At 38.7% G+C, this 140,548-nt stretch overlaps 4 protein-coding genes across 6 annotated transcripts; 2 read left to right on the top strand and 2 right to left on the bottom strand.

The window, feature by feature from the left end:
- The first annotated feature begins 30,003 nt into the window (after nucleotides 1-30,003).
- On the top strand, nucleotides 30,004-40,478 carry LOC310631693 (GTP cyclohydrolase 1-like). Its single transcript, XM_083348349.1, has 6 exons — nucleotides 30,004-30,424; nucleotides 36,010-36,119; nucleotides 36,510-36,565; nucleotides 37,792-37,823; nucleotides 38,859-38,943; nucleotides 39,847-40,478. The coding sequence occupies exons 1-6, from the start codon at nucleotides 30,112-30,114 to the stop codon at nucleotides 39,971-39,973; spliced, it is 723 nt and encodes a 240-aa protein (XP_083204475.1). The 5' UTR covers nucleotides 30,004-30,111; the 3' UTR covers nucleotides 39,974-40,478.
- A 4,253-nt stretch (nucleotides 40,479-44,731) lies between these two features.
- Nucleotides 44,732-57,275, bottom strand: CRIPT (CXXC repeat containing interactor of PDZ3 domain). Its single transcript, XM_083370950.1, has 5 exons — nucleotides 57,107-57,275; nucleotides 50,757-50,822; nucleotides 47,610-47,664; nucleotides 46,833-46,936; nucleotides 44,732-46,715 (listed from the first exon to the last, which is right to left on the bottom strand). The coding sequence occupies exons 1-5, from the start codon at nucleotides 57,120-57,122 to the stop codon at nucleotides 46,651-46,653; spliced, it is 306 nt and encodes a 101-aa protein (XP_083227076.1). The 5' UTR covers nucleotides 57,123-57,275; the 3' UTR covers nucleotides 44,732-46,650.
- Nucleotides 57,276-57,364: 89 nt separating this feature from the next.
- PIGF (phosphatidylinositol glycan anchor biosynthesis class F) lies at nucleotides 57,365-107,916 on the top strand. 3 transcript variants are annotated; one of them, XM_083370851.1, is made up of 6 exons: nucleotides 57,365-57,474; nucleotides 59,512-59,761; nucleotides 61,256-61,347; nucleotides 65,294-65,410; nucleotides 74,428-74,536; nucleotides 107,639-107,916. In XM_083370851.1, exons 2-6 carry the CDS (start codon nucleotides 59,534-59,536, stop codon nucleotides 107,684-107,686), a joined length of 594 nt encoding a protein of 197 aa, XP_083226977.1. In that variant the 5' UTR covers nucleotides 57,365-57,474; nucleotides 59,512-59,533; the 3' UTR covers nucleotides 107,687-107,916. The 3 variants fall into 3 exon arrangements, with proteins under 3 accessions (XP_083226977.1, XP_083226976.1, XP_083226978.1); XM_083370850.1 differs by lacking the exon at nucleotides 107,639-107,916 and adding an exon at nucleotides 82,811-83,160; XM_083370852.1 differs by lacking the exons at nucleotides 74,428-74,536; nucleotides 107,639-107,916 and adding an exon at nucleotides 82,811-83,160.
- On the bottom strand, nucleotides 83,267-112,850 carry RHOQ (ras homolog family member Q). Its single transcript, XM_083370874.1, has 5 exons — nucleotides 112,205-112,850; nucleotides 111,103-111,161; nucleotides 88,041-88,205; nucleotides 85,361-85,456; nucleotides 83,267-83,503 (listed from the first exon to the last, which is right to left on the bottom strand). Exons 1-5 carry the CDS (start codon nucleotides 112,353-112,355, stop codon nucleotides 83,348-83,350), a joined length of 627 nt encoding a protein of 208 aa, XP_083227000.1. The 5' UTR covers nucleotides 112,356-112,850; the 3' UTR covers nucleotides 83,267-83,347.
- Between the last annotated feature and the right edge of the window lie 27,698 nt (nucleotides 112,851-140,548).

Below are 140,548 nucleotides of genomic sequence, written 5' to 3'. Positions count from 1 at the left end.
AATTATTATGGTGCCATCTAGTGGAACAAAACTTGTATTTACTAATTATGTATGGAATGCAGTTTACCTATAATAATTGTTCTAAATAATGACTTGGGTATTAAGGAATCTAAATAGAAAGCTCTTGGCAATAAGAATGTGTTCTTTCCCTTTTCTTCTGCTTATTTATATAAGCATCTTCTGTACCTTTGGTCAAGAATTTCACATAATTTGATAGGAGAGCTCCAGAGTAGTAATTTTGAAATGTATTTGTTATATTGTATCTTTCAGGAGCACTGTTGATTCTTGCAGTATACAAATGTATTGAATAAATATTACTGATCAGTCAATTCTTAAACATGATTGCTTCATTTTAGGACAATTGCTTACATGTTCATATACAGCAAGATTGGGTAATTTTCATGGGTTTTTTTTTCAGTTAAGGCAGAGACACACTACTTTACCCATATAGTTATATAATTAAAGGAAACATTGTTTATTCAGTCTGTCTTCAATTGTAACACTTTTTCTCCATAATTGGATATCATGAACAATTGCAAGTTAAGTAGAAGATCAGAACTATTTCATTTTGATGGAGACCAATGCAGATTGACCTTAGTGCGCCCTTAGAATAGAGAAGTCTGTTGGCAGGGTTAGGTAAATGTACATGTTGCCAAATCTCCAGAATGTTGTACCCATAACAGGTATGGTTTTGTATGGTTATTCAGTACAAATGACGGAATAACATTTTATCCTCTGAAGTATGTTACTCTGTCATTTGTACAATTAAATGCTCATATCGTATCTTAATAAGAGTAACAACTGTTTAAAGGCAATTCTTTGCATATCCATTCAAAAGTAAGTTCTATTAAGGTAAGTGTTACATATTTCTTTTTTATTTATATTTGTTTTACATTTTTTATTTTTTTCACTTATAAAATACGAAAATAAAAAGCAAATAATAGGGAACAAAGGTAAGGGAAAAAGAAAAAGAGAAGTGTGGAAAAGGGGGGGAGGCGTTGACTTCCGACCCTCTCTGTTGCAGTAAAATAAGGCATTAACATCGAACCTCAACTTTTTACATTTTTATAGTAATGTGAACTAGCCATTTCTATGTCAACAAATCAATCTAATCAATAAAATCTAAAATCAAAATATCATTTTTTTCCTCCTCAAGCACAAAGTCCAGAAGCGGTTTCCAAGATAAATGTTACATATTGCTAACAGGTTTTTGTAGCAGCTTTTGCCAATCTGCTATTTTCTAGATGTGCTAAGATCTCAGTTTCCAGAATTGTTAACCAACAGGATCAATCAGATTGGGGAAGGTTGATGTATGGATTACAATACTGGATGGATGGATGCAGTATTTCAATAAGTCATATCCCTTCACATACTGAAGCAATTAGACTTGTAATGTTACTGAACAATTAGACTTAAAATATTATCTAATTGCAAATAGGGTCAGGGAGAAATTGAAATGTGAGTGGTTTGCCAAAAAAAGTCAAGTATATGTTGAAGTATGATTCAACTTGGGATTCTCCTAATGTTTTAAATGTATTTTAACTTATTGTTTTGAGGTACTGGGCACTTTGTTTAATCCATTCTTAATTTTTGTATTTCTGTATTTTACTATTTATTGTCCTGTTCACCGCCCTGAGTCCTTCGGGAGAAGGGCGGTATACAAATAAAATTATTATTATTATTATTATTATTATTATTATTATTATTATTATTATTATTATTATTATTATTATTATTATTATTATCTAATTAGAGTTATGCTTTGCATATCTAATCAGAAGTAAATCACACTGAACTGTTAGATTCATATCAGGGAAAGGTATTTATATAGTATCGTATCCTTGAACTGTACTTTCTTTGCTGCTTTCAAGTCATATTGTTTAATAAACTCATACATGGGTAATAAAGATAATGGTGTTAACCCTTTGTGTTGATTTTTCTCAATTCTTTGGCTTCTGGTGTTCTTATTAAAACAGGGTATATAAGTTAGTAATTAATCTGGAAAATTAACTGCCAGTTTTATTAACCAAGTCGGTAACACTTGTTCTGAAACATGATCAGAATAGCTTACTAAGTTATTTAAAAATCACATCAATATTCTATTCAATAAATCATGAAAACTCAACAATGCTATTACACAACAAACAGTATCAAGACAGAAATTAAATAAATGTAAATTGATTGATACAGGAAAGACATCTCAAGCAAATTTTCCTAAAAGAAGTGTAGCACCAATACGCATAAAGCTTTTGCATGCCATTTTATCCCTTCCCTATCATTGTGTTACAAAGCAAAACAAACTTTCAGAATGGAGATCAGATATCATCCCTACCAATAAAGCCAAAAGCTGTGGTTCAAAAGGAAGGAGGTCATGAGATTTGAACCCAAATGTGGTAGCCTGGCTTTCCTTATGCTTAGAGCAGCTATTTGCCCTGAGGTTATTGATGAAGCAATTGCAAAAAACATGACCTCTCAAAAACAAAACCCCTTTTATTTATTACTACTTTCAGATCAGGAGAGCACTTGGTAGAAAATATTACTAAAGTATTAAGTATTGAAATAAAAATCTTATAAATCAATATTGTCTCATTTAAGGCTAATTTGCAGTTAATGAGAACTATGCATCTCTTTTTAAACATTATTTGTAATTTGGCCTTTTTTCATGCCAGAAACAATTACATATTTAGGTGGTAAAATGAAAGAAGACACGGCTGCTACCCAGGAAATAAGCTTACCTCTGGAAACACAAAATTCCCTGTAATTGTCAGTGCTCAATAGCACAGAGAACAAATGAACAACTAATTATGAGTCATAACACTGTTCTTCTGCAGAACTTTTTTATACTTTGTACTAAATAAAAACTGCAGCAAACACATTAAGACCAAAAACCAAGTTCAAAGATGTTTTTACTGTAGAACACACTATGGGCTACATCAAGGGTGTCAAACTCACCACATCACATGTCATATTGCGACTTTTTTTCCATTGCTGGAGTTGGGGTGGCCGCAGCCTCTGTATGATGCAACCAGCCCATGGGCCAGCAGTTTGACACCCTGGCCACATCAATAGTGCACTGGGGGAAATTGACATCTGGCAGGGTGACTAAGGCAGTATTGATGCCAAAACCAAGTCTGTAAACTGCTTTGAATGAGTCCAGATAATCCATAGTCTCCCAAAAATGTAAAACTGATAAACTTTCACCACTTTTTCAAGGACTTTGCCTAAGAAAGGGATATTTATGATAGAAAATAGATGTGAAGTACCTCATTGTCCAAGGATATCCACTTTAGGAGGAGTTGTATCATCCCCTCTTTCAAGGCAGGGGGGACCAGTCCTGATGTAATTACTCATTTAGCTCTACAGATAATCCTCAACCATTCTTTTAGCGACTATTTAAAATTACAGTGGCACTGAAAAAAAGTGTCTTACAACCTGTCTCACACTTGTAGCATCCCCATAGTCTTTTGATCAAAATTCAGGCACTTGGCAACTTGGTATTTACAATAGTTGCCGCATCTTGGGGTCACGTGATCACCATTGGATGACAGAGCTGTGGCTACCATACCATTCTGCCTTGAACTCACTAAGTGTACGTGCTGCCTTTTAGAGAGCCAATCCAGTCTCTGAACAGTGCCTCTTAACTTTGGCAACTTTAAGAAGTGTAGACTTCAACTCCTAGAATTTCTTCATGATGGTGAATTCTGGGAGTTGAAGTCCACACATCGTAAAGTTGCAAAGTTGAGAAACAATAGAGTTGTTTACAACTCTAGAGAAGTTGTAGAGCAGGGGTATCAAATTCGCAACATCACGTGACATGACATATTGTGACTTTTTTTCCCATTGCCGGCAATGGGGTGGGCGTGGTTTTGCCATGATGCACCCGGCCCATGGGCCGGCAGTTTGACACCCTTGTTACAGAGGGTTTGGAAATAACTTGATCTCAGGCAGGAGATGTCATGGCCCTGAGTTTTCCACTGTAGAAAATCAGTTTCCTGGAGGGCAACTTACAAGGGGATGAGGGCAGTACAAACTTATATACCGCCCCACCTCCCCCCCCCAAATTACACTCAGGAAGCAAAACTACATTCTATAAAAGGACATTCATGTGCCTCATTGCCTAACTTCTGCAACCCAGAATGTTTTCATAGTCATTACAACAAATCTAGCTAGGATAGAGAATCGGGAAAGGCCTGGTCTTTTTTATAGCCCCAAATGGAGATGCTAAAGCTCAGTTTGCTTTCCAGAATGGTTCTCCAGGGCCTGCCTGTTGTTCTCATCAGCACATTTAGCTGTGCTCTAAAATTAGAGCTTGCTCCTGAAATGAATACAGTTGCTCTTCAATTACCAGGCTGCAAATTGAACAATAAATTTTTGTCTCCAAGTATTTCATGCTGAATCAGCCAGGCCTGGGGGGGAGGGGGGAAGGAGGCCAAACTACATCCTGCCATCTAAGGTCAGAGACTGGAGGGATATTAGGAATATTTTTTTCATCTTCCTTGTACAATTTATGTCCATTTTAAGCTCACCAGTCACCACAAAATAACATGTTCTTCCTAGGATTTAATAGCGAAGAGGATTAAACATACCTTAGGTTAAAATGAATATGCGTAGTATGTATGCGTAATGTGGATTATAGTATAAAGAAATTAATTATTACCCTATGTTTTGACTCCAGAGTATATAAGCAAAGCTATGTGTTTGGCTATTGGTATTTATATACTTTCATACGTTACTATTCTGCTATGATAGGTGTGTGTGTGTGTGTGTGTGTGTGTGTGTGTGTGTGTGTGTGAGAGAGAGAGAGAGAGAGAGAGAGAGAGATTTAATGCATATACCTTCAGATCTGACTTAGGCCATTGTTTTGTATGCTTCCCCCATGTCTATTAATTTGCTTGTGACAGTCAAAGAAGGAAGATAGTCCTTAGATAGCATAATCTATTCATGTTAATCACCCTCTGTGAAATCAGTTGAAATCAATGTGTGATATTCTTAGTCAGGTATCAGGGCACTATCTTCCAGAGAGAGGCACCATTATATCCTAGGCCTCCATTTTAATTTTTCCACAATGCTTCCTCTTTCCAGCATCTTTCTGAGTTTTACAGAAAATAAAAATGGTATTAGTTGTACCAGTTGTATTAGAAATACTGTACCAGAAAAGTTTGCTGGAGCCCAGTGATGAAGAAAGAGACTCTCCAAGTGGCATTTTGCCAACTTTCTCCTCAAATTTGATTTACTGACAGGGCTTAACTTAGCAAGATGTCTCTCCCATCTCAATGTTCCTAATACAGCATTGGCATCTTAAGAATCATAAGGAACAGATATAAAGTTCATTCAGTGCAGTGACCTCTGAGTTTTCCTTCAACTGCTAATTTGCACTTCCCTATCAGTGCTATAAATTAGGAAGATTGTCAGACCCTGAAAAGGGTCTCTTGCAGACACTGTGCCTGAGGCACCAGGCATAAACTTAGAACTAAGATAGATCTAAGTTAGCTTATGTAATATTGTAACTTTAATTTATTAATCCAAATCTTTGGGTCTACCTCATGACTTTTTTTCCACTGTCCACCTGATCTTTTTCTTTGTCTTCTGTGATCAGACATTTGTGACAGCCCCTGTTCTCCCTTTCCCATATTATATTCCTACATTTTTGCATTATGTTGTGCTAAATGCTGTTGAAATGCGAGGTCTGTCAGTGGAATGATTCTTAATAATCCCCAGGGAATCAAAACCAGGCCTCTCTTACAGCTGACCAAGACAGGTGTACAGCAATGGTAGTTGTGCAAATCTCTTGAGGAAACCTGAGTAGGGATTCAAGCTCAAGGCTCTGAGGGTTAGCGAATCCTTTGCAGATATTTTTTTTTCTGTAGCAAGACTAAAGTGCAGAAAGCAATAGAGTTCCTATTCGGCCAATAGAGCAGTACAAAAATGGTAACCTCTTTAATGGAGGGGAAACTGTTTAATTGAAAGATTAGAATTGCTAACGGTCATATAGCACACTAAACTGTAAGCCAGAGTCTATAAGCTCCAGAAGTTGGATCCTTAGAAAATATAAAGTCAAAACCAAATATAGTGTGTTAGGATTTAGAGTGTGAACCCAAGCACATAGTTTGCCTCTTGCAATGGTACTGCTGAGTTAATAGCTCTTGTTAGGGACAAATGTTATCTGATGAAGCACATTTTTTGAATTTTCTTCCGATCCATTTCAACATGTATTGCACTGAAACCAGAATGTGTAATTATTGCACAGTAAAGTTATTTACATTTAGCTTTAGTTAGAGTCTTGGTGTAAGGATCTGCCTCAACTAGATCTCCCAAGAAAGCATAACTCTTGAAACAGGCATTGTTTCAAAATGAACCTTTATTGAGAGTTAGTGATAGCAGTAGAACAAAGCAAAGTCTGAAGAATTCATGCATGAAAGGTTACATCATAATACCCAAGCAAAACTCCTCCCTCCAGTGTCCAACCATCTGGTTGAAATCCAGTCAATCCATAGGTGTTATGTTATTTTGAGAACCTGGTGATTTAGCGCCCATCTCAAGGTCTCTCTTGGTTTCATTTCCCAATGGTCCCAGGCTCTGTTGTCTGGAGATGAGGTGTTTCTCACGGAGGGTGGCATCTTCTCAGAGTACAGAGCAGGGCAAGACAAGTACATTCCCTAGCAATCAGCCCCCCTCCCCGCAGAATGGCAGACCCCCAAAGATAAGTACACAAGCAAAGCAGTAATAAAAAAACAGATAGGTAAAATAGAGAGGTCTGACACTTGGTCTGTGTGGGAAGCCTTATGTAAGGACCTGCCCAAGCTGGTCCCTCAGGAAAGCAAAATTCTTGACTCCATTGGGGTTAATCAAAAGAATTTTTACTGAGAGATAGTGGATGCAGAAAATCAGGTGGAGTATGAAAATCCACAGAAAACGCAAAGCAATTATTTATTTTCTCCCAAACCCAATCCCCCTGACCAGTCCACCAGCAACCAATATGATGCTGCAGAGATGTTATGAGAACACTGAGGTACTGGGTAGATAACAGGTCACTTTCAGGGCACAACAACCTTGGAACCAGGCTGGAACTGGCTGAGAAGGAGTCTGCTTCTTCCCCAAAGACAGTCCCCCTCCCTAATTCCCAAGCAGCTACAGAAAAAGTGAAAGTATACAAAGAATGCTAGAAGCTTTCTTCCCCCCTCCCTCCAACAGAATGGCAGGACACCTTATCACCTTTTTAAATTCCTTATCTCAATTTACTTAGCCTTTCCAGCTGTGGCAATTCCACAAAAGCTACCATGGGCCCAAACCTTTGACCCATCAGCATGTGTGCTTATGTGTATGTATAACAACAGATGCTGAAGCTAGGACAACAGGTCTTACGCTGTTACTGTTGTGAGTGCTATAAGCCGTACTGTCCTTTATAGTGTTAAAGTTGTTAGGCTCAAAAGAATAACTGCCTTGATCTTCCGGTGGCTCCGCCGGCGCTGGAGACAGCCTTCCCGGGCTGCCCGCGGCTCAGCTGTGTGATTTTCGCCCGAAACAGCGCCGATCAGCTGTTCGGGCGAATTTGAAGCCCCCTCCTCGGGAGAAGAGGAGGGGGTGAGCTCCCAGGTAGGGGTAGAGTTCTCCAGGGCTGCCTGAGCTTTGAGCTTGGGCGGCTGAAGGATTGAACTCCCCCGTAGCCTGGGTTGCTCCCAGCTGGCCAGCGTCTCTGCTCTGGATTTTATGGAGCAGAGCCAGGCGTCTGTGACCATCCCTGCCTGAAGGAAAGACTATGAAAGGAAAAGAGCAGGCAGAGCGGTACAAGAGGGAAAGATGAAGAGGATTATTTTATTCTACTCTCGAGCTTGATGGACTTTTTCTAAAACTTAAAGTGAAAGTGCGTCACAACTGTAAGTAAAAGATGGCGGCTAAACCTCCTCCTAAAACTTTCCGGAGTGCAGGAAATTCTCCGGTGCAACAACATTCATTATTGCAGGCGCTGCATTCTTCTGATGTATTGACATTGAAGGATCTTGAAAAGCATACCCAGTTAATTTTGGAATCAATGGGTGTTAAATTTCTACAGATGGAGGAGAAATTGCAGAAATTGGAGGAGAGAATGGAAGAGAGGATGGAACAGAAATTTAGAGAGATGAAGGTAGACATTTTGACTTCAGTGCATAAAGTAGCTGTATGTGTGGAAGATCTGGAGGAAAAAGTGGAAGATTTGACTCAAAAGAATGCTATATTAGAAGCAAAAGTATTGGAAATTGAAGAGTTAAAAGACAAAATGGATAACGAACTGAGTCTGGCTCAATTTTACCAGATGCAGTTTGCTGTTAGAATTAGAGGTTTAAAAGAGAATATTAAGGAAGACCTAAAGCAGCTGGTCTCAGAGGCTTTTGAGGTGGTATTGAATCAGCCAGCATCTGAAATAAAACAAGGCATGGACAAAGTGTTTCGTGTGAACTCGTGGATTGCTAAACAGAGAAAGCTGCCTAGAGATGTGGTGGTTTATTTTTTAAAAAGGGAAATTAGAGATGAAGTTATACAAGCTGCCTATGATACTAAAGTTGTGATTGCTGATCAAGAAGTTCTGGTTTTAAAAGAAATTCCTCCAAAGATTTTAAAGAGAAGGAAGGACTTTATATTTCTTGTGCAAGAGCTTAAGCAACGAGATATAAGGTTCAGATGGGAGATTCCACTTGGCTTGAGCTTGACGTATGAAGGCAAAAGGTATTGTTTGGTTACTGTGAAGCAAGCGCGTGATTTTTACAACAATGTTTTAAAAGTAATCCCATCAATACTTTCGGAAGATGCAGAGGGATCTGGAGAAGGAGAATATCAAGAGGATGAAGATGGACAAACAGATGAGAAGGGTGTAGGAGGAGATCAAGCCATAAATCTTTTGGATGACCCTAGAGAACAGAGAGTGACGCGTGCTGCTTTAAAACGTTCAAAGAAGATTAAAAAATAAGACTTGCAGAAATCTATGGAACTTCTATAATGTACTTACAGCTAAGCAGTGGACAATGGACTAAATTTACTAAATACTTACAGTTAAGCAGTGGAACTAATGGATTAAATTTACTACAGAGGAAATGGAAGAAAGCTTTATGGGCTAATGTGGGTTAATTTGTGTAAGAATTATCTATTATAGACTATTTTGGTTAGAGAGTGATTAGGATAATAGGGATAGGTGTTTGTGGTGTGTAAATGAGAATTTGTTTAGTAAATAGACAATTGTGGAAGAATGTAGACAGTGGAGGAAGGTTTTCTGTTTTTTTTTCTTTTTTAACATGAATGACGCTAGTTTTTTTTTTATCTTAGTTTTCTATATATATTTAATATTATTAAGGATTGGTTTATTTTATATAAGCTAGAGAGTGATGGATTTTAGAGTTTATAGTTGTTAGTATATGATTGTTTATGATTGTTTTTTTTAGATATATACCTTGTATTTAGCTCTGGGAAGTCAGGGGGGGGTAGGGGGGAGGGGGGGAAGTAGGGGGGAAGGAGGGTGGGAAAGGGGGGAGTTAAGGGGAGGGTCGGGGGGGATGGGGGTTTTTAATGGAAAATTGTATTGTAAAACTTTTCAATAAAAAAAAATAAAAAAAAAAGAATAACTGCCTTGTCCCCCAGATCACTATAAAAACATGCAAGCCTCACTGTATTTTTTTCTTGCACATTTTACTGTCATGTTTGCAATACATATAGTCCTTGACAAACGACCACAATTGAGGCCAACTTTTCTGTTGCTAAGTGAGACAGTTGTTAATTGGATTTTGCCCCATTTTACAACCTTTTTTGCCACAGTTCCTAAATGAATCACTGTAGTTAAGTTAGGAACACGGTTATTAAATGAATCTGGCTTCTCCACTGACTGCTTGTCAGAAGGTTGCAAAAGGGGATCACATGACCCCAGGACACTGCAAGCATCATAAATATGAACCAGTTGCCAAATGTCTGAATTTGGATCACATGACCATGGGGATGCTGCAGTGGTCGTGAGGAAAATGATCATAAGTCACTTTTTAAAGTGCCGTTGTAATCTTGAACAGTCACTAAATCAACGGTTGTAAGTTGAGAACTACCTGTACTGTGTTAGTTTTAAGTCCTATTGTCAAACATGTGTTCACTGATGATATTGTGCAAAGTCTGACCTGTTTGCCCAAGATGGCTTGAACTGTAAGTTATGGGTGATAACCAATAGCGCTCTTGTATTCTTTTTTAAATAAGTTATTCCTGGGAAATGATCTGACTATGTTGATTTCTTTATTATTTCATTAGCCAGATAGTTCAATGTCCAGAATTAATTGATTTAATTCCATTCGTTCAGCATCTCTGTCAAGTGGGTCAGAACTAATATGTAGAACCTGATTATATATAATAAATTTGATGGTACAGTATGTTCTTGTTAAAAATTACAAGCATGTAAGCATGTATGCCAATGTATAGACCTCTTATATAATGTATTTATTGTGCAATTTTGTGGTAACATCAAGGAAATGGACCTGTTTTGTAGAAAGGAGAAAGATGATGGGGTGGGAGTTGTTGAAGTTATTTTTGAATTTGATCATTGTGTTTCAAGGGTTCTGTTGATGAAAATTGCATCAATAAAACTCAAGTGAAGGAGGAGTTTCAGAGTTTAGAAAGCATTATTTTAGAGTACATTTGAAGATGTTGGAATATTGTGGAGTCACTTGTGCTCATGGTATGCCACTGATTAGCAGATATATTTGAAATAATTGTTGGTACATGAACAAAGTCACATATTCTATTAACAAGGCATGCTGTGACGATGTTCATGATGGCTTGAAGTCCATGTTGGCAATGTTGATGTGTCGGGCCTCAATATCCATGATAGCTAAAATGGTAGTGGTAGGGAGGTTTCAATGGATTTCAGTTTTCTTAGAAAGATGCTTCCAACTGTATCTATCCATCCAATAAGAGTTTCCTTTGGGCCCTTATTCTTACTACCTTTTACACACACACCCCTAATAATTTTAAAGGTGCGAATCCCAGGCATATTTACGTTAAAGATATACAAAATCCTCAAACTCTGGGATAAATAAAAACAGCTGTTTATTATTAAAAACGATAAAAGAATAAAAACAACTGTTGTAAAAAACAACTATCTATTGCTGTAGCTTTCATCGGTCCTCTGCCAGCGTCATCAGACTAACCGACTCTGCGCTCTCCTCATCGAGTACATAATAGGCCTGTCTGCGAACAAGGAGATGCGAGGCAGTCAGAGCAATTATGGTTGGCTAGAGCAGACAGACCTATTACGTGGTCGATGAGTAGAGCGCAAAGCTGGTTAGGCTTATAAGCAGACTCTTCAGCTTCCCGTGTTTACTCTGATGACGCCGCAGAGGACCGGCGAAAGCTAAGGCAATAGTTGTTTTTTACGAACGGTTGTTTTTATTGTTTTATTGTTTTTAACAATAAACAGCTTTTTTATTTATCCCAGAGTTCGAGGATTTTGTATATCTTTAATGTGTGTGTGTGTGTGTGTGTGCGTGTGTGTATATTTAGTTTTTATAGGGTTAAGGATAAGGTGGGGTCCAGATTAGGGTTGGGATTTGGGTTAGGGTTAGGGTTAAGGTTGGGATTGGGATTGGGATTGGGGCTTTTCCAAATAACATTTTCAATATTTAGCAAACAGCATAATGTCTGGGTACATGTATTTAACTAACAATAATAGATATAGTTAATTATCATAATATGTTAATTAATCACTCAATAGTCTTCTTCTTGCTAATATATATTCAAAAATACATATCACATTCCTTTTTCTCTGACTCTTTTTTCTAGCCATTGATAGAAATTATCTCTGTTCTAAAGTGCACTGAGTCTTCTTTCTCTTTAATCTTTAAAGTCTATCTATCCATTTTTGCACACTCTAGAATTTTCTTAATTAGTACTTCTTCAGTTGGTAAGTTTTCATTTTTTCAATGTTGGGCAAATACAATTCTTGTTGCCGTTAATATGTGTAGTATTAGATATCTGCAGTCTTTCTCATAATTAGCTCCTGTTATTCCTAACGAAAATAATTCTTATTACCTTTTTTTAATGCTGCTTCCCTTTGGAATTAACTGAGCACCAGCTGTGCTGGTGTTTAGAAAAGTTGTCTAGACCTGTAGATTCCAGGAAGCCTTTGGCATTTGATATAAAATTTCAGATTTCGCCTTATAGTAATTATAGAAGGAGAATGTAGCATAGTAGCAAAAAAGCAGAAGTCTGTGACATCTTTTTCGACTAACCAACTTTATTCAAATGCATTAGTTTTTGTAAACTGCAGCTTGCTTAATCAGATGTGTTAGGCATATGATGATAGCCTACATATTGGGTTGGAAATATATAAGCCATGATGATGTTGTAACTTTAAGAAGGTAATTGATCCATGGGCATGTGAGGTTGCTCATGGCCATAAAAGGGAACTAGAAACGTAGATTCTCTCTCTCACCGGATTTCTCTGAATATCTGAATTTGCTGATCGCTCTATTATTGCTTTTTTGCTCTGTATCTGCATAACTGTGTTTTTGACCTCTATTAGGATTTGTACTTGGACTGTTATTTTTATGTATGACCTGGACTGATTATTTTTGACTGTGCATTTTTGATTTTACACCACCTTAAAGTAAACTACTTTCTATTTTCACAACTCAGTGTATCTTGTGGTTACTGTGATCTTTTACTGCTCTCAATACCCTTCCTTGTCTGTACAACTCCTTGGTAGCACAAGGAGACCTCTGCACAACAATATCTAACAAGATGGATGCAGACTAATTAGTGACAGACCTCTATGTCTTTGAAGAAGTGAGCTGCAGTTTATGAAAGTTTATATTTTTTAATCAAATTAATTGGAAAAGATCCTACAAACTCCCCCTAATCTCCTGAATAAGCAATTGTTCATGTGACATTGATAATTATTCTTTGGCATAGTACGGTTTGAATTACACTGTTGGTATCATTTGTTACTGTATTATTTTAAACTATTTATTGTACTGGAGTACATGCCATTTAGAATCAGTTATGGTTGAAGCAGCTGATAGTAACAAAAGGCAAAACGGATCATATGACTTCATAGGAGGTGGATTCCCATAATTTGCAACAAGTAATTTGAAAATGTAACAGTTACCCTTTTAGTCAGTAGATGACAGTAGTATAAGTACATACAAACTTTTAATGGAAATTATCAGTAGTTTTGATCAGTGACGTCATCAAAGTAAACAAAGCCACGTGCTTACGTCACCAGGCCATGCCCATAAACAGAAGTGATGTGCGCAGCCCTCCTCCCCGGATGTGATGTGCATAATCGTGGTACAGGACTCACAAGGTCATAACCCTAGCCGGATATGATGTGTTGGCCTAACCCCATCAAAATAAGCATGGGTAACCCTAACAAATAAGGTATGGTGCAAGGTCATAACCCTATTTTCAGATGGTGCTTGCTGAACCTAATCCCAGGAGCACCTAAAAGGCGGCCAGGGTTTGCATTTAAACCAGGCAATTTTAAAAACATTTCCCCTGAATGTAGGGGGGAAAAACCACAGACCTTTTAAAGCCCACAGCCGGTTTTTACCTTTGTAAAAATCTAAAGACATATATTTTGGCATTTGTAACCCCCTTGAATCCATATGTATGCGTAACTGTTCATAGCACAGATTTAATAAATTTTATTCTAACCTTACAGCAAAAGCGAAGCGTTTCTGACTGGTCAGAACAGATTGATGTTTTAGGTATGTGTGTTGTGGGCATGTCTGGACATGACCTGTAAGCTCTTGCTATAGAGCATGCGCGTGGAGAAGGGCGGTATACAAATATAATAAACTTAAACTTTAAAGCGTAGATCTATTTTAACAGTGTCATGGGAACTTGTGAAGGAAATAATAAAAAGGGTGTAGAACCTGCTCCATCTTGATTGGCAACACGATCTCTTTTGAAAGATTGCCATAAGATGTGCTGTGATGTTCGTGATGAAACCCCGGACTACTTCTGGTCTATCTTGTTTGGATGTCGCTTGCCCTGTTGTAACGTGTGGGAGATGGCGTGTCGTGAAGATGAGGCCAACAGCGACAGATCTTACCTGGAAAGCTGTGGAGCGTGTAAGAGAGGCTCTTTACAGCAGGGTCGGGGGGCAGAACCGAGTAAGTAAAAACCTGTTATGTGTTCAAATGTGTAAAGCGCAATAACTCCTGTTAACGATGTGATTGCTAATGGCTAAATACATTTTCCAGGTTCTGTTCCGGGGTATAGCTATAACGCCAGTGCCTCCTTAATAACAAACGTCTCAAGTGATGAAGAGGATGCAGAGGTCGATCTAGGTCAGGGGTAGGCAACCTCGGCTCTTTGATGACTCATGGACTTCAACTCCCAGGATTCCTGAGTCAGCATAGCTGACTCAGGAATTCTGGGAGTTGAAGTCCATGAGTCATCAAAGAGCCGAGGTTGCCTACCCCTGATCTAGGTAAATGAATTATCTTTTTACTATGCATGCTACCATTCATTTTATATAATAAATGGAGAGTTAAAGAGGGTTTTACTAACGGTTTATTTTTGTGTTTTTAAACAGGTGAGTTCCCCGGATATTACCTAGACCCGTGTCCATCTGATTGTCCAGATTGTCTACAGCTTGATCTCAAAAGAGATACCCCAAATGACTGCTATATAGAATGTGATTGTGGTGCATCCAATTGTATATGTACAATGCCTACAGAGAATGAAGATACTGATGATACACATGACCCCCGTAATGATAGTAATGATGAAGGATATTATTCTGTAAATGAACGTGATGATAATTGCATCTAAATTACAAATAAAAGGTTTGTGCTAAAGTGCAATGTGTGTTTATTGTAAGGTTTGAACGGTGCAGAATGAAGTGTGAAAATGTACTAAAGGAACTGTATTATACGCCGGAAGGTCCAGGTAGCTATGGTGGAGTAAAACCCCTATTTGAGGCTGGGAGGAAACGCTTTAAAAACTTAACCTTGAGCCAAGTCAAGACATGGCTTTCCGGTCAAGAAGCTTATACCCTGCATAAGCCTGCAAGAATAAAATTCTCCAGGAACGCGACAATAGTTTCCTGCATAGATTGCCAATGGCAGGCTGACCTTGTGGATTTATCAGGATTTGCCTCTGAAAACAGCAGCACAAAATTTATTTTAACGGTAATCGATGTACTTTCCAAATATGCTTGGGCAGTCTGTTTAACCGATAGGTATGGACGAGGGGTTGCCGGTGCCTTCCAAAGTATATTCCAATCAGGAAGGGCACCCAGAAAGCTGCAGTCGGATGCCGGGAAAGAGTTTTTAAACAAGCCTGTAAAGAAGCTTTTTGAACGCTATGGCATACATCACTTTGTCACATATAGTGAAACTAAAGCAGCGGTTATAGAGAGGTTTAATAGAACTCTGAAAAACAAGCTCTGGAGATTTTTCACAGCTAAAAATACACACAGGTATGTGGATGTATTACCAGCTCTCATGCGGAGTTACAATAGCGCTTACCATCGCAGTATCCGGACAGCTCCCAACATGGTGAAACAATCTAATGAAAAATATGCGTGGATGCGTCTATACAGGAATATTTTAAAAGCGGACAGAAAGGCAGAAAACTTTCAGGTGGGGTATCACGTTAGGATATCCAGGCTAAAGGGGAAGTTTGAAAAGGGATATCAGCAAACCTTTACAGATGAAATATTTATCGTCAAAGAAAGGGTTAGGCGGAGAGAAAGGGATGTATATAGATTAATGGATTATGCAGAAGAGCCGGTACATGGGTCTTTTTACCCAGAAGAGCTGCAAAAATTTCCTAGTGATCAAGAACGCGTCTACAGAATTGAAAAAAATATTACAGAAAAGAGGGAGGGGCAAACAAAGAGAATTCCTGGTTAAATGGCAGGGTTGGCCAGAAAAGTTCAACAGTTGGATTAGGGAGTCTGAAGTACAACATCTTTGATATGGAGGAGTTTTACATCACCCTACCCAGCAATGCATCAGCAGCAATTTTCCCCCAAAACAAAAATTCTAATTTTACCATACAATTAGTGAGATTGCTGGATCTTCCAGGATCGTCGGAAGTAGCGCTAGCAGAGATACAGTATCCACATAGTTGGCACACATTAACTTCACCTGGATATTTTGAAATTGCTAAAGAGAGAAAGAGATGGCATTTTTCTTTGAGAAGCGGGTACTATAACAGCATCCGACATCTGTTAGAAAATATGAACAAGCTTATATAAAACGTCCAGGATGGACCTAAGACAACCCTACATTATGATTCAGTGGGTCGAAAAATTAATCTTAAAGGAGATGAACCGCACACCATTCTAGTTAGCGGAGAACTCAGACATCTGTTAGGTATGTTCCCTGGATTCAGCACATTATATGTTTACACAGACATTGTAGAGCTCCAGATAGTGGGCTAATTCTATGTGCCGTTACTGCACTGTGTGCCTGTGCGAGGGCAAAACAATGATTTCATCACAATGACCTATGACCATCCACATTATGTACCGGTCAGCAAACATCACATCGATACCATTACCATAGAAATCAAAACCGATCAGGACAAAAATGTGCATTTTTATCACGGGAAGGTGATTGTCAAGCTTCATTTTAGGCCTTGGAAAAGTGAAGGATGGTTGTGATCAAGGAGCACAGGAATCCTCAAGACTACGTGGCTTACTACAGGGCACAAGCTGGTGGTGGCCTTCCAGGCTTCCGAGGAGCCCCCATTATGTACGGGACAGGTTTAGGGGGTCTGTTCCATGAGCTTTTTCAAAAAGCAATGCCTTTTTTGAGGCGAGGATTAGAAATCATTAAGCCACATGTGAAATCTGCTGCCAAAAACATTGCCAGAGATGTTGCGGGTCATCTTGTATCTCGTGTTGTTGAGAGGGGGCAGGATGGATCAGGGATGATCATAACCAAGAAGAACTACGCATTGGGCCCGCCTATTCCATTTAAAAAGAGAAGACTTGTGAAAAAGACCCGCCATACCAAGAGGAGACGTGCACAGAAGTGGAAGCCCTGTGACAAGGAAGACATATTCTAATACGATATAACATTTATTCATTCTGCTTCAGAGGAATGTGTTAAATCAGAACTGGACCTTTTTCAACTGGCACCTACTCAGACCAGTATTGAAAACAGTACTTATGTCGAGATCCCACCTTTATCAGCGCTGACACCCAATGCTCCCCTGGAACTTTTTATCACGGAGCATGGTGAACATTACACGGATTTAAACAACACCCTGCTGTGAGTTGCAAGATTGTAAAGGCTGACGGTTCGGATATTGATGACAGGGCTAGGGTGGCCCTGACCAACTACCCCATAGCATCACTCTTTAATCAGCTGGATGTTACCTTGGGAGATGGGCTCATTACACAGAGCCATCATTGCTATTCTTACCGGGCCATGATTGAACTGATTCTGAACTTTGGTGGTGATGCACTGGGTACTCAATTTACAGCTGGCGGTTTTTACAAATATGACTCGGACCTCACGGAGAGTATTCTACTGACAGCCGCTGGGAACTCCAGTTTCAAAGCAAGAGCAAGACACACGGCCGGTAGTCATAAATGGGACCTGCTAGGGCCTCTGCATAGCAATCTGTTTTTTCAAGACAGACTGCTCATTAATGGTGTTGATGTGAAAGTCAAACTCACAAGAAGCAGAAATGAATTTTGCGTGATGAAGGATGGCAACGAGAATTACAAAGTGCAACTCTTGGCGGCTTCTCTTTTTGTAAAATGTGTAAAAGTAGCCCCAGGAGTGCGCCTTTGTCATGCAGAAGCTTTGCTGTCCTCCAATGCCAAATACCCCATTGATCGAGTGGGAATGAAGGTTTACAGCATTCCTGCAGGTAGCCTTGTGTGTAATCAGGAAAATCTATTTCTGGGTCTGCTACCTAAACAATTACTGATTGGGTTTGTGGACAATGCATCTTTTAGTGGGGATTATGAAAGAAATCCGTTCAATTTTCAACACTGCAATGTCAATTTTTGCTCCTTCCATTGTGATGGCGAGCAGATTCCTGCAAAGCCTCTTCAGCCTGATTATGAGCACGGTCTTTTTGTGAGAGAGTACATGCAGATGGTGCAGGCCACAGGCAAAGGCATGAAAGACAGGCTGCTGTTAATCAGTAGGGAAGAGTTTAACCGAGGGTATACTTTGTATTGTTTTGACTTGAGTCCTGATCAGGGGTGCTCTGAGCACTATTCTTTGATCAGGAACGGTAACCTCAGAGCCGAAATTAGATTTGCACAACCCCTCCCCAACACCATCAACATGATTCTCTGTTGCGTCGAGCGACCGATCAGGGTTCCGGCCTCAACTCTTAGAGCCCCGTAACAGGGGTGAGAATTTAGAGGGACCCTCGCAAGGGTGAACACCTTGAATATGGAAGGATTTTGCCCTTTGCCACCGACCCAGTGTGCCGGACGTTCCGATGGTCACACTTGGGAACTGCGATAGCGCAGGAACAGGATCCTAGGACAAACTGAGGCACCAACACAAGTTTGTTCAAGGTGAGAGAGCACAGAGTGCCCGGGGTGGATGGTGTTGCCCCCCGAACAGCTTTGCACAGCACTCTTTTATTGAGCAGTTTCATCAGGGAGGGGGAAGTACACACATGAGGAAGCAACATATGGAAGGTCATAGGAAAACATAGCTCATTGCATACAACTGCTAATGAAGAGGGCAAAGGTCATCACAGGAAACAATAAAACATAACTTATCGTATACAAATGCTAACAGAGAAGACAAGGGTTATCACAGGAAGGCATAACTTGAGGCAAGGACAATTACAGGAGACAGGAAGCCATATCTTGAGGCAAGGGCAATTACAGGAGACAAGTCTTGTTATATACAATTGTAAATGGAGGAGGCAGAGGTATTTGTTGTATACAATTGTAAATGGAGGAGGCAGAGGTTTTTGTTGTATACAATTGTAAATGGAGGAGGCAGAGGTTTATCACTAGAGACAGGAATGCAGAACTTTATAACTTTCAATATAGAAGGCAAAAAGGTCTTTGGGAGTCTAGGATAACTACAACTCCTCCTTTTCTGTTTTTTAAGGCCAATTACTGAGAAGGCCCCTCAATGTAGTCCAGAACTTTCTCTTCTAGGACACTTACGCGGGAAAAAGAGAAATCCTTCGATACCTCCTGTGCCGGCGCCAGTGTTCCTTTCAAAGAGTGTTGGTGTGAGGGTTCATCAGAGGTAAATTCTAAAAGAGGATGTTTGTATTCACTGTCAACAGTGTGTTTCATCAACAGAATGCAGCACCCCAGCGCTGTGACCTGCGGGCAACACTGCGTTTTTTCTACCGAACCGGACTAAAGGAGTAGACTATGAAAATATTTTAAAGATGTACTCCAATGTCAATATTAAAAATGATCAAATGGTAAAGCTGTTTGTAAAAACTATAAAGGTGGGAAGGGGACTTGGAACTTGTAACCGTCACCAGTGCATGCAGACATGCCTGCCTTACTGTAAAATAAAGAAAAAAACTTAAACGTTTTTACTTGCTTCACTGTGTTTTTATTCATTTTACAAATTGAGCCAGTCACCAAACCTGAGCCTACTTCTAGGGTTTAATGTCCAAGGGCTAGAAGGGGCACTGGCAAACAGAGGCTTCTGAGCCCCAAAAGGGGCTGTCATAACAGAGTCGGGGCTAGTAGCAGTTTCATCCTTAACAACCAGAGAATCTTTCAACTTTTCTATTTGCTCTTTAACAGCTGTAGACCCAAACACAGAGGTCAGAACATTCACCTCAGCCATAGCATTCATAAAGTCATCCCAGCCTTTAGGTTTCTGCTTCTCAGTAGGGGCTCAGTGCTGCGAGGCTCCTTTCACCAAGTCTAAAATATTAGTACCAGGAATAGGGACCCCTTTGTATAAAAAGGTACCGCGATCATCCCAGGTTGAGACGTCCTGATGCTGTTTCATTTTGTTCAGCAAAAGTTCCGCATTTTTCCTGTAATGGGTGCTCACACCTCTTAGGATCTCGGCCATCGCTGTGTCCTACGGAGATGGCTGTGGTGGCTGTTCTGGTAATGTTGGAAGTGGCCGAGGTTCTTCCAGTGGGTAAATGAGATTCAGTCTGTCTTTTTCAGACTCATTTTGCCTGGTTAGTCTTAGATACCTCTGCAATGCAGAACTGTAGAGCTTAATCTGCATTGTAATCTCTACAGGGGGGCTTTTGCCCAGGTTCGCCTGGTGCGCCAGTTGCGGCCCTATCTGGACCGGGATGCCCTGTGCACGGTCACTCATGCGCTCGTGACCTCTCGCCTTGACTACTGTAATGCTCTCTACATGGGGCTTCCCTTGAAGACCACTCGGAGGCTCCAACTGGTACAGAATGCGGCCGCGAGAGTTGTCTTGGGAGTTTCCCGGTACTCCCATGTTACACCTTTGCTCCGCGAGCTGCATTGGTTACCAGTTGTCTTCCGGGTGAGGTTCAAGGTCTTAGTTATGATCTTTAAGTCCCTACATGGCATGGGTCCGGGGTACCTCGGGGACCACCTGCTGCCGGCTTCAACTCCCCTCCGCCCTGTGCGTTCCCACAGAGGGGGCCTCCTCAGGGTGCCTCCAGTCAGGGAATGCCGACTGGCGGCCCCCAGGGGGAGAGCCTTCTCTGTGGGTGCCCCGGCTTTGTGGAACCAACTGCCGGTGGAGCTCCGGACGGCATCGGACCTCCGAACTTTCCGTCGTGGTCTGAAGACCCATTTGTTTGAATTGGCCGGTCTGGCCTGATGGGGGAGCTGGGTTTTAAATTGTTATTTTAGATTGCATTATTGTTTTTTAATTGGGCACTGATTTAATCTTTGTTTTAACTTTTGTATAGTATTGTATTTTTATTTATATGCCCTGTGAACCGCCCTGAGTCCCCAGGGAGAAGGGCGGTATATAAATTAAATAAAACATAAACATAAACATAAACATAATCTTGTCATCCTCACACAAATCAGCTCTCTGAAAAATGGAACGCATCTCAGCATCCAACCGGTTAGCGGCTGTAGCCCCCATAGTAGGGGGCCTGCCCTGTAGTTGCTCCATCTGATGACGCGATACCAGATACATTTTCTCGGCATGATCCATGGCTTATCCAGCTAACAGGCTAGTCAATAGTGATATAGCTGCCCCTAGTAAGGGACCGATAAAACCATCCGACTGAAGTATGACCTGCTTCTTCTTTTTGAGTGAGACCTTTCTATCACTCAACTTTTTAATGACACCTTTCTTTCTCTTTAGAGACTGGAATTGTGAAGGTTTCAGAGGAAGGTTTCCTTTTAGGGTGTTCAAAGCTATTTCTGCTATTGCCCCCACCAGGTCATTATTAGCATTGCAGAAGATGGCTTTTCTCTGTCTTGGTCCAGCCTTTACTAAGATTTTTAAAAGCCCCCAATTTCTACGTACCCTCTCTGACATCTTAAATGTACTAGTGCTAAGGCAGCCGGGCTACTGCTTTTTACACTTCTTTTTCATTGTGTAAACAGCAGGCCAATCAGGTGGGAAGAGGCCTGTTCTCAACCTGTAGGATTCTGGAGTGGTGGCTGCCAAATCTACCAAAAGGTACCCGTGTGGTTTGCAAGTGGCATCTTGGAATACTTCTAAAAAATACTTTGTGTTACTGGGGTACATCTGCCTGGCCAGTGTGACAATTTGCATCTGATCACGGGGGTTGCTGAATAAAACCAAATATTTGGAATTCAGAGCAATTGTTCTCATTTTCTTACCTTGAAAAAACAGGTTTTGTAGTATGAGAATAATGCTCAGGTTTCTGTGATGAACGTACTGTGTAAATGCCTTCTCTATTTGATCGCTCTCACTGGCCGATGTCATGAGATCATCTATCACAGCTAGAGTAATTTGATTTGGCGGAAACAAATCATCATCTTCAAAAGAAGACGGAAGCCTCTCCATAAACTTAATATAAGGGAATTTATTAAGCAGTTCTTTGTACAGAGGTTGCCAACAGCTATAAAACCATACAATATTTTGAGGCAATTGAGACAACACGACATCACCATGTTCTAACATTTGTTTGATAAAAAAAGATTTGCCAGAATTGGACGGACCGCTTATAATACAGGAGAAGGAGTGTACAAATTGTGCAATATTTTCCACCATCCTTAATAGCTGTAAGGCACCGTAATCTTCGTTCTTTAATAATCTTTTATTATATACTACTTTTAGAGTTTTACGGAGGACTCTCATTTCTAGGGTCCACTGTTTCGTAACCCTAACAATCCCCAACTGTTCTACCCTGATCTCTTTTTTTCTCTCTGCACCAGACAGACAATAATCATCTACCAAATCTTTCAAGCTGTCAAAATTAACCTTTTTGCTATTACTGCAGTTTAGTGTGATTCCCTTCACCTTTAGCACCGCTTCACTGTTGGACAAAACATAGGCATACGTTTTGGGACTGGTCGCAACAAACTCTGTTATCGTAGTGTTTGGAGGAATCTCACTTGTCAGCTGTCCTAAATAATCACCCAAAGGTGGAGTCCACGCCCCCACTCTACTTACAAAAATGACTGAATCGGTGTCATGATACAGGCATCTATCGCCCAGCCCATCCAGCAGCCTGTATAATTCCAGCCGTGCATACGCTGTACTAAAGCTGGCAATGAATACGTTAGTACATGAGGCTTTGGTGGGAAGGTTCTTGGCAGTTTTCCACGTCACAACAGCTGTCTCACTATCCACAAACTCACAGGAGGAAACATCATAATAGGGCACAAAAAGATATTTGAATAAATCCTCAGGGTTTGTCACCACAGAGGTTATCAGGTGATTGGTGCTCTGACCAAACTTGCCCCACAGCGAGTTTAAAAAGAATTTGGCAATCTGCCTTTTAGCAGGATTTACCTCAATGTGTTCATGGCGTAAGCGGACACCTTCCATCTTTTCATAATCGCGAATATATTGCTCTTTATCCTGTTCTGTTTTGCACCAGTCAGGGTAGCCGCTGGCCTCCTGTTTCTGTCTGAGATGTGTGTTAATATAATCTGAAAATAGCCCATTTGATGTACTTTCAAAATGCCAGATCTCATAGATTTCAACAATTCTGTAACCTTTTTCTAAAGCTACATTCAATTCAACAGTACACCATGTCCCAGTCAGAGCTCTTTCCTCACCACTGTGTTTACAGGGGGTGGTTTGCAGTTTTTCTGTGCAGGTTGCACACAAACTAAAAATTAATTTGCCCCCTGATTTGTGGGGTAGGACAGGGAAATAGAGATTCCTTGGCGGGTACACTTTGACTTTGGCTAACCCAAAATATTGTTTTATGTCCCCAAAATCTTGGTAGATAATATGTGGATGGCCAATTGGGTACTCCTTGGTCTTATTCACAAAGGGGTACAAACTGGTGAAATCGTAATATAAGATTTGCTCACCAGGTTTTGGTTTGTAGTAAAGACGTGGCATTTGTTCTACCACCAAAAAAAAAGCATCTTGAGGTATCAAAGGTGTTGGGAGCTTATTCTCAACCAGAAACTGCTTCAAAGAGGTGTCATCCTCAACCATGGCCCTCCATGCTTGTTCCCAGATGCAGCGCACCGCATAACCCTGGGCCCTGAGGTACTCTACTTTAATCCTAGTATGGCTGTGCAGGGTGCCATATGTTGATCCAAGTAATTTGTTGAAGTCTTTTTCAGAGTAGCAGACAGGGCACCCATGAAAAAAACAACCATAAAATTCAAAAGCGGTGGGTAGGTCATTTATGACAGCAAAACCATCCAAAAAAATTTGCCTACTTGTTTTTCACCCCCCTTCAGTGCATGCTGAATATTGACATTCTCAGTGTGCTCTATGTACATCAACCATTGTATCGCAGGTGCTGAATACCTTTTCTGTGTCTTGTGATAATTATCCATAAGAGCTAAAGCAATGGAGTTGTTGTTCAAATACATGAACCGGTACTGTGCCATACAGACAGACGCCAATGTGATATATTGGAAGGGGTCAATGCAATGAATCACTATCTCCTCAACAATATCCCCACCGCCCCTCCTGATGAACTCACGCTCAGTCATTTCCATTACCTGCTCCCTAAATCGAATACATGCTTCTCTTAATATATCTACATCCTGCCTGCAATAGTAAGACAGAGCTTTCTTTAGTTTAAATACAGTACCTGTATTAGCAGCGTGCCATTTAAGGAATTCTTCTCTCTCCCCAGGCATCATGGTTTCAGGGCTATAATACTTGGTTTCAGGGAGCGGCCCAACGTAGTCTTGATTGGCCATTGTATTGAACAAGTGGGGGAAATAGCCTTTGCAGCCTTCAAAACCCCATAGCTTTGGGTAATTTACTTAATTTAAGGGGCAAAAATGAGAGGCTATCAATAAACTGGATCTTGTAAGCCGGCAGGGTGATACACGGAAGTTTCCTTCCCAGGCTTATAAGCTGAACCCTAACCTTTTCCTGGATCAACTGCCTCAGTACTAGGTACCCGTCATAACCTTTGGCATTGTGAGCGATAAAAGTGCATCCTTTAAACTTATCATTTATAAATGTCTTTACAAACTGATCCAGACATCTAACACCATAACAATCCCACCTCACAACATCTTCATCATCATCATCCTTCAACATATCCCTGGTGCATGCATAATTAGGTATATGTGTGCCTGTCTCTTGGCAGCATTCAAAATCATAAATAATGTACCTTTGGCCAATTCATGGCCGGTCCAGCTCTTTTAGAAAACATAAATGATATTCCAAACTTTCAACCTTCTCAGAACACTGCCCACACTTGTGTTCCTTGCATTTTATGTGGGGAGTAAAGACGTAAACCCCACACTTTTTACAATATTCTTTACTCTTACAGTCAACTTTTCCCTCCATAGCTAACTGTGTGTGAGTTTCAAGACATACCTTAGAACGACAAACCACTTTGTACCTATAGCAGCACATCTTTTCCTTCTCTACCTGCTGGCATTCTTGCTTGAGACATGCTCTGCAGATATATTGACAACCATGACTAAATTTATGGTGATAGTGGGTGTGGCAAAATTTACAGAAATAGCGTTCGCCCAGGAAACCCTTGATATTTTTGATGGCATAGTAATGATTGTTGTGTAACAATATAAACACTATTTTTTCTTGCTGTGGGAGGCCTGTAACAAAATACCTCCATCCGTCCTGCAGATAAAACAAGATCTTTATAGTAACCCCTAAATCTTTTTCAAAGAGGTGTATCTGAGAAAAGTTAACCATGTTTACTGTGGAAATACCCAGTCTGATGTGAAGTTCCCTAGCCCTGGTAATAATTTCTTCATTACTAACACCACCACCAATGAGCCAGAGCAAACAGCTAGCAAAACACAGAAATGCGCCTTCCACATTGAAATCTACTAGGTGCCGTTTTTTTTTCTCCAGTACTTTGGTGAGCAGCACAGTGCTTAACTTCCTAAGCCCTCCCCCTCATTGTTCCTCACACTGGTAACCACTAATTGTAAATCACCCCCCCCCACACACACACAATATCTCTTTGAAGCAGATTTTCAATACTGGTCAGAAAATCATCAGCATTTAAACCATCCATATTCCTCCTCAGAGAAAAGAGAGGATGATTTAACCCATCTGCATCCAACCGGAGTTGGACAAAATCATTTGGTCCTATGTCTCTAGCAACATTATTCAAAAGATTCTGTATAACATTATGAATAGCCTCTATAGCATGTACAAAAGACCGAATTTGGTCAACATTAACAAATCTATATCGCTGATAGTATTCCACAGCCATGAAATTTCGGATAGGATGCTCCCACTCTTGCACCAAATCCAGATAAACACTGTTCATATTCTGAGAGTTTGCAGAGTTAGGGCTTTGTAGCTGGGGCATAGAATGATATATCTCCTCTTCTGGTTGAGATACAGGCGTATGTTCACTACTATCACTGTCTGCTGGGGATGCGGGGAGTTCACCTCCATGCATTTTTGCTTTTTTGCAGGATGGTCCTGGTTAATCAAACAAACAAAATGTTATTGCCAACATTCCTAATAATGTAATACAAATGCACCCCTTTTTTAGATTATAAAATAATAATGGTTTTGTAGTTGGATGAAATGTTGTGTCGGGGAAGGTGCATGGGTGGCCTGTAAGGCATGGTGGGGCCAGGGGTGGCTGCTGTTGGGTGGGAGAGGGCACATGGGTGGCTGGTATGGCATGAGTGTAGAGGGGCGGAGGGGGACTGTTGCCAGGAGGGGGAAAGTGTGAGGATCTTACCAGAGCAACTTGCAATTTTCTCTGCCAGTGTTGATTGTTGAAAGCTAGCAGGAAAGATTTCAATTGGTGATCACCTGACCACAAGCTACAGTAACCATCATACGTGCAAGCTGGTTTCCAAGTGGTGATATAACTGTGGGAGTGCTGGGACAACCAGAACTTCTAGCTTGCACTGGTTGTAAGTACCACTCGTTCAGCAGCAACATAACTTTGAAACAGTCATTAAATGAGAGCTATCTGTTTATCCTCCTTTCTCTTGTTATTTGGAATACATCAGAGTGAAAAAGACCTGTATTATGTACCATTCTATAATTGAACTTTAAGTTATTTTGGGGGGGAAATCACAATTTCACAGCCTTTCGTTCAATCAATAGGAGTCTTTATGGATAAAAACATTTATTGACTTGTGATTTGAGGGGTGGGAATCTTATGGAAATTTAGCTGAAGTTTTTGGTAAAACATGCTGAACTTGAAAAAAAAACTGTGCTTATTTGAAGACATGCATAATGTGTTCTGGATGACTTTTTAGACATAAATCAATTTGCTTATTTGTGCCATTTCCAGAGCCAGTGCATTTGAAAGATAAAGTGAAATCTGGCACACAAAGCTGACTTACATGAGTGTAGGCTGCCACAACATGTGAACTGTTAAATAAAAGCAAATCTATTAGCTAGGGAATTGTGGCTTATTTTATTAAATGTTCGAGAACCTCTCTTTTGTCTTCTCAATGGGAAAAAAAGCCTTCATAATTGGCAGCAAAGAGTGTGCTTGCATGGAGCAGAGAAAAGCGCTTCACTGTAAAGTTGCCAAATATTTATCTCTTCTGAAATGTTGCTATTACCTCCTACATCAGGGGGTCTTCAAACGTGGCCCTTTTATGACTTGTGGACTTCAATGCCCAGAATTCCTCAGCCAGTGTGTCTAGCTGAGGAATTCTGGGAGTTGAAGTCCACAAGTCATAAAAGGGCCAAGTTTGAAGACCCCTGTACTACAAGAAAAGATCTTTCATCTGTGAGACTTTTCCCTGTGGAAGCTCATGTCTTTACAGCCTTTCTGATAAAGTAGAAAAGCATATAGCCCCAGTGGGTATCAGTCATTGCCACAGGTGGCAGTCCATGATGATTGAGGACAGAAGCATAAGCCCTATGAAGAACAATGTGGGGGGACTGATGTAGGGTTTCTGAAAATATAAGTTACTAATTTTACACACATGTATCATATGCTGAAAGGCAGATTCAATATAAAACCATTTCAGACCACATCAATTTATGGAAATATGAACCTAATCTTTTGATCAGGGTGCTACCTGCATTATCTAATCTTGTAGATACTGTAGCTTGCAGCCCATATTTGTGTGTTCAAAGGGGACACAAATCAGAGTACATCCATTTTGGATGAGAAATACATCAAGTTGGGCCTCCTTTAATTTCTCCATTTTAAAATCATATGGTAATCTGGGGCCCATTATTTAAGTGACAAAAGTACTTTAGGAGGTGGCAAATTTGAGCCCAGCAGTTCCTTTGCTTAGTCCAACTCCCACAATTCTCCATCCTACAATACGTATAATAATTGGTGATAAAGCTAAATAATTTGAAACCCTGTAGCACCAATGCCCTTAATAGAACTTCGATTGGAAAAGTTGCTTTAAAACATAAATTGAGTTCCCAGAATTACTATTGTAGTAACTGAGATTTTCTAGACAACAGCTCTATTAAAATGGTTATAAAATGTTTAGGAAATGTATTTTCAACCCGGATAATGTCAAGAGATTTTACGCTCAACATGCTGTAGTAGCACATGCTTCAGAATAAATGTGAAAACTGAAAAAGGGATGGTCAGTTGGAGAGCACCAGTGATGAAAGCAAGAATGTTTATACATAAAAAGACATTGTGATTAATCATCAGTAAGTACTGTTCAAAGGGGGTGCAATGGCTCAGCAGTTAAAGACGCTGAGTTTGTAAGTTGGAAAGCTGACAGCCCGTTTTGAGACCTGAACGCTGTGTAACAGGTGAGTTCCCATTACTTGCTCCAGCTCCTGACAACTTAGCAGTTTGAAAGCATGCAAATGTGAGTAGATGAATAGATACCACTTTGGTGGGTAGATAACAGTATTCCCTGCCCCTTGCCGTATAATCATGCTGGCTACATGACCATCAAAGTGTCTTCAGACAACACTGGCTCCCTTGGCTAAAAAACAGAGATGTGAGTTCTGCCCTCTAGAGTCCCACATGACTGCATAGGTCACGGGTGTCAAACTCACTACATCACATGACGCGATGTATTGCAACTTTTTTGCATTGCTGGAGCTGGAGAGGGCGTGGCCTCAATATGATACAACCGGCCCATGGGCCAGCAGTTTGACATCCCTGGCATAGGTGAAACCTTTACCTTTGTTGTTGTTAGTTGCGAAGTCGTGTCTGACCCATCACGACCCTATGGACAACATTCCTCCAGGCCTTCCTGTCCTCTACCATCTTCTGGAGTCCATTTAAGCTCACGCCTACTGCTTCAGTGACTCCATCCAACCACTTCATTCTCTGTCATCCCCTTTTTCTATTACCCTCAATCTTTCCCAGCATTATGCTCTTCTCCAGTGAGTCCTTCCTTCTCATTAGGTGGCCACAGTATTTGAGTTTCAACTTCAGGATCTGGCCTTCTAAAGAGTAGACAGGGTTGATCTCCTCTAGGACTGACCGATTTGATCGCCTTGCAGTCCAAGGGACTCACAGGAGTCTTCTCCAGCACCATAGTTCAAAGGCCTCAATTTTTTGGCGCTCAGCCTTTCTTATGGTCCAACTTTCACTGCCATACATTGCAACTGGGAAGACCATAGCCTTGACTATACGCACCTTTGTAAGCAAGGTGTCGTCTCTGCTTTTTAGTATGCTGTCTAGATTTGCCATAGCTTTCCCCAGGAGCAAGCGTCTTTTAATTTCTTGGCTGCAGTCCCCGTCTGCAGTGATCTTGGAGCCCAGGAAAATAAAATCTGTCACTACCTCCATTTCTTCCCCATCTATTTGCCAGGAATTGAGAGGGCCGGATGCCATGATCTTGGTTTTCTTAATGTTTAGTTTCAAGCCACCTTTTGCACTCTCCTTCTTCACCCGCATCAAGAGGCTCTTTAGTTCCTCTTCACTTTCTGCCATCAGAGTGGTATCATCTGCACATCTTAGGTTGTTGATATTTCTGGCAATCTTAATTCCAACTTTGGATTCATCTAGCCCTGCAGCCGACGTGATTGCAGGCCGAGCAGTCAGCAGTCGGAGCTAAGAAATGAGAATATAATCTCGAGAGGAAAGAGTTATCGTGAAGGGCTGGTGGGGTGGTGGTGGAGAGACTGGTGGAGAGAGACTGCTGGCTGCCTCACTGGTCGGTACAGGCGAAAGGTTGCGTGTGTTCTCCGCGTGTACAGCGTGACTAACATTCGTGACCTATGCTTGTTTCCTCCGATTAGAGCAAGCAGGAATAGGGGGGGGCGCCAGGTGACAAAGGGCGCTTCAGTGGATCTCGCCCAGCTGACAGTCCCAAGATGACCCCCTCTGACGGAGAAGAGCTGATCAACAAGACCGAGGGGCTCAATAAATACCAGAAGCCTGGCGCTCAGTCACCCCAGGCTGAGAGAAGAGCCGAGAGAAAGAAAGAGAGACGCAGCCTCCCCGCCTCAAAAGCTCCCGCCAAACCCCCATTGCAGCCCTTCCGAATCTGCTCCTCCTGCCGCCAAAGCGCCGAGCAAGCGCTTCACCTGTTCTAGACGCCCGCCCGCTGCTCGCCGCCTCCGACCGGCGCCTGCTGTGGCGAAGCCCGAAGAGCCCCAAACGACTGCTCGCCGTCTCAGCTGTTTTTCGCGCCTCGCTCCCTTGTCACGCGTCCGCCGCCAGCGCCGGGCCATGGAAGCGCTCCAGCTGAACCTGCAGGGCTGCCAAAACGGGGACTTCCATCCCAGTTGCCTCTTCGAGGTGCAGAGCGGCGGCCAGAGGCGGAGAGCGTCTCTGAAGTTCCAGCGTCCGGCGCTGGACGAGAAGGGCCCCTGCGCTCCAGAAGCGGAAGAAATAGAGCGCCTCTCGGTTCTGGAGGCCGCCTACGCCGCCATCCTACAGGGTTTGGGCGAAAACCCGGGTAGGCAAGGACTGTTGCTGACGCCTCGGAGGGCGGCTAAAGCCATGCAGTTTCTCACCAAGGGCTACTATGAATCCGTCGAAGGTGAGTCTCCTTCGGGCCACGAGTTCCCTTTCCTGTTTTAGTGAAACAGGCCACTTTCAATCCATTATCCGAAAGTGGGTTTCGGGTCCTTCCGAGGGACGTCTAAATAGTCCTAAAATCTCCATTCCATCTCTTCTCAGAACAGGCGTTTTAAAGTGCCTTTTTTTGGTCAGAATGAAGGCAAAGTGCTTTCAGCAGGGTGGCTTCTAGAAGCACTCTTGAAAGTGTTCAGGTAAAAAAAATGAAGCTGGCAGTTCTAGATCCTAGTCCAGGGGTAGGCAACCTCGGCTCTTTTATGACTCATGGACTTCAACTCCCAGAATTCCTGAGCCAGCTATGCTGGCTCAGGAATTCTGGGAGTTGAAGTCCATGAGTCATAAAAGAGCCGAGTTTGCCTACCCTTGTCCTAGTCCTTCAACTCTTTCAACACAAATGTGAATTAGATGAAATACAGAATGTAAGAGCCTTGGTGGAGCAGTGGGCTGATGCCTCCTTAAGTAACACCAGCTGCATGCAATTAGTGCAGGTTCGCATCCCACCAGGCTCAAGGTTGACTCAGCCTTCCATCCTTCCGAGGTAGATAAAATGAGGACCCAGATTGTTGGGGGCAATTAAGCTGACTTTGTAATAATGCCGCTTGGGGGGGGGGGGAAAGCCCTAATAAGCAGGCATATACATAGAATGAAGGCAATTGCTAAGCACATTGATGTGTGCTTAGATTGTAAGCTGCCCTGAGTCTTTGGAGAAGGGCGGGATATAAATGTGATTAAAAAAATGTAAAACCCACTATCCCATGGTTTGAAATTGCATTTAAATAAAGAACAGCATAGTTAAGATTGATGCTTTCCTAATCCCACCCATCAAATATATGTACACGTACATACATACACACACATATTTATATATATATGTATATATATATAGTATAAATGGTGCATCTCATATAAAAGTATAAGGTGCCAGCCAAGAAACAGCTAATTCTTCATAAGTAAGACAAAGAGACTAGAAAACAAGATAGCTAATGATTTTTTAGAATGACATTAGATCAAAGTATTCATTTCATAAGACACAAACAACTATATACTGTACCCAAATAAGATAGAACAAGTAGGATTTGTGTAATGAAACACAGCAATCACTTCACATGCATTCCTGGGTAGGTCTCGTCTTATTCATAAGCCATACAATCATCAAAAAGTTTTAGTTCCTAGAAAAGTGGCTAGGTTTGCACATCCTTCTAAATTATAATTTGCTTAACCATGATTTGCTGAATTGATCCTATTTGGCTGGATTAATTCAAGTTACTGGCAAACAAGCTGCATTATAACTTTGTGCAATTTGTGAATCCAGTCAACATATTTAAGCATGCAACCTCAATCTTTCTTGGTAAATGACTGTCTCATCATAATGCTATGTAAGCGGTTGGAGACTTGAGTAATTTAGGTGTATCTGAAATGTATTTATATGGGCTGATTTGCATTTATATGGGCTGATTTGCATTTCCTGCTTATTGTACAATAACTGGCCATCAATCATTTTGAGAAGGCAGAATGGACAATATCCTCAGCCAAACCCTAGGTTGCTGGAGAGATTATCTCGCCTGAGTTTTTTTGCTTTCCATCAAAAATAGTGTTTTCCGCCTCCTGCTGTTGTTGGAAAGAAGAGAATCAGATAGGGAGAGAGACATAGGAAAAAGAAAATAGTAAAAACTATCTCCAATGACCACAGAGCAGCAGTTGGGTATAGTACAGATATTCTTTCATGAAGCAGCTAGTTAGCATTTATGAGACAATAATCTTTGTTCAGTTCCTTGAGAAGTAGTGTTACATCTTCTAATCAATTCTAACTGTGCTGTTTGATGCTGAAATCATTATTCCTTTTCTCATTAATTTTTACCTTGAGGTTAGCAGCAGAGTATCCTGGAGAATGGCAGAGTACACATTGATTTTTGATGATTGCCATTCCCAATGACATATTTGTATCCATTCATTCTTCTATGTAGAGATTAGGTAGTTTGTCCAATCAATAGCAGTGAGTTATTACAGATGATTGCATATAGCATGCAGAAGGATGAACAGGTCAATGCGCCTCTGATGCTAGGGATATAATTAATAATTGTAGTAATGGAACCAATATGCCGACTCTGTAAACCGCTTAGAAAGGGCTGTGTAAAGCACTATGAAGTGGTATATAAGTCTAAGTGCTATTGCTGTTGCTAATATTGTCAGAGTAGGTAGGAGATTGGGATGTGGATTCACCACATCATTTGTTTCTTACATCTTTATCAGTGTGAAATGTTATTGTTGGTGGTTAACAGCTGTTTTAGATCAGCCAGGTGCCTGTCAGCAAATACATGGACATAACAGGAATGACTGAAGATCATTTATGATGTACTTGAATGATTTTAGTTTGGACTTACAGATGATAGCAAACTGTGTTCTGTAGTTTTCTGTTCTGTGTTTAGTACATTACTCCTTCAGTGTGGGCCTGATGATTTGGCATTTAAACTTTATAAGATAGATAGTGTAGTTTAAGGAATTATTAATTTTGTTAGATAGAACTAAATAGAAATCTCCTGATGATGCATAATTTTCCTATAGGTCTTTTTGGCAATAATTCAAAATCCCAGGCTCAGGTTGATGATGGGCTTTTCTTCTCATAGAACGTTCAGAACGGAATTCCGGCACCTTTTTTGGATGGAACCTTGTAGGGTAGGCAAGGCGGGTTGTATGACATGTGTGAGTTCCGGCACCTTTTTCTTTTACAAAAAAAGCACTGGGTAAAAGTCACCGAACATTGCCAGTGTTCCTTTTCCTTTATTGTGGAACTTTCTTATTACTTCATTTGACTCACTTCTAAACAGTTTACATTCAAAATACCGGCATACAATATATAATAAAGTAATAAGCATAAACAATAGCAATAAGTAATTCTAGTATGCTGATTCAATACTAAGATGCTGCCTGTTTCTTGTAACAAAATCTTGTATCAGGCTAATGACCAAAGGTCTTCTGAATTAATCATGTCTTAACAAGTTTTTGGAAGGCTGTTAGAGAAGGGCTATTTGCTTTCAGATGCAAGCTATTCCATAGGAAGGGTTCACCCAAAGAGAGTGCCCACTTGCATTCTCCCTCCTGCCAAACATGTTAATAAGTTGGTTGCCCTCACTTATCTTTTTATGCATGTTGGTTTCTACCCAGAATAGCCAGTCTCTGTCTTGAATTGCATTTGGAGATTAACTGATAGCCAGTACATTTTCCATAATAATGCAATTATATGACAGTAATGGGTCTGACTTGTAAACACATAGGCCATCACATTTTGCACCATTTGAAGTTTGCAGGAAGCTTTTTAGGACAGCTCATGTAGAACACGGTATACCGTTTGAGAAATAGCATTTGCATCCATGTCTGTCTTTACCGCATTCTTTTCTATGAATGGCTGCATGGTGCACCAGGCAGAGCTAGGCATGTTCCTCCTAACTCATGACTTCCATCTGCTCTGATGGACTCCTAGATTTCCACCTACTGTAGTTCATATACCCACTCTGGTTCATAGGCTGCTTTATAGCCATTCGTCCCAGCGCTCACCTCTGCTAGAGCTCTGTACAGCAGGTCTGTACAGAAATAAGCATTCTGATAACAGAACATCTGAGTAGACATCCAGAAAATTGTCTTCTGAATTTGCTGGCATATTTTTTTAGTGGTGGATTTTCCTCTGTGATAAATGTGATAAACACTTTACACTACAAGCTTACATTTAAACACAGGGGTCCCCAACCTGTGGGCTGTGGCCCACTACCAGGCTGTGGCCTACTGGCCACCGGACCATGTGAGTGACTGGCCAATGCGTGTGTGCACAGCTCCACTCAGCGAGCATTGCTGTGAGTGTTGCAGGCATTCGCAGCCCCACTCGCATGAGGAATGGGTGTTTGTGTGCGTGCATGTGTTTACCCCTCTCACAAAACCATCCCTTCTTTCCCTCCTCCCCCCACTCTGGGCTGCCAACGCCGAAAGGTTGGGGAATTCTGTTTTAAGAAGAATACCATGCCATATATTATACCATGTAATAAACTAGAAAAACTGAATAATGGCTGATTTGATACATCTTGACTATTATCATATAATATAATATCATTGCAAAATATATAAATGTATATTGTTTTTAATTTTTTCATTCCAAAACAGGGAACAACTTCAGTTGTCTGACTTGCTATAAAACATGCCTCCTAACTCAAAACACAATTTCATTAAAAATATCAATATACTGGTTTGTACATTTTTGTAATGTTTTTCAATTATTTCTCAATAATTGCAAAAATGTAATGGTATTCCAGCCTGTGCTCTGGAATGAGGTCCTTCATGAGAGCTAGATGGCTCCGATTCTAGAAAAAGTGTAGGGTGTTCATCAAGTATGCTTGACTCTAGCAGTCCAAATTTGTCATTTGATTTATTTTTCACATTGTGTTTTTAAAGTCATCTTATTGCATTTGTTTTTATATCGTGAACAGCCCTGAATTGTATAGAGTCAGGCTGTACCAAAATGGAAGTAAATAAATAAAATAAAACACTTTTTTACTTGTACCACTTGAACACTTTCACATGATTTTTAAAATTGCCTTTGCTTACTGCTGATTTGTCAGATGCTAGGGAGTGCTGCAATAATGGAAATAAAACAAATGCATTAGAATTGCCTATTCTGGAAAATAAAAAACCCAAAGAATATTAGTAATTGTCTGTTCATGAATTACTCTGTACATTCTGCTTCCAGTAATCAAACATGAACAAAACATAAGTGTGGTAAACACCTCAAGACTAGTTTATATGATCTCAAAACTGTAATGGCCAGGAAAATACAAATTTCATTTAAGGGAATAATATTTTTAGTTTCATTGGTAAGTCAAATAGAAAATATCCTGGAGAACCAAATAATTTGGTTAAAATTATTTAAAAATTCTAAATAGCCTATAATTAGCTTAACTTCCATGTAACACAAGGGTCCCCAACCCCCATTATGTGGACCAATACCGGGCCGTGGCATGCCAACAACCGGTCCACACAAACAAGAAAAGCCCCATCCGTGGGATGCAGGCAGCACACAAAACCGTGCACCCTCCAATCTGCAGAAAAACCTCTCCACAGAATCGATCTCTGGTGCCCAAAAGGTTGGGGACCTCTGGTATAATGTAACTTCATAACAGTCCCTCAGATAAATATTAAAACTACTGGTGTCAATAGCAGAAATAAAGATTCATGGATGTATTTTTTTTTTATCAGGCCCAGAAAAGTATAAGAGTCGTATTCAAATTTTGCTGCATATAGGATTAAGTCGTGATGCCAGTTTATACTTCAACCAGACAGGGAATCGGGAAAAAAATTGATAAAGCAAATAAGTGAGAAAAAATGAAGTTTACATATGAATTAAGTGCCCAAATAAAGTGTTGACAAGACAAAATAGTTTGTAAAGAATCTATAGGGCTATAGATTCTATAGATTGCTATTGGGCAGTTTATTTGTTTAGTTATTCTGTAGTAAAGGATAAAACTAGATTGAGAGATCTTCCATTTCTTTTTTGTTTTTTTCCAGAGATACTCAATGATGCTGTTTTTGATGAAGACCATGATGAGCTGGTTATCGTAAAAGGCATTGATATGTTTTCTCTTTGTGAACATCACTTGGTTCCTTTCTTTGGCAAGGTAATGACAGTGGAAACATAGATTTATTTTGAATTCTAGTGTCATAACGTTGAACCATATAACCAGTGGAACAAATTTGTTGCTGATTTTAAGATGCCTTGCAGAATAACTGGATAATATTATTTGACTAATTTTTTACAGCATTATCAGCAGCATTTTTCCCCCAAATGAAATATAACCGGGAGCTGACTTCAGCCGAGTTGGGCAGTTATACTGCGTATTCAGCTTCCTCACTGCAGTGCTGAGAAACTGAATGTTGAATATAATAATATAATGTGGGTGGAAAACTGATTTCTAAGTTCAACTGGAAAAAGCTTGAAATAGAGGCAGTCCTGGATTGAATATTATTGTATACATTAATAATTCTTCATCTTCCTTTAATGTCTGCAGGTACACATTGGATATTTACCAAGGAAGAAAGTAGTTGGATTAAGTAAACTTGCAAGGTATTTATTACTCTTCTTCTGAGTAATAAATTACTGTTTTATGTTATGGATTCAGTAAGGCAACAGTAACAGATAGCTTAGATTACCATATGAGTGTGCCTGATTTTCTTTATAGAGAGTAGCTATTTAAAATAAACAACTGTCATATCCAAAGGTAAATGAGGGTAGACGTTGGGGAGGAATACTTACATCACATAATACTTCATCATATACAACTGTTTAAATGCACTGTCACAGATAATAGATGACAGCCATGCAATTGCATCACAGCTATTTAATGGTGCAAGACCTTATGTGAGTTCATCTGTTTAAAAACCAGAATAGCACAATGATGAAACCCTGTATAGACACTTGCCTGAATGTGTGAAGGTTTCAAAAATGGATAGAAACCTGCATACATTGTTTGGGAGTCAAAAGTAGAATAGTACATGTATTACTTGAATGTGGGGTCTGTGGTGCTCTCTGAGCTTGGTTGTTTTCTTGCAGATATTTCATTACCAAGCTCAGAGAGCATCAAGGACCCCGCAGTTCAATTTTGAGCTACAAATATTCTCTTCTATTGGTTATTTGAATATCAATACGTCTTTCTGATTCTGAACCTTGTTATATGGAACTCACATGGATAATAACGTGTTTTAAGGTTCTATAGGTAGGATACTACAATCCTTCATACTTCCTGGTAGAACATTAGGCACATGTGAGACAAATGGGTATAGCTATGTGCACAGCCTTATTCTTGACTGGTTTTCAAATATTCATTCAGGCAAATGCCTGAAATGAGCTATAGTGTCATTACAGGGAATTTTAGCATTGAAATTGCAGCTATGAGCTGGCAGAGATTAGGAAAAATATTAAACTGCAGTCAAAAACATGGTTGCAGATATACTCTCTCTCTCTCTCTCTCTCTCTCTCTCTCTCTCTCTCTATATATATATATATATATATATATATATATATATATATATATATATATATAATATAATATTATATATATATATATATATATATATATATATATATATATATATATATATATATATATATATATATATATATATATATATATATATATATATAATCACACTGGGATATCACTGAGGTAAAAAAAAAGTTTGATGACTATTGTCTGAGATCAATTATAAACAAACTTAGCCACTTTCTTATTTGTATTTCCATCAATGTCACCTTCCTCTCTCATTAGTGTATCCTTTTCCTCTTTTTTCCAGAATTGTTGAAATGTTTAGCCGAAGGCTCCAAGGTTAGTACTTTCTCTGGCACTGTGCTCTGCTTAATATATTTTTCAGTTCATATAACAGGATGAGCTAAAGGCAAAACAGGACACACTGATATTTCTCTGGAAAGTTTACCTGACCAGGAGAAAGGCTCCATTCTGCAATTAGCCTATTTGGAGGGAAATCCAGAATGAAGGCAAATATATGTGTCCCAAGATAATGTTGCAGGTTCCAATCTGGGTGGATCACCGGGACCAGAGATTTCAGCTTTCGGACTTGTGCTGGAGGCCATCTTAGGGAATTTCTCTCTAGCAGCATGTGTGCTGTTGTATGTGTGGTATTTATAGTGTCTGTTGTATGTGGCTTTTTAGATGTTGATTGGGGTGTGTTGATGGCTGGCTTTTAAGTCATTAAGCTGTTGTTTGCCTGTGCTGCCCAGCCCTCACCTTCTAGGTACTTGATAGCGGTAAATAGCTGGTGCTAAATCAGCACTCCTGTTGATTGATGAGGGGCCTGTTTCCCAGGCTTCAATTGTTTTCTGGCTGTTTTTGTGTCTGCTTGTCCAACAATCTTAGTAGCTGTAAAATTGTATGTTTGTTCTTGCTCATTGCAGTGTAAAAACCAGACGTTGATCTGTGTGCAAAGAAACTGAGAATTCAATTTTCATTTCAAAAACAAGTAACTTAGGCAGGACATAATCTTGTGCTAGCCTGTGGCAAAGGTTCCAGGGATTTTTAATTTTTGTATTGATTTTATTGCTTGTGTTTTATTATTGTTAGCTACCCAGATATATGTGCCATAGAATAGGAGGTCATATAAGTTTAAATCAATAATTTTATTTAAAAACTGAAAATTTGTAATAGATGAGTTTTGTTTCCACCCACAAAATATGCAAGAAGGGAAGTTTCTCCCTTCCTTCAAAGACCTTTCTTTTATTGGATTAAAATTATTTATAAAAAAAACTTTTGTGTCGTCTTATCCTTAAAGAACAATTTTGCATTTACTTTGTCAATTCATTCTGACTAACCTAATTTTTCATAAAACACTAATTGTTTTTCTAGTCCAGGAGCGGCTTACAAAACAGATTGCTTTAGCAATTACTGAAGTTCTGAACCCTGTTGGAGTGGCTGTGGTGATAGAAGCTTCGTAAGTTCATCATTCCTTATTCGGTTTAGTTGAATTTGTAATTCTTTCCCTCTGCTGTCAATTGTTTATTCTCCTTTCCATTTCTTTTCCATTGCTGTTGAAAAGTAATGCAATAGTACCTTAAAAGCACAAAAGTAGAAATATATTTACTTGTGGGACACTATGTGTATTCAATGAGTGTGTAGCCTGGTATTACCACACAATCCAAATGTTCCTGAACTGCAAATCTCAACATTTTCGCAAGTGATTTTGCTTCATCTGGTGTTCCTTCTGAAGGAAACACTTTGATCCAGAATAGGCTTCTACTATGAAAATAAGAGTATTGAGAGAAATTGTCCCTTTTTTATTATTATATCTGATGTTAAGAAAATAAGTCATCTATGAATGACTTCCATTGAATTCTATCAAACTCAACTTTGTTTTTAAGTAGTCGTAAAAATGCAAGTAGAAAAATAGGGACTGCTACGGTGGGAAGGTAACACCGTTCCGTGCGCCTTTGGCATCTAGTCATGCCAGCCACATGACCACGGAGACGTCCTCGGACAAGCGCTGGCTCTTCGGCTTTGAAACGGAGATGAGCACTGGCCCCTAGAGTTGGAAACGACTAGCACACATGTGCGGGGGAACCTTTACCTTTACCTTTACATATGAACTGTAGTGTCATTGAGATAATGTAGATTTCCTAGGATATGTGGATTTTTAAAAACATTTGCTATTGGGAAGATTATTAAAATAAATGCATGCTTCTACATTCTGGAATAATGTTGTACTAGAATTTATATTTAATTTTGTTGTTGTTTTTATTATTATTTTAAATCAGATTATATTTATAATTTGAATGCTGATGCACCCATAGTATTTGCTTATGTTCTAAAAATGCTTCTTTTAACATTTTTTTGACAGACACATGTGCATGATCATGAGGGGGGTTCAGAAAATGAACAGCACAACAGTCACTAGCACTATGCTCGGCATCCTCCAAGAAGATTCAAAAACAAGGGAGGAATTTCTTGCCTTGATCAAGAATTAAACAGCAGCAGCTTGTGGTTATATCAATGATTTGGAGCATACACAACTGATGATTATTGTTTTAGAAGCTGTGTAGCCATTGTTTTAGAAGCTAATTAAAAAGAAAAGCTATCATTTCATATTTGGTGCAAAGAATGAAACTGATTAGACAGGACCCAGTGTTTTCCTGACTAAACAGAACCATAAGTTAATATGGTGCCTTCCAAGTCTGTTAAAACAAAACAAAAGCAGTCAAATACCCGCTGAGGGAGGAGAAAGCCTTAAACCCTAGAATATTGACTTATGCAAGAGATTTATTTCATTTATTCATTTATTTCATTTATTGTGTGCTGCACAATATATGGTTTTATTTTTTTCTTTAATAAAAAGATTAATCATGCCAAGTTTCCAAAAAAGGGTGAGTGTTTGGATTGCTGAGATTTATATCTATGCCTGGTAAAAGTTTATATATATTAATAAGATGATCAGTCCATTTCCTCCCTATGATAGGGCTGATTGAAAAAGGCTTCCGGCTTAAGACCTTGATATAATGACTTCAAATATGAAAAAGAGAGCAGGGAAAAACATTTTTCTTTGTAAGTAAATTGTCTGAACTGCAACATGTTCAGTGTAAATATCAGATATTAGGCAAGAAGCATTTTCTCTGTTTGAGACTGAAAAGGTGTATTTGACTAGATGTATAATAAGCTGCCTTGGGTAAAGCAAGTTCCTAGATACCAGCCTTCCTCATCTTGGTGACTTCCAGATATACTGACTATATCTACTATCAGCCTCATTGGCTGATAGGTGTTAGGATTCCAGTTGTTTTATATATATATTGTTCCAATACTAAATTGTTTCTATAAATACTGATGAACAAAGCAGACCCTTAGTCTAATTCAAGGCAGCTGTTTTACATTGTGGTTTCTTCTATTCACAGTTCCACATATTTTGACTGACCTAGGCAATTAGCTATTATTTATAGTCTTCTCTATATGAAGGTTTTAAAGGTAGGCTTGTCCTGGAACTTCAGACTATGCATTGGTTCTAGGTTTAATGTTCCAATTTAGAGGCCAGGCTTGTGGAAAAGGAGTGTATGGGAATCTAAATGTATAATTTTTTAAATGAGAGATTGATCATTTATAGTGGCATTCCTTATTGATGTCAAAAAATACATCTGTCTTTCAGTAAGATTTTTTTTATTGGCAACTTAAGCTAATGATTTAGGATTAAGAAACCTTGGGAATTTTAAGAGAAGGATGTTAAAAATTGTAGAGAGTGAATGACTGCAGCAGCTTTAAAGAATTCTTTTGAATTTACCAAGACATATTTTGAGTTACGCTACGTTGTCAGTACAAACCTTGGTCACTAAGTCACCAATTTATTCAATCAAGTGAAATTCAATTTTTCAAATGTGGTAGAGCTACAGTATTTATGTTAAGAATGTAAGAGTCAGACCAGATCAAATAAAAAAAACTGTCTGGTCCAGCTTTTCTTTCTGACAATAGCCATCCAAATATATCTGTAGAGGCCATCAGCAGAACATGAATCCAACAGCATACTCTCACATGTTATTGAACAAGTATTGGGAAGGGTATTCCTTCGTGGTTGAAACTAAGATATCTGCTATGCTTCTGTGCTCAGTCACAATGAGTAATGGTTAGCAATGCTGAGTACTGTAATTTAGGAGATAAGTTTGGGAAGCAAATTGTGCTAGTATGTAGTCTTTTGCTGAGAACAGGCAGAAGGAAACATGTTATACTGTATGTCTTAGATTTAGAGGACATAGAGGTCTTCTAAGACATATTGGAGAGTGCTGAATATTGATTTTTGGTTTGAAAAGTTTTTAACTGCAATTACTTTTTGCATAATGGCATTAAAAAACATCAATAGGAACAAAAATAGTAAGGATTTTTGTTGCCTCATTTTGACCTTTGGATCTTTGTGCTATAAAGTACTGTAAACATTACTGCATTGTTTGCAGAAAAACTGTCATACAACTTGAAATGTGCCTTATAGACTCCAATAACTTGAAGATGCAGAAAATGTTGACATTTCGTAAATGCAAAACTGTGTTGTCTGTGGGAAAGGGAGGGCTCTCAATATATAATTATATTCTTACAATTTACTCACCAGAGGGGAAAGGGCTACTGTGTTATGATTTTTTTAGTGTCTGCCTGTACAGCCACACCGGAACTCCATGTTAGCAGCAGAAACATTTGTCCTATTCATAAATGTGAGGCCCTCTTTTTTTTCTGTTAACTACCAAGTTGTTTAAAATAGTTTTATTAATATGATTGCATCAATGTGATGCTAAAACTACTTTATTTAGGTCATATTTTGCATGTATAAAATGTTTGTAATACAAAACCTGTATTTCATTTCTGCTTGATTTGTCATCTTTAAAAATAGTTTATTAAGCAGTGCCATTGTATTCAAATGATAAAAATCTCATCACATATTGCTGTGTTTCTTTGACTTTTATTTTTAGCTGTATTATAATATAATTACATTAAACTAGCATAAGATCAAATCAGTTAAGTGCTATTTTATTGCAGGATGTTTCTGTACAATTTATACAGACTAAACAGTCTGTAAAGAAGCCTCTGAATTACCAGACTATGACATATGGCAGATAGAACTTTGATACCACCCTGCACCTGTAATATTTCCTTTCTCAATGGCTTTTAAAAATATAGTAGGTCTGAGTAAACTGAAAAGCATGTCCAAGTCTTTCTAAATATTAAATGAATATTTTATTATTTTGAATTTTTATTTTATTGTACTCAGCTTGTCCGAGACAGAATAATGTGTATTATTTCCTTCTCCCTTTCAATCTCAGAGGTAGATTAGCTTGCAGGATGGCTCAGTTATATATGAATGAGAATGTGAAAATAAATCTTCCCATTACCAAACCATCTCTCCACTCTGACCTTTAGATTACATTATTGTTATTCCTCCTCTTCCCAATTTATATTAAAATTGCTTTCCCAAGCCAGCAATGCTATAGTAAAAGCATGTCTTGCTATTACAGTAAATGTTATTTGCAGTGAATCTAAAATTATATTACACAAATGGGAATAAAGTTTTGAAATTTAATGTATCCTGGACTAAGGTTATTTTGACCAGGAAAACGGAATGAACTATTGCAAATTATGCATAAAGTATAGGAATTTGTTTCTCAATACAGAGTTTACTAACAATGATGATATGGATGGAGCTATTTTAAAAATGTAAATGCTGGGAGAAAAATAGTGAGAAGTATGTGATCTGTAATAAGAAATAAATTTTGTCTAAAGAAATAAACATAGTAGCACCAGGACATGCTTTCATCTTTTTTTATATTGAAGCAAAACCTGGATATATCATATCAACATTAAATAAGTTAAACAGAATGAGAATGGTGGATATTCACCTTTGTGACTGAATACAATATGGACTGAATACAAAGATATTGGTATGTTGAAATGCTTCATAAGGAAATTGTATAAGGATTAAATTACAAAATGAAAATAAAACTAAATAAGACAAGAGAAAAGGGAAAATAAGAAAAATGTGGTTGGATGAAGATCCTGTAAAGCAAGTGAGAAATTTCAAGGCAATGTGATATGAAATTGAAAAAATATTGTAGAAACAAAAATGGTTTCCAAGAACAGAAGAGCCTGGAGTGGCATAATACAGGTCTTCAAACTTCTTCAGGCCATAGGGCCTGTAATTTCATTTTAAAAATCTCAACATCCCTGATCAAGGAGCAACACTTTTGTGATAGAAACTTGGCTATATTCAATTGAAATTTATTTGGCTCTTAATCTCATAGAACCCCATCAAAATCTTGCAGAATCCCAGAATTCTGCAGAACGCATTTTCAAAAAAAAAAAAACCTGGGACCTGAGATAGATTATGTTGGATCTCTTCCCCTCTGTTGAGAGACGGCTGTTCAATTTTGACACAGATGCCCATCGATGCCCTTTGAAAGAGGGGTCAGAGACCATCTATGTCAGAATTGAACACCCTTCTCTCAACAGAGGGGGAGGAAACCAAGATCATCTATGTCCAGTCCTTTCAACAGTTCCAAGAAGGCTCCACACCCATTTGCACTATTCAAGTTTTTTTTTTATTCCTATTTATATTCCGCCCTTCTCCGAAGACTCAGGGCAGCTTACAATTTAAAGCACAAATCAATGTGCTTAGCAATAGCCTTCATTCTACGCATATGCCTGCTTATTAGGGCTTTCGGGCTCCCCCAAGTGGCATTTTACAAAGTCAGCTTATTGCCCCCTACAATCTGGGTCCTCATTTTACCTACCTCTGAAGGATGGAAGGCTGAGTCAACCTTGAGCCTGGTGGGACTCGAACCTGCACTAATTGCAGACAGCTGGTGTTACTTAAGGAGGCATTAGCCCACTGCTCCACCAAGTGACCCTGAAGACACATAAAACTCCAGGTAGCTTTAACGACTCGGTAAAAGAATGCGAATCTGTCTCCAGGAGTATAAACTTTCCATTCCCCACCACCTAGTCAGAGCTGAAAAAGCTTCTTGGATGCAAAGCGAAATGTCTTCAAAGAAAGACAAGAAAGTCCAGTGGCCTCGTGAAAAAGCATCTTTGGGAAAGGATGGCTACCAATAATATAGATCTGAGATAGCCATTTTAGCTGAATTAGCTGAGCTGAGCAAACTATGTCTTAAATATACCTTTGGTAAGTCCATGTTAACCCTAATAAATAATTTGTATAGGTGTTGTGGCCAAAACCAGGCTCCCTTAAAGTAACCAAATCACACTGAAGGTATGACATAAATTTATTAGCATAAAAACAATCAACCAATGTACACTGGGCTCATTGCCCAGTTGGGCAGCCTTGACCAAAAGCAGAACCATAACTTACATGCTTTTGGCTTTTTACATTTCAAAGACAAGGAAAAGGAAAAAGACATAGGATAAATTAAAGCTGGATGATTTTGGACCAGGCATTCTCTCTCAGCTCAACCCACCTTACAGAGTGGCTGCTGTCGGGTAAATAGGAGAAGCGAAGTGTGTTCGATATGTTCTCCAGCTTGAGTTATTTCTTAAATTAATAACAAAGATGGGATACAAATAAATAAATAATAAAATGACATTGGAATGTTTTTGATGAGCTAAACTTTGCAGTTTATCATTTCCTACTAGGTTCGCATGTTGGCTATACTATCTGATATATGGTTAATAAAAATTTGGTTTACTGGGCTATAGACGCCTGTCTGATTTTTCTCCCTATTGCTTTCAGAGTCAATTCTGCTTGCTGTAAATGTTTTCTTGCAAGGTATTGGGTTGGGGATGGGGGAATCTCATAGGTTTGGTACTGAATGCAATTCATGTGTGTGTGAGCGTGTGTGTGTGTGTGTGTGTGTAGGTATATCTTATCACATTAGGCCACAATTATGATTAGGCCACAATTATATCCCATGGTTCAGTTATAGGGATCAAAGTTAAGTAGCATATTCGTATAGCTGTCCATTTTTCAGATACTCAACTCAAGGTAACATTTCTATTAAACCCCAAAGCCATTGGCATTTGTGAATTTTTTAAAAAAAATCACATCAGCATTAGGATAGAGCCTCAAAACAAACAAACTGAATACTATCACAATAAAATTTTCAAGTTCATAAAAAACTATTAAACAAACGTGACTGGAATTATGTTGATTGCCCCTTTCTAACCATTTTTTTAAAAATTCTGACATTGCACCTACCAATTGCTAGAAAAGAATCAAACCAATATAACTATCCAGTCAGGTAGTCCATAGTAACACAGGCCAATGTAATTCCCTCTCTAATGAAATACTTGCTACTTTTCTGCAACTCTGATAAAAATGTACAAACATATTATTATTGAATATTGTAGTACTGCATATAAGAGACTCATAAAATCCAAAATATGAGTGCAACAAATTAGGAACTCTGCATTCTATTTCTTGAACACTAATTGTACACCGTCAAACTAGAGATATATTTTAGAAATATTAATGCTATCTTAAATTTAAGCCACTACAAGTTTAACATTTAAAATAATGCCAATTTTAAGTAAAAGTACAGTTATCAACCGAGGTACACTATTTAGAATGTGCAACCAATCCAGCAGAATGAAATTCAATATTCATATATTGTTATTTGTCAGATGCTTTGAAAGCTCTTGTTGCAAGCAATTCTAAGCATGTAACACAAATGAACTGAAGAATTGCCTATTGGTGTAGATGAATTGCTAAAATTACATAGTATTACATTTAAATATTCATTTACCCTATAAACCATATGCCAATTTTATTAAAGTTTTGCTGGTGCATTCAGCAATCCTTATTCTTAATGTAAGAGTAGCTTAGTCATTGAGAAAGTTAAACTATTTGCTAACCCTCAAGTTTCTCTAAAAGAAATTTTGAATGTCCTCTAAGCACTTATGTATTCATTTTACTTTATTTTTTCCCCAGTTGGCACTAACCATATCTATCAAATTCCAAATGAAAATTCTGACTAATCAAATTATGGTGAACAAATATGTCTTATTCTAAATTAATATAGCCATTAATGCAGATTTAAACTTAGATATAAAATAGCACAATTATCCTATGCAAGTTCTTTAGAGGTTTCTCATCGCATTATCAGTAATGATGATGTTCAGCAATTGCTTCAAAGTTCAAAGTGGTCAATTATAAAAAAAATCACAATAATTAAACTGATGTTTGCTTGTAGTTTTTGGTATCCAAGACTTTCTTTCCACACATTGCACAGATACCTGTTAATAAAAAGCACAGGAATACTGAAATTACTTTTGATCATCCAGTATAACTTATTTCTCAGTAACCAAATACACTTTAAAGGGAAGAAACTGGATTTAAGGTAAATATCTCACCTTTTTTGTATGCACATCCCTGGCAGTAATGAGAGCCTGGCTGATGAACTGAACTTTTACAAATTCGGCATATTGCAAATTTGTTTTTGCCATAAGGATCAAATCTAAGAAGATAAAACAAGTGAATTAGTTGTTTATAAAAATAATTTGTTTACTTTTATATATTTGCAGTAAGTGGGGCAGAGATGGACACAAATCCCCCAAGAAAGCTAACAAATGACTGAAGAGAATTTATTTGTTGCAATTGCATAAAATTATCAAAATGCAATATGACATTTTGAACTACCACTATATATTTGCACAATATAATGTATATAAATGATCCATGTGTCCATGTTTTGTCTTACACCTTTTCTCTTCTACTTAGAGTAAATCAGACCAGACAACATATGGATGATAAATTTCCCAGTCCTTCATTTATTTGTTAAGTGCCTTACAGAATTACCATGATCTACGCCAATGTTTTTCAAACTTGGCAACTACAAGATGGACTTTAGGGAATTCTGAGAGTTGAAGTCCACATTTCTTAAAACTGCCAAGTTCGAAAAACACTAATTTAGCCAATGTTTCTCAGGATATAGTGATGTTGGTAAAGAGTTATAGGTGCTAAAATTACAATGTAATGGGGGTGGGAGAAAGTTTCTATGCCAACTCTTGGCTGGAGGAAGTAGGAATGACTATATGTGGAAATATGGAAGAGTAAAATTCAGAAGAATGTAGAATAGACAAGTTAACAATTTTTATAACATTTGATAACTGAATTAAGTTTTTAATTACCTTGCCTTTTTTGATGTCAATGCCTTGTTTTCATTTAGTTTTCTCCCACCACTTTCTATAAATGAAAAGATATAATTTTGAAACCATTTCAAATTAAAGTTGAAGCCATTAAAAAGAAAAAAAATGAATGTCCAGAGTACCTAACAATAAACATGAAAATGAGCAGTTTAACAAGGCCTTCTGAGAATGCTAAAATTGTGCCACTTTTGCCAACTACATCTTAGTTATATCCCTTTTATTTTTTATTACCACCTAACTACTTGGGAGACCTATCTAACACTATATAGATAGACTTCTACACATACAATGGGATTTGTCTTCCTTCTGTATCCATATAAGACCACAAATCTTCTCTCCTAAGTTTCAAGGATATATATGAACTGAGGGAATTTGGTTTTGATTCTGCTGTGTGACACATCATTGGATACAACATATTTTGTATTCATCTTCCTTCCTCAACTTTGAAAGATCCTGGAGCACTGGGGAACTACCAGAGGAATGCTGTGGATATAATTTACTTGGACTTCAGTTAGGTATGTGATAAAGTAGACCACAACGTACTACTTGATAAGATAGAAAAATATGGGTTAGACAGCATCACCACCAGATGGATTCATAGCTGGCTGACCAGCTGTACTCAGCGTGTGGTCCTCAATGGAACCACATCTACATGGAGGGAAGTGTGTAGTGGGGTGCCCCAGGGCTCTATTCTGGGCCCAGTGCTCTTCAACATCTTCATCAACGATTTGGACGAGGGGATAGATGGGGAACTCATTAAATTTGCAGACGACACTAAGTTGGCAGGAATAACCAACACTCCAGAAGATAGGCTTAAGATACAGGAGGAAATTGACAGACTCGAACATTGGGCACTATCTAACAAAATGATATTCAATGGTGAAAAAAGTAAGGTTCTACACTTAGGCAAGAAAAATCAAATGCACAAGTATAGTATAGATGGTACCTTGCTCAATAAGTAGTAACTGTGAGAGGGATCTCTGAGTCCCAGTTGACAAACACTTAAATATGAGCCAGCAGCGTGCTGCAACTGCCAAAAAAGCCAACACAGTGCTAGGCTGCATTAACAGAGGGATAGAATCAAGAAGTGTTAATATCACTTTCCAATGCCTGGGTAAGGCCACACTTGGAATACTTCTTCCAGTTTTGGTCACCATGATATAAAAAAGATGTTGAGACTCTAGAAAGAGTGCAGAGAAGAGCAACAAAGATGATCAGGGGACTGGAGGCTAAAACATATAAAGAACGGTTGCTGGAATTGGGTATGTCTAGTTTAATGAAGAGAAGGACAAGGGGTGACATGATAGCAGTGTTCCAATATCTCAGGGGCTGCCATAAAGAAGAGGGAGTCAAGCTATTATCTAAAGCACCTGAAGGCAAGACAAGAAGCAACTGATGGAAACTAACCAAAGAAAGAAGCAACCTAGAACTAAGGAGAAACCTCCTGACAGTTAAAACAATTAATCAGTGGAACAACCTGCCTCCAGAAGCTGTGAATGCTCCAACACTGGACATTTTTAAGAAGAGACTGGACAGCCATTTGTCTGAAATGGTATAGGGTTTCCTGCCTGAGCAGGGGGTTGGACTAGAGGACCTCCAAGGTTCCTTCCAACTTTTGTTGTTGTTGTTATTATATTTTATTCCTGTAATTTTTTTCCCTGCAAATCTCAGTAGTAGCTCCTGTTCTCTCTAGCAATTTGAACAGCCAAAACAGAAAGTGTATATTGCTAAAGATCAAAACAGAACAGCATGGTGAGTTGTCTTCCTTTAAAAACTACTTCAAAACAGGAAAATACTTGACTAAAACCAGGACTGTGTGTATCTATGGGAAAGATATTCAACAGCTTTCTCTAAACTGATTAAGAATGTCTGCATCATAGGACATGTAATATTGCTATCAATCCTTCTTAAGTGTTTGTACAAGCACTTAAGTCAATAGAAGTCTAATGCAGACCTAAATTATATATGAATATACTGTACCGGTTAAAGATGCCCTCCCCCCTACACATATAAGCTGCATTTATTGCCAATCATCTGAGAATCCCCAATACGTATGAACTGCTTAAAGTGCCCTTCAAAGCATTCTTAATATTCGTAGCTGTGACAGGTGGAATAATCAGACAGGAACATGTGACCTAATAAACCAAATTGTTTCTATTTACCCAGTAGGCAGGGATAATAATGTCAAACGTCTGGGTTTATTTGAAATATTCCAACATCATGCCGTAATTTCCACTGTGTCTGCCTTTTTTCCCTTGGATTTGCAATGTACTGGGCCAAAGATATATAAATCCTGTTTCTGCTTTTGCTCAGGGTAGCTCAATTAAGTATCAAAGCATTGTTGGGGGTCCAAGATACACTGTATTATTGGCTGTATGCATGCAAATATAATTATGAGCCAGGGTGGCGCAGTGGTTAAAATGCAACATTGGAGGCTAATTCTGCCAACAGTCAGCAGTTCGATTCTCTCTGACTCAAGGTTGACTCAGCCTTCCATCCTTCTGAGGTCGGTAAAATGAGGACCCAGGTTATTATGGGCAATATTCTGGCTCTCTAAGCTGCTTAGAGAGGTCTATAAAGCACTGTGCAGCATTATATAAGTCTAAGTGCTATTGCTATGTTGCATCTTTAAATTGATTTCATTGATTTAAATGAGCCACATTTTGACTACAACTGGAATACTAAATATGCGACAATGATTCAACTAGAAATGCTGAGTCTTTTAAACTAGGTTCAACCATAAAAACGTCAGGCATGCTGCAATTTTCAAGTTGTAAAGGTTTTTAGCATTAGTACTTAAAGGAAGATTAATTTACAAATGTCTCTGTAATGTTCACATGCTAGAAAGAAAACCTGCTTAAATATTATACATGGCAGTTCCAGATTTAGATTGCCTATTGCTTAATAATAAGTGGATTATGAAGTTCTTTCAGAATTCTACATTTATGAGCAACACTGCTTTTCTGAACAAAGGTAAAAGAAATGGGATTATTGAAGCAATAATTATAGAGACAATAAAGAACATATAGCTTGACATGAAGATCTGCAGTTTTTCCCACTGACATTTTCTTTATGTTTTCCTGATCAAGAAATGAGAAATGATAAAAATAGCAGTTCTTGTGAGAATACCTGTTGTGTTTCTTGCACCATCTTTCCAGGTATCAGGTGTAATTACTGTACCAAGTTTTCTTTCACCTACGAAGCAGCATAGAAACAACAGAATAAAAATTATGATAATAGATTACAACAGCACAGTATATGTTCAGGCCATATTATTTCACAGAACTGATAATACAAATATTAGTAATATGAAGTACCGCGTTCCATATAGCTTATTTTTTCTATCTAGGAAAATTGGAAGCCATTGTTGATGCATGGAATGTATGGAATCTGTCCTGTGACTCAACAAATTGTCCTTTGGGATTCAGTGACTTTTGATGCCAACACATATTTTTAAAGCTGTGAGGTATCAGTCCTTCTAAATCCAGTAGGGATTACTTATCAATAACTATGACAGATCTCTGACATGTGTTAATAATTACAAGAAATTATGATTAAAACAGAACATAAATGTAAAAATAACAAATGTGAATGCAAACAAATAGTAGTTTGCAGATTTTAAGACATATATAGCAAATTGATTGAATTAGCAGAAATTCCCATAATCACATACGTTGCTTCTTGCTGTGTAATCACCACATAAACTCCTTGAGTCTAGAAAAGATAAGGATTGCTCTAATGAATGAAACTTCTATCACAGTGATGGCAAACCTTGTAGAGACTGAGTGCCCAAATTACAACCCAAAACCTATTTATTTATCGCAAAGTGGCAACATGGCAATTTAACCTAAATATTGAGGTTTTAGTTTAGAAAAAAACAACTCACACATTAACATCTTTTGTCTTAAAAGAAAAACACAATAACAAAGCTTTCAATGATACAAAAAACTTTTTATTGAAAGGTAAAAGTTTGCATTGGCATGCTTTTGAATAATTGTTATTTTGCTGTTGTATGCATGCAGATAATTTGTCTAACCTTGGTTCATACTTTGTAAGTTTGAGAGCAACACATGAAGCACTCAAGTCATCTGTCAGTCTGTTTCTGGTGTCAGGTTTGATAAAATTAAAAGCTGAAAACAGCTGCTCACAAGCATAAGATGATCCAAACAAAATAAGGAAAGCAATCCCAGGTGCTTTCATTGACTTAAAATTATTTGGCAGAGAATTCCACATTTTAAGGATTTCATTTTCAGAACTAACTGTACTGTCCTTTGTCATCTTTGTTTTCGCAGCTTCACTCTCAATAAGAGCGAGGCGCACTTTGGCTCCATTTTCACCAGGAAGGGGCTTGAGAAATGGCTTTTTCCTGCAAAAACTTAGCCAAAGAGCAAGGCACATGTGCCCACAGAGAGGGCTCTGAATGCCCCCTCTGGCACACGTGCCATAGGTTTGCCACCACTGCTCTATCATAATATAGTAGTCCAGTGCTGGATATGTAATTTTGCCAATTTACCAATTGATATTTTGAAAAGTGTATACGGTATTTTCATAAAAGAAAATAAGCTGGTTTCTGGTTTCATATGTCCTAGGAATAAGAATGTATAGCTATGTTGTCAGTATAGTACTTTTTACAGAGAAATCCATGTAAAGCTGCAACCTTATAGTCACTGAAATCTTTACTGCGTTCTAAACTGACATTCATGGGATTGTGCTAATTTTATTTCCAGTACTCGGTTTATAGAAAATCTGCAAGTGATATGTATATCACTGAATTATATCATTTACAGGAATTATCTATCATCATTCATTCATCATTTTTTTGCCTTTGTCTATCCACTGCAGGATGAAGGCCTTTTCCGCATGTTTCCAATACGGTCTGAGCTTTCTTTTGCCAATTTATATTTATTTATTTTTAAATTTATATACCGCCCTATTCCCGTAGGACTCAGGGCGGTTTACAGGGAAAATTAAAAGTTAAAATACATCATATACAATTAAAATTGGGCCTACAATACTTGCTGATATCAATCCATCTTGTTTTAGGTCTCTCTTGTGATGCTTTTTATCAAGTGGAATCCTACCTGCCAGTTCTTCAGTTCTTGCTATGTGACCAGCCCATTTCCATTTCCATTCTTTTACTCTCTTGATATCGTATACTTTTGTTTGTTCTCTAATCCATGTGCAGGTCTTTCTATCTTTTCTTGTAATGCCGAGTATGTATCTTTCCATGACTCTTTCCAGCACTTTTAGCTTTTGTATCAATTCTGAGGTTAGTGTCCATATTTCGCTGGCATGTTAGAGCAGGTAACACACACTGAACAAAAACTTTTCAGGCATAGGGGTTGTTGTTCTTGAAAATTATGCTTAGCTTGCCAAATGCCTGTCAATCACATTTAACATACTGCTCAATTTCCTTTATTGTATCACCTTCCATTGAGATCCATTGGCCAAGGTCCATGTGGTATATGTAGTGATCTACTACGTCTAGTTCTTCTCCAATTATTTTTTTTCCTGTCTTTGGTAAATTTATTAAACATAACTTGGCTCTTTTTCAGATTTTTCAAGCCAAATGGATCTCCTGCTTTGTGCAGCTCTTGTATTTGTCTTCATAGCTTTTCTGGTCTTGTGAGTTTCATTAATTATGAAAGGGTGTTTGTCTCAGTATTCTACCAAGCAATAATTAAGGAATTGCTCAAACAAGGCATAGATGCTGCTTACATAAACTTACTACAATCAATATATGAAAAACAATAGCAACAATTTAAAGTGGAAATCAACGTAGAACGAGGTGTACAACAAGGCAATACAATATCACCTATCCTTTTCTCAACGTGACTTGAAGTATTTCACAAACTAGACTGGGCAAAAGATGGTATAAAAACCAATGACGCCTATTTACGGTAAATCACCTAATATTTGCAGTTGATATCTATGTATATACTACTAAAACTCTCATGTTTGTATGTCATCTTTAACTGGCTGAAATGATGCATCGTAGGATATAAATTTTTGAAACAAGGTACCACAAATCAGATAACTTATAGAATGGATCCAAAATCTAGACCCCATGACTTTTGTGGAATTGAAATTTGGCAAATTTTATAAAACATTTTTATAAATGACATACATTATTTCCTGTGATCAACTTCTGATGTTTGATTGTGTTATATAATTCGACATGGACTATTTTCAAGGCAGATATACATCTCTGAATATCTTCCTATATTAAAAGCTCTGCCATTTTTGTAAGGCAAGAAAATATTTATGAAAAGACCTGATGAGACACAGCTTATCTACTGTATATGTAAACAAAGATAGCTTGGGATATATTTTTATGCAGATCATATTATATATAAAAAGGTAAAGTTTTCCCCGCACATGCGTGCTAGTCGTTTCCAACTCTAGGGGCCGGTGCTCATCTCCGTTTCAAAGCCAAAGAGCCAGCGCTTGTCCAAGGACGTCTCCGTGGTCATGTGGCCGGCATGACTAGACGCCAAAGGCGCACGGAACGCTGTCACCTTCCCACTGTAGTGGTCCCTATTTTTATACTTGCATTTTTACGTGCTTTTGAACTGCTAGGTTGGCAGAAGCTGGGATGAGTAACAGGTTCTCACTCTGTTACACGGCACTTGGGATTCGACCCGCCAAACTGCCGATCTTCTAATCGACAAGCTCAGTGTCCTAACCCATTGAGGCACCACGTCCCTTATCATATTATATAAACATTAATATACTGCTCAAAAAATAAAGTGAACACAAGATAAGACATCCTACTGTTAAATACAGTACATTGTGTTGTTTAAGTGTTTTCTTTTTTTTGAGCAGTATATTACAATTTTTGAGGACAAAGAGAAAATTCTTATACTCACTAAAATAATTATCTAGATGCCATAACCTCTGTGTAGTCAAGTGACTAAGAGACAGTAAGAATTGTAAAACTTTTAATCCCTATGCACCATTACAAAGTCCTTGGGGCTGAGAAAAGATGTAATGATAACCTTGAATCTTATTTTTGTAATGAGCTCAGCTGGTATCTTTCAGGTTCAGTTCTCTCTTTCTAAAATAGAAACTTCCAGCCTCGGAGTTCTGATTTGTTTGGTCTCATCTATTGGAAACCATGACATAGCTTTCGCCGAGCATCTGCCGGATCAAATGTTTCAGGTTTGGGCAATCAGGTCATCGTGCTGCGGATTGTCCAGTCCCTGTGCCCCAGGCCAAGAGTGCATCTGCTGCCACCCCAAAGCCAAAGAGGAACCCATGACCTCGACGGGAGAAATCAAACTGGGTCCGTCAAGAGCAAGCCATTCAGGTCACTTCTCCTTCCCAGGGAGAAGGAGAAAGTCCACCTGAGTGCCTGCCGATGCCAGCTCCTTATGACAGCGATGAGGAGGGCAAAGACGACCCATCTTTTGCTATCCCTGTCAAAATCGTAGTACCCAAGTCAGGTGCCCAAATGAACTTAAATGTTCTAATTGACTCAGGCTGCACCAGGTGCCTAATCAACCTCCATGGTATAGGCACAGTCAAAAGTGAAACCAAGACTGAAATTCCCTCCAAAGAGTTATAATATTACAAAGTTAAACTCCCCCTACTATGCAATTAACATTTCCCAATAGAATAGTTTGGCAGGCTTTCTGACAGAATGCTCTACCCCCACCCTCAATTCGATCTATAGAAATGACCTTGGTTCCCATGGGACAGAGAATTCTTTAGACTAGCAGAAAACCTCCACTTCTCCCTCCCATTCTTGTGGCAATCTAGAATGAGCAAGATGGCTTCAGCCAGGTTCGTTGTAGAGTTGACATCTATATTATTTGTAACTAATAATCCCAAAAGCTGACAAAAAAACCTATAGTGTAACAAACTTCTACTGTTTTATCTGATCAATGCATTCTAGGCATTTTGTTACCAGAACAGCAAACAGCCATCACTGCTAGGATTTACTGAAAACTTTACAGTATTCACTATTTTGGGGATCAAAACATCCAATAAACAGCAACCTCAAAATACTTGCTCCTTTAAGTCACTTTAAGTGTTCTGAACCCTCCTTCATAGTAAATTCACAATACATCTGATTCCATATCTCCAAACAGAATAATCTTAAGCACATGTACTCAAAGACCAAAATCCCATTAAGTGCACTCAGAACAGCAATATAAAGCAGCAGACCCAAATTTCTGATATATATATATATATATATATATATATATATATATATATATATATATGTGTGTGTGTGTGTGTGTGTGTGTGTGTGTGTGTGTGTGTGTGTGTGTGTGTAAATTGCTAACAAAGAATTAAGGGAGACTGATATGCATTTCAAACTTATTAGTTTTCATCAGTCAGCCATACCCTTCTGAAATTCGAACCTGGGCTGATTGCACATTAGGCAGTTATTTTTACCTCTAGGCCACAGGCTCTCTCTCGCTTTGTTAGCTTGAGAAGCAAGGGAAAATATGTGTCAAATGCTTGTTAACTATTTAGATTACCTTGCTAGGCCCCAAACATGGGACATATCTTTATTTCCTGTTTCAGCCTATCATGAAGGCCATCGAACAGGCAGTAGTCACACCGGTGAGAGCTCATATATTTGGCCTAGAGGTAAAAATAACTGCCTAATGTGCAATCAGCCCAGGTTCGAATCTCAGAAGGGTATGGCTGACTGATGAAAACTAATAAGTTTGAAATGCATATCAGTCTCCCTTAATTCTTTGTTAGCAATTTACACAAATATATGAGCTGTCACCGGTGTGACTACTGCCTGTTCGATGGCCTTCATGATAGGCTGAAACAGGAAATAAAGATTTGTCCCATGTTTGGGGCCTAGCAAGGTAATCTAAATAGTTAAGCCGCCCTGAGTCTTCGGAGAAGGGCGGGATATAAATGGAATTTTTTAAAAAAGTGCTTAGCAATAGCCTTCATTCTATGTATATGCCTGCTTATTAGGGCTTTCGCCCCCCCCCAAGCGGCATTTTTACAAAGTCAGCTTATTGCCCCCAACATTCCGGGTCCTCATTACACAAAGAAATAACAACTCTTTTTACAGCAAGCAGTCCTCCATTTTCGCTTGTGGCACTGATCTGTGTATCTGCGTTTGATAGTGTCATCGTCGCAATAAACATGAATTTGGGCCAACTCCGGGAGACGGTGGAGGAGGGGGGAGGGGGGGGAGGCGTGCGTGCTACGGCCCATAGGATTGCGGAAGAGTCGGTTTCCACTTCGCGACTGAACAACTGATCTGATACACACCGGGTCCCGACTCCTTTCAGACGTACAGCTAGACTTCCTTCCTGGAGGAAGGCGCCGTTCTTTGGAGGGCAATCCCGGGACCCAAAACTAGAAGCGTCGGGCAACCCGAATGTTACTCTTTTCTCAGGACGAGCCCCCCCTCCCTCCCTCCCGCAAACTGCACCTTAGTTGTCAAACGAGCCTTCTCACTTTACACCGCGCGCTCTCCCACCATATCCCCTTCAACTCACATTTCTCGCACACCATGGCCAAGGCCTAAAACACCGAACCGAAACCGGAAGAAAAGACACCCCCCCCCGCCTCAGCCTGCCTAGAGAGGCTCCAACCTCCCCACCACAACAACGTTCCACCGCCGAACCCCTCTGAGCTTCCACACTTCCGCTTCCGGCTTCCTCGTGATCTCCAGGGCACGAGAAGCGCCTTAACGAACCGGCGGATTGCGGTACGGGAGCAGTCGTGACGTCAGAGCCTGCGGGTGGGGCGGGGGTGGGGTTGAGTGCAGCCAGTTGCGGGCTCAAGGAGAGCGGAGGTTGTTCCGAGGCGAGGCTATGACGTATTTGCGAAGCTTCCCCTGCTAGCATCCGGGGGGAAACGGCAGGTAAGCTGGATCGGCGCCGTTGTCTCAGAAGCCTCGTTCCCTGCCTCTCGTAAGGGCGACCCTGCCGCCACCTGGCCCCGATGTTTTGCCGGAGAGCGGTCTCCTAAAAGCAAGGCACGTAGGTGAAGGAAGGGAAACTGGGAGAGACTTCTGTCGATGGTGGCCTTCTGTCGATGACAAGTCCCCTAATCGACATTTTCAACCCCTTCCCATCCGAACGCATCTCGATAGGGCAGGGGTAGGTAACCTCGGCTCTTTTATGACTCATGGACTTCAACTCCCAGAATTCCTGAGCCAGCTGGCTCAGGAATTCTGGGAGTTGAAGTCCATGAGTCATAAAAGAGCCGAGGTTGCCTACCAGCTGGCTCAGGAATTCTGGGAGTTGAAGTCCATGAGTCATAAAAGAGCCGAGGTTGCCTACCAGCTGGCTCAGGAATTCTGGGAGTTGAAGTCCATGAGTCATAAAAGAGCCGAGGTTGCCTACCAGCTGGCTCAGGAATTCTGGGAGTTGAAGTCCATGAGTCATAAAAGAGCCGAGGTTGCCTACCAGCTGGCTCAGGAATTCTGGGAGTTGAAGTCCATGAGTCATAAAAGAGCCGAGGTTGCCTACCAGCTGGCTCAGGAATTCTGGGAGTCCATGAGTCATAAAAGAGCCGAGGTTGCCTACCAGCTGGCTCAGGAATTCTGGGAGTTGAAGTCCACGAGTCATAAAAGAGCCGAGGTTGCCTACCAGCTGGCTCAGGAATTCTGGGAGTTGAAGTCCACGAGTCATAAAAGAGCCGAGGTTGCCTACCAGCTGGCTCAGGAATTCTGGGAGTTGAAGTCCATGAGTCATAAAAGAGCCGAGGTTGCCTACCCCTGCGATAGGGAAAACAACTTATTTAAACAAACCTTACAAAGGCGGCCTAAAGTACCTTTCAGTGCTCCGTTTGGAATAAAAACTTGTACAGGTACTCCCTCAACTTACCAGCACACTTGAGCCCAAAATTTATGTTGCTAAATGAGAAATTTGTTAAATGAGTTTTTGCCCCGTTTTATTTTATTTTTATTTTTAATTCCATTTTATATCCCGCCCTTCTCCGAAGACTCAGGGCGGCTTACAAGCTTAGCAGTAGCCTTCATTCTATGTATATGCCTGCTTATGACTTATTTTATGACTCCCCGTGCCACATTTGTTGAAGTTAAGGGCTGCAGTTGTTAAATTCATCGCGTGGTTGTTGAGTCAATCTGGTTTTCCCCATTGACTTTGCTTGTCAGAAGGTCGCAAGGGGGGAATCGTATGTCCACAGGACACTGCAGCCATCATAAATGTGAGTCAGTTGTTAAGCATCCAAATGTAAATCATGTGGCAGTTGGAATGCTGCAACAGTGATATGTGTGAAAAATGGTCATGTCAGGTTTTTCCAGTGCCATTGTAACTTTGAACGGTCATTAAACTGTTGTAAGTCGAGGACTACCTGTATTGATGGGTGCATCTGTTCCATTCTTCACTGGTGCTGGTTGCTTGGAAGGAGATCAGATCTGAACAGTAACTTAGACAGATACATCCTTTTTCTGAGGGTAAGAGGATGTACTTCTACTTCCAGTTCTCTTCATTTGGAATTGAGATGTTTGCAACTAAACCAATCCAGCGCATATGAGAAGTTGGAAAGACCTGGAGTAATTAATGTGGAGTGGCATCCATTCTTATCAACTATTTTAAATATATTTTTTTCTTTCATACAGCAAATTTTAACTTTGGAGCTTACTTGTTTTTTTCATTTCCCTAAATGTTATTGCAGGAATATGCTATAAACACAGGGCTTTTTTTCTCATAGAACACTCAGAACGGAGTTCCGGCACCTTTTTTGGATGGAACCTTGTAGGATAGGCAAGGCGGGTTGTATGACATGTGTGAGTTCCGGCACCTTTTTCTTTTACAAAAAAAGCACTGTATAAACACATTTAATTTCTGCAGGTATGCATTCCCTTCTATACAAAGGAGAATTGCCTTTACTACCAATATTAATATAAATACCTTAATTTGCTTCTCAACAGGTGGAAATAAAAGTAAGACAACATGAAAGATACAGAAATAAAGAGACTGCTGACTGCCAATGTCATCTGTATATTTTCTGTTATTGTAACTACTATTGTTCCTTCTTTGTTCTTGAAGAATTTCTCAATCTTGGACACACACTTGACATGGCTGTGCATCTGTTCAGCAAGCGTTGGTAGTATAAATATAATCTTACATATGATTTTAAAGCCATATTTATCTACAAGAAGATATTCTCTTCCCCACAAGGTATGTTATGTTTGATAAAATTTAATTATTGGTATGAGGCATGGATAACTTTATTTGGCATTTTTTGATTCTCAGTAATTTTGTATTTGTTCCAATGCTACATGGAAGATCATATGAAAGAGTAAAATTGAATGAATGACTGTATGCTTTCAGCTCTTTAGGAACATTGTGGTTGCAATCAGAATAACACTCAAAGCTCCATGTCTTCAGTGTTATTCCATACAATTTCTCTAACTAAAAAGATAAAATATTCTATAAGTAATTGCTCTCTTAATATTTCTGCTATAAGGAGGCTGATTTTTCTTCCTCTAAATAATGAGGCATACCTTGCTGCTATTTAAATATATTTTTCAGTATTTTGACTATAGAACAATATTTGAATTGTAGTGATATAATCTTATAAAACTTTACTTTATAAAAGTCTGTGTTATATTGCATTCAAAGTTTTAAAAGGAACAATCATATCAAGTGAAACTGCATATCAAATGAAATTGCATTTTAAGTGTTAAAAGGACTCCAATCATATTTCCCAAAGAATGGCAACAAATGGAGAGAGAAGTGGTGGTCCTTTATAAACAGATTTTCCTGGCATTGTGCCTGGCCACAATATTTTAGGAGTTATGATAGTGCACTCTTGTAGGAAATTTTCCAAGCCCATGTGTGTAAGCTTGTGTGTAGATTTATCTTGCAACAGTTCAATAATCAGAATATTGTTGTGGAGCTTACAAAAAAAAACAAAAGTAAACTTAAGAACTTTCTAACAATTATGATTAACAACTGTCATAAAATTGATTAGGACACTGACTGATTTTGTGAAATTTGCTTGCAAAGCTATCCTTAGCTTGTAAATCTGATTCAGACATATTGAATCAGCTGTGAATGTGCAATACAATAGCTACTACCAGAGCATCTTCCTAACTTTGAGAGTATCACAATATTCAATATGGTATAAAACTACGGTAATTCAAATTATAGCATTTCAGTTTTGCCAGTTTCAACAGGAGATAGAAACACATTATTAAATCTCTTTATATAAACTTAAAAGAGTTTCAATCTGGGCATTTTGTTTCAGTTGAACATGTTTAAACAAGCACTTTAGTTTAATATTAAAACTCAGTTTTAAATAATTTATAGTTCAATGAGCAACTGCTTGCGCTATGCAACTCAGCCTTGTTTTAAACGCCTTACTAGAAATCAGATAGGACTTCTGGCAAGAGAGATATATTCCTGCCTAGGAGGCTGCAGGATGGTGATGGGCGTTGGGGGTCAAGCAGAAAGGGAGAAGAGGATATGGTAAATCATTGTCAGTTTTGGTCCTACTATCGAGAGACTGTAAGAATCCAAATACTAGTTCAGTGCTAATGATCTAGAAAAGGTTTACAAGGGTTTTAATTTAATCTAAGAATAATCATATATTTTATGTACTTGTCTTCGGTAAAAAAAATTATGCATATTGATGGCATTATATAGATACGTATTCATTCTCTTTAAAAGGTGACAAGATTTGTAAGATGCTGTGTATATTTCTTCATATCTTGTATCCTCTTCCATGGAATTATTGTTCTTTATGGAGCACCATTACTAGAGTAAGTATGTCTCTTATAATTCCACCTGGTAAATCAGAAAGTTAAATTTTAGAAATTTGAACTATGAATCAGTCTGGATTTATAGTGTTCCACATAAGACCTTCTAGTAGGGAAAGGTAATGTGGATTTGCTTTTAAATATGTTGTTCTGGGATAATATTAAATATTAATAATGAAGACAAAAATGATATGACTCATCTGTTTAGTGAACTTAGAGTTGATAATAAAAAAGTCAATGACATAGTTTTGTTTTCCTAGCTTCAAGAATAAAGATGACAGTTTGCTGGTGAATTAAGGTAAAGGTAAAGGTTCCCCCACACATGCATGCTAGTCGTTTCCGACTCTAGAGGCCGGTGCTCATCTCCGTTTCAAAGCCGAAGAGCCAGCGCTTGTCTGAGGACGTCTCCGTGGTCATGTGGCCGGCATGACTAGACACCAAAGACACACGGAACGCTGTTACCTTCCCACCGTAGTGGTTCCTATTTTTCTACTTGTATTTTTACGTGCTTTCGAACTGCTAGGATGGCAGAAGCTGGGATGAGTAACAGGCGCTTACTCTGCTACACGGCACTCGGGATTTCACCCGCCAAACTGCCGATCTTCTGATCGACAAGCTCAGCGTCCTAACCCACTGAGCCACCGTGTCCCTTTTGGTGAATTAAAGAAGGCACTAATTCTAAGGAAGAAGCACAAAGTTAGACAAGATAATGAGAAAGAGGACAAATTATGGACCAAATGACATGTAGTAAGATTACCATGGATCGCAAATAGCAGCAACTAATCAATTCTCTCCCAAATAGGATAACTATATAGACATGTGGGACAAGGAACTGATGCTCTAGAAAAGAGAAATAAGTATGTTTAGCAAAGTTGAGAGCAATCAAAGAAGTAGAGAACAGATAACCTGGCTATATGTGATCAAAACGATGCGGCAATTCACAAAGTTGTGAAATGAGGATAGTATAGATGACTCTATAATAGAGGTACATAATTATTATTCATGATTTTTACCTCTGACATTTCCTAAGGAACTCAAGATAATTTATACCGGAGTCTCCCCTAATTTTATCCCCAACAATAACCACCCCATAAGATGGGTTGCACTATGAATGAGTACTTAGCCCAGAGTCAGTTTGAATTTGACTTTGGCTCCCTTGATCAAAATGACATATTGATAGAAATACTATTTATTGTAGGAACCTGGTTTATTTTAATATATTATTGCCAAGTTCTTAATAGTGTACTGAAATTGTAATTCAATTGTAGGTAGTCCAGTTCTCTATTTTACTGCTATAAATCCATGATAATCCATTGTAGCATAAAGTTGAATAGGCAAAATATAAAAAGATTCCAGAAACTTTGGTGGCCTTAACAAATCAAACAAACGTTTTATCCCATCTTTATTATTTTTATAAACAGCTCAAGGTTGCAAAATATTGAAAGATGAACAAGTGAAAACAGCTCATGAACGTGATGCCACAGGATACATATTAAATCATAAAATATGTAAAGTGTACATATACAGCTGAGCATTTATGTGTCATTTTCAGCTCATTTTAGAGAATTAAGGAAAATGTATTTTAATAGTTGGTGAAAAAAGCAAACAAAAGTGTTATTGAGACCTGATCATAATGAGGTACGTTTAAGGTGAATTTAATCAAACTAAATTCCACTTTTGAAAGTTGCTCTGTCTCAAAATAAGTAAATATGCACCAGCATTGCAAGAAAGAGTGATATGACAGAGAAAACACTAGACACAAATTCCCCCCTCCTTTCCCCAAACCTTCAAGTTGTCTCCGTAGGATATTTATTTGATTATTTATTTTCTATAGAGAAGCATTAAAATGTTCTGTCTTTAGCATGCAATCTGAAAAGGTAGAACAAGCCAAAACTGGAAAGTTGTTTCTGAGCAGATGTGGGGGTGTCACCCAAACAGGTTTGTATGTCAAAAGTGAAACTAGAGCTCACAGTTTCCTGATTTCTAATCCTGTCTTCAATCACTGGAAACTTTGTACTGTAGTGAAAAATAGCAAGATTTGAACTATTTTAAATAAGAAAAAAATCAGGGTTGTGGGATGGGTTTTTTCATATGTGATCATCCAAATGTCAGTGTTACACCATACATCTTAATTTTTGATGGGTTCTGAGGCAAAATGTTCCAGCGATGTTCCTTCTTCAAATTGCTACTGATGATCACTATATTTACAGCAAAGTAACAAAATCAGAAAAGCACTTTTGAGAAGTGTGATAATCACTAGGTGGAAGTTTTGAGTTTCAGGGTTACGAAAACCCAGTTTTTATATAAGAGGTATAAACTGCTTCAGAATCTGACACTGTTTGTGTTCGGATGTCACATTAAACATTAATCACACATGCCCCAGATTATGAATTCAGAAGGAGATCAGAGACATTTGCTCTTATTTTGTATTCATTACAGCCTGCTATGGTATTAAAATTTGGTAAACATGGATAAATCTCTACTGTGACTTGTTTAGATCTTCATTTTGGGTGACAGCGATACACAACTTTTTCTAGGCCAAAAGCCATAGTTGAATTAAATGGGATGTTAGGGACTACTTTCTAAAAACTAAAAGCTAAGCTAGAACAAACCCCAAATTTCTTTTTCTTTAATTAACTTCTTTAATAATTAAATAATGTCCCTATAAAGCTATTAATGTACATTAAAATGCTATTTCTAAAGGATGTCATTTATTCACAAGATTAAATTATGAGTCAATAACCTTTTTTTTGTGGTCAACAGAATGCATTTCAAATGCATTCTCAGTTCAGTAAACTGAGTAAACTTGAACTAAGATTCTTTGATGAATCCATTTTAATTTTACATCCATTGTATCAAATTTTACATTTTTAAAATATTCCCTTATTAGATGTTCCAGTTCTTTAAAATGTGAACCATCAATGTCCTTAATGTCAACTTTAAAAACATTCTCTCATTTTAAATATAAAAATTATATTTCAAACATCAAATCCATCAAGTATCTGGTCCACGTTAACATGTTAAAATATGCTTAAGTTGATTGTATCACCACTGTTGTAAATTAGGTAAAGGTAAAGGTAAACGTTCCCCGGTACATGCGTGCTAGTCGTTTCCGACTCTAGGGGCTCATCTCTAGGGGCTCATCTCCGTTTCAAAGCCGAAGAGCCAGCGCTTGTCCGAGGATGTCTCCGTGGTCATGTGGCTGGCATGACTAGATGCCAAAGGCACACGGAACGCTGTTACCTTCCCACCATAGTGGTCCCTATTTTTCTACTTGCATTTTTACGTGCTTTCAAACTGCTAGGTTGGCAGAAGCTGGGATGAGTAACAGGCGCTCACTCTGTTACGCGGCACTCGAGATTCGACCCGCCAAACTGCCGACCTGATCGACAAGCTCAGCAGAAGTAAAAAAAAATATTTAAGCATTACAAAGTAATTGTATTCCAGATTCTCCCCACAGCTTCCAATAGGACGTTTTGTGTCTGATTGACTTTTAATTTTAATTAGAATTTAATATAGTTAATATGATATATTAGTCATTTTTCAATAATTTCTTATCCCTATTTCTCTTATTATGTTTAAGTTATCATTAGCTACAAATTTTAGAAATGTCTGGAGCTATCCTGGGTCTCAGAGGTCTCAGGTTATAATGGCTTTCATTTATGCAACTGAATGATCTCCAAAAAGCAGAATGAATGTTGATTACTGTTTAAGCATACTAGTATGTTGTGATTAATTGAACTTCAAAGCAAAGGTTCCCAGTCTTTTGATAACTTTTCCAGAGGAAGAAAATAAGGATTGGGCAAACCCAGAGAAAGGCTAGGTTCATGCCTACTGTAACCACTTTTCACATGGCGTCTGAACACAAAGGCTTTACAGTTTATCATTCTTACTTTTTCAATATGGTTATCAAGATAGGCCTTTAAAATAGCTTCACTTTTTTTTCCAGGTCAGTCTGGGAGACCTTTTTATTTGCAGTTCTTTTATCCACCTTTACTACTTTGCCCTGCTTATGTTTGCTGGGACCAAACTTTCAAATATGGCTGAGAGTGTTCAGTAAAAATGGGTAAGTTACATGCAGTTGGAATTTGCAATGCCATTGGTGCAGTTGAGATTAGGTACTTCTTTAATAGTTTAATCATAGTGAAATAATGGCCATATTTTTATCTGAGACATTGCATAGAAGGCTTCTACATTCTGGCTTAGCACAGGGCTTTTTCAACCTTATCACAGATTGTACCACTTTTAGGAGATGACAGTATTTGAGTACCACCAGTGCTTAGCAAGGTGTCAAAAACTTGATGACTGGAAAAAAAACGGGGGGTGGATTTTGGGTTTTACTAGTTAGATTCATTTGTTGTTATAGAAATGGCTAGTTTATAATATTATGGAAAAGTAAAAAGTTGAAGTTCAAAGTTAATGCTTCCTTCTACTGCAACAGAGGAAGTCGGAAGTCAATGCCTTTTCTTTTTCCCTTCTCCACCTCACTTTTTTTTCCTTTTTTCCTCCCCACTGTGTCCTACTATTTGTTTTTGTACTTTTGTATTTTATTCTATAATCTAATAAAATGTTACAAACTGTAAAAAAGGGGGGAAAGTACCATTTTTAATTTATCCGGTGGCAGTTCCTTTGCTGAATCACTTTTCCTTTTACACTGAAAAATGTATAATGAATTTCTCAATACTTATTAATATGTAGCACTACCTTGATGGTCATGTGGTTGCTCGACCCTGCTTCCTCTCTCCCTCTCCTCCCACTCTCTCTCTCTCTCTCTCTCTCTCTCTTTCTCTCTCTCTCTCTCTCTCTCTCTCTCTCTCTCTCCCTCCCCTCATCCTTTGCTTGCAAAAGCCCCTCTTTCTCTCGCATACACACACTTCCCCCCAAAAGCCTTTCCTCTTTGCCTCTCACACACACCTCCCCAAAAGCCTTTCTTCTCTCTCTCACCGCTTCTCTGACAAAAGCTTTGTCTTCTGACTCTTTCTTCGACATCTTTTTTCCTCCCTTTCCCTCTCCTGCCAAAACTGCCTCCTTTTATATCCTCTCCTCCTTTCTCTTCCGGATGTGCCAGAAGTGCTGATCCTGATCCTTTGTCTCGGCCCAGCAGCCCTGCAGTTCCTGATGATTCTCTCACGGCAAGTCCTGTGCTGCGCCGTCTTAGCTTGTTCCCTCCCCCCGCTACACTTGTCTAGGCTGGGCAGGGTCGTGTACCACCTGCCAGGTGCCAATGTACCACCGGTGGTACACTGGCACCTGGCAGGCGGTACACGACCCTGCCCAGCCTAGACAAGTTTAGCGGGGAGAGGGAATGAGCTAAAGTGACCATGCATACCACTGGTTGAAAAGCCCTGGCTTAGCAGATCCAAGAAGTAATCTAATGCAGATCTGCTCAGTGGTTCCTCCTTCTGCCATCAGAAGTAATTACAATTGTGATTCCTCTTCTCCATCATTTATTTGAAGTAGAATCTCTGCCTTTTTTTTTATCTTAACAAGCCAGAGTTTATTGCTGGGTTCCAGTTCTGAGTTTTTAAAAAAACAAGCTAGTTCCACCAACAGGAGGCACCAAACTGCAGAAATCAGTTTAGTGCGGTATTTGAATTAGGCTTTAGCATTCAAACCTTAAATTGTGATGCAAGAACAAAAGTGCATCATAATTTTGGATATGACTCTGGCTTCTTTTTACTAACCACATGTAAGATTATGACTGTTTACATCCCAGAGTTCTGAAGGAGCTGGCAAATGTTACCTCAGAACCATTGAACCATATCCTTCAAAAATCCTGGAGCACCGGAGAAATACCTGAGGATTGGAAAAGGGCTGATGTGGTTCCCATCTTCAAGAAAGGGGGAAAAATGGACCCAGGAAAGTACAGACCAATCAGTTTAACATCAATACCTGGGAAGATCCTAGAAAAGATAATCAAAAAACATATGCAAACTAGAAGCAAACAAAATCATAACTAGTAGCCAGCATGGGTTTGTTAAAAACAGATCATGCCAAACCAGTCTTCATTCTTTGATAAAGTGTCTAAACTAGTAGACCAGCAAAATACTGTGGACATAGTATACTTAGATTTTAGTAAGGCATTTGATAAAGTAGACCACAACCTACTCCTTGGTAAGCTAGAAAAAGGTGGAATAGACAACAACACCAGCAGATGGATCTATAGCTGGCTGGCAAACCGTACTCAATGAGTAGTTCTCAATGGCATGGAGGGGAGTAAGCAGTGGGATACCACAACGTTCCGTTTTAGGTCCAGTACTCTTCAATATCTTCATAAATGACTTAGATGAGGGAATTGAAAGGGAAGTCATCAGATTTGCAGATGACACCAAACTGACAAGAGTAGCCAACACCCCAGAAGACAAACTCAGGATCCAAAAAGATCTTGACAAACTTGAACAATGGGCCCTATCCAACAAAATGAGTTTCAGTGTGGAGAAAGGCAAAGTTAGTTTTACATTTAAGCAGGAAAAATCAAAGGTACAAGTACAGACTGGACAAGAACCTGACTTAAAAACAGTAACTGTGAGAGGGACCTGGGGAGTCATAGTGGACGATCAGTTGACTATGAGGTAGTAGTGTGCAGCAGCAACCAAAAAGGCTAATACAGTCCTGAGTTGTATAAACAGAGGCATAGAATCAAGATCACGCAAAGTACTAGTACCGCTTTATAAAACCCTTGTAAGAGTACACCTGGAATACTGCCACCAATTTTGGTAACCATATCACAAAAAAGATGTTCAGAGTTTGGAAAAAAATTCAGAGAAGAGCAACTAAGATGATCAAAGGCCTGGAGACTAAAACATATGAAGAACGGCTGTGGGACATGGGTTTGGCTAGTCTAAAGAAAAGAAATAGTGGAGACATGGGAGCAGTACTCCAGTATCTGAGGGCTGCACAAGGCAGAGGGGGGTCACATTCACCAGAGCACCAGAGAGAAGGACGAGAAACAATGGTTGGAAACTGATCAAAGAGAGAAGCAACCTGAATTAGGGAGAAACTTCCTGACAGTGAGGACAATTAACCAGTGGAACAGCTTGCCTCCAGAAATCGTGGGTGCTTCATCACTGGAGATTTTTAGGAAGAGACTAGACAGTTACCTGTCTGAGATGATATAGGTTCTCCTGCCTGAGCAGGGGCCTGGACTAGAAGACCTACAAAGTCCTATCCTATCCTATCCCATCCCATCCCATCTCATCCCATCCCATCCCATCCCATCCCATCCTATCCTATCCTGATTAACTACAATGAATACATCTAGTTGCATGGTCATACTGGACAGGTGGAATCCACAAGCTGAGGGTTTTTGCACCATTTTTTCTTAATTCTAAACATTCTCATTCTTTGCAAATTTAGCCAGAAGTGGAAACAAGACATTGGCTCATAAGATAACAGTCTAAATAGCTTTATACTATGGTAATTAATTCCAGTATGTACTCATTGTTTATTTAATATATTTTGTTTTCCTTTTAAAAAAATCTGTTTGAAAAATTGTTCCTAAGAGTTTGGGTTTGTATCTTGCATCCTTTCAGTAATAACTGTCTTTGGGGATGAAATTTAATAATTTTTATAAATTTTGTTAATAGTCTCCTGTTAAACATAAACATGTAAAGCTAGGTATATGCTAAAGTACCTCAAATGCCCTGTTCTTAGCAACTTGACATTCAGTTGAAAAGGTCAGATCTTGGTGTAGAAACAATTTGGTTAAATGAGCCTTGAAATTCAGCTTGTTGGATCTTCTCTGATCATCTCTTTCATGTGCTGAACCCATTTATCATAAGGCAACCCATTCCTCCTCCCAATTCACCTGATTAAAATGGAAAGATTTCCTTAAAAGTTTATATACTCTTCCTTGAGTAGATGTGATGGCTATGCCTTCCACATTTACCCAGCTAGCTTGGAGGTGCTGGTCTGTGTAGATAGCTCAGGAGTTATGATGTCATGTGACTGTGACAGCAGTCCCAGCATCTTTTCACGCGCCTACCTTTTTCAAGACGTGTGCAGTCTTTAATCAAGAGAGTTACTCTCTTGGGATTTCTGTCTATAGGTGAGGAACAATAAAGGAAATTGCTTAAAAGAAACCCAGTATGTCTTTCTTGTTTTGGGGAGCCAGACATTAGTCTTACCAAACTAAAGCAAACTACTTGCATCATTAAAGATATATTCAGGGAACTTTTAGGAAGAAGCTGTCTTGATCCGCTTCCTCCCAACCAAACTATCTAAACTTCGCAGTTTCTTGCTCTTCTGGAATACATCCTCTCCCTCCTGGGAATCTGGACTACATTCCACTATAAGAATAAATCATGAAATAAACAAAAACCCTGTTCAGCACTTTGTACATTTCATCGCTATTTGTGTTGTGGACAAGCATCCACATGTTACTGTATGCTGGAAAGTGGCACTGCAGTGATTTCTTTAGTGACTTTTCATCTAGACGGCATTCACCCATGTCAACTATACAACCCTTAATTAGTCTCTCAATTATTTTGTATGCTTCTTCAGCCAATGCAAGATGATAATTTACCCTATAAAAAGCTTCAGTGGCTTTTTCATTTCTAGTTTGAAAAGCTATAAAAAATAATGTTGACTTCTAAAAAGCTCATCACATCTATTTTTAAAATACTTGATTTCTTTTTAACTCTGTAAGTTTGGTCTGAAATGATACTACTGCTTAACTGGCACTATAATATTATGGTATGTTTTCGTTCATAACAATTAATGTAATACATTGTTAATATCTATATATTTCAGGGAAAGACATTTTTTGTCACATTTTGATTCTCATTTGCATTTTTCCCAGTTTCCGTGGAATAGGTTCCTTTGTTCCATGAGTCAGAGAACTCTGTGATATGTCAGATTCATTTTTTTCAGCATCTTTAGACCTAGAAGATGGAGGTGTGGGTTGAGAAAGCAAGTTGCATAATCTTTTTGCTTTAAGCCAAGTTCATCCTTAAGTATAAGAAAGATATAATATACATTTTATTTTATAAAATATTAAATTCTAAAACTATCAACTTGAAATAAAATTTAAACATCTAGATTTAAAAAAAAATTGCAAAGAGGATAACAAATGTACTTTTTTGTATTTCTGTGTAGGCATAGCTTTGGGATTTCAAAGTAATGGTTGGTTGGATGATAATGAGATTACAAAGATTATAGCATGTGTAACCAAAGATAGCTAGTAATAGCAGTATAAGTATAATACAGTTTAAGTATTAAGATGAACTGAGTTAATTTCTGAAAACACATTTTTCCTTAAACCTGAACCTTAGAAGAATCTAAAAATGCAGGGTTACACAAGCACACATTCCATTAGCCATCACACAATGGCATGACATGTAGCCTCTGGAAAACTCCCTTGTACATTTGTGAGAGTATGATAGTGAAAAAAGGCAAATAACATCTTAGTATTATTAGGCAAATAGTTTTGGCTTCATGGAACTTCTGAAAGATCTTGGGGATTTCCAGGGATCTGGAGACCACATTTTGAGAACCACTCCTACAAAACATCAAACACTTAAGTGAGAAGCATCTCTTTTTTGAGTCAACTAAGCATTGTGGTGGTAGTTTTGTTTATCACATATACAGATTGAATTAAAGCACCTGCAGAGTGTTTAAGGACAAAAATATTGGTGCCTGACTCAGTCCTTGTATTTTATATGTATTTGGTCATCTAATTTCTGCAAGTGATAAAGCACTTTAAAAAGTTCAAAAACAAATGGCATTGAGAGCATAGTAAAGCAAAAGTGAAAAACTATATAAGTGAAGAGAGTTTTTAAAAAAACAATCATGCTTTGAAACTTCTTGGAACACTAGTAGACATGATCGCCTAAGTCTTCTTCAAGGTACTAGTAATGGTGTTTAAAGCCCTACATGGCAGGGGTCCGGAGTACCTTAGGGAACACCTGCTGCCGGCATCAACTTCCCTCCGCCCTGTGCGTTCCCACAGAAAGGGCCTCCTCAGGGTGCCACCGGTCAGAGAATGTAGATTGGTGGCCCCCAGGGGGAGATCTTTCTCTGTGGGCGCCCCGGAACTATGGAACCAGTTACCGGTTGAGCTCCGGACGGCGCCCGATCTTCGCTCCTTTCGCCGCGATCTAAAAACATACTTGTTCGAACAAGCCGGCCTGGCCTGAGGGGGGATTGGTGGGGTTTTTACTATCATTTCATTGGGGTTTTTATTATGTATTAACTGTTTTTTATGTGCATGTATTTAATTACCTTTTAACTTTTGTAACTCTGTGTTTTATTCTTGCCCTGTACACCGCCCTGAGTCCTTCGGGAGAAGGGCGGTATAGAAATATTAATAAATTAAATTAAATTAAATTCTTGGAGCTGGGAGTTCCACTAATTGGCATTGGAGCAAGTCAGGGTCCTTCATATATTCCATCATAAGTACCTTAATAAGGGATGTACATAAGAGTTTTTCCAGCTAATATAGGCAAATAGCATCATTTTATATTAATAAATATAGAGAAGAACATACTCAATGCTTGTACGGGTGTATTTTGTGACAGCTGTGCTGGCTCCAGAAAGTCAGCTTATATATGGTACAGATTGCATCTCATCTTTTGGACCGGAGGCACAGAGTTACCAAAGTTTCTTCCTGCCTACCCAATATGTTTTCCTAACCAGCTATTTTCTCTGGAGTGGGTGGAATAAAACACAACCAATTTTAATTAAAAACCCAACGGCTGCTGTTAAATAAGCAGAAATCCCCTCAGACTTGAGGAGGGAGACAATTGCAGAAAGCAACAACTCTGTTGCTTCTTCACATAAGTGCTATTCACAGTTTCCATAACATCTGACAAGAATATAGGTTTCACCTGTGTAAAAGTACGTGATCTGAATTATTTCTCAGTTGTGAATTTAAATTCTCAGCTTGTGAGTCTTTTGTTCCCAGCTGAACATAACTGCTAACATAATGAAGAAATTGCAGTATAGTCCAAATGGCTCCTGACCAAATCTAAAATTAATTAGTGAATCTTGCTATGCATGTGGAATTCCTACATTGCATCAGTGCCTCTGAGGATGGGATTCTCATCCAGTTGACAGATTTTGTTCCAGTAGTTTTGCTGAACAGAATATGTGTCCCAGTATTTATGATACAGCATTTTTGCAATACGGTTTTCAACTAAGGCACATTTTTTACTTTTTTTCCTCAGAATTGTAAGTAATGAATATAAAATTTGTGATTTTGATCTATCAAAAATTTTGATCCATCAAGTCAATGTTGACTCTTAGCGACATTTAGCTATATTTTCCCCATTTGTCAATCATTTTATATATCCTATCCGTGTTGTTTTCTTGGTTAAATACAGGAAGGGCTTTTTATTGCCTTCTCCCACACAGTATGAATTGATGTCTTTATTCTGATGATCCTCCTCCTCCAGCATCTTCCTATGTGGTTGACCTGGTAACTTGGTTATGTTTAGTGTTGTTGGTTTTATTTCAGCTCATAATTTTTAAAATTTATTGTTTTGCTCTGATGTTTTCAGTCTTGTTTTTATTCTCTGTTAACTGCCCAGAGTCATATGTTTGAGATAAGCAGCCATAAAAAATAAATAAATGGATGAACAAGTGAATGAACAAATTAATAAACAAATGAAAAAATAATAAATCTTTGCTACCTCAAATAAGTGTCTGTTTGCTTTAGCTCCACAGTTAACATGACCTTCAGGCTTTGAGTGTCCCTGCTGGCAATATATATTCTTGGCATACATTTCTGACTTCCTGTCCTCATCCCTCACAAAAACACCATCACAATGAGGCAGCACAATTGGGGGCAGGGTGTTGTCTGGTTTATGGTTTACTGCATTGTACAAACCCAAATAAAAGTTGTTTTTATTCAGTTAACCATGCATTAGTTATTGAGCCAATCTAAGCATAAGGATAACTAAAATTTTACCCTTCAAGGCAATCTCTGGAATAATTTTCTATAACGTAGTACAGTCATTACATCAAACCAACATTTAGTATATGGTTCATATATTGTCTCTTTTTTCCCAAGTGGCAGTTCCTTCCCTTTTTTCCTGCGTATACAATTGAACAAAATGCCAGACTTTAAAGCTTGCCTTAAGCCAAAAAGAAAAAAGCTGGGAATATACAGGATTATTTTAATGATCAGCAACGCAGAAGTATTTTAACAATAAAATGATATGGTTCTTAATTGCATATATTGCATGATTTATTTCCTCAGGAAGATCCAATAAAACAGTAGGTGCATATGGAAATTTTTAATTAAAAATAAAAAAAATCAAAATCTCCGACCATTTTATCCTTTTTTAGAAAATAATGAGCCACACTGGATATATAGAAAATACTATTTGAACAATTACATTTTCAGTATGGAAAAAAAATCATACTTAAATTACATAATTACCACTTGACTCCCTTGCTAGCACTTTCATTATCTTATTATCAACATAGAATTGAATAGATTCAGAGTTAGTAAGAAAAAAGAGATATTGCAGAAATTATCCTGAGGGAGATACAAAGTTTTCATGCTGTGGGAGGAAAAAAAAACATTTCCATAATCAGCAGAAGTAGAAGTGCTCCTTAAAGCACTTCAGAATAGATATTTTGCCAGGATGGTAGTTTATATTGTGACAGATAGTTAATGAATTTTATAATGTTCCAGGTTCTTAAATATACTGTATTTATTATAAGTAACATTAAAAAGTAAAACTATTTTTTTAATTATCAGCAACAAAACAAATTATAGTTCAATCTAGAAGCATATGAAGACTTCAGATTTTCTATGAAGTCCATATTTTGGACTTCATCAAAAACATAACTTATAAATTAATATGACTAGAGAAAAAACAGAGGGAGTTTATTATTATTCTTTGCCAGATTATCCTGACTGATGAATCCATCTAAAAAACATCCCATTAAAGATGAGTGGTGATGGAATATTAAAATCTAATTTTGAAGTACAGTAATAGATGGGAATCTGCAAAAGAGTAGTACATATTTTGTAACATTACAGTCTTGCATAGATAAGTCAAAGCTATGGGTGAGTAAACAAATCAACTACTAAAGAATACACACTTTTAAAGATTAACCTTCTTTCTTTTTTAGGGCTATGTCTATCTGGGATAACAATCTCCAGATTACCACAATATGCAGTGTGGTGGGAGCATGGCTTGGAGCATTTCCTATTCCACTGGACTGGGACCGTCCATGGCAGGTTGGTTGCTCTGTCTGTTTTATATAAATTGCATAAAACTGATCAGACCAGCTCCATCCAGTCCCACATTTAGTTTGCAATTACCTTACTCCCTTATAAAAGCTTATCAGCAAAGTACAAAGGGTCTTTTCTATTTTTCCTTCTAGCATTTTCTTTTCATACACTGGTGGTCTTTAAGATTTAATTGTAATTCCATTGTAAAGAATGTTGAAAACAACATGGTAGAATATTTTCTCTAACAAGCTGGAAGTGGATGAAGCTACTTCCTCAGTGTGAGTTACGTGGTTGCCAGAATACTTCAAGATGTACTCAGTGCAAACAAGGCCTTGCTGCTTGCTAATGTGCAGTTAATGACATTTTTCAAGTTCAAGCAGTAGCCAGTCAGCATCCAGCCCATTAATGTGATGGGAGGCCATCCCCACTTATGCCATCTGAGAATGTGTCCTGTGGTGTGCTGCTACCTTCCATTAAAAGCACTTAACAAAATGCATTTGAAATGGCTATTGGCTTCAGATTGATCTTTGAAACAGCCTTAGCTGAGCCACCCTGTGCCGAAAACATGTTTTGTAGTTTTCCAACAAGGCCTTAAGCATTTTGCTGTTTGTAGGAAAAATGAGAAGCTGGCAGGATTGCAGGACCAACTGTACATTCATCTGCCAACATTGCTGTTGGGGAAGGGTGGAGAGAATAAAGTGATCTGCTAATAATGTAAAGTGGATTAAAATGTTCTCAAAGCAGAAAAACCCGCAGCCAGAGAATAAAGGTATTTGGCATTAAGCATTCTGAATCTTGCTAGATTGAACAAATTGTCTGATGTAAATAAATATAGTCCAGTTTTAATTACTATTCTTGTACCATTTTTGTCTCAGATTAAATGCCAATGAACTTGCTATATAAGTCAGAAATAATAATGGAAATTTGGGTCATTGGTTTCTTCCTTTTTTAAAAAAAAGCATACATCTAATTATATTCCCACATATTTTTACATTAGATAGATCTATCATAAGTAACATGTATCAAAATATAAAGCAAATTGAGGACAAGCCCCCTAAAACCAAGTTATTAAAGGGGCACACCAGTGTCCCATTTCCAAACATGCTATGGCTGTGAGAAGGACGGGAGAATCCCAAGAAACAGGATGAGGTAGAGTTCCCCTTAAGAGGCAAGGCTGCCCCCCCTATTTTCAGAGGAAGACTTTAAAAGCTGCTTTCAGCATCTTTATGTACCCGGAAGCTCAGAGCTAATCTTCCACCAGCAAAATGCTTGACAGGAAGAGGACTTTGTTGAGCAAGGGGTCTTTGAACAGATTTACTGGGATATCACTTTTCATGTATTAGAGCTAAATTTGTGGATGAAATAGGTTTTAGTTCATTAAATCTACATAATAACTGATAACCTTAAGATGGCTCTACTCTCCTGGAAGTTTTAGAAAGCATCCTGTCAGCAATATTTTGTTTTGCCATTTCTCCTTTCGGAAGCCATTAGAAATGATTAGGTACATAGCAGCAAATGTAATTATAGGCGTGGTACAAATGGGCAGAGCTTTCCAATTCACTACCAGGCTTTATTTTATCACCCTCTTAATAAGGGACACTGAATGAAAGTGTGTGTTTGTACATGTATTTAGATTAATGTTGCAAAAGCAGTTTATACAGTAAATGAGCCTGTAAACTATATCAAACAGATGAGTCACTGGGATTGTGCTGGAGAAATAGGTCTCAAGAAATAATCACCTGGATAATTTATATTGTTTTAAGAACAAATGTTTTTAAAAAATAGAGAATTGACTCATAGAAAAAGAAATAATTTTATGAATGAAAGAAAGTATAAGCCTTGGATGTTGCAGTCTACTATGGTATATCATGTAATAGCATATAGCATATAAACTTTATGCAGAATTGACTTGCGAGGCCGGTGTGTGGTATGTGTGTGGTGCAATTAGTTCACATGGTGTAATAAGATGGAGGGTTGGTTGTCACTGTGAGTTGGGGGGTGGGAGCACGAAGGGTGGCTCATACATGGTTGTACTTTGACAATAAAGGTTCATTCATATCCTGTGCAGAAATTTGGAAAACCTATACAGAGTAGTTCAGGTATTTGGTGCTTCGTCTTCGCATTGATTAGAAAGGAAGGTATGCACTTTGAGAGCTTCTGAAGTCTTGAAATCTGCAGGTCCTGGATTATATAATAACATATTTATAAGGGACGCAGTGGCTCAGTGGGTTAGGACGCTGAGCTTGTCAATCAGAAGGTCGGCAGTTTGGTGGGTCGAATCCCAAGTGCCGTGTAACAGAGTGAGCGCCTGTTACTCGTCCCAGCTTCTGCCAACCTAGCAGTTGGAAAGCATGTAAAAATGCAAGTAGAAAAATAGGGACCACTACGGTGGGAAGGTAACAGCGTTCCGTGCGCCTTTGGTGTCTAGTCATGCCGGCCACATGACCATGGAGACATCCTCGGACAAGCGCTGGCTCTTCGGCTTTGAAACGGAGATGAGCACCGGCCCCTAGAGTTGGAAACGACTAGCACACATGTGCGGGGGAGCCTTTACCTTTTTAGCTCTTTTCTAGTTCTTTGGATTTGCTTTAAGCTGGTGCAAAATTAGTTTGTCACATTTGTTCCCTGCGCTTATTTCGAGATCATACCAATACTCTAAAAACATTTCTGCAATATCCGTGAGAGAAGCAGTGGACTCTAGTTCTTACAATGCCTCTAAAATATTTAATAAAGAAAAAGGGTGGGAGAATGGAAAAGTGTTGCACAGTATGAGAAGCAGAAGAATGCTTACAGAGAGGGAGTTATTTTTGTATTCCTAGTTTAGAAAACAATTTTTGTAGCAGAGGCATTTGGCAGGATAGAGTGAGTTGGAGTGACAACTTTTTGAGTTAATCCTAAATTAATTCCCATGCAGTTTGTCTGTACTGGTAGTGCTAACCTCTGTAATTCAGTAGATGTTTAAGGTAGTCTTGAATCTAAGTGATGGAAAACGAGCCCAAGGATGCTATGCAACCCTCTTCTTCCATGACTATATTTTCTTTCCTGACCTAAGTGGGGGAAAAAAATACCCTGAGCCTAAATAGGCTCATTTCCAATTTAACTAGACTTTGGTCCCCAAAGAATCTTGGTTATGCAAGGAACAAGAAACAGTCTTTAGCAGTATTAATCTCATTAAATCTGGTTGTATGAACTTATTTGCCTTGGCTCCTTTCTGAGTTGTGTCAGGAAATCTGGTCTGTACCTTTATGTAGACTTCTGAGAAGGAAGATGTAATCAAAGTGATAGGTAGGAACAGCTTCTGAGTCTGAAAGCTCAGAAGACAAAGCCTCTGATCCCGGTGACTGACCCAGATTGGACCCTGCAGGTTTAAGTATGTTGGACATAAAGGGAATGAATGATGCCAGTTTTGCATACAGAGACTAGTACACCATTGCCTTGATTATTTTTTATTATTGTTTAATGTCTGATTAATTCCTGAAGGAATTGAATTTATTTTGAAAGAAAATGTCCATTAGAAATTCAGCCTTCACCAGACCAAATAATGCAGTTTGTTAGTACTGAATATACACTATTTAACATTCTGCAGAAAATACGCAGTGCCATGTTACCGAACATGAATAAGTAAATCTTTGGTTTGAAAAGCAGGCATGACAAATTGAAATGGTGACCTTTCTCAGGCTGTAAATCAAAGGTCAAAGCAAGGTCAATAAGCGTCCCTAAGGCACCTCATGAACATATTATTATTTTGACTGCTCTTCTGAAGACCTCCAAATAATGCTATATATAAAACACTAAATGCACATTTAGTGATATGAAGATTAAATGCTCAAGATCAAATCAAAACAGATTACAAACAACAAAGGAGCTGGTTTGATGCATTACAGGTAGTCCTTGACTTAATCATCATTTGTTTAGCAACTGTTCAAAGTTACAAGTGAAAAAAGTGACTTACAACCAGTCCTCACACTCATGACCATTGCAGTATCCCAAAAATCACATGATCGCGATTTGGGCATTTGTCAACCATCATGTATTTACAATGGTTGCAGTGGTCCGGAGTCAAGTGACGATAATTTGTGACTTTCTCAGCTGGCTTCCAACAAGCAAGGTCAATAGGAAAGTTGGCAGGGAAGGTTGCAAATTGCCATCATGTGATAGCTCGCTTAACAACCATGGCAAAAAAAAATAATAGAAAATTTGGTTGCAGTCACTATTCACTTAAGAACCGTACCACTTAACGAGAAATTTCCTAGTCTCAATTGTGATCATAAATTGAGGACTACCTGCATAATATGATGGAAAATTTTAACAGATAGGAGAACATGTGGAATAGGTTGACTCATTTTCCTGCCTGTTCTTTTCAAAACTAAAATATGTTTCATCAACCTGGAGCCCTCCCCTCCCCCCCAGGTTGAATAGGACGATATCTCAAATATCTGTCAATTGTGTTTCCAAAACAACAGTAAGGAAAGATATTTTAGAATTTGTTGGTATGCATGGATATTGCAAGCTGGAGACAGGAGCTAAATGCCACCCTCACACAAACTGTTTTGCATTATATTGCCTGGAACACATTTCATTTGTAGTCCGGGAGATGAATAAAAAACAAGATGAAGGACAAAGGATTGTAAATTGTGCAATTAAGGAAATATACATTGTGTATACCTGTAGCTTAGCATAGCACTGTAAAGATAGCCTGGACCTATAGCATTGTACAAAAGAGGAGAGATAAACTGCAACATAGTGTTTTTATTAATTTAATTTCATAAATTAGAATATGACCTCTGTTATGCTATCTGGGCCAACAGGTTTTGGTACTGAAGTCAATTCATTAATAAAATAATTTAGTCTTTAATTTTCCCTCAATGTTTAAAAATGTTTATCAAAGAAAACCATTGGTATCGAGAACATTTTCTCAAGCCATTTACTTGTTTTACCTTTTACTTGAACAAAGAGTGGTTCAAGTAAGTTAAAGTTCATGCAATTGGATAGCAGTTCTCTGATTTGTCTAACTGGGCATTGCCTTACACGTATATAAAATAAATTCTAGTATATGGTTGTCTGTGCAAACCTCCAAGCAAGTATATCAGTTTTCACACCTGGATGTACAATTCTTTGGATGTACTTCATTGCAAGAGCCAAATTCCTGATCACAATAGTTGAGAACCATGAGAGTTGTTGTCCTAAGAAATTTAATTGTAGAGTATTACATGAAAATAGCCGAAAGAAATCTACAGGCCAGCCCACTGATGTACTAAGGCAAGGGTGTCAAACTGCTGGCCCACGGGCAGCTTTCATCATACCGAAGCCGCGCCCATCCCATTGCTGGCAATGCAAAGAGTGTTGCGATACGTCGCAACACATCATGTGACATGGAGAGTTTGACACCTGTGTACTAAGGGGTCCTCTGACATTGGGATGATTGTTGAAAATATCTGTGCATACTTTTAATACCATAGAAATAGTATGGATCACTGTATATTGTCCATATTAAGAATACACAATGATAACTTTTAGATTGGAACAGATAACTAAGATTGCTGCAATGTTATATCTGTAACTCTAAAAGTGAGTGCAAGACATTCCCAGTTCTTCAGGTCAGATTATTTACACTATGTGCATGCAGGAGCTGTGTCTTTGCACAAAGTTGGTTTTTGGCCACAAGTTCATCATCTGTTCCATTCATTTTAGAGTAACTAGCTTAGAGCAGAATGTGAATCATGCCAAGAAAGGCCATTGTGCCAGCAGTTTGCATTCACAGGTTAAGAGTCCCTTTGCTACAAGAGGCTCAGCAATCAGCAGAGTGGAAATAAATATAGGCTTGCTATGAAAGTAGTAGCCCTATTCAATGGCCCTTATGTAGGGGTGTGTGTGTGTGTGTGTGTGTGTGTGTGTGTGTGTGTACAGGTGGCATGAACAAACCCTTCCTTCCCCATTCTCACTACCTTCTTTATGGGAAGGACAGCTGTAGAGCAAGACTCTTCCCTGGGTTACAGAATCTTTGAACAATTGATTTAAGTGTGGAGGAAGCAACAAGAGCATGAAGGAAGAGTAGAACTAGCTAGCCCTATTCCTCTTTTTTCTCACACATAAAAGCTCAGACAAAAGAACTATGAGCCAATGCCCCTTAATGAGCTTTCATATCCCTTGTCTACTTTTCTGTTAATATTCCCATCTGCAATTAATTTTATCTTTTATATCAAAATGGGGGTAAGTAGCCTGCTCAAGGCTAATGTTCTTAAAAATGCTCACTGAAATGTCTTTATTTTATATTTATAGCTTGTAGATTTCAAATCTGAACTAGGCCTTAATAAACTCTTAACCCATTTTAAAATTTAAATCATTTTCAATGTGCTTTAACAATGAATTTGCAGCTGCAGGACACATTCATAATTGTAAAAATGGAGTCCTGCTGAACCTCAACCCATCCATTCCTTGTGTGCCAGCAACCCCTTCCTCTTGCCATGGTTGAGCAGCAAAAATGAAAGAGGAAAACTCCTCCATAGAGCTACATATAAAAATTCTCTTTTTATAATTCCACCTATGTTAAGCAGCAAATATTTCCTGTCTTGGCCCAATAAAGATAGCTTGGACTGGATTTCACTTCAAGAGAGAAAAGTGATCAAAATAATGCCCTAACCCTAATTGAGGAACTCATTTGATTGCATATCCACTGGAATTTAAAGCAGCATTCATTTGCAATGGATTCATTTTTATTACACTGACATTTTGTGAGTTAATCAGTAAAACCAATCAAAACTATTTTATTGGCTAAAAAGGTACCCTGGATAATTGACCAACTTTTTAATTTTAACTTTTGTGTGTGTGTGTATATATATATATAAATTAGAAAGCAGGCACTATCTTGGAAGAAGCATTTATTTTTTTCACATTCTGAAGCTTTCTTCTCTATGATGTTTATTTTTTTTAAATAACAAGTATGCTTTTTCTCTGTAAAGTTATTTTGTTTTATTCAGATTCCATTTCAGTTGATCAGTTAGCTGGCTTGTTTAAGTCCCTGACTGATAGCCTGAGTTCTTACATACAAGTGGAATAGTGTCTTTATTTTGTTCTGAATGAATCTGGCTAGCTACTTCTGATTTCACCCATCACAAACAGATTTGGAGTATAGTTTTAAGGCTTAAATTCAGTTAGTGCTGCATAAATGGGGAGTTTTGCTGCCATGTTTCAGCTGTGTAATACTAACTGCTGAATTCCACATTCGGCAATGCTCCCAGAATTTTCATCCTTACATTTTTCAGATATTGACTAAACACACAGGGATATTGGGATATTAACTGCAGCCCCACCTCATCTACCCAACTTGGAATTCCAAGTGCGTGTGTAATACACAAGCAGCAAAAATACTTCAGAATTAATGCCAATTAGTTTCATTTGAGAACAGCACCGAGAGGTAGGAAGAGTTAAAAAAGAGAAATCAACTGTTTTGCGATGGCTGGATCTCGTTCCAACCATGGGAACATTCTCTGAACTAACTTCTGCTCAGATTTCTCTTGCTGGTATAATGGGGCATTTCAGTATAGAACCCATTTCCATCCCCCTAATATTGTGGACCCTAAGCAGCTTCAGAAGACTATAGGAAAAGCGGTGAATTGGGAAAGACCAGCCGTTCTTCCATTCTTCTCCTGGATCAGAAGTCGCCAGTGATGGAGAATCTTCTATCCACAGAAGATAGATGCTTAGATCTAATTCAATTTGCTTTCTAGCATGATAGCAGAACTTTACCTTGCAAATATTCATTGCTATTGCAATGAAAGGTCATTGCATGAAGCAGTCATTATGATTTGTGCCCCTGCCCTTCCCTTTGATTTATGGTCTCCTTTAATGTTTCATTCAGTTGTGCTTCAATATCATATCTGTTACCCAGCTAACCTAGGACTGAAAGAATACAGTAGGGAAAGGAGAGAGAGAAGCTTTAAAAAAACAACAACAGCAAATTAACTGGAAAATAAGAACACATCAACTGCTCTGACCACAGATGCACCACGTATTTCTTACCTGATTTTGATCAAGCGTCATATGGAATAGCCACCAGCTAGTTACACTTTAATGCACAGAAGTTTTAAAACTGTACAATTGTTCATATTCCTAACAAATGTTTGATGGCTATTACCATTTTTTTAACCATTTTCGGTAAAAGCACGTCAAGCCTTGCAAAGGATTCTGTGCCCCATTTTGGTGTCTTTCAGTTATACCAAAAACTTGTGCTCAATGAAGATCATCCTTTTCTTCTTCTAATGCAGCATTTTCCTCTTTCAGGTGTGGCCCATTTCGTGTTCACTTGGAGCCACCTTTGGGTATGTGGCCGGTCTCTTTATTGCATCTTTGTGGATATATTGGAATAGGAAGCAGCTTACATACAAAAGCAGATAACTGGCGCAAGGAGGAAAGGCATTTTGATTGTGAGATTCCATGAAGACTGCACAGGGGTACGGCCAAAACAAAAGGCTTTCCAAATCTTTTCAGAGCATTGTTGGGCTTTACTCTTCTTTTTTATAGCATGGTCAACATGCACTGGCAATTTTATCATACATTTGTTGTATGTCCTAAACTACATTACCCCTGAGAGATTGTACATTCCTTCCCATATGAATAAAATCTCCACAGTAGATGGTGCCTGCTTCTTTACATGTTTGTGATTTTCTCCCTCCCCTTCTGGGTTTCACAAAATGCCAGTTCCTAAAATCCGCTTCCCTGTCAGTCAGTGGATTTCTCAATAAGCTGTTGCTGTCTTGAAGTGTACATTTGCACAGTGTCAGAAGTTTCACAGTACTCGTGGCCATTGTCCAGCAGCTCTCATGTAATCAAGCAGCAATTAATGCATCTTGAACCTATTCTCTTTTTCATTGTGTGTTTCTTTGGAGTTAGAATGGCTATAATGGCTTCATCAAAAACAGTCTTCAATCCTTTCTGTGTCAAAGCTGAGCATTCCACATAACAATAGGCTCCTATCTGTCAAAAAACAACAACAACCAAATGCATTTAATAGCTACATAGACAGTGGGCATCTTCCCCAAACTCTGTTAGTGAACTCAGGGGGCTTTCATTTTTATTGAAACATCGGTGTTTGTTTTTTGATTCGTCTTTGCCCTGAGAAAAACATTTCAGCACTTTACCTTCCATAAAAAGAAGTTTGTCTTTTGGTGACAGATTTAGAATTCTTCCCCTTTCCTTCAGGGTTTTAAAAAAAACATTAAATACACTGGAGTTTTCAGTTTGTTTTACTTTTGGTAGTATATCTGTATCTGAGCCATTTTAGGAAAGTTTAAAGAGCAAATGAAGCGTACCAATATTTTAACGCACACAGAGAGATTACCATCAAACATAAAAATTTCTATAGTTAAAAACATTATCACACCTGATATAAATATTATACTTTGGAGACTTAAAAATTCAGGTGATTGTTTTAATTTTCTCAAACGTATTCTCACTGTGTTCCATTGCCTTGTATTGAAGTAAGTTATCTTTTAATTATTGAAAAGTACTAAATGAACTCTTACTTATAATATCTAATTCTATATTTTATTCACAAACAAAACAGCTATATTAACAGATAAGATTATGTACTGCTTAATTCTAACATCGCTGCTTTTAAAATGTAATATAAAAATCTGCATTCTTGCTGCTCCTTCTCACTGAAAGAGACAAAAAGTAGCACTGGTCCATTTGGAAAACAGAAAATCTAGTTTATTCCCTGAGATTGTGGGCACAGCTAGGATTTTGGGAGCACATCCTGCCCATGCCAGACAATATTGACAGCTGGCCATGCAGGAAGTCTGGAAAGAAGTCACATATGGAGGAAAATGGTGCAGCAATGCAGTATTAAATTTTAGGGATAATTTAATGTAAGAAAGGTGAAAGAAGAACCCATGTGCAGAAAAATCTGTTTGTAATTTATGCAAATCCTCCACATCAGCTTCCTTATGGCCCTTGTCCACAGTTAATGTGATGTATAGCATAACAAATCATCAGGAGGGCATTTGGTTAGAATTGTCGTTATATAGTTTATCTGGGAATAATTGAACTAAAGGGCAATTGTCCCTCCCCCCCAATTTTCTCTTTTTTTTTACATGAAAATGCTATACTAAGGTCTACTGATTTTATATTTTTATTTACTTGTTAAGAGTTATGTCCTCTATATCCTATATCCAAGGACTTAAAGGGATATACATAGAAATACACTTTCTTGTTGCCATGAACAGCAACTTCTAAAACACAGATAGTCCTTGAGTTATGACGGCATTCCTGTCAGCCATTGCAACCTCAGGATGTTTGGATTTTTAAGTGCGGGGTGGAGGGAGTGTGCTACATAGTGGGTCAGTGAGGAGTGCTGGGTAGGGTGCGCACTATGTAGTGGGCAGGAGCTACGGCGTGCAGATGTGCTGCGGAATACAAGCACTCTTGTACTCTTCAGTGGGCTTCTCAGGAGAAAAAGCTGCAGGACTAACTTATAGGGACGACGTGCAACCTTCCCTGGTGGTTTCCACATTGACTTTGCTTGTGGGAAGATGACAGGAGGTTGCAAATTGCAATCATGTGACGTGGCACACTGTGACACTGTAATTGCAGCTGGGCACCTGAGCCTCTGAATTGTACTCACAGGACCACAAGAACTGTTGGAACTTGGAGGACTGGTCATAAGCCCATTTCTTCAGCACCGCTGTAACTCTGAGCAGTTGCTGAATGAATAGACTTAAGTCAAGGATTACCTGTAGCTTGGGCTGATCCTTTTCTATGGCTGCTGCAAGTCCACATAATACCAGTCCACATAATACCAAGCAAGATTTGAATTCTAAATCTCCAGCTTACCTCTTTTGCTAATTTAACACCTTGCTCCATAGATACTGGTTTTTCTTTCATGTCATTTAGCCTTGCTAAAGTTTTAGGATCATCACGAAGATCGATCTGTTAGGAAAGTTACAGAAGATATGTAGTTCTTCTACATGTTACGAATCAAACTTTACATCACAGACTTTATAAAAAAAGAAAACAGAAGTGGCTCCAATACACGGTGACAACGCTGATATCTCACTGAACACTTTGGGATTTGAATTAGGCATGATTAATATTGAACTTGGTGAGATTTAACCACAGCTAACTCAGGCTATTCAATCTATAACTTTTGCTTTAACTGGAATCTTAAGCCTATTTCCGTACGGTACTGTGGTTCAAATAACCGTGTGCAAATTAAAAGGCCCTATGATATTTCCAGAGAAAGCCCTCAAAAGGCATCCTCCCAAAATTTTAGCTCCACATACAAGAAGCGAAGAGCACACAAGAAGTCAATAATTTGAATATGAGAGGCAGGGATTGTTTTATCTTTCTACTTATTTTCTTTCTTCTGCTTATTCTGAGACTAGAAATCAATTAAGAAAAAGTTTGGAGGAAATTTGCAGAAGAAAATTGGTAGCTGGAAAAAAGAAAGGCTAAATGTTCCCCAAACCATTTGCAGCTACGTACATATTTGTTTATTGATTTATTTCACTTAGGCACCACCAACTGCAGAAAACATAACAGATATACAAATTACATTTTTTTTTAAAAAAAAGTAAAATGGCAAATCCAGCCAAAGGGCCAAAACATATATCATGCACCCAGCAAAAGGCTTCATCCATCTAAGCCAGAACCTGAGAAAAAAGCCAGGTTTTCAAGGCCTGTAGAACATTATCTGAGTGGGAGCTTGAAAGTGTCTCTGCATGGCTACTGGCAAACGGATAATTGCGAAACAGTTATTTCATAGACACAACTACTCTTTGCAGCTTCAGAATAAACTCTGGACCTTTGTGGTTTCATGGATTCAGGTGTTGAGAGTCAAGCAAATTTATTTCAGGCTCAACTGTGGCATACTTGAAGCCATAATAAAACTTGCCTTTTAGAATTGCTGCAGCTCTATGGAGCTAGCTTGCTTCTATATTTGTGAGTTCCCTATTGCTGATTCAAGCAGGCCTTTCAAGGTAAGAGTGAGCTGATGGGATTTGCAGCCAACTCGTTCATAGAAATCATTTAGATATATTGCATAGAGACAAACTGATAGGTGGGGGTGGGGAATACAAGCAATTTTTAAATTTCCTTAGTGCAGAAAATGAATTCAGGGATTTCCAGCTTTCTAGCATCAGTGGCAGGGCAGTAAATACATGAAAATATTTGCTCACTGTTTTTAATGCATGAAGTCTACCTGATTTTCAGAGATTAGGGAGTAGGATTACCAATGATATGTCCTCAGCGCCTAGCTCCATCTTGAATATCAGAATTAATTTCATGGTTAACTTTTCAACATGAAAAAGAGGGAAATGGTAAGATGCATAAATTGTGAATAAAAACGGGGGGGGGAGCAGGGTTTGATTTTGCAGTAATATATACTTGAAACCATATATGGAGTGGTTGAAAAAGAAAATGGTACTTTCTTACTAACAGGATACCCCCACATTTCTATTTGGAAAACCAGTGGTGGGCACTGAGCCCAGACTGCCACAGTCACATGGGTAAAAATGGGTGAACCAATTATTCTCACCCAGAGTACACAGAGATGTGTGTCTATATATTTATCAGCAAAGGAGACTCGTTAGTGACCACAAGACTCTTCTTTCCATCCAGCTACAGCATGTGATACCCACGCTTGTCTGAATCAGCTGTTTGGATCCTATAACTGCTGCTTTATTGTTTATGAGCAAACATCCTTTTTGTTCAGAGCTTTGCTTTCAATTTAAATGCTGAAAGAGGTTTTAAAAATTCATAAAGAGGTCAACGCGGGGGAGAGGGGTATTGTCAAAGGACTTCGTTCCCTAACAAGAGCAACAAAAGTAGATTAAGATGCAGTTTTGTTTTCTCTCTTCATTGGGACAGTTTCTCCATTCCATAGTTAATCTTTCAAGGCCTGTTTACAACTAATGGTGTTAATCACAGAAGGGACTACAGGGCTCCAGTTGTCCCTTCTGGCTCTAAAATTAGATTGCTTTGGATGCATTTCTTGTTATTTTAGTTGCAAACTAGAAATGTAAGCCTACATGCTTGGAAAGAGCAAGGGGTGAGGAAACTGTTGCTTGATCTAGAAAGAGGGAGAAGCTACATTTATCTGACAAAGAGGAAATTATAGGTATTTAGACTTCATTTGAATTATAAGTGGTTAAGCCAAAGATTTTATGGGAAAGGATGAATTTGAAAAGAATTTTCAGGGAAAAAATAAAAAAAAATGGCACTATTCTCAGAAGGGTATCATGACGCAGGAAACAATTAGAATGGGCACAGCCCTTGAAGAACGTAGGAATCTGTTTAATAGCTGATAGTAATAGAGTTAGAGAAGTAAAGATCACAGGAAGGAACTTCACTAATCTTTAAAGGTTCTGAGAACATTTCAAAGGCAAAAACGAGCAGTGCATGTGCTTTTTGTAAAAGAAGAAAATGTCTTGCTATTTTGGATGGATGGATGGACAGATAGGTAGGTAGGTAGGTATAGATAGAGATAGACAGACCGACAGTTTAAGCCACGTACCTGGGTTCCAACCAATAAATAAGGTACATTTGGTGCATATTCTTTAAGTTCTGGTACCCATTCCTCCTTCACATTCTGAAAAGAAGCCGGATTTACCACAGAGAAACAGATGAGGAAAACATCAGTCATGGGGTATGACAGCGGTCTGAGGCGATCATAGTCTTCCTGAAGACAGACAGACACACACACACAGACATATATATTACTTTTCACTAAAAATGTGAATTTTGATCAGAGTCATTTCTAATGGATACAGATGCTGGTGTTTCTAAGCGATCACTATTTCAGTATTCTAAATAAACTGAAAATTAAAAGCTTTTTCCAAAGAATTGCAGATTATCCTTTCCTCCTACTTTTAGTCCATTTGGGTGGTAGTATTACTATAAAAATTAGACAGTTACCTTCCCAGTCGGCTTCTACAATATATGGAATAATGGATATATATTTTAAGAATTATTTCACACACAGCAAATAAGAAAAAATGTCTTATTTTTCAAGACATTAAGCCAAGCTGTGGATGTTGCTTGATTTTAATATTTTTGTGGAGCGTCTAAAAAAACAAAACAAAACAAAAAACCCCTGAATTGAACTACTAGTTTATTTGGTGAGGTCCTCACCCAAAAGATTTAAAAGCATTTTTTTCTGAATTGGATCAAACATTTAGGAATATGTTATCCATAAAGGCCAATCAGATGCCAATAGAAAGTCCACCTGCAGGGCTCAATTGGATATCCAGGACTTGCTGCCTCTGATCCTGGAAATAGCCTAAAACAGCTGTCACAACCATTAGCTGTACTTTATTTAAGTCTTCTTTGAAGTAGTTCACATTAGCATGTGATAATTAAAATAAATAAATAAATAAATAAATAAATAAATAAATAATTGTTTGAATTTCTGACATCATATATCTGTCATACCATATATCTGTCTCGACTGTTTCATTATGCAGCTTCCCTGCAAGGGATTGGATATTCTTATTATATGGCATAAAAACTAATCCCTGTCCACTTTTTCAGCTCCATTCATAATCTTATACATCTCAAATACTGTAGCCTTTGCTCATTGGCTTCACTTCTTTTACATGTTTACTTCTATTACAATAGAAGTAATAGACATATATTGAAAGACTTACTACTACTTCCTTCCATAAGGATGGAATTTCCTTTTTTCACAGCAGCTGGATGTTAACCTCTCTACTCTGCTGTCCTTGGTGCTGTTTGAGCTTGGTTTCATTACCCAACTAGGTAATATCATCAGTGTGATATTAGTTGGTAATGAAATGGCTTTAATCAAACAACCAAGCTCAGAAGCACCAAGAACAGCACAGTTCAACCCTGCGTATATTCTCTTCTATTGGAACATCTCAATGACAACTGCAGGTTCTCTTCCCTGTTTGGGAAGCACTTGTAGTTCTGACTCTAGTAGCATAATGTCAAGTTAAGATTTTTTGTCTTAACATGTATCACTTGCTCACACTGATATTTGACATTTTAAAGCCCAATATGCAGAGATCCTTTGAGAACCCTTCAGTGTCCCTTTTTTGTTAATTAGTCAAAATAATATGAGGTTATCCATTATTTGTACAGCCTGGCTATTCATTCCTAATTCTAGATTATTCTTCATTGCATCGAAACTAGTGTCTTGCTAACGGATTCTTGGGGAATCTCACTGTTTACAAACCTATATTTAAGAATACCTACTTTTTAAAGTATTTCTCAAATGAAGTAGTACTATGAAATGGATAGCACACTGCCATAACTATCTATTTTATCTTACTAATTAATAAGGCAGAGAGAAAGTCCCTGCTTCCAGTCTTTGAAACATATTTTTAGAGCTAAGATTGCCAATGCATCATAATGAATCTCAGTTTTGGATCTCCTGGCCTAAAAGAAATAAAACTAGTAAGAGTAACGAGACCTGTGATTATGTATAGCAAGAATGGAGTATGTTTTAAAGAAAAACTTTATGTGGTTTTTCATGTTAGTTTTGTTTTTAAAAAAGTCACAGAGGATAAGAATATGTAAAATCTGTGGCTGATAAGAATATATGGGTTTGGGGTATTTTAATATTAATTTTATTAATTTTTATTGTAATTGGGCTACTTATTTAATTCTTTTTTAACGTTTGTACATTGTATTTCATTGTATTTATTGCCCTGTACACCGCCCTGAGTCCTTTGGGAGAAGGGTGGTATAGAAATTAAATAATTATTATTATTATTATTATTATTATTATTATTATTATTATTATTATTATTATTATTATTATTATTATTATTATTATTATTATTATTATTATTTTATTATTTCTCTTAAAATACAGTACTTTCAAGATTATCCAATGAAACAATTAACTAGAACAGATTTCAAACAGCAAAAATTCATACAACACAATCAGTCAATAAACTTTACTGTTACTGGGTGTGCTGAAAGCTAGTAGCATTTTAAACATATCATTTCATGGAGCTTACTAGCCATGAACACCAAAAAACATAACTTTCATGTACAAAAGACAGTTAACCTCTAATGTGACAAGCAAGCCGCCTGGAACATTGTAATCTTTATGGTTTTAAGACTACAAGCAAGCCACAGGAACCTTGGGGGGAAGCGATCATGCAATATTGGAATTCAACATTATGGAAGCACAAGCAATAGAATACAGCCAAACTAGAGTCTTGGACATTAAAAGAGCTAATTTCAATAAACTTAGAGAGACCTTGGGAAGAATTCCATGGATGAGAATCCTAAAGGGGAAAACAACTCAAGAAGCTTGGGAAATTTTGAAAAGTGAGATAATAAAGGCCCAGTCTAGCACAATACCAACAAAGAAGAAAAATAACAGCTTTCAAAAGAAACCAGCATGGCTGCATAAAGAACTCTCTGATAAACTGAAAGATAAAAAGATAAAAAGGACAAGGACAAAAGGTTACAATGATAAGGGTACAATGCAGCTGGCAGAAAAACAGAGTGAGACGTGCTGAGCTGACAAAACAGAAAAAACACAGTGACATGGTCCTCAATGGAACTGCATCTACATGGAAGGAAGTGTGTAGTGGGATGCCCCAGGGCTCTGTTCTGGGCCCAGTGCTCTTCAACATCTTCATCAACGATTTGGATGAGGGGATAGATGGGGAACTCATCAAATTTGCAGACGACACCAAGCTAGCAGGAATAGCCAATACTCCAGAAGATAGGCTTAAGATACAGGAGGATCTGGACAGACTCGAACACTGGACACTATCTAACAAAATGAAATTCAATTGTGAAAAAAGTAAGGTTCTACATTTAGGCAGGAAAAATCAAATGCATAGGTATAGTATAGGTGGTACCTTGCTCAATAGTAGTAACTATGAGAGAGATCTCAGAGTCCTAGTGGACAGTCACTTAAATATGAGCCAGCAGTGTGCTGCAGCTGCCAAAAAAGCCAACACAGTGCTAGGCTGCATTAACAGAGGGATAGAATCAAGATCACGTGAAGTACTAATAACACTTTACAATGCCTTGGTAAGGCCACACCTGGAATACTGCATCGTTTTGGTCACCACGATGTAAAAAAGATGTCGAGACTCTAGAAAGAGTACAGAGAAGAGCAACAAAGACGATTGGGGGACTGGAGGCTAAAACATATAGGGAACGGTTGCTTGAATTGGGTATGTGTAGTTTAATGAAGAGAAGAGTGAGGGGTGACATGATAGCAGTGTTCCAATATCTCAGGGGCTGCCACAAAGAAGAGGGAGTCAAGCTATTCTCCAAAGCACCTGAAAGCAGGACAAGAAGCAACGGATGGAAACTAGTCAAGGAGAGAAGCAACCTAGAACTAAGGAGAAACTTCCTGACAGTTAGAACAACTAACCAGTGGAACAACCTGCCTCCAGAAGTGGTGAATGCTCCAACACTGGAAGTTTTAAAGAAGAGACTGGCCAGCCATTTGTCTGAAATGGTATAGGGTTTCCTGCCTGAGCAGGGGTTTGGACTAGATGACCTCCAAGGTCCCTTCCAACTTATTATTATTATTATACTAGCTTTCTGTATTCACGTCGTCATAGCCAGTAAACACGATCTTTTCTGGATGGAAACCACAGCAAAATCTGAAAGTAACTCCATACTTGCAAATTAAATCTGTTTTCAGAGTGTACTGTCTTCACACTGTTATTAGAATGAAGATAAAGTCATGTTTAAGGAACTAAAAGTCTTGTAAGAAGGACTTCATTTCTGAAAGCTGCCTTCTGTTATTATTGTTATGACCCAGATAGGCAAGACCAGGCAGGCCTCCAGAGAGTTCTTTATTGCTCTTGGTAAGAGTTAACCTGGCAGGCTCCACCCCCAGTCCCCCCAAACAACAGCCCTTAATTACTTGGTAAGTCCACAAGGCAAAAGTCTGGACAGAAAGCCAGGGCAGTTTTCAGAGCCAGGCAAAGGTCCAAGGCAAGGAGCACTTCTCAAAACAAGACAGGGTCCAAGGCAAGGCAGGTCTGAAGGGAAAATCTTCAGGCCTAGGGCAAGCCAAAAACAGTCCTCGCAGAGCAAACACAGTTCTTGAAGCAAAGCAAAAGGCAGTCTTTGATGCAGACAAAAACAGTTCTTAAAGCAAGGCGAAAGCAGGCAAAACTGTGGGACTGTAATCTGAAAACAAAACTTGTTCCTGGCAAGTGTTCCTCATGGCGTCTCCTTAAATATAGCTCTCCAGGTGAACCTCATGAGGAGGGCGGGTCATCCTGCACTAACTCTAGCTTCTTTCCATTCTTCACACTCGGGGACCAGGCGGGCAAGGCATTTGCTCTTCTCCACAGCTCTGGAGCTCTTCTGGTCTTCCTTGACCAGCCTGAGACCTCTCTTCCTCCTTGCCTACTCTTTCAGGGCCTGATGGGCCCAGGACTGCCTTGTCCTAATTCTCAGGTTGTTCCTCCTGAGCCATAGAGACTGCACCACCCCCCTGAGCCAGCCCCTCCTCCTCCTTGGGCTCTGATGGGGCCCTGACAGTTATGTATTGGAATTCAATTCCAGTAATACACAAAGTATGAGACGTTATTCAAGCTTCTAGTTCAAGAATATGCTCAAGTCTAATTGTCAGAAAACCTAGATGTTGTCTCACCAATCCTGACCAGTGATTAAATATACTGATAAAAGTAAAATATCTACAACATACGGGTTCCAGGAGTATGTATAGTCAAATATATGCTTGTTAGTATATAACAGGGCTTTTCAACCGGTGGTACCAGTACCACTGGTGGTACGCGAGCACTTGGCTGGTGGTACATGGTGTCGCTTTCCTCCCCCCCGCCTCCCCCCACCTCCCTCCTGCTCCTTCCCAGCTTACTTGCTGCTGGAAAACATGCTGCTGCAGGAACCTACCAGGCCAGACTCATTGTGCAGCAACCCTGTCATCCTTCCCCCAGAAGGAAGCGCAAGCCTGAAGGGAACAGAGCCATCCACTCCCTCGGCAGGTAGGTGTTTGCGTCCGCTCGCGTCCATCTTCTTTTCCTCCCCCCCCCGCAAGCTTGTGATACCCCTCATGGCCCTCATGTTGCCTCCCTCCCGGGGCTCGAGAGATTTCCCCCTCTCCTCTTCCCAATGTGCAAAGCAAAGGGGAAAGCAAAGCGGCCACATGGCGCACGCCCTCCCTGAGGATTCATCCTGCGGCAGCAGGTGGGAATCGAGGCCCAAGTTTGTTTTCCTGATGCGCACCAGGGCAGGCCAAGCCATCAGAACGCGGGTGTGGAGGGAAAAATGCACCCGACTCCCTCCCTCCCCCACTGTTGGCAACTCTGTACAGCTGGCCCTGACCTCCACCGACTGGAGCCCATTGGCGGAGCTTGGGGCCGGCCGTACGGAATCATCAGCTGATCCGTACGTACGGGCCTGACCTTCACAAGTGGAAAGCGAGGGAGATTATTAAATGAGCTAGCAACCTCCACGTATTGTTGATAGATCTTCCCCAACTTTCCTTCAGTGCTTCATAAAGAGTTAAGTGGGCATCAGGTTTCTTGGTAAAAATGGATTTGGAAGGAAGGAAGGAAATGACAATGGGAGGGAGGGAGGGAAGGAAGAAACGACAAAGAGGGAGGGAAGGAAGAAAGGAAGGAAAGAAGGAAGGGACAATGGGAGAGGGAGGGAGGGAGGGAGAGAAATAGAGAGAAGGAGAGAAAGAGAGAGACGGAGAGAGAGAAGGAGAAAGAAAGAGGGAGGGAAATAGAGGGAGAGAAAGGAGAAAGAGGGAAAGAGAAATAGAGGGAGAGAAAGAGAGGGAGAGAGAGAGAGAGAAGGAAGAAAAGAGGGAAATAGAGGGAGAGAGAGAAAGGGAGAAAGAGAGAAAGGGAAAGAGAGAAATAGAGAGAGGGAGAGAGACAGAGAGAGAAGGAGAGAAAGAAAGGGAGAGAGAGAAAGAGAGGGGGAGAGAAATAAATTAAATTAGTAACATGGTTGTTAAGTGAATCTGGTTTCCCCACTAACTTTCCTTGTCAGAAGGTTGCAAAAGGCAATCACATGACCCTGGAACAATGTGACCATCATAAATATGAATCATTTGCCAAGCATCCAAATGTAAATCACATGACCCTGTGGATGCTGCAACGGTCATAATTGTGAAAAATGGTCATAAGTCACTTTTTTCAGTGCTGTCGTAACTTTGAACAGTCACTAAGCGAATTGTTGTAAGTCCAGGACTACCTGTACTTTATCATTTTTTTCCTTTTTTTTTGGTCAAGTTTTTGACACCTTGCTGGGTGACTGGTGGTACTTGGACATTGCCTTATCCTAAAAGTGGTACAATGGGTGAAAAGGTTGAAAAGCCCTGGTACATAATGTCAAATTCCTCTGCTGATAAAACACACATGCAAGTTGTTGGGGAAATATGAATACTAGCTTTTACCTGGGTAAAGCAGCATCCATTTTTATCACTGCAGCTACATGGTCTTCCATGATCCCATAGAATATTATACTCACCCAGAAACTACAATCAATAACTGAGAGCCAAAAAAGCCTACAGAAACAATGACAAACTGCTCAGTGAATTTCAATCTATACCCCTGTTTTTTCTCAGGGAAAAAAATTAAACTGTGCTCCAATATAGGGAGGTTGTTTTAAAAATCAAAAGGATTAAATAGTTGTCTCCTCAGCCACAATTCTGGAAATCAGTGTGTAGCCTGATTTGTATTGAATTTTCTCAATGCCACTAGATATCTAAAAAACATAATTCTATAGAACAATTTATTAATTCTGTGGAGGAAGTATGGTAATCCTAAACTGGCAAAGAACTCTGATAAAGCACATGCTTTGAAGTAGAAAGTTCCATTCCAATCCACAGTATTATCAATATTTTTTTAAAATCACAAGATATGAAAAACATCACTGCTTAACTTCCTCTAGTCCATGGATGTCAAACTCGCTGTGTCACGTGACGTGTCACAATGTATCACAACTTTTTTTGCATTGCCAGAGCTGGGGTGCGCGCAGCCTCCACATGATGCAACTGGCCCGCGGGCCAGCAGTTTGATACCCCTGCCCTAGTCCAATCACTACAACCCAAGTCCAACATCACATTGCAGTACCAAGCCGGGATGTTTGAAGACAAAGTATTTACAGTTCATTCATCCTGTATCAAACCCAAAATGATGGTGTTTCTCTGTTGGAACCCATCCTCCCATAGTCCCCCATACTTAATTCATCCGTTTTTCCAAAACAAATTCATAAGAGAAAAATGATAAACTACTCAATACTGTTCTTCTAAGTAGAAGTAGAAATATTACATAGGGAAGCACCTGTGAATAGATCAGCTCAGTATATGTCATCTGTCTTTCTGAGGAAAATTACCTAGAATATATCAGACCATCCTTAAATGGTGCAGGAGAAGGAAAAAGCTGGGGAATTGGGGAAGGGGATAAAGTGCACTCCAGACCACTCTGGAGATATGTGGGATAGGTATTTTTCACTTTCATTTCACGTGGTCCTGGGATAGTGAAAGATGAAATGATAGAAGGTGTTGAAGCCATAGGAACCTTGGGGGGGGAGTGATCATGCAATATTGGAATTCAACATTATGAAAGCATAAGCAATAGAACATAGTCAAACTAGAGTCTTGGACTTTAAGAGAGCTAATTTCAATAAACTTAGAGACAGCTTGGGAAGGATTCCATGGATGAGAATCCTCAAGGGGAAAACAACTCAAGAAGCTTGGGAAATTTTGAAAAGTGAGATTATAAAAGCGCAATACCAACGAAGAAGAAAAATAACAGCTCTCAAAAGAAACAAGTATGGCTGCATAAAGAACTCTCTGACAAAAAGGACAAGTATAAAATGTGGAAAGAGGGGTACATAATTAAGGCAGAATATCAGCAAATAGCCCAAGGCTGCAAAGATGAAGTGAGGAAAGCTAAGGCTCAAAATGAACTAAGGCTTGCAACAAAAGTCAAAAATAACAAAAAAAAAGCTTCTTTCAACATGTAAAAAACAAGAAAAAAAATTAAGGCAATGATTGGTTGATTAGTGGGAGAAAATGGCTAGAAGGTGACAGGAAGAAAGCAGAACTACACAATTCGTTTTTTGCATCCGTATTTACACAAAGGGAAAAAACAGCTCAACCTATCAAAAACAGTACCGTAAAAGACAGATTAGAAACACAAGATAGGCAACATAATGGTAAGTGAGCACCTGTCCACCGTAGATGAGTTCAAATCATTAGGACCAGGTGGCCTACACCCCAAGGTTCTGAAGGAACTGGCAGATGTGATCTCAGAAGCACTGAACTATATCTTTCAAAGATCCTGGAGCACTGGGGAACTACCAGAGGAATGGAAAAGAGCTGATGTAGTTCCCATCTTCAAAAAAGGGAAAAAAAATCCATCCAGGAAACTACAGACCTATCAGCCTGACCTCAATACCTGGGAAGATTCTGGAAAAGATAATCCAGCAATGAATCAGCGAACCGCTAGAACAGACTTGTCAAACACAAGGCCCGGGGGCTGGATGTGGCCCACGAAGTGGTTTCATGTGGCCCGCGAAGCCATCCTGGAAACAGTAAGGGAACGGCCCCCGCTGTCTTGGCCCCAGCCCAGGCTGGCCAGGAGCCAATGTACAATTTCATGGTGGTCATCTATGCTGAAATACATTCAGTCTTAGCTCCACAAGGCCATCTGGCAAAAGTGAGGGACCGGCCCGTGATGTGTCGGCACTGCCCCCTCGGTGCATGCTGGGGAGGTTTCACCCTTTGTGAGGAATGAAGAAATGCACCATTGCCTGGAAGTGGCCAGCACATGGCTCTGCCTACTTCGGGCAGGCTAGGGGTTGGGCAGCATTGTGCTTCTCTTCAGATTCATGCCACCCGGCTCAGCCTCTCGGCACTGTGAGTAGAGCACCCCGCTACCTGCCAAAACTGGGCAGGCTAAGGGCTGGGCAGAATTGCGCAGGTAACATCGACTCTCACGCTGCTCATGGCATCCCCTCCCCCAGAGCCCACCAAGCCGGATATGTGTAGGCGAGGGCCATGTGTTGGCCATTTCCAAGCAATGGTGCATTTCTTCATTCCTCACGAAGGATGACACTTCCCCAGCTGTGTTTCTTGCCTGTTTTTCTCCCTCCCTCATCTCAAATATTTTCCCACCACTCTGTTCTTGGAAGCAAGGAAGGAGAGGGAAGGTCTGAGGGAAGTCCTACCTTAGTCCTGCCCTGCTGCCTTTTCACCATCCCCTTGCCCCCTCCTCCTGGCCTATCCTGGGGGGTCTCCCTATTGCTAAGGAAGCTTTGGATACAAAGCCAGGTCTCCTCACATGGAGAGGGAATGGGCCTCCCTCTTGATTTTGCCCTCGTACCCATCATGAGCAACCTGGCTAAGAAGAGCAAGCACAGCAGCAGCAGCCTTGAGGAGGAGGTAAATGCAGCTGAGTGGGGCTGGGCTTAGTGCCGTGGGTGCTTGAGGGCTGGGCTAGGTATTTGACCTCTGTGCCACCGTCCAGCCCCCCCATGGCCTGAGAGGAACAGTGAGGCTCCTCCGGTGGACCATGCCTTGGCACTTCCGTGGTCCCATCTCCTCCTGCCAGAGACCCTCAGATCTGTCCCACTCCTGCCCAGGCCCCCATAGGCACCCTTGACACAAATGATGTAGAGCTGGCCATGCCCACCCAGTAGGCCATACGCACTCCAGCCATGCCCACCCAGTAGGCCACGCCCACCCTGGCCACACCCAGCCGCCCCCCCGAGGGCAACCACAATGCTGATGCGGCCCTCAATGAAATTGAGTTTGACACCCCTGCGCTAGAGGCAAACAAAGTCATTACCAAAAGCCAACATGGGTTTGTCAAAAACAGATCATGCCAGACAAATCTTATTGCATTCTTTGACCAGGTGACAAAATTAGTGGACCAGAGGAATGCTGTGGATATAATTTACTTGGATTTCAGTAAGGCATTTGATAAAGTAGATCACAACCTACTACTTGATAAGATAGAAAAATGTGGGTTAGACAGCATCACTACCAGATGGATTCGTAGCTGGCTGACCGGCCGTACTCAGCGTGTGGTCCTCAATGGAACTGCATCTACATGGAGGGAAGTGTGTAGTGGGGTGCCCCAGGGCTCTGTTCTAGGTCCAGTGCTCGATGGGCATAGGGTTTCCTGCCTGAGCAGGGGGTTGGACTAGATGACCTCCAAGGTCTCTTCCAGCTTTGTTGTTGTTGTATCCACAGCAAAATCCACATAGAAAGGAAGAGGAAGCAGGTATTGGAGATACGGAATTTGAACAGAAAATTTATTTCATGTTTTGTTATATACCAACACGTACGGTTCATATTTAAATGAAAACTGGATAGCTGTTTGGTAACATATAATGTACTGTTATTTCTGAATTTTCAAACAACAGGAAATCTGAAAAACCCAGTTATGTCTCCTTCAAGTTGTATTTCTTCTGGTCACTTCATGGATAGTTCTACATAATTCTTTTGACAATAATGCATAAAAGTAAGTAGCTACTACTGGCTTCCAGGATGTTTATTTTTACCTACTTTTCCAGTTTGTTCAACAGCTCTAATATACTGTCGTTAGAATTCCCTCATCCAAATACTCCCCTAGCTGAACCCTGCTTAACTTCCTAGACATAATCAGCCAGTTGTTGCCCCTTGCTGGGAAGTAACAAGGAACCCAGAAAATGCTTAGGTTGTAACACCTAGCTATATTTTAAACTATATATGCTTTTGCCTTTAAGTATGTGCTTCAACATGTTTACTTTTAAAAGCTGTCTTGCAACTTCAAATGTTAGCTTGGACAAAACACCCATAGCATCATAAGGTTCAAATAATCTCTCATAGCCATTAAGCATACCACATAAAGACTTCCTGTAAAAAAAACATAGAACTCATTATTTTCTCTGTATATATCAGAAAAGGGCAAACACGCTGAGATTTGGAAGACAGTTTGCCAGAATATCATGACCACTTGGCAATTAAAAGAGATATTTTAATCGATAAAGGACAATATTTGTAGCTCAGGGCTGAAATGAGGGGTCCTTGGTACTCTTTTGAGTTTGGTTGTTTTGTTGCAGATGTTTCATTATCCAAACTATTTAGTACGGATGATATTACCTAGTTTGGGTAATGAAACATCTGCAACAAAACAACCAAGCTGAGAGAGCAGCAAGGACCCCTCAGATTCTTTAATCTCCATGTTCTAATACAGGGGTGTCAAACTCAATTTCATGGAGGGCCGCATCAGCATTGCGGTTGCCCTCAGGGGGCCGGGTGGGCATGGCCAGGGTGGGCATGGCCCACTGAGTGGGCGTGGCCAGAGTGCGTATGGCCTACTGGGTGGGCGTGGCCAGCTCTACATCGTTCGCATCAAGGGTGCCTATGGGGTCTGGGCAGGAGTGGGACAGGTCTGAGGGTCTCTGGCAGAAGGAGGTTCTCTGGGCCAGGGCCAAGGCAGAGGGGGCCGTTCCCTCACCATTTCCAGGATGGCTTCACAGGCCGCATGAAACCACTTCGCGGGCCGGATCTGGCCCCCGGGCCTTGTGTTTGACATGTCTGTTCTAATAGCTTTGTTATAAGACTGGTTCCTGCACCTTGTTTAAAAAGTCACATTTTCAGAATGATAGCAACAAGTCAGATATTGACCTAGGAGATTTCCAAAATCTGATTATTCTGAAATTCTTCATGGATTTTATAATTCTTAAATTTTGTTTCAGGAGTGGAACTGATACATGCCATAGAAAGGACCTAGGACCTAGTGTCCTAAGTATGGCGTATATGTGTAGAGTCAGTTTGGTGTAGTGGTTAAGGCACCAGGCCTGCTGGGTGACCTTGGGCTAGTAATTCTCTCTCAGCCTTAGGAAGAAGACAAACCACTTCTGAAAAATCTTGCCAAGAAAACTGCAGTTACTTGTCCAGGCAATCAGCATGAGTCAACACTGCCTTGAAGGTACCCCCACCCCCCCACCCACACACACTCACCCAAACATTCTGTGTTTCCCAACAGCTTTCACTGCCTTTGGTTCCCTATTTCCATTCTCTTTAGACATTTTTTAAAGCAAGATCCCAGTGTGAAACAGTTAAAGCTATTTGTTCATTTGGGTCACTAAAGCAATTAACTTACCTTAGCATAGATGACTGTGTTATCACTAACTACTGCAATGGTAAATAGTTCCTTTATTTTGCAGACATTCAAAACTAATTTGCAGACATTCAAAACTAACTGTATTGTTCCCAATTGAATCTGACTACTAATTAATGTGAATTCAATTTTTTTCGTTTTTGGGGGAGGTCCTTCATTCTTAATATGGAAGGATGATGATAAAACATAGAAAAAATAATTTCTTAATATTCAAATAGATAGATGCACATTCATACACATCCTTTTCCTGAGGTCTTTTAAGAGTTCCTGTATACTCTAGAAAAATACAAATGAATTATGTTGGTTAATGTGGAAAAAAGCAACTAAACTAAAGGTTTTTAAAGATACCCTTCATTGTTAGGCACCAATTCTAGAATTCCAATTTCTTTTCTTTCTTCCTGTTTTTAGGCTTCTGCTTTTATTTTGTGTTACAGTATTGTAATACAATTCTTAATATATAAATATAATAAAATAAATAAATAAATAAAATAATTAGGGTGATTAGGAAAAAAGGCTGAATTACATTTCTTATACTACTTTTCCTCACTTTTGCAAATTTCAGATGCATTGGGACTATAATTTCCAGAAATTCTGCAGTATGAAATAGAGTTCCAGAGCCCCTAAAATAAGTTTCAGGGTAGACAGAATATAAGGAACAGCAAACAGAGATTATCTTAGTTTTAGCTTCAGATAGAATAGACAAAATATCTTCCATAAACCTTCTACTTGCCTACTTAGAAGACACAGCAGGCAAAATCTGTAAAATGGAAGGCATACAGCTAGGATAAACTAGGGATTGACAGTGGCTTCCCTGGAAAGGTAGGGTCTTGGCATATGTCTAATTATCCAAGACTTCCACAGGACAACGAAGAAACAGCATAGAGAAAAACTTTTTCAATATTCCAGAAGGTACCAATCAGTCAATAGAATGATCATTCCATGAGTCAGTACAGAATAGTTGGTTATATTCTCTGAAAAGTGTGGCTGGTGTCAAATTAAGAACCTGTCTAAAAGAATGAATGAATGGTTACAACCTTGTTTCCATCCCCTTCCAACCCACACCAAATGATAAAAATCTCTCCTTTCCCCTCCTGTTTCTTTCAATGTTCTAAATGTGTTATTTTATACCATGGTAATGTCTTCGAAAAGTCAAAGGATCAACACATTGGGTTGGGCACATCTTATTAAAAATTACATAAGGCTCACACTCTTGAGAAACGTCTCTAGATTTTGTAATTGCTGAACTGCCAACCATCTATTGCCTAGAATTGTAGGAATGAATTGTAGGGAACAAAGGTTCTCAATCAGAACCATCTGTTTTTAGAAATAGAACCAAAAATAGCAATTGGTCAAAGCTGGTGAAAAAAGCCAGCCAGCCTGTGCTGAAGGGTAGACATTACTGCTGCTAAAAATGGTACATGGAAACACTCCTCTATACTCAAAATTGCCGGCTTAAGAGAGGTACAGTCCCTGTCCTGGATCCACATTATAATCTCTTTCCACAGCACATCTCAGTAATGAGGACCTGCAAAATCTCCCAGAAGATGATTCATCCAACCCCTCTCTTTTTATGGTATTCTGAAGTTGAGTGCTTTAAAATTGCTTTTTGATGTGTTGCAGAAAGGCCAGGGAGAATAAAGAGTATATAATCTTCTACAGGTAAAACACAATGAATGCAAAAATTTTAAAGCTGCAACTCAAATAAAGACAAAGTTGGAGACTATGGCAAGTCTAAAAAAGAAGAAAATGGACTGTAATAATCTCAACATACACACCTACAAAAATAACGCACAACACTCCTACATTAAACAATTTATAATAAAAAAGCTCTGGATTATGCAATGGAACATAAGATCATTCTACTTTATTATTGGGGGTAATTTATTTTTCTTTTGAGAGCCATAGCGTAAGTACGGCAGAACATGCAGCCTGGGAAGAACTTCACCAGCCTGTTCCATTCTCTAAATTCATCACTGCCAAATGTCACCACCCCAAAAAACCTGCTGCCAGGCACTTCCAATGCCTCACTGACACCACTAGCTGTGTCTCCGCTGCTGCCCTGCTAGCCACCAAACAGCTATTCCTTTGCGAACCGCAATTATTTTTAATTTATCAATGTCCTTTTCCCTTGTGTGCAGGCCTGCTTTCTAATCATCCGATGAAAAAATAATTCAGATATCATATTCAAAGTCCAGTTTGTGGTCATGTAAGCAATTTATTTCCTAAGCATAGGGGACTCCCTAAACAACAACTACTACTACTACTACTTATTATTATTATTATTATTATTATTATTATTAATTTACTTCTACAGTCTGTGTATTGAAAACATGCACTTGAGCTAAAGCCTTGTAGATATTCAACCTCCTGCAAGTGGCTTTAGAGACTTAATTGTGTAACCAAAGCGGACTAATTATTCATAGTTATTGCATCTTCATGTGCACTAAATAATTCCTGATGAATCTTTTCCAGTTTACAAAATGTCCTTCTTGGTCACTTGATTTTCCTTTACTGAACCCCAAATTTCCTAGCGCAGATCACACAAGTTTATATCTTATTGGTATGTTGATGACTCTGTAATGAAACACAGAATTCATACTGTAATCTGCCTGGCTGATACTGTATATTTCTTTAAAAAAATCCATGTTTTCCACCAATTTCATATTGACAACTCTTTTTAAGTGTTTCTGTCTTTACAGTTTATCACAAAAATGGTTTTCAAATTAATGTAAACTACTTATGAAAATAATAAGACCAGTAGCAGTGAGTTGACTGATTCCTGGTTCTAGGGCATTTTTAAATCGGAGTTTTCCTAACCCACATATTTTGCAGTTATTCTGTTCACCGCTAACAGATTTTTCTGCAAAAAAAATATATCAAGGACGAAGGAGTGGACAAACAATTCAAATAGAAGCTGATCATACCCCAAATTATACAATTTAGGAAACATAACAGGGTATCGGTTATCTGAAAGCACTTCTATAAACTTGAACACAACCTAGAAATGCATCAGTCTGCAATTTGAATTTTGAGATGCAATCTAAAGTATAGACCTCACAGTCACGACATCTGGCCAAATCCTTGCATATTATTATTTTCCTCCCCTCACTCTGCACTTGTTGAGTACCAACTAGCCTGCTGATGAGTTTTAGGGAACCATTTTGTTCACTAGTTTGTGACATATTGATCGGTTCCTCAAAAAGTAACACCCAAGTAGTTTTTGAAGTTTTGTTCTTGTGGACCACTGCAGACTTTTAATTTTTAATTCCACCTCGAAATGTATTATAGGTTTTCTTATACAATCAAGAAAAGCTAAAAAAAAATCCTTAATTCTACTTTATTTGGGTAACAGAAAGGAAAAATTGCCTCTGTAGGAACTGATGATAGAATGCTATGTCTGCTAAAGAGTGGCATTTTCCACCCACTTCCTAGAAATAGGAGCTAGTCAGCTGCAGAATATAATAAGGATTCCTTGACCAGCAAGTGTATGTGCAAGTGGCTATTTTTTGCTCCACAGAGCCTTTAATATTTCAAACTATAAAGCAGCAGACCTAGCAACAAAATGAACTTTTGTGCATACATGTGTATGCATGCACATATTTATCCACCCACACACATTTCATTCACAGTCCCAAACTGCTGTATCCAAAATTGGTCAGTGATATAGATGTATATTCTTACATCTTACATATTTTCATAACATCTTCTGAACTGAAGTTATAATAACATTTCCAAAACAAACAAAGCATGAAATAACATGATTTCTCTTGCTTGATTTAAAAATCTGCAAGTCAATCCTAAAAAATTCTACAAAGTTCAAACTAAATAGAACACATTTATAGATGCACAATTGAGCAAAATTGGAAGCAATGAACATAATGCTTTGCACTTATAACATATACTAGTCATAATTTGATTTCATTAAAAATTAAAGAAAAAAGCCTCAGAAAAATGTTAAAATCTAAGAGAAATCTATTTGGGAGATTAAAGGTGTTTTTCTTCCCACCGACCCATTCTTGAATCCCCACTTTCAATTCTATATGGAATAATATCCTCAAGTCAGTGTCCCAAATAATTGTGTTAGCAGAAGTTTATTCCTTAAAAATGTTTTGTAACTATGGAAGAAATAATTCTACAGAATTAGGAAATCACACTTCTTATTCATAACCATTTTTTCTAAAGAGACTATTTTTATGATAGCTGATTTTTTTAAAAAAAACACAACAAGCTAAATTCTTATAGAGTCTGCAGTCTCTATAATGTCTGCAGTCTCTATAATTTAAAATGTCTAAAACATTTTAAAAATGTTTTCTTCTAGATAATGTTTCAATATTCAAATAAGCAAAGGTACATTTTATTTACTACAACATTAATAATTTCAGCTTCACATTCTTTATTTTCCAGTTTTCATCAATCTAAAAAAATAGGATATTTGGGGCATTTTCAAATACAATAGTTTGCTGGGTTTTTTGGATTTGCATCTGTATATGTGTGAACTGACACACACAAACACTATTTTTTCAATATAAGTAATAATTAATAAATGTAATAAACATTACAAATTAGTATCTGCCATATCAGCCATAACCAATTTTGTGTTCTCAAAAAAGTAGTGGAAGAGTTTTATTCTACAAAGTTCATCTGCAGATGGGAGCATCATCTGACAGTAGAATAGATCTTACCTCTTTTCTTCAGCACCTTCCCTAAATCCTAAACTCTAAGGAATTATGGATTCCTCTAAAGAAATATGGCAAAGAAGGGGCAGCCCCATTGGATCAATATATAAAATTAGAAACAAACATAACTCAAGACATGAATCTGCTGAATTACAATTTTTAAGCAGCTGAAACAGGACCTTCCATTCATTGGACAAAGGTATCAACAGCTGGGGCAAACTGACATAACAAAGAGAACTTCTATAGATAAGGTTGGAGGAACAGAACATTCCAGAGAGGACTGAACATACTCAATTGCCACATTCCATTGTCAGACGGTAAGAAGAAAATAATGGAAAACTACCAAATATTTCTCAGCATCAAAAATAGAATAGAAAGCATTGTTCTACAGAAATTACCACTCAAAAAACTGAAAGTCTACACCTATTCAAGAAGAGTTACCCTGAATAAATTTTGTTTGCTCTCAATAACACGATGGGGTTCATTATATGACAACCCCCCCCAATTGATTAAGCTTTCCATGTGAGCAGTCCAGGCAATAGTATCATCTTCAGTCTCAATTTGTCTTGTTGATATCAGGGATCAGGGATTACCGTACAGCCGTAAGCAATTAAAAGATTACTTCACCATGAAATTCATGACATCTGATGAAATGAGAAGCAGAGATATTCTTAGGAGAAATAATACAAAAACAACAGGGCAGAAAACATCACCACTGTGAATGTTTATACATAAAAAATTTGAAGGGAGAGGGAGAATTTACTCTTCTGAAAGCATTTGAAAATTAGGAAAGACTATTTACTACTGATTCCTAATTTAAACATCAGATAATGAGTTTCACTTACCATAGATAAGGCCAGATACTCATTTCAGCTCAAAGCACTGATGAAAGCAATCTGTGACCATCCAGAGATTGCTAAATTACAATTTCCAACATCCCATGTCAGTGTGGCTGAGACTGAGAGATACTGAATTGTAACTATGCAACATTTGCAGTATCTTAAACTATACTAAGCTAAAATCAAATAAATTACATTATGGCACGCTTTGATACATGCATCTTCCTCAGAAATTGTTCTAATTCCTGTTTACTATGCACACTCATACAAAGAAATATTTATTACTAAAGGGCCATATGTCCTCAATCTCTACCTTAAGCATTAACAAGTTTCCTCTGTCTTGAATGTCTTGCACTAAGATGAACAGCAGCATATTAGAAATCCTTCTGCTTACAGCCTTCCTCAATATGTAGTCTATGGCCTCCAGTGGTCATCAAATTGAGAAGTCTGGCATCATATATGTCAGAGTAACTTTAGCAGAAGGTCTAATGAAGTTTGATATGATATCCTAAAACAACTACTTTTCTGAGGTATGCAATTAAGTGCAAATATTTCTGTTTTCCCACTACATGAGTTGATACTTAAAAATCCCTAATTTTGTTATAGAAACAAGAATAATTAGTAAGAGATGTCCATAAGGCTATGAAAATGTCATATAGCCTCAAGCCAAAAAAACCTTATGACAAATAAGTGTCTGGGCACTTCTGAGCTGTACTCTAGAACTGTACAGGAAATCTCGGTCATCAAAAGACTGACTTGTGATTTTACAGATCAGATTGTTTGACCTCAATAGTTTAAATTTCCTTTCTTTTGCAAGACAGCTAACTTCAAGCTTTTCAACTTACAACACACTTTCCTTAGTAGCATTGTTCCTGACAAATGATCTGTTATTATACATGCAACTCCTAGGTCCTTAGGATAGGCTATAAATACTCATCAGTTAATTCTCTGAAACCTTCAACTTACTGTACTTTTCTGTGTATAAGACACTATTTTTTCCTGCAAACACTCTGTTCAAAAATCAGGTGCGTCTTATACAAGTGCAGCGTCTTATACACAAAAAAATAATGGTAAACTCCGCGGCCCAGGGCATGCCTATGTGGGTTGCCGTGCCACCTGGTGCAGGTGTCAAGCCCCCGTGGGCTTGCCACTAACGGGAGAGAGGAGGGGGCAAGATCGTCGGCTGGCTGAACTTCCGGATTTGCCAGCTCAGCTGTTTGGTGCTCCGCTGAACAGCTAATTGGCGCAGAGAAACTCGCATGCCAGAGCGTCTTATACAAGGGTGCGTCTTATAGACAGAAAAATACGGTATTTCTTTGACACCTCTCATGCGTTGATAAAACAGAAAATTTTGAAATCAGCCCTGACTTAATGGTGAAATGTTTCATAATTTTCTAAGTCATCTTTCTGCCCTGGGTTCAGTGGGAGTGCATTATACAAGTAATATTTTATCTGTTCCCATCTGTAATATAGTCAGCCTGGTTTATTTTACAGGTTTGCTATAACTGCTTCAGAATACAAAGATTTGGACTGCAAAGATAAAGTACTATATAGTATGCTACAACGTGGCTATTGACAATGCTGTCTGAGAAGTGTCCCAATACATCCAGAGGGCGTGATGTTGAAGAAGGTTGCCCTGTGGAATACCCACCTATATTATATAACACTCTCCAAATATTACAAATCCAAACACTGATCAAAAAAAGCTTTGCAATGTACTCATGAAATAACACTGAATAAGATCATTATTAATAAATGTTAGTAATTCTCTGGTTAGTAGCACCTGTGATTTTGACCTTCAAAAACCCTTCGTAGCTTTGGGATACCATATCAGAAGGAATGCCTGCAAAGGCCTCTGCAGCTGACAACCGAGCTATAGATTCAATCCATAGCTTGATTCTCGGCTGCAGAGGCCTTTCTGGAAGGCCTCTGACGGCATACATGTCAATCCAGAGCTCCATTCTCAGCTGCAGAGTCATTTCCTGAAACCTCTGGCGGCAAAATGGAGGCCAGGGGCGGCGAGCAGCCACAGATGAAGTGGGCCAGCTGGGTGGGGCTGTCGTTGCTGCCATAAGATGAGACCATGGAAAAGACACCTCCCCCCAAAAAAATTAAGACGTGGTACCTCTTTTGGAGGCAAAAAAAAAGACCAGGTCTTATTTTCGGGGAAACATGGTAATCATCTTCTAGAATTAGAGCTATAGTTCCTCAGGAACAACCTTCTCCTGTGGCACTCTCCCAACTGAGGAATGTCTCAACTGTAGAGAGATCCACCAAATACCTACCTTGTAGGACTATTTCAATTTAGATTTTAAAAGTAAAATTTATAATCATCTATTGCCCAGATGGGTTTATTTTTTCAGTCCTCTGGAGATATTTATCACATTTCAAGTATAACTTCTGAAACATCAGTTAACATGTTAGTCATTGCAACAAAACAAAACTTGCAGCAAGTTTAAGACTAAGAGATTTATTATAGCATTAAATTTCTTCATTGTATGCTATAGTAACAAAGGAAAATAAAGATGCCTTCTAATCAAGCTTAACTCCTTGTTTCTAGGTAGATATATAGATAAAATTTCCTTGGCACAAATATATTACAGTATTTTCTTCCAGAGCCTTGTTTTTACTTATTTTTTTTATTTATTTCCAGTATGTTTTTATTTGTTTTTATTTCCAGTATGCCTATAGGCTTAGGATTCTTTGGGATTCTCCCATTAAAGTATTAACCAGACCCAAACCTGTTTAGTTTCTGAACCCAAAGAAGATAAACCAATTGCTCCCACCTCCTGAGATTTATCACAATGAAAGCCTTCATTTTTGAGATGCCACGGGAATCTTTATTGCTTTTTATGCCTTCCACCAAGTATGCCATCTACTCGAACCCTGTATGAAATCCCAAATCAATAGCTATTGCAGCTACAAGCATTTTAGATAAATATTCCACTATTACGTTGTATGGCTTTCTTGAGCCTCTAGGCCCCTAAGAGCACCAAAAACAAACACAAATCCAGCACTGCAAATCTCTAATTGGCATTTGGGATATTTTATGTGGGTTATTAAGACTCTGCTGCCTTGTAAAAAAGGAGGGGATCTGAAAGGCTTGATATAAGACTAATTATAGAATTTACTATATTTAATTCTAATTAGAGTCTGGGTCCTTGAAATTTTATCCCTATTTTTTTTAGATATTTAATTAATGCTTTAGCTTTTAAAACAAAGCCTTTGGAGTCAGAACGGCTCTAGAGAAAAGTTGATAGTATATTGCAACATGTGCTAAAGAACTTTAAATTACAGATTGAATTGCCATATTAATGTGGAACTACTAGCCAAATGTACAGTTCTACATATGTCATAACTTGATTCTCTGTGACTTTAAGAATAAAATCTTATTACCCAAACATAAATGTCACAATTCATGCATTAGATCCTGATATAAATCTTTGAAGCACAAAAATTCAGATTACAGGGCTGATTCTGTGTATTCAAACATTCTCAAACTATTTACAATGAATCAATTTGAGCACAGCATTATGAGACATGATTGTGCCAATGGGCCTGGGGACCCCAGAGTGATATGGACCCATCAAGTAGCTGGTCTGATTGCTGTCACCAGGGAGGTGGGGATTTATTGGCTTTTTCACTGGGGTTTTATCTTCATAAACTTACTGTAAGTGAATTGAGTGACCTAAATTTTCTAAATAAATAAATCAGCCTCCACTTCAGGATGAGATGGGGTTCCCAACTTAAATTGCTTTAAAAACCAGTACACTTCTCAATGTTTACTGGACATTAAACCAGAAGCAGTTTGCCTTTTAGTACTAATCTATGGAAAATATGGGTGGAAGAACACTTAATACTTAAATCCTGCTATTGACTGGCTACTGTGAGACAAAAAGTAAAGGTTAGTTTTAGCCCTTCCAGACCCAGTGCTTTCCTAAAATGCTGCCTAGGGAATTATAGCAGTTGGGGATTTAATAGACTCACGCAGTTTAGAGAAGGCAGATTGAGACAAACTTTGTATATGATGAGGCATAATTCTTTTTATGAATTGTATTTGATGCTTCTCAGATGCACAGTCATTAAGGAAGTGAGTCATGGACTGCATAACCATTTCCCAAGTATATTTTGATTAAATCTTTAATTCTAGTAGCATCATGACTATGAATGTCTTCATTTAAAGCATTCTGGCACAATAAATATTAGGTTAATTCTCTGAGAGATATTGTTTAGGGGCCCATACCAATATATATTAAAAGAAGACCAACTGCAAGAATCAATGGCAATTCACAGTTCTGGATACAAAAGCAATAGTTTAGGATTCCCTTCTTATTTTGCTCCTCTTGCCTCCACGTAGATGTGTCCCAAGGAAGGGAGAGACACATTCTTCCTAGACTTCTATACTCTCAAATTATTCAATCATTCCTTGCAAATGTTTCAATTCAAAGGATTTCTTTCAAGACAGAAAGCAATGGGCTGCAATAAACAGACAAGATGCCTTCCTACCAAATTAGATGATGCCATTATTCACCAATCAGAGGCAGCAGTTCTGGTCGCCCATTCAACCAATGAGAAAACAACAGGCAACTCAAAAGTCAGCCCAGGCATTGGGGCAGTGCAAACAGCTACAGTTTTCACTGTAAGGCCAGAGTCAGATCATCACATTAACAGAGCTGTTTGTAACGTCTTTTAATGAGAGCAGAGCAAACAAGAGGGGAAGCAGGTCCATTCTGAAAGCTCTGTAGCAAGACAGCAAATGAGGCGATTAGCAGAAGCTGCTGTGGTGAGACTTCTCAACAGAATCTTTGAATAATTCAACATGTGCAAGTGAGCATAAAAACAACTAAAGCTTTAGACTCTAAGCTGGATTTATTTTTAAGTCCACGCTAAGCTGAGCATTTTTTCTTCTTCTTCAATGCAACCCTTGTCTGGTTCTATTGGATCAGAAAGGTACTTACCTGTCCAGCAGTGTCATAAAGCCCAAGAAGGTATTGCTTGCCCCCAACTGTCACACTGACTGCAAAAAGAAAGAGAGGATGAAGTGGGGAAGGAGGATCAGCATATTTGGTCTTTTCTCTCTAGAAGAGGACAAGCAAAGGATCAATTTCAATCACTCGCCATAATTCAGTGGGAAAATGGGGGAGGAGGGATGGGGGAGGGGAACCGGGCATTGAAAATACAAAAATATACACAGGCTGCTAGTTTCTTTGATAGCACGAAAGAGTACAGAAACACTTTTTCAATGTCACAGCATCTAGGAAAGATGTCCATGTGAGTGCATGTTTCTCAGTCCACATTAACACGCATGTGCTCACAAGATCAAACTACTGCAACTGATCAAAGTGCACCTAAAGAAATATTTCTCCTTGTGCTCATAAAGGTTTTTGTCATTATATGCAGGGTCCCACTTGGTATGACTAAAGATCTTTCCTGCTAATAAAATAACTTTTACCACTTTGCTCTCTCTTCCAGGGGCTTTGTCACTGGGGAGAGGGCAGGCAGGATACTTCTGGTTCATAACAACCCCCGAGTACAGTTGAAAGATCCCATCACTCTTCCCTTTCCGTTTCCCACCTGCCATAACTAACCCGACAACCATAATGCAGAGAGGGGAAGCCCTCCAAGGGAGTTGGGGGTGGGGGACGCTGTAAATAAGCCATTTTGAGGAGCTACTACAAACTCCAGGATCAAAAGACAATTCAAGCTATTATAAATTCCAGCTCGACTTTCCCTAACTCGCTGCCCAGATATATTCTCAAAACTAGTTTGACAGCGTTACACATCTGGAAGAATCCCAGTTGGGAAAGGCCGAGCCGGGTTTTCGTTGAAGGGCGGCAGATGGGAGAAATGAGAAGAGAGAGGGGGAGAGAGGAAAACGCGGAGGGGGAGAGCAAAGTTTTTGCTTAAGTTGCTTGCTTTTCCTGCCGAAGGGGTGGGAGCGAGCGAGCGAGCCGGGGAGAGGCAATGGGGGACGGAGGGGGGGGGGGTTCGGGAAAAGGTGACAGGGAAACACTTACTCAGCATTTGCAAACAAGACACCACCGGTCCCCCCCCCTTTACCTGCGTAATGGTCAAAGACTGTGGGCACGTACTCCTCCGGGAAGGCGTCGTTGGCATAGCTCATGAGCAGGCAAGTTTTGCCCACCGCTCCGTCGCCGATCACCACGCACTTCAGCATGACTGTCGCCGCCGCCCCCGTCCCGTTGGCCATGATGAGGTTTCCGAGCCGATCGTCATTTTAGAGAGAGGGAGAGCCGAGCAGGGAAAAGGAGGTGCGGCGGGGGGGGGGAAGAGAGAGAGAGAGAGAGAGAGGGGGGGGGGGGGAGGAGAAGGAGGAGGAGGAGGAGGATTGGGAGGGCCGTTCACCCGCCGAGTCGGCAAAGGCGCCGCTCCTTCGGTGGCATTTCGAGCTCAGCCACTCCGGAGTTGGGCAGCGTCAGACTGCGCCTGGCCGCAGAGCTTGGCTGGCTCGCCCGTTTCAGCAGGCGCCACAAATCACTGAAGATGGCATTTCTTCTGTCCCTGGCCGTGGTCGAAGTCCTTCTCCTCCTCCTCCTCCTCCTCCTCCTCCTTCCACAGTGCCAAATTTGGCTGGCGGGGATTTCCCTCCCCTACTCTCGCCCCAGTTAGGAGCGATGACACAGGCTTTCATAAGACCAGCAGCAGCGGCGGCGGCGGCAGCAGCAGGCTTGGAAGAGGAACTTAGAGCAGCAAAACCCGCGCCGAGACGGGCACCACTTTCGTCCAACTCCTCCTCCTCCTCCTCCTCCTCTTCCCCCTCCTCTTAGAATCCAAACTGCTTGCATGTGCTGGGTAAGCCCTCCCTCTGTCGCTTTCCGAAGGGAGGAGGAAAAGAAGAAGGCCCAGGCTCCCTTCCAGAGCGAGGCTGGGAGTGGGATCCTGCTTTACTTTCCTTCTCTTCCCTTCTCTCTCCCCTCCCCTCCCCTTCCTTGGCTTCAGGCGCCACTTTTCCAACGCGCGCGGAAAGCAGGAAAAAAGCGGGGCAGCCCCACCACCTCCGCCTTCGCTCGGGAGGAGAAGGGCGGGGCGAAGCCAAATCCTGGACGGTAGTTCAGTCGAGGGCTCCTCTCCAAAGAGCCCGCAGCGCCCAGAAACGTCGACGGCTTTCGCGAAGTGCCTTCCTGCTTTGAGCGATGATGTGTAAATAATCAAAATATGGTAAATAATTGAATGTGATTCCGGGCTCCCTCCTCCCGATTCCTAGAGGCAGAGTATTCTCTTTTGCATTTTCTATTAGCAAAACGTTTTTACAAGTCGTTCTTGGTTGTGAGTGACGAACTGCTCCTAAAATTATTTCCTTCTATTGGTTAAGTGCAGAAGGGGAAGGGGGGGGTGGGGTGTGTCATGTAACGTTATATGTATTTGGAAGCACTTTTTTTTTTTAAAAAAATTGAACGCTGGGATATAACTATACGATCGGGAAAATATCAATGTCAATTTAAAATTCTTTAGATAGCATCAGCAAAATGGAATTGATGTTAGCAGAGTTGTTCTATTTTTGGTATACTGTATTAACTTTTCATATTTATGCCAACTCAAACGTCTATTTTCATAACAGCACTGTGTGATAAAATCAGTCTGTGAGATAGGTCACTGAGAAATCTTTATTGCTAAGCAGAAAATCTAAGGCAGCTTTCTTCCAAACTGATACAATCTAATATAGCAGGCAAAGTGGTGTGTGTGTGTGATAATAATAACTGAACACATCAATTTATAGGTATAGTATAGTAAACTATAGTATAGATAACATAACAATATATTAATAATTTTACATTGCCCCATCAGGCCATTCTGGGCTATTAACAAAAGAATCCTAAATAGCAATCTCCCAGAGAATAATTCAAAACTAATTGAAACAGATTAAAATAAATGTAGATTTTTGCCATTCGTATGTACTAGAGTTGAAAATTTGCCAAAAGAATGCTTAAAAGGAAAAGATTTTTTAAAAAGTTTTTCTGAAAGTCAGAAGTAAGAAGGCTAAGTATGTATCTGGATTCAATGTAGGGGTCATTGTATTTTCAATGTATTGAAAAACTTTGCCTTTCTTTCTCATATCCTCTTACTTCAAGTGGAGTTGAGATCCTAAGTAAGCCCTCTCTAGATGGCCTGACAGAATGGGTAGAATCCATACATTATTCACAAGACAGTAGTAACACAGAGTAACACATCTGGGAGCCCTCAGGTTGGGAAAGGCTGCTTTTGTCAAAATCTCTAAGATCCAATTTCATCATTCAGTCCATTATTTTTTCAAAAAATTAAAAGATACAACCTTTATATTAGGGATCTCCCAACAACCAGGCTTTAATATGATTGGTCCAGCATCAACTTGTCATCTTCATGGTTAAGAAAGAAATGGATCTTTAGTGTTTCCCAATCTTGGTAACTTCCAAATAAGTTGGCCTAACCTCCAAGAATTTCCCAGACAAGCATGGCCATTGCAGAAAGTTCTGGGAGTTAAAGTACATGCATCTCAACTTTGCTAATATTAGGAAAAACATTTCAAACCCATATTTATTCCCATTCACTAACTTATTCACATCTAACACAAATGAAGGCAAAATCAATTTGATCTTATTCACATCTACCTTAAATTAACAACAATCATCTGTAGCATATTCCAGAACAAGAAAATGATTCTAAAGATGTTCTACCAATGCAAGCTCATAATTTGTTCACCAGGCCCAAATTCTTGGTTAGTATTGTAAATTAAGGATGCTGTCTCTAAGTGTACTTATAGAAGTAGGAAAGGTCTCTGGCCATTTTTTTGGGTTGTTTGATGACATGAAACAGTGTGGTGACTAAATTTAACATACTGGAACAATATTTCTAATCTCCTCTTATGTGCCAAGTCTCTCAACTCCTTGACTTGAAGAAAATTGAAAATAGTGGCATTCATTAAAGCATGAATTCAAGGATGGCATCAAGAATCATGATTGTGAGCATGTGCTCTTTGCTGTTTTATCAAAAAGCAAGACATTTGGGCTAATTAGTAGCAGAAATCTTCTTAGAAATGCTAAGAACTAATGGAAGCAAAAAACATTCCTAAAAAGAAGCATAAAGCATTACCTTGCTTTAGGCTCCTGAGAAAACATTAGAACAAAAAGTGCCTTCAGTTTTAACTAATTTATCTAAATACTTCCTTTGTCCACATTCAGATTTTCTAAAATAATCTCTTTCCTTCCTCCTTAGTAACCCAATGGTGTCATTCTCCATCCCAAAGGCATAGAAAAGAGTTTTTAAGCCATTAAGGAACATTAATATTCTTTGTTTAATCCCTGACCATCCATCAGTTGCCTAGCGATAGACTGTTTCACAGTAATCAAGATGACCAAACTCATAACAGTGTTACGGTTTATGGGGTAAAATGGCTATAGTTTGCATACTGGAGAACTGGCGTTTGTTGATTAAACTGCTAAGCTTGTAAGCCGCCCTGAGTCTTCGGAGAAGGGCGGGATATAAATGGAATAAAAAAAAAACACCTGTTATATACCTTGCAATGTCTAAACTTACAGTAACATTTAAATAATGAAACAGAAGTAAAGGACAAAACAAAAGTATTAAAAGTTTTAAAAGCTAAGGAAAATAAGAGAAGTAAGTGGCATTGTAATAGCAGTATAGGTAGTCCTTGAGTTACAACTGGTCATTTAGTGACTGTTCGATAACAGACCCCTCCCCTCCCAAAGCTGATTTTGAAGTTACAATGGCCACTCCTACCCATTCGGTCATATGATTGAATTTTGGCAACCAATTCACATTTACAGCTGTCTATAGTGTCCCACAGTCACATGACTGCAATTTTTGATTATTATTTTTTTTGCTGGTTTCTGGCATTTAATTCTAGTGTCACTGGGGAAAATGAATTTGTTTAACAACCACTGCAAAAAAAATATCATAAAAACAAGTTCAGTCACAGTGACTCGCTTAATAACTGCAATGACTATAAATCCATACTCGTTTCCAGTCATCAGTCAGAACTACCTGTAAAAGAACATTTTGCACAGATGCTGAGCTGAAAATTTGTTGCTGGATGCAATAAAAAGCACCATACGATGGAAGTGAAGCATCCTTCAAAATAAATGGAATTCTTAACAAATAAGAGAAAATTATATTTGGACAGAATCAATGAGAATCTCAAAAAGAAAGGAGAATTTTAATATACAAAGGCAATGTACAAATCAATGTATGGAGGCAGTGGAAGAAGGATAGCTTACAAGGGCAGAAAGGTATGATGCGATACAGAGAATAGTGTTGGAGTAAATAATTTTGATGATGTTTCTTTTATTGTGACAGGGCTTTTATTCTATTGGTTATTGTTTTTTCTCCTTTTTTTCCCTTTGCATAATGTTCCTTACCATGAAAGGTAAACAGTATGATGATATGCATGAATGTATGTACATATGTACCATACTGGTAGGTCATTCAGCTTTGCAGATTACGTACTTTTGTGCAGAAATATTACTAGAATGTGACAGTTTGGTCAGAATGAAGAAAACTATTATGCAAACTCCATTTCTTCCATACACATGTAAAACATTGCAGCACACATACAAAAGATCTGGGGCTTGTATCATTAAAGTCATTTTGCTGTTTGCCTCTTATCCTATGCATGGACAGCGATGCTATTGAGATGGTTGAGATTTGTTAAGCAAATATCGGAGTCTCATGCTGTGAAGTTTTGGAAAGTAAGCCAACAACCATTTGAATTGAGCTGAATGAAAGTGAGATTTGATAACAGCAAAGCTTTTGGACAGCCTTCAAATACAGCCCCAGAGAGCACTTACAGCAATAATCTCCATTACTAAAGCACTGGTAACTAAGGCTAAGTTATCTCTGTCCAGGAAAAATTGTAGTTAGCCCTCATTGTGAGAGCGGGCAGGTCTTCAGTCTTTTTAAAGTGTGTAATAAAGTTTATCTACCTGTGAAGATCACTGAAGTATCCCTATGTTGATCTTGAAGGAAAGAGGAGTCCTCTTCAGAAAGAGTGGCTTTAGGATTCATACATTAGGGTGTGTTGTGTTTTGACAAATAGGTTATTGCTGTTTCATAATGGTAATAAGACTAGTTTTATGGACATCAGCTAAATTCATCATCATATGAAGACATAATTAAATAAACCATTTTTTGCTATAGTGCACTTTGAGGAATTGATCCTCAATCAGTGGAAAGAAAGGAAGAAAAGGAAGGAAGGAAGGAAGGAAGGAAGGAAGGAAGGAAGGAAGGAAGGAAGGAAGGAAAAGATTATCTGCAAATCACTGTTAGTTTCCAATACAAGTAGTCCTCAACTTACAACTACAATTGAGCCCAAAATTTCTGTTGCTAAACGAGACAGTTGTTAAGTGAATTTTGCCCCATTTTACGACCTATCTTGCCACAGTTGTTAAGTGAATCACTTGAGTCATTATGTTAGTAACGTGGATATTAAGTGAATCTGGCTTCACCATTGACTTTATTTGTCAGAAGATCACAAAAAGTGATCACATGATCCCAGGACACTGCAGCTGTCATAAATATGAACCAGTTGCCAAGCATCCAAATTTTGATCTTGTGACCATGGGGATGCTGCAACAGTTGTAAGTGTGAAAAGCAGTCATGTCACTTTTTTCAGTGCCATTGTAACTTTGAACAGTCACTAAATAAACCGTTGTAAGTCGAGGATTACCTGTATCTTCTTTGTGGTCTCCAGAACATCAGGATGGATGTGGCCTAAATTTCCAGAGTTATGTTTTTGCATTTTTAGATTTTAAAACTTAGAATAGTTGCCATAATCTTTGGAGAATCTGAAGGCATCCATTGGGTCCCCAAAGCCCCCGTGGTTTAAAAGTTGTGTTGCTGAAACACTTATAGACAGCACTCTTCCATTTGCACATTAGTGCAGGTTCGAGTCCCACCAGGCTCAAGGTTGACTCAGCCTTCCATCCTTCCGAGGTAGGTAAAATGAGGACCCAGATTGTTGGGGGCAATTAAGCTGACTTTGTAATAATGCCGCTTGGGTGTGTGTGTGTGAAAGCCCTAATAAGCAGGCATATACATAGAATGAAGGCTACTGCTAAGCTTGTAAGCCGCCCTGAGTCTTCGGAGAAGGGCGGGATATAAATGGAATTAAAATAAAATAAATAAAATAAATGTAAATTACTTCCAATTATTACAGGGTAAGCTGTTGTTTTTAAAAAGAGAATTTAAAATCTGGCTTTCGAATAACAAAAGCTAAGAACAGTTGCATAGAAAATGTAATTATTGTAGTCTGATCCAACACTTGTTTATGACATGATCTGCACAAAAGGACCACCTTACTAGGCTCTCTACATGACCCACTTCCAAACCAAGACAGATAAATCATAGTGCCTTAGTTATCATCTCAAAGGATGTATAAATCTGATGGAAACTTTAAACTGTCTATAAACCAGCACTCATTAATGAATTAATTATCACAATCATGTCTGTTGTGTAAGTGAATTAGAAAATTAGCAAAACATTTATCATGTGACAAGATTAAATATATTGTTTCAGTGGAACAATAAACTAAAAAGTATGTGTCATCCTCAGGGATAGAAACAAGGCCTGAATGCATATGATGCAGCCACCTTGCTACAACTAAGTAGTTCTGAGTGAGTGCTTAGAGACTCTTATGTGGGAACTTACGATAACATCTTGATTTTTGTTTGGCAAATAAATAAGGCTGACATTTACCTATGGCAGATAGTGGTTGGTGATAGTATCAGGAGTCTGGCAAGCTCTAAAATTTTGTAAGGACAGAAGACATCCTTAGCATGTAGGAAATCTTAAGGCAGTCTCCAGCATCTCTGCTTAAAAAGAACAGTCAAAAAGAAACTTCTATGCCCAAAAGCCTGGAAGCTGCCATCTGCCAAAGCAGAAAGCTTGCCTAAAAGAATAAATAACCTGATTGGATGCAAAGCAAGTTTCTAAAACACATGCAGTCTCTGCTAGAGATGGGGTGAGGATATTGTGGTTTCCCAGTGCTGCTTAATTATAATTTACAGAAGCTCCTGCCAGCATGGCCACTAGCAAGGTATCCCAAATGTATTTCAACAAGGGGTCTTTGGTGCTCTCTGAGCTTGATTGTTTTCTTGCAGATGTTTCATTACCCAAACTAGGTAACATCATCAATGCTAGTGATAATGACTAGCACTGATAATGTTACCTTGTTTTGGTAATGGAATGTCTACAAGAAAACCTAAGTTTCTCCTTAATTCCAGGTTGCTTCTCTCTTTGGTCAGTTTCCAACCATTGTTTCTTGTCCTGCCCTCTGGTGCTTTGGAGAATAATTTGACCCCCTGTTTTTGGTGGCAGACCCTCAAATACTGGAATACTGCTATCATGTCACCCTTATTTCTTCTTTCATGTGATCCCCTTTTGCAACTTTCTGTCAAGCAATGTCAATGGGGAAGCCAGATTCACTTAACTGTGTTACTGACTTAAGACTTGCAGCAGTTCACTTTGCAACTGTGGCAAGAAAGGTTGTAAAATGGGGCAAAACTCACTTAACAAATGTCTCACTTAGCAACATAACTTTTAGGCTCAATTGTGATTATAGGCCAAGGACTACCTAGATAACATTTATCAACAAGTTCAACCCTTACACACACACACACACAGCAGAGAATAGTTTTGAGGGGTCCTTGGTGCAAGAAAACAATCAAGCTCAAGGACCCCCTCATTTCAACCCAGAGCTACAAAATATCCTTTTTTTGGAGAATATGTATGTTAAAAGACCTCCAGTAATGGTACACCCAATTAAAGCTCTGCACAGATGTCTTCCAGTGCAATTACCAAAATGGTGTGTGTTACTCCCTTGACTGATTATTTTGTTTTTCTGCCTTTTATAGTGAAAAGAACTTGCAGCGTAAGGAAGAAAAGTTCCAAAACCTTGTCAAACTCACAATTAGCATAGAGATTGATAAAGGTTTTGAACCTGCCAACTTCTAGTCCCAGTGCAGAAAATATCACGGTTTGGCATACATTTGCTTTTTTACACAAACACACACACACATACACACCCCTATGCGATTTGATCTGTTCACACTGCACATTTTATCCAAAGTATACTTAATTAACAATTTTTGGTTGAAAGAGTAGGTTTTATATTTGACTAATGGTAATGGATTCATTCTTCTTTTTGAAATAATTTCTGATATTATTTTATTAATTTCAGGAATAGTATATAGCACTATTTGCAAATTGCCTTTTGTCCAAACATTATTACTATTGTCTCTTTTCCTGAAGCGACCAAAGATGAATGAGCTAAATTACTTGCCAAGCCATTCACGCCCTCCAAAGGACCTATTCTTAGGTAGACATTAATTAGGATCAGTGCTGATAAATAACTTTTAAAGAAAAAATTAAAAAGAATTCACAAAAGAACTGTTGTTTTTCAGCACATAGCCTTACACTCATATATAGAGGTGGAGTAAGATGAGGCCACATTAGCATCTGAAGAAAATTACTGAAACGTAAATTTGTGATATATTCAGATTCAAATAACAGTTTAAAGATACAACAGGATGGAAGGAACCTACCACGGTTAATGTATTTGCAAATAGCTGAAAAGATAAAAAGCAATCTTAAAAAGGAGGATCCTTGAGAAAGAGGACAGAATTTGAAGCACATATACTAAATCAAAGTCACATATTAGGTCATGTGTCTGTACTGTTATTGAAATATGATGGAGACAAATTAAACACTGCATGAAAAAATGGATTCAAATTTTTAAAGAAATATCACAATGGATCAATGGAAAATTAGTAAAATTTATTCTAAGCTACAATTTAAAGAAAAATTAATATAAAAAGCTTTATAGACGATATACAACTCTGCCAATTATTGCTGAAATGAATCAATCATGTAACAATAGATGCTGGAAATGCCATAACAAGTAAGAAATATACTATCATATGTCATGCAAAAAATAAAAAATAAAAACATAAAAATCAAAACTACTGTAAATAAGTGCATCCAAATATTCAAGGAATTTTGAAAGTAAAATGGGAATGATTCCAGAGTGCATAAATATTTATTTATTTATTTATTTATTTATTTATTTATTTATTTATTTATTTATTTATTATTGGGACTTATATGCCGCCCTATCTCCCGAAGGACTCAGGGCGGCTAACAACAATAACATACAATAAATACAGAAGTTAAGATAAAATTAAAATTAAATTAAATATAATATACTGAGATGTACATTGACATTAGGAAAAAAATAATCTGGCACAACACTGGAAAAGACAAACCCTGTTGATGATATAGGATTGGGAGACCAAAAATGAGAGAATATGTGGTAATGGAGGAATATACAGCCAGACAAGAATATGGCTTTTGGAAAAAAGAGAGAAATTGATTAAACAAACAAAAGACTGAGATATAAACAATAACCATTAAGCTCTGAAACAAACAGTAAACAATAAAGCTTATCTTATCTTATATCTAATAGTGGTTAGGGAAAAGAAAAATGAAGGAGAAATGCTTTTTATTACCAAATTTTGCCATTATGCAATAACTTCTTACTTCTTGCATCTGTATTTTTGACAATTACATCAACTTTATTGCAGCTAAAGACTAGCAGATCTCTAATTTTGATCTTTTACTTTTGTCTTATGTTTATGTAATAATACAACTAATTAATTAAATAGCGAAGGCAGGTAAATAAGGGGATCAGGTGAACAGCGCATCTCCCAGTCCAAGGCTTTTTCATGCACCAGGAAAATAAACAGTGGAAGTATGTGAGAACATATGTTCTTGCCTAACTGAAGAAATCTTTAGGGAGTCTACAGAGAGATCTGGAATCTGAATATGATTTCCTTCAGGTTCTTGTCCTAGAGACACATTTTGGATCATTATTATAACATTTATTTCATCTTTAAAAACAAGCTGCTAATTTAATGACAATTGGTAGAGGTAACAAACATCAGATATTCAATCTTATATTTGGGGAGATTGACAGCAACAGTTACACTGTGCAATGTCGTGTGGTCGCACAGAGAGACGGACACTTGAGCTGGGTAGTACTTCTTTATTGGATCAGGAATGAAGCTGGGCGTCTCTTTATACCTGCCCAGGTGAATCGCGACCAATAGATTCAAACTGGGCTTCCCGCCAGTGCAGGTGGCCAGTGGATTTAAACCCTGGCTTCCCGCCAGAGCTGACCATGCCCTGGGGCTGTCAACGACTTGCTCTATTCAGGCTTTCCCGCCAAAAGCGGTTATAGCCTGGAGCTGTCCAGCCCCCTGCTGTGCTGACATTCCGTGTATGCTTTAAGAGCATACACTACACACTGATTAAGAGTAAACATGAAAATATGGGGGTGAAGACCTACTAGTGGTAACATCAGAGGCAAGTTATTGAAGATATTCTTTTCCAGTTGCTAACATCCTAACCCAAGAGAAATTAACTCTCATTTAGGGAGGAGAGATGGAATTAAACATCTGAAACAACAGAATACAGAAAATTCATCCAACCGAAGTCTGTTCACAGATCACTTTAATAGCCACAATTAGCAAGCATAAAATTGGACCAGTGAATTAATTACTGCTTTTATTTATATTCATGAATGCCAAAATTTTTCATTATTAGGAAAACAGAAACAACAGAAGCCAGCATTTGCATTACTGAAGGGTTAGCTCCTGCATGTTGTAGTGGCTGAAAAGGGGCAGGAAGAATGATTTGCTTATATATATTGGCTAAAATATGGGCTGTAATGCAATTGAATCTATTAATGTACATTGAACACTATCAGACAATCCACACAGTGTAGTCCTAAGTTTCTTTAAGCATTATGTCAGAAGTATAGCCTCAATGTCAGTGTTAACAACTTCCTGAGGAAGTTTGGCTTTCTAACATTATTTCCCCCATACCTTTTTGCCACAAGGTTGAGGATCCAATAAAATGATCTGTTATTAAAGAGGCATGAGATTACTGAATCTCTAGGAGAGTCCATGACAGTTACAGTTGGCAATATTCTTGAGATCTTTGTCTTACTATATGTGACAAGGTGGATCATTAGCCTGATCACTAAATGCTTTCTAAAGTTCAAAAGGATCCATGGGTTTTTTGCAGGTTTTCTAGTTATGATGCATATCATTTGACATTGAGAGGAAAAATGCTTCGGCAGCCATGAAACAGCTCATTTTAATTCCAGATGTGACATACAGACCATTCCATGAGTGGTGTGATAGTTTTTCAGAAGTAAATCTTACTAGAACAAGAATTGGTTACTGATAGTTCAGACATACGCAAATCCCAAAACACATTTTGCATTGAATTGGGGGCATTTGTGAAATGTTGTGAGGATGACTAAATAAATGTTGGAGTATTCTCTAGGACATAGTCATGCTTAAGTTGTGACAGTGAAAAAAACAAAACCTTCTGAGTCCATATGTCTTCAAAAAGTTGTGGAGCTTTTCTAATTAGAAATTTGCTTTTATCTGTCCTATGAGATAGTACGCTGGATTCCTTGCAATAATGAATTTCCTAGATGCTTTGATGATAAAATTTCTCAACATCAAAGTCATCTGAATGCTGAAAACAGTAACATGTATAATGCTCTGTCTTCTCCAATTTTGTAAAATTGGTTTTAGCTTATTCAGCCTAAGGCTGAAGAAGGTATTTTTTGTATTAATGAAAAATGCAGATGGCTACATGCCTTCTTGATTCTTTCCTTTATTAGACCTAATCTATTGGCTGGATGGGTTTGATGTTCAGTCTTGGAATGAAATCAGCTGTTCTTAAGAGGCAGTTGTACAGGTAATTTATAAAATATCTTTTCTGGACCAAATAACATATTATTACTATGGTTATAAATATTCTATTGAAGGATGCAAGAAACTCCCAAACAATGCATAACACTTCTAAGAAATTGATATTATACTGAGTGGTCTGAATTCACCCAAGTTATCCATGTAATCCCATTTATATTATGGCACAGCTGATAAAATTAAGTTGAATCATTATCATTCCAACAAAAATTGTAAGATAGATGAATATATCATTAGAACATTTCCTGATTCACAGACTAAATTCAGGACCTAGAAGAATTTTCTTTAACTGTACAGAGCGACGACAGCCTGTCTCTCTAAAGAGGCAGAGTTTCAGTATTTTCCACATCCTATAAAAGGAGGGCAATGTCCAAGAAAAGAAGGCTAGCAAGAAGATTTTCACCATCCTTTCTTCAATCAACATTGAAATAGAAAACTTTCACCATCCTTTCTTCAATGAACTCTCAAAATACGCTTACTCAAAGAGGTAATAAGTAATAGCTGCTTTAATTAATAGCTGGGGTTTATATATATTAATTACAGCTTCATTATTTGTTAGTCCAAATGTTGCATCATAGTGCAATGATTTTTGAATTAGGGTACCCCAAATTCACTAACCTAAAAAATGCATAAAATATCTAGTATCCAATACTCTTACATCCATCACTTGTGGAATTAACATTTCAAGGATCTTCAGATTATTTTTATTCCCAAAGTTGTGGCCTCTGTAGCATCCCAGGAGTCATCTGATTGTGATTTCTGGTGCTCCCTGTTAGCTTCCCACAAGCAGTCAATGCAGAAGCTGGCAGGAACTCATAAGTTACTCCTGCTCCCACTACTTTTTTGCCTGCCCATTTCTGTTTCTCATTCTGTTTCTCTGCTTAAGTATGTTAATATTGACTTACTATTGAAGTACATTTACCATTGCAATTATTTTTCTATTTATGATATTTATTTATTTTATTTTTTTATTTTATTTTATTTTCATTTATATCCCGCCCTTCTCCGAAGACTCAGGGCGGCTTTACAAACTTAGCAGTATATATATATATTGTCTTTTTAGATGAGCATGGGATTAAGTCAATGCTGGGAACAACGTCCAACATTGGAGTTAAAAAAATATAATCAACCTAAAATACATTGTTCATTCTGGTCACATCAGTTTGCATTATCTATTGAACACCTTTGATTCTCATTCTGTATTAATTGATCCTTCCAAACCACTCTCAAGGGAAGCCCTAGTAAAACATGTTATGTGCAGCAGTACAATTTTGTGGTTATGGATATAGGGATTACTGTGGTTAAATTATTGATCCAGAAACCACAACACATTATGGTTTAGTAATTATTATGGCTTAGTAAAATGTGAGGACACATTCAGGGTAGCTTTCCAGGCATTCAAATGGAATCTACATTCCCATAAACCAAGACCATTACTCCATAATTCCTTCAAAGATTAGAGAAACATTGTGGCATTCTTAAATGTGACATCACTATGTGAGAAGTGCTGTCCCCTGTCCTACTCCTTAGCCGTATCTTCCCAAAGCTAAACATACAGCACTCTTGGCCTTTGCTCATTGGCCTTACTTTCCAGACCTCTAAAGCATAGTGCCCAGATCTGAAGCTATTATTTTCCATGAATGGAGCCAACATAAAATATTTTGAAGTCATGTGATACTGTTGATTTATAGTCAGCTTCTGACTAACTATAATTCTAATATCTCTTTTACAAGTAAAAAGGTAAAGGTTCCCCCGCACGTGCGTGCTAGTCGTTTCCGACTCTAGGGGCCGGTGCTCATCTCCGTTTCAAAGCCGAAGAGCCAGCGCTTGTCTGAGGACGTCTCCGTGGTCATGTGGCCGGCATGACTAGACGCCAAAGGCGCACGGAACGCTGTTACCTTCCCACCGTAGTGGTCCCTATTTTTCTACTTGCATTTTTACGTGCTTTCGAACTGCTAGGTTGGCAGAAGCTTTTACAAGTATTGACATTTAAATATGCACTTCAAGAAGAATCAGAAGAGTGTGAGCTGAATGCATACTGTATGTTGCAATAAACAATAATATAATTTGCTGGCACTTAGGGTAGTTCTGGTGTAGTACAGAAGGAGGAAATCTGTGGCACTCTGAATGTCTTCCCAGGGACTTGCTATCCTGCTATTTTTTACAGGATTATGTAATGTAAAATATGATTCCAGCACTCAGCTTCATATAACAAAAATGGAATGGTGTATCAGCCATTAAAGCAAGTGGATTATCTAGCTACTAAGCTTCACTATATATCTCAAATATTTATTTCATTGGGTAAAAGCCTGGTCATTTTCCTTGTTTTTACAGCTTTTCTGCTATAGTATCTGTGGGATTGCTGGATTACTCACAAATAAAATTTCAGAATATATTTTGATATACTAGCACAGACCTACTTAGCTCCATTAGCTCATGTAATTTGCATCTTTGCCAGAAAGTCTGATTATTCACCCTTTTTCTTCTAATCTTCTCACAGCCATTTCATTCATTTTCCTACACGTGAGTATACAGGTAGTCAGTGGTGGGATTCAGCTGGTTCGCCCCACTTCAGCAGAACCAGTAGCTAATTTTTTGTTGCCCAGGCCCAGAATGGACCGGGAAGCGGCATCCACACAGAGAACCAGTTGTTCACATATTTGAATCCCACCACTGCAGGTAGTCCTTGACTTACGACTGCAATTCAGCCCAAAATTTCTGTTGATAAACAAGACAGTTAAGTGTGTTTTGCCCCATTTTACGACCTTTCTCTCAGCCCAATACACATTATGGGGTTGCTGTTGTGGGGAAAATAGGAGGAGGAAAGTGTGTTGGATATGAATCTCTGCAGTTGTTAAGTTAGTAACATGGTTAGTAAAGTGAATCTGGCTTCCCCATTGACTTTGATTGACAGAAAGTTGCAAAAGGTGATCACATGACCCCAGGACATTGCAACAAAGTTGAGCCAGTTGCCAAGAGTCCGAATTTTGATCACATGTCCATGGGGATGCTGCAACTGTCATAAGTGTGAAAAACAGTCATAAGTCACTTTTTCAGTGCTGTTGTAACTTCATTCACTAAATTAATTGTTGTAAGTTGAAGATTACCTGTATGCCCCTTCTGAGTTCCCAGTTACAGCCGGCATCAATTTTTGGTGTCCTTAGATAGCAACCAGGTTCCATGGGCCTTCCTGGAAACTTGTTAGGGTTTTTTAATAGCCCAGCATTCCAAAGAGTGCCAGGCAACTGGATGCAGTCATTTTGTCCCTGGTGCTTCAGCCTAGCTGCACCCAACCAGGCTGTGTTGCTTGCAGACCTTCTATTGTGGGTAGGTAAACTGACCAGTATTCACTACTGTAAAACAAGATGCCCAGCTGAGAACAGATGATGGATGGAAACTAATCAAGGAGAGATTTTATTCTTTTTATTCTTATTTGAAAGTTTGGCTCTGTTCTCCTAAAATAGAAGAAATAATTGTAAAGAACTTCCTAAGCACTTGGGGAACACCTTGTGGCTAAACCTGAAATTGCAATCTGACACAGAGAGAGAGAGAGAGAGAGAGAGAGAGAGAGAGAGAGAGAGAGAGAGAGAGAGAGAGAGAGAGAGAGAGAGAGAGAGAGAGAGACTTGGCTGACACTTTAGAAAACAAGATAAGACTAACCTTGAACACCAGATGTGAGAGTCCACCATGGAAGAAATACAAAAACAAATCTCTGCTATGATGAAAATAACCTGCCAAACTTACCAGTTCATTTCTACAGCTAGTGATGAAGTAAGAGCTTTTGGAAAAAAACTAGAAAGCGTCTTGGATAAGCAAACTCAAATTGTGACTACAACTAATAATCCATTGGGACAGAACATAACAGAAGAAATTGAACAACCAAATATTCTGACAGAAAATTTAACTACTCAACAAGCACAGATAAGAGAAAACCTGGAAAAAAATCTGACAAAATGGATGGAGGAAAAAACTTGTTACATAAAACAATCTCCAAAAATGGAGATTGGAGGGTCACTTCAAGATGATACAACAACACAAGAACTCTTTGATGACCCTGAAGCAAGGAAACAGAAAATGACATGGCAAAGGAAAAAAGCCAGAATAAGATTGAAGAAGAATGGACATATCTAAGAGGCCTAAAACGGAATATATCTAAATATACAGGATTGTATTTTGAATATGAGAGATTGTTTTGATGTGTAGATAAAGAAAGATACTCACTAAAAAACTTAGATGTATGAATATCAATAGTTAAATTGAAATGTTGAGCTGTTTATAAAGTTTAAATGAAGGTGACTAAGATGTATATATGTTAAGAGTGATATAATGTAACTAATATACTTGGATGTAATGATAAGAATAAAATTATAAGCCTAAGCACAAGAGAGCAGATATAAAGGAGAAGAGAAAGGATGTATTAAATGCTGAAATGGGAGAAATGTTGGCTATTGAATTTACAGTATGTGGAAATTATAATGAAAACAAGAATATTATATTGTACTATTAATCTGTTGATATGGAAATGAGATAGATAAGACGTATATCCAGATTATTAGATATTGGAGAGAACTGTGATAAAGGGAAATGGGGTCACTCAGAAATATGGAAATGAGAAACTTCAAACGTTTAATTTTAATATCAATGCAAATTAAAGCTGGGAAAATTTATAAGGTGACTGATGCTTTAAAGATGGAATGTTAAAATATATAATATTTTATAATATATAAAAGTATTGACAAATGTAAAAAAATCACTAAATAACTGATGGACAGAATAAGAAGTATGTTAATTTGGATAAGAGACAATATGTATTAAAGGAAAAAGAGAGAGGAAATATTGGTTACAACAAATTGGAGATTTGTAATAATATGTACCTGTATGAAATGAACTATTGTAACCCAGACACCATATTGCTTTTCAAAGATACAATTGTAATATTGGAAAATCAATAAAAATATTTTTTAAAAAAAGAATTGTAAATCTGCAAAACTGTAAAACTCTTTGTTTTACCAGAAGCAGGTGTGGTAATATAGTAATTTAACTGGAGAGACAGTAGTGATAATTTCCAGCCACTGGGGAGGAAGGAAGGAAGGAGCAGAATAAGGAGATTTATAGATGAAGCAAACACATTTTGATTTGAAAAAGCTTAATACATAAAATACATATTTCATAAAAGGCAGCTTAAGATTCTGCCTTTTATGAAATACAACAATTATTGCAGAAAGTTATACTATTTCTGAAGAATTTAGACAACATAATCTGGTCTTACTTTGAAGTCTGTAGAAGAGAGACCAGAGTAGGTTGTATATTGCCTGCAAGTTGCCCAAGCTGGTATATGGAATATGTGTACCCAATAAATTTATGAAAGCATAGATGGCTGAACACAATGTGTGAGTCTGGTCTAATACTATATATTTAGAATAAATCTTCGAAAAGGATTTCTGGTTCTGGATTCTAGGTTTGAATCTTATTAGATGGTCTTGGAATTTTCTGTATTGATCACTTGATGTGTACCAATCTTGGGCACTAGACCTAGGGTGTTTTGTGAGGCCATCTTTAAGAGGTTGATCAAGTGGATGAATGAGTGACCTTGGATGTGATCGGTTGTTAGTTTTTGTTTGTTGTTTTAACCTGATGCTGGCCATATAGGGTTGCATTGCAAGTTGGGCAACCATTTGATCAATTGATGATTGATTGATTGATTGATTGAATGAATGAACGAATGAACCAACCTAAGCTTCCTGGAGGAATATTTCTGGACCAGAGGATAGAGGATAGAAAATGTCTAGGAATATTTAACAGACTAGTATAGAATAAACTTCAATGACTTAAATAATTCCTTTCACCTTGACTCATAGAAAGACAAGTTGTATAAAATATATTTTATATATGCTTTTCCACATTGGTTTTGCCAGTACTTATTGTTGTGCAGATTTCAATACCATGATTATGAGACTGAAGGGTTTAAATTCAAAATCAGGACATCAAGACAGCACTTGGTTTTACATACCACACAATGCCAAAATGTTGTTTGGGTTGACTTAGTGGATTCCGTAAATTCTGACATTGGGTAGACATCCAGTGGCCTAGCATGACATCTGAGTCTAGTTCTATTTATCCAACAGAATAAAGTATGATGCCAAATTTATTGGGATAAATGTGACTAATTAATTGAGAGAAAGCTCCACTGAACATATTGCTTGGGAATAAATCTCTCTTGAACTCAATGGTGCTTATTTTTAATAGGAGAAATTCAGCTTGTAGAATGCACTGAACTTTGTAAATAATCTTTTGCCAGTTGAATTCTAACCTTTTAACTTTTAATTAGAAAACCAGTATTGTAAAATAATATCACCATTTAAACTGCTATCTTAAAAAACAAATACCATGAAAGAAAGAGAAGGCGCCACATAGCATTTACAGATAAAACTATCTTCAATCTTTGTCTTCTGGCAAAATTGGAAACACCATTTTTGTTTGTATTTGTTTTTCGAAATTAAGAGTGAGAATGAGAGCATATGGTCTCTGAAAGTCCATGCTAATCTATCACGCACATACTCTTGTCAGAGCAAAGAGGTCAGTCAGTCAATCATTTTACAGCTTTAGCATTTCAACACTGCTCTTCCTCTGAAAATTTTTCTGGAATTATGATCCCTTGTCTTATAGAGAAAGAGCACAATTTGCAATTACTCTTGCTGCATCTAACTCATTAACAGAAAAAAAAAGAACACGGGGAGCTTGGATGAAGGAAGAATTAGTTCACCACATAATCTTTCTTGTTCCATGCTAAAATGAAATATATGTACATCTATGGATATACATCTTCATGAACACTGCAAAAGCAATAAATATGACTCCAGCTGGATTCTGAATTGGATAAATCAACAGTGCTTCCTAGGATTGAGTTTGTGTTTGTGCCACACAATGCCACAAGAAATGGGGTGTTGATTACTGTTTTCTTATGCCCCAAATGCAGGCAATGCGAGCCCTTCCAATAATCAAACAGCAATGTTTACACTCTCAGAATTTTCTACTCTGAATTAATATGATCTTTCTTAGAAAGTATGAGTGAAAGTGTTAAACAGGAGATACTTCTTATCAACTCCTGCAATAAGTGTCACTTTGCAACGTAGCTGCATTTTTGAATTTTTAGCAGTCCCATTAAAGAAACAGTCCAGAATGTTTGACTTTCACATTTTAATGACATAAAACTATTTCCCGATTTACTTAAGAGCCACAGAACATAATTCAAAGTACCACAAGTTTATTCAGAAGCAAGTTTCATTCAGTGGAACTGTGGAAGCAAGTATACACAAGACTACAGGCTCAATCTTAAAGGGTTATGAGGATTCACAGGTTAATTCATACATAAAGAAACAATTTTTGAAAAACCCATCACTACTTCCTGCTCTCAGTCACACTGCTTGAATGAAATCTGATCCAGGTATGGGATGAGATCAGCCCTCTATATTCTAGGCATCCTCCAGGAGCACAGTCTTCAGTTTCTAAGATTCATAGCAATGGTGTTACTGGCTGGGAATTTAGGAAGGTCATATGATGGAGAAAGTTAGATCAACTGTCTACAACCTAATATCAGGGCCACAACTGCAAAAATAAAGGAAAAAAAACACAAGGATATCATTTTAACAGTAAATGATTACAATTCTATATACAGTTCTCTAGTGTAATTATTCAAGTACCCATATATATATATATATATATATAAATTAATATATATATATATTAATTTTCAGGCGATCAAACCGGTCAGTCCTAGAGGAGATCAACCCTGACTGCTCTTTAGAAGGCCAGATCCTGAAGCTAAAACTCAAATACTTTGGCCACCTAATGAGAAGGAAGGACTCACTGGAGAAGAGCCTAATGCTGGGAAAGATTGAGGGCAATAGAAGAAGGGGACGACAGAGAATGAGGTGGCTGGATGGAGTCACTGAAGCAGTAGGTGTGAGCCTAGATGGACTCCAGAAGATGGTAAAGGACAGGAAGGCCTGGAGGAACATTGTCCATAGGGTCGCGATGGGTCGGACACGACTTCGCAACTAACAACAACAACAATATTAATTTTCTAATCATAAGTACTTAATAAGCAACATGTTGTCTGGGTCTATTAGTAATTCAGTGGTCATATTAACTTTCTCAGTCTAGTTCCAATACTACACCATCCAGTGCTTCCTTGATCCTCTCTTCTTCCGGTGGTATGCATTTTTCCATACTGGGCAAATACAATTCTTGTTACTTTTAACACATATACAAATAAATATAGACATCTTCATCACATTTTTCTGGTATTATACATAATATCAATATTATCAGTTTATAATATCTTTTCTAGCCCAAACATATCTCAATTGCATTTGCATTTAAAATCCATTTGTTCAATCAATATTCTGTTTTTCCCGCTTTTTAAAATTTCCCATCAATGTTCAGAGTATCTCTATGGCTTATAATTTTCTCATAATAAATTATATTTGGGTAACCAAAAGCTTCCCTTATTCAAACTCTTTTAGAATTTTCATATTTCCCATCTCATAACAAAATATAATATTCTAGTTACAAATCCTATCCTTCTAATTATAATAACTTTTATTTCTAACAGTTATCTATTTTCTTAACCACATTCAAACATCTGTTTAATAGTATAATATCCCATCTAATAGGTCAAAGGTATTTTCTTCAGTCTTACTCTAGCTTTCTTCCTTTGACAAGTAACTTTCCAAGTCAGTACATTTGATTCATCAAGTAATTCTTCCTCTGTTTTTGTATATATTGTTTGGAATGAGGAACAGAATTTTATTGAAGTAATTTTGGAAGAATGCTCAACCCATTTATATTCATTAAACAGTCTACATCCTTCTTCAGTTTTTCTTTTCATTTCTTGTTTGTTAATATTCAGCATTTCTCCTAACAGCCTTATCATCCGTTCAATCAGCTCTTCTTCTTTATCTTCAAATGTGTTCTGAGATCTTGACAAGTAAAATATCTTTTCCATTTCTGGTGTTATCACTGCATCTTCTAATTTTTCATTTGTCTGTATCTCTGTGTTAATTCCTTCCTTTAGGTCCTCCATCTTTGGATCCGTTTCTTCTAATTTTCCTTCTGTTTTCTGGGTTATTAGTTCCTTTTTTGTGGTCATTGTCTGGATTTGTAAGTTTAGGTTAGAAAATTGTTCATCTCATTTGCGTTATTTTTAATCTCATCCTGAAACAAAACAATTGTCTCTTGGATTGATTTCAACGTAGAATTTCTTTCTGAGATTCATTAACATTTTCTTGTTGATATATCAAGCTGGGAGCTTTGGAGACAGGTGTTAAAGATGATTTTTTACCATTTAAGACTGAGTATCAAACACTCATTTTGTTTTTGTATGTAGCCTTTATAGTCCAATAGGATCCCCAACTCAGATAAGCAGCCCAAAAGATTTTTTTTCCTTTTTCCCAGCTGCAGTCTGCAAAAGTGAAAGTCTAATCGGAAGTCCCTAGTACCTATATATTTCTCTCTCCCCCCCCTTGGCCACCAGTCTCAGAAAAGGAGATACAGTCCATCATTGAAACCTTAAAGAGCAATAAAGCCGCAGGCAAGGATTTTTTTACCAGCAAAATTATTTAAGAAATTTCCCAATTGGTGGGGCCCTGTATTAGCAGGTATTTTTACACACATAAATAACACCTGCCATATACCAGACAGGTGGAAGATGGCAATAGTTTTCCCCATATATAAAAAAGGGAATAAAAAAGATCCTAGTAACTACAGGCCCATCAGCCTGATTGACATTGTAGCAAAAATCTGGGTAGAGGAAAACAATATCCTCACAGAAGAACAAGCAGGTTTTAGACAAAACAGATCTACTATTGATAACTGCTTTGTCTTGAACCATCTAATTGCCAAATATGCCTGTAAGAGGAGACCCATTTGCTGCTTTCATAGACCTTACAGCAGCATTTGATATGGTAAATAGAGAAGTACTATGGAGTAAATTGACATCCCTTAAAATAGAACCCAGACTCCTGGCTTTGATTAAAGCCCTTTACACAAGTACCTGTTTGAGGATGCGGTATGGGGTTAATGGGGACGTGACTAACAGGATTCACACAAATAAAGGGATAAGGCAAGGGTGTATCCTGGCCCCAGTATTATTTAATTTATACATCAATGACTTGCCTGGGTTAATGAAGGATACCATGGTACACATGCCGATGATCCTAAATACTTATTGTAACAGCTTGCTTTATGCTGATGATATGATTTTATTATCATACTCACAAGTAGGATTACGTAGGCTATTAAGAAGATTCAGCTCTTATTGCTAGGATAACTCCCTAATCATTAGCAAATCTAAATAAAAAATAATAGTGTTTGGAAGAAACCATCAGAGATATAAGTGGCAATTAGATGGTGAACCAATTGAACAAGTTAACACCTTTGTATATTTGGGTGTAACTTTTTCCAAGACTGGATCTTGGGCCTGCCATCATCAACGGAGTACATTTAGAGCAAAAGCCCATTTGAATTAACTGCTCAAACTAAAGAACCATAGTTACCCAGGGTCTGTAGCCCCATTAATCAAGGTTTATAAGGCTAAGGTTACCACAATGCTCTTGTATGGAGCAGAAATTTGGGGCCTTTACTCAACCACAGTCCTAGAACAAACACAGTACCAGCATTTGAGATGTATTTTGGGTGTAGATCCAAGAACATCTGCTGCAGCAGTTAGAGCTGAATTGGGAATTCATACAATTCATGCATTATCTAAAATTACAGCTTATAACTACTGGTGCAAAGTTAATGAAATGGGAGACTGATAGACTCCCCATGTTATGCCTACTAGAGCAAATAAAACTACAATCAGTTATGCCTACTAGAGCAAATAAAACTACAATCACAAATCTCCTGGATCACCAAACTAACAAATTTTGTAAGAAGCTGTGGCCTTCCCGTCTCTTGCATAACAATAATAATAATAAAAATATAATAATAATAATAATCCAAAAAAAGAGTTGCCCAAAGAATTAAGGATATAGAAGCACAAACTGATATAGCTATCCTTGGTAAGGTGGGTAACTTGAAATGACTGAATAAATACAAACTTACTTTTCAAGTTGACAGTTATTTGAAGTCACAACTCCCAAAACATCTTAGGGAGATATTTACATGAGGGAGATTTGAACAGCTTGACACAATGGTCAGATATGGGAGATTTCATGCTATACCCTACAATGAACGTCTCTGCATTTGCGGAGCAGCAGAAGTAGAAGACCTGGCTCACATCCTATTTGACTGTTGCCTGTATAAGAGGGTGAGATACAGGTATCTTGGTCCATATACCAAACAAATAACCCATTGGGATCCCCATATCAAAACAACTTACCTTATGTCCGGCCAGAACTTGAAAATAACTTTTAACATAGCACAGTACCTAACCAAAATGGTCCAGTTGAGATCTGCATATGTGGGACTGATTGGGGTAGATTGCAAGGGCGACTCCGAAATATAATTTTATCATATTTTATCTATATCTTTAATTATTGTACATTATTACAATTTCATTTTAGATTTTATTTTATTACCATTTCATTTTAAATCGTATTTTTATATATTTCTAATACATTTATATAACTATCATGTTTTAACCTATTTTGTATAAATGAGTCCCATATTTCATTATATTTGTCCATACTCAATCCATTGAGGGAAAGTAGCCATACATTTATCTTTCCAATGCTGCAATATCAGTCTTTTGGCCTAGAGCAGGGGTATGAAACTCACATCACGTGATGTCTCACGATATATCGCGACTTTTTTTCCATTGCCAGCAATAGGGTGGGTGCAGTTTCACCATGACGCATCCAGCCTGCGAGCTGGCAGTTTGACACCCCTGGCATAGAGTATCCATTTATGTTGTCAGGTTATCAATTTCTGATTTAGATATCAATGAATGAACCTTTATTGTCAAAGTACAACCATGTATACATTGAGATTGGCTGAGCCTCCCTTCGTGCCCCCACCCCCCAGCTTACAGTGACACAAACCCTCCATCTTATTACACCATGTGAACTAATTGCACAACACACCAGCCTCGCAAGTCAATTATGCATAAAGTTTATAAAAATTATTTCCCGTTCAAAAGCCTAACAGCCCATGGATAAAAGCTGTTTTTCAGCCTGTTGGTGCGGCTGGCTATACTCCTATATCACCTACCCGATGGTAGGAGAGTTAAGAGATACCATCCAGGGTGTGAGTCATCCCTGAAAATTTTCCTCACTCTTCCAAGGCATTGCCCTGGCAATGTCATCCAGTGGTGTCAGGGGACAGCCCACAATGTCTTGTGCTGTGCTCACCACCCTCTGTAATGCCTTCCTATCCGTGGCTGTCAGACCAGCATACCAAACCACAATACCATACAAGAGGACGCTCTCTATAGTAGACCGGTAAAAGAGGGTCATAAGCCATTGTTCTACCCTGTTCTTCTGCAAGACCCTGAGAAAGTGAAGCCTCTGTTGGGCCTTTCTGGCCACCTGGGTTGTATTAACTTTCCAGGTCAGATCTTCGCAGAGGTAGACTCCCAGAAATTTAAAGGAGGAAACTCTCTCCATACAATCCTCCCTTATGTAAAGTGGGGCAGGTTCCTCCTTTTTCCTCTGGAAGTCTAGCACCATCTCTTTTGTCTTGCCGATGTTCAGATGCAAGTTGTTGTTACAACACCATATGGATAGTTTTTGTACCTCCACCCTGTATGCTGTCTCATCCCCACCTATAATAAGACCCACCACGGTCGTATCATCTGCGAACTTAATTATCACAGTAGATGGGTCGGATGATACAGTCATATGTGTACAAAGAGTACAGGTAGGGGGCTAAGCACGCAGCACTGTGGCGAGCTGGTGCAAAGCTTCAGGGGGGTGGACAAAGCAGACCTGACCCTCACTGTTTGTAACCGGTCCCTAAGAAAGTCTTGAATCCAATCGCAGATGGAGGGGGAGAATTTCAAGTCAGTCAGCTTCTTGATGAGAATGCTCGGCAAAATGGTGTTGAAAGCCGAGCTATAATCAACAAAAAGCATCCTGACATAACTTCCAGGTTTCTCAAGATGACTTGCTACAGAGTGTAAAGCAATAGCTATGGCATCGTCTGTTGACCTATTCCCCCTATAGGCAAATTGATGTTTATCAAAATCCAATGGGAGGCATGTCCTGAGAAGTTGGAGAACCAATCTTTCGAAGCATTTCATGACTACAGATGTTAATGCAACAGGTCTGTAGTCATTCAGGCACTCAACTGCAGTTTTCTTGGGGACTGGGACAATGATAGCTGCTTTCAAGCACGATGGTACACATGCCGTTTGCAAGGAGATGTTAAAAATCCTTGTCAGGACCCCTGCTAATTGGTCGGCACAACTCCTAACCACTATCCCCAGCACTCCATCTGGGCCTGCGGCTTTGTTGGGATTCACAGCCTTCAATACAGTTCTCACTTGGTCTTCAGATAGGGTGAGTTGCTGAAAATCAGAAGGCCGGCCAGCAGAGGCTACGGGGTCTGGTCTTTTTACCTCGTAGTGAGCGAAGAAGATATTCAGCTCCTCAGCCAACAAGGTATCGGTGTTAACCATGCTTCTCGTACTGCCCTTGTAGTTGGTTTATTGCTGCAGTCCCTGCCACACTTGCCTCGGATTGTTGTCTGCTAAGTGGTTCTCCACCTTATGTTTATATTGCTGTTTCGCCATCCTAATGCCTCTTCTAAGATTTGCCCTGGCCTCTCTGTATGTGTCCCTGTCCCCTGCCTTAAAGGCAGAATCCCGGGCTTTCAGGCGTGTTCGTATCTCTGCAGTCATCCAGGGTTTACAGTTCCCGTAAACTCTAATGCACTTTTATGTAGTTCAAAAGAATAGTATCATCTGAAAATTTTAGCTTTTGTTGCACAACTATGTTTAGATAATCCAGTATTTTCTTCCAAAACTTAGTAAGTGTAAGGCATTGCAAAAACACATGTTTTAAAAAGCATTATCCTTAATACATCTCCAGCAAAATGCTGTTTTGAATTTACTGTGTGTGGTTATTTTGGGGGGGGGGGTGGGTGAGGAAACAATGTATGTGTTTTCATCTTTGTAGGACTTTTCCCCCTTTTAACTCTATTTGAAAAGCAATTAAAACATTAAAATCATTAACTTGAATGTTTGTGGGGTGTTATTTTAAGGTAAAAGTAGCATTTGTCTTGGCCTCAGCTCCTAGTAAATTCATGGACATGCCCATGCACTTTTCTTGATGATGATATGCATGTGGTTGGCCCTTCATCTGCAATCTTGATAGTCACCCATCTAAGTACTTTCCAGGCTCAATCTCACTTTGGTAGAAGTCTAACAGATCTGGGAACACAGAGGAGGTAGCAAAAGAGAGGAAACAGTGCTGTGATAGAAGAGATTCTTGGGTGCAGGAGAAGGGAAAGTATAAAAAAGATATTCAGAATAATTCCTCCATTACAATAGGTATGATATTGTATCAGGGAGTCTACAGATACATTAAAGGCAGAAGCAACAATATATTAAGCCAGGGGTCCCCAGCTCTGGCCGTGGCATGCCAGCAACCAGTCTGCACAAACAAGCAAAGCCCCATCCACAAGATGTAGGCAGCACACAAAATGACACACCCTCCGGTCTGCGGAAAAACCTCTCTCCATGGAACTGGTCCCTGGTGCACAAAGGTTGGGGACCTCTGTATTAAGTGCATGCATCCTACATCTAGAATATCAGCAAAACAACATCAATTAAGCAAGATGCACCATCCTTAAAACAAAACATTTTGACCTGCCCTTTGATTATGTATTCCTTTAAACAAGGAACTTAAAAAATAGATGCCCTTATATAAAGCAACCTCCTTGTCTTCTTTTTGACACCCTTTATTCCTGATATCCAATTTTCCTCTCCTCACTACTCCAAATGTAGTTTTTCTTCTTTGTCAAAAGTGAATTGAAAAGGAGCTTAGAAAATCAGGGCCCAGATCAAGCTTGCCCATCCCTTCTAATATTTGAATGATATTTGCAAGGCCCTTCCAATCATTAAATAAAATAAAGTATTGCAAACTTATGTCAAAATCCCATTGAAGTTAAGAGTTTCTACTAGTGATTAGTTATAATTTCTGTATATTTTTTATAATCTCTGAAATCTCTGTAATTAAATTCATTAGTACTAATCCTGCTGCCTACAGCAGCTGAGAACAAGCAGTTTCCATTGTGTGTCAACTCTTCTGGAAGATTTTGGATATTTCTCTTTATAAACATTTTTCTTCAGCCCAGTTTGCTAGCCGTTCATGGACTTAATTCACAGATCTTCTGACCAATCTGGTCACTCTCTCTGGACATGCTCCAGTTATTTTATGTTCTTAAAACACATGAAATTTTGATCTGCACTTGCACTAAATATTCCTTTAAATATAGGGGCCTAAAAAAGTGAAACAAATCATCTACATTCTACAACCACAATTATCAGTGTTCTACAAGAGACTTGGGAATTAAAATTTTGAGATCACTCCAAGAACTGCTTACTGAGGACCTCTAGTGTCTTTATATATAAAGGCTTTTATAAAGTTTACAGATGCCGTTAGGGTAGCTGTTTATAAACTGATGTAAGAGAGATAAATTCCTCAAAATGCCCTTTTCTTTAGAGACACACCTTTTAAATGATCAGTAACTGAGACACTAGTGCTCTACCAGTTAAAACAAAGGCACAGCTAACCCAAACTAATATGTTTAAGTTGATCCAAACTAACAAACATGCCTACTGAAATCTGTATACATTTATTCAGAAATAAATCCAAATGAGTTAGTTGGTCTTACACCAAGAAAAGTAGACAAAGTTTTACAAATCTAAATTATTTAAATTTAGGGTTGCATCAAAGGAATGGGTGAATTTAATTCAGATGACCATCAGGTATACTACTGCGGGCAAGAATCCCTCAGAAGAAATGGAGTAGCCTTCATAGTCAATAAAAGAGTAGGAAAAGCAATACTGGGATACAATCCTCAAAATGACAGAATGATCTCAGTTCGAATCCAAGGCAAACCATTCAATATCACAGTAGTCCAAGTCTATGCCCCAACCACCGGTGCTGAAGAGGATGAAATTGACCGGTTCTATGAAGCCCTACAGCACCTTATAGAACTAACACCAAAAAATGATGTCCTTATCATCATGGGGGATTGGAATGCTAAAGTAGGAAGCCAAAAGATAACCGGAATAACAGGCAAGTTTGGCCTTGGAGTACAAAATGAAGCAGGGCACAGGCTGATAGAATTTTGTCAAGAGAATACGATGGTCATAGCAAACACTCTTTTCCAACAACCCAAGAGACGGCTCTACACATGGACATCACCAGACGGTCAACACAGAAATCAGATTGACTATATGCTCTGCAGCCAAAGATGGAGAAGCTCTATACAGTCAGTAAAAACAAGACCAGGAGCTGACTGTGGCTCAGACCATGAGCTTCTTGTTGCAAAGTTTAGGCTTAAACTGAAGAAAGTAGAGAAAAGCACCAGGCCAGTCAGGTATGAATTAAATCATATCCCCGTTGAATATACAGTAGAGGTGACAAATAGATTTAAG

The sequence above is a fragment of the Vipera ursinii genome (genome assembly GCF_947247035.1).
Source record: "Vipera ursinii genome assembly, chromosome: 1".
Lineage (NCBI taxonomy): Eukaryota > Metazoa > Chordata > Lepidosauria > Squamata > Viperidae > Vipera > Vipera ursinii.
Note: the sequence above shows the minus strand (reverse complement) of the source record. Positions and strands in the feature narration are given on the sequence as shown.

What these genes read in the sequence shown, in the direction of transcription:
- RHOQ (XM_083370874.1), bottom strand. Translation starts at nt 112,355, where the DNA reads ATGGCCAACGGGACGGGGGCGGCGGCGACAGTCATGCTGAAGTGCGTG. An exon ending in TTTATGACACTGCTGGACAG is followed by an intron (nt 88,206 to 111,102) that starts GTAAGTACCTTT and finishes GTCTGTCTTCAG; the next exon opens with GAAGACTATGATCGCCTCAG. An exon ending in GTGTTAAATTAGCAAAAGAG is followed by an intron (nt 83,504 to 85,360) that starts GTAAGCTGGAGA and finishes GTTTTTTGACAG; the next exon opens with ATAGGAGCCTATTGTTATGT.
- PIGF (XM_083370850.1), top strand. Translation starts at nt 59,534, where the DNA reads ATGAAAGATACAGAAATAAAGAGACTGCTGACTGCCAATGTCATCTGT. An exon ending in GATATTCTCTTCCCCACAAG is followed by an intron (nt 59,762 to 61,255) that starts GTATGTTATGTT and finishes TCTCTTTAAAAG; the next exon opens with GTGACAAGATTTGTAAGATG. An exon ending in ACTGGGACCGTCCATGGCAG is followed by an intron (nt 74,537 to 82,810) that starts GTTGGTTGCTCT and finishes TTCCTCTTTCAG; the next exon opens with GTGTGGCCCATTTCGTGTTC.
- CRIPT (XM_083370950.1), bottom strand. An exon ending in TGGTGCAAGAAACACAACAG is followed by an intron (nt 47,665 to 50,756) that starts GTATTCTCACAA and finishes TTTCATTTATAG; the next exon opens with AAAGTGGTGGGAGAAAACTA. An exon ending in TTGACATCAAAAAAGGCAAG is followed by an intron (nt 46,937 to 47,609) that starts GTAATTAAAAAC and finishes TTATCTTCTTAG; the next exon opens with ATTTGATCCTTATGGCAAAA.
- LOC310631693 (XM_083348349.1), top strand. Translation starts at nt 30,112, where the DNA reads ATGGAAGCGCTCCAGCTGAACCTGCAGGGCTGCCAAAACGGGGACTTC. An exon ending in GTTTAGCCGAAGGCTCCAAG is followed by an intron (nt 37,824 to 38,858) that starts GTTAGTACTTTC and finishes TTGTTTTTCTAG; the next exon opens with TCCAGGAGCGGCTTACAAAA. An exon ending in GCTGTGGTGATAGAAGCTTC is followed by an intron (nt 38,944 to 39,846) that starts GTAAGTTCATCA and finishes TTTTTTTGACAG; the next exon opens with ACACATGTGCATGATCATGA.